The 144179-nt window shown below is 39.0% G+C and overlaps 3 protein-coding genes, 1 non-coding gene and 1 pseudogene across 6 annotated transcripts; 2 read left to right on the top strand and 3 right to left on the bottom strand.

Annotated features, from left to right (window-relative positions):
* The first annotated feature begins 23536 nt into the window (after positions 1–23536).
* Positions 23537–27735, top strand: KCNB2 (potassium voltage-gated channel subfamily B member 2). Its single transcript, XM_037050926.1, has one exon. It carries the CDS (start codon positions 23537–23539, stop codon positions 25766–25768), a length of 2232 nt encoding a protein of 743 aa, XP_036906821.1. The 3' UTR covers positions 25769–27735.
* A 26337-nt stretch (positions 27736–54072) lies between these two features.
* LOC118990349 (40S ribosomal protein S8-like) lies at positions 54073–54718 on the bottom strand (annotated as a pseudogene).
* A 4448-nt stretch (positions 54719–59166) lies between these two features.
* On the top strand, positions 59167–107841 carry TERF1 (telomeric repeat binding factor 1). Of its 3 annotated transcripts, XM_037050923.1 has the most exons (9): positions 59167–59510; positions 64699–64794; positions 71149–71270; positions 73437–73517; positions 75194–75343; positions 76070–76179; positions 80500–80588; positions 86189–86295; positions 106636–107841. In XM_037050923.1, exons 1-9 carry the CDS (start codon positions 59204–59206, stop codon positions 106810–106812), a joined length of 1239 nt encoding a protein of 412 aa, XP_036906818.1. In that variant the 5' UTR covers positions 59167–59203; the 3' UTR covers positions 106813–107841. The 3 variants fall into 3 exon arrangements, with proteins under 3 accessions (XP_036906818.1, XP_036906819.1, XP_036906820.1); XM_037050924.1 differs by lacking the exon at positions 64699–64794; XM_037050925.1 differs by lacking the exon at positions 86189–86295 and having other exon boundaries at positions 106636–106794.
* LOC118990350 (small nucleolar RNA SNORA17) lies at positions 60492–60557 on the bottom strand. The gene has a single exon (XR_005067209.1). It is a non-coding gene; the product is annotated as a small nucleolar RNA SNORA17 (small nucleolar RNA).
* Positions 107842–116763: 8922 nt separating the features above from the next.
* Positions 116764–139944, bottom strand: SBSPON (somatomedin B and thrombospondin type 1 domain containing). The gene is made up of 5 exons (XM_037050922.1): positions 139603–139944; positions 131911–132105; positions 123862–123952; positions 120121–120297; positions 116764–117917 (listed from the first exon to the last, which is right to left on the bottom strand). Exons 1-5 carry the CDS (start codon positions 139814–139816, stop codon positions 117800–117802), a joined length of 795 nt encoding a protein of 264 aa, XP_036906817.1. The 5' UTR covers positions 139817–139944; the 3' UTR covers positions 116764–117799.
* Positions 139945–144179: the final 4235 nt, after the last annotated feature.

The following is a 144179-nucleotide window of genomic DNA, read 5'->3' as shown; positions in this document are numbered from 1 at the left end:
TCGATGAGGCAGAAGATTGGATCAGCAAGTTGGACGACACAGTAGAAAGAATCTCCCAGATGGACCAAGTAATGGAAAAGAGAATCAGAAAAAATGAGGAGAGTTTAAGAGAAATGCAAGACAATATGAAATGTAATAATATCCAAATAATAGGAATACCAGAAGGAGAAGAAGAAGAACAAGGGATGGAAAACTTACTTGAAGGAGTAATAACGGAAAATTTTCCTAAGTTGAGGAGAGATGAAGTCACACAAATCCAGGAATCTCAGAGAGTCCCAATCAGGTGGAACCCAGAGAGGCCTACTGCAAGACACATCATCATTAAAATGGCAAAACTCCAAGACAGAGAATCCTAAAGGCAGCAAGGGAGAAAAAGGAAGTAACATACAACGGGGTCCCAACAAGGTTGGGTACTGACTTCTCAATGGAAACATTCCAAGCAAGAAGAGAATGGCAAGAAATATTCCAACTAATGAGAAACAGAGGCCTACAACCAAGGCTACTTTACCCAGCAAGGCTCTCGATCAAGATAGAAGGCCAAATAAAGAGCTTCCAGACAAAAGAAGTCTAAAAGAATATGCTTCCACCAAACCAGCTCTACAAGAATTACTAAAAGGGCTGCTTTAAGGAAAGGAAGGAAAAGAGAGAGACAGAGAGGAACACAGGTACATAAATGGCAATGAATAAGTACCTTTCAATAATAGCCTTAAATGTAAATGGATTAAATGCACCAATCAAAAGATGTAGAATAGCTGAATGGATAATAAAGCATGACCCACACATATGCTGCCTACAAGAGACCTACATCAGGTCAAAAGACCATCACAGACTAAGTGAAAGGATGGAAACAAATTTGAAAGAATGGAAACAAATTTTCCAAGCAAATGGTCAAGAAAAAAAAGTCAGGGTAGCAATTCTGATATCAGACAAAATAGACTTCAAAAAAAAGGGCCATAAAGAGAGACCCAGAGGTCACTTCATAATACTCAAGGGAAGAATCCACCAAGAAGACATTAACATCATAAATATATACGCACCCAACATAGGAGCACCCAAATATATAAAGAAAATCCTAGAGGACCTCCAGGAAGATATTGACAGCAACACAATTATAGTAGGGGGTTTTAACACCCCACTGTCAAAAATGGATAAATCTTCCAAACAAAATATCAAAAAAGACATTGCAGCACTAAATGACACCCTAGATGAAATGGACCTAACTGATATATATATAGAGCCCTCCATCCCAAAGAAGCTAAATACACATTCTTTTCAAATGCACATGGAACATTTTCAAAGATAGACCACATGATAGGACACAAAACAAGTCTCAACAAATTCAGGAAAATAGAAATCATACCAAGCATTTTCTCCTACCACAAGGGACTGAAATTGGAAACCAGCCCCACAGGAAAAAAAACAAAACATCCAAAATCATGGAGACTGAATGGTTTGCTATTAAACAACGAATGAATCAAGATTGAAATTAGGGAAGAAATCAAAAAGCTTCTGGAAACAAATGAAAATGACCTCACAACAACCCAAAACTTATGAGACACAGTGAAGGCAGTCCTGAGAGGGAAGTTCATAACAATACAGGCTTACCTAAGGAAGATAGAAACATTTCAAACAAACAACCTAACCTGATACCTGCAAGAATTCGAGGAACAACAACAAAGACAGCCCAGAGCAAGTAGAAGGAAGGAAATAACCAAGATTAGAGCAGAATTAAATGACATAGAGACTAAAACCACAATTCTAAGGATCGGTGAATCCAGGAGTTGGTTTTTTGAAGAGATAAACAAAATAGACAAACTTTTAAGTAGGCTCATCAAGAAAAGAAGAGAGAGGACCCACATAAACACAATCAGAAATGAAAGAGGCGAGATTACAACTGATACCACAGAAATAGAAGGGATTGTAAGAAATCACTATGAAGAACTGTATGCCAAGAATTTTGAAAACCTAGATGAAATGGACAAATTTCTAGAAAAATATAATCTTCCAAACCTCAATGAAGAAGAAGCAGAAAGCCTAAACAGACCAATAACAGCAGATGAAATTGAAGCAGTAATCAAAAAACTCCCATCACACAAAAGCCCTGGACCAGATGGTTTCACAGGATAATTCTACAAAGCCTTTAAGGAAGAGCTAACCCCTATTCTTCACAGACTATTCCAAAAAATTCAAAAGGAGGGAAAACTCCCCAACTCTTTTTAGGAAGCCAGCATCATCCTAATTCCAAAGCCAGACAGAGACACAACAAAGAAAGAAAACTACAGGCAAATATCGCCGATGAACATAGATGCTAAAATCCTCAATAAAATATTGGCAAATCGCATCCAACAATACATCAAAAAGATCATACACCCCGACCAAGTGGGATTCATCCCAGGGATGCAAGGATGGTTCAATATTTGTAAATCAATAAATGTAATACATCACATAAACAAAAGCAAAGACAAAAACCATATGATCATATCAATAGATGCAGAAAAAGCTTTTGATAAGGTACAACACCCATTTATGATAAAGGTACTCAGCAAAGTGGGAATAGAAGGAGCATTCCTCAATATAATAAAGGCCTTATATGAAAGGCCTACAGCCAACATCATATTCAATGGGCAAAAACTAAAATCTTTTTCACTAAGATCAAGAACAAGACAAGATTGCCCACTTTCACCACTTCTATTCAATATAGTATTAGAAGTTCTAGCCACAGTGATCAGAGAAGAAAAGGAAATAAAAGGCATCCAAATCGGAAAGGAGGAAACAAAACTGTCATTGTTTGCAGATGACATGATAGTGTACATGGAAAATCCTATAGCCTCTACCAAAAAACTGCTCGAACTAATAGATGAATTAGGCAAAACAGCAGGATACAAAGTCAATATCCAGAAATCAAAGACATTTTTGTATACTAACAATGAAATGGCAGAAGCATAAATCAAGAAAAAAAATCCCATTCGATATAGCAAAAACAAAAATAAAGTATCTGGGAATAAACCTAACCAAGGAGGTAAAAGAACTGTATGCCAAAAACTACACAACACTGAAGAAAGAAATCAAGGAAGACACAAACAAATGGAAACATATACCGTGTTCATGGATTGGAAGAATCAATATCATCAAAATGTCCATACTACACAAAGCAATTTACAGATTCAATGCAATGCGTATTAAAGTACCAATGGCATATTTCACAGACATAGAACAAACACTTCGAAAATTTATATGGAACCATAAAAGACCCCGAATAGCTGCTGCAATTTTGAGAAAGAAAAACAAAGTAGGAGGGATCACAATACCTGATACCAAAGTGTATTACAAGGCCACTGTAATCAAAACAGCCTGGTACTGGCACAAAAACAGGCACATAGACCAAAGGAATAGAACAGAGAGCCCAGAAATAAACCCAACTCTTATTGATACGTCCCCTAGAGCAAGGGACATAAAGGAAAGGATAAACAAATGGGATCTCATCAAAATTGAAAGCTTCTGCATGGCTAAGGAAAACAGTATCAGTATAAAAAGAGAAGCAACAGCTTGGGAAAACATATTTGCCAATGATACCTCAGACAAAGGTTTAATCTCCAAAATATACAAAGAACTCACTCAACTCCACTCAAAGAAAATGAGCAACCCAATTAAAAAATGGGCAAAGGACTTGAGCAGACATCTCTCCAAGGAGGACATACAGAGGATCCAGAGACACATGAAAAGATGCTCGGTATTGCTAGCTATCAGAGAGATGAAAATTAAAACCACAATGAGATACCACTTAACACCAGTCAGAATGGCTATCATAAACAAAGAAACAAACAACAAGTTCTGGAGAGGTTGTGGGGAAAAAGGACCCTAGTTCACTGTTGGTGGGATTGCAGACTGGTACAACCACTATGGAAAACAGTATGGAATTTTCTACGAAAACTAAAAATGAACGTGCCTTTTGACCCAGCAGTTCCACTATTAGGAGCATATCCTAAGAACCCTGAAACACCAATCCAAAAGAACCTATTCACCCCGATGCTCATAGCAGCACAATTTACGATGGCCAAGAGTTGGAAGTAACCTAGATGCCCATTGGTAAATGACTGGATTAAAAAGCTATGGTACATTTACACAATGGAATTCTATGCTACAGAAAGGAAAAAGGAACTACTACCCTTTGCAACATCATGGATGGAACTGGAAAGCATTATGCTGAGCGAAATAAGCCAGGTGGTGAAAGACAAATACCATATGATATCACTGTTAACAGGAATCTAAACAACAAAACAAACAAGCAAGCAAAATATGACCAATGACACTCAAATACGGAACAGGCTGACAGGGTCCAGAGAGGAGAGAGGAGAGAATCATAGGGGAAAAGGGGATGGACTCACATGAACAAGTATAAAGGACACATGGACAATAACTATGGTGGGGGGCAGAAATGGGAGGGAGGTGGGGAGCACTGGGCGGGGCAGGGCTGGGAATATAAGATAGAAATCTGTACTTGAACAAGAATTAAATAAAAATTAAAATTAAAAAAATAAAAAATAAAAACAAAAAAATGAAAAAACAAATCCAAAACCTATTCCAATGGGTTCTAGTTCACTTTGTTAGTATATATCATCATAGCTGGTTTACTGAAAGCAAACACATTTAAAATTGGTTTACCTCAGGGTGTATGTAGAAATATGAGTGAAGGATAATCTATCTAGACATAACCCTAGACTAGCAAGACTGTCCTCTTGTGCTTCCATGTGCCCTGACCCATGGCGACACTGACACATGCTTGTGGCATGCCCACATGTGTTGGTTTAGTGCTGTCTTCCTTGTACTAGAATGATGTGAGTGTTGGGCTGTCATTATTTAAATGTTTTTAAAAGGAAACTTTGCCAATGGAGCATCTTTGGACTCTCTGTTTCAAAACCTTCTGAACTGTGACTTGGAGCCAGCAGAAGTAGACAGTGGTTGTGGACTTCAGCACAAGCATCAACATTGCTGTTCAAGAAATTACAATTTACATCCATTCCAAGTTGTAAATGCTGGTCATTTCATTTTTCTTTCTAATAAAAAGTCCATTAAATTGCCCTGGCTGGGTGGCCCAGTTGGTTGTAGACTTGATTCCTGGTCAGGGCACCTACAAGAGGCAACCAAACAATGTTCCCCTCTTATATCTCTCTTTCTCTCTCTCTCTCTCACTGTCTCTGTCTCTGTCTCTCTCTCTCTCTTATCAATAAACATATCCTCAGTGAGGATTAAAAAGAAAAGACCATTAACTTAAAGAAATAACATGACATACCAACTAAGGTTTTGGTTTAAAAAGATGGAATCAATTATTTTAATGTTAACTATTTGTCATATATCACTCTTATGTGATAAATAAACATTTACCTAATCAAAAGTTGAGTCTTTTTTGAGACAAGTCATATAATTAAAAATTCCGCATAATATTTAGAAATTTGTATCAATCAATGGTCTATAAATAATGTTAACTTCTATTAAATTCTTAATAGTTTATTTTTATTGTATTTCTCCCTTACCATTTATCCTCCTTATACCTATTCCACCCTACTCACTCCTCTCGCTCCACAATCACCATACTGTTTTTGTATGTACATGAGTTTTTTCTTTTTTGTTCAATTCCTCCACTCACCAACCGCACCCCACAGCCCACCGCCCACCGCGCTCCGCCAGAGCTGTCAGCCTGCTTTCTATCTATGAGTCTGTCTCTGTTTTGCTTGTTAGGTCAGTTTGTTCCTTACACTCCACTCTAACTGCTTATTTCACTCAGCATAATATTCTCCAGGTCCATCCATGGTGTTGCAAAGGGTAAAATCTTTTTTTTACAGCCAACTAGTATTCCATTGTGTAAATGTCCCATAGCTTCTGCTTCCAAATCTTGGCTATTGTAAATAACTCTGTGACGAACATAGGGGCATATTCATTCTTTCAAATTAGTTTTCAGGTTTCTTCAGATAAATTCCCAGAAGTGCAATCACTGAGTTCCACTTTTACTTTTTTGAGGAAACTCCATACTGCTTTCCACAATGGCTGCACCAGTCTGCATTCTCACCATCAGTGCAAAAGTGTTTTCCTTTCTCCACATCCTCACCAGTACTTGTTATTGTTGATTTATTGATGGTAGCCATTCTGACAGGTGTGAGATGATATCTCATTGTGGTTTTAATTCATATTTCTCTAAGAATTACTTCCATAAAGATGTAATATTTTAATTCAGACATTAACTAAAATGTCCTACCATGGCAGTAATGACTAGGCACAATTTAGTATATGGCATTTTGTTATAGCAAATGTTTATAAACTTAAAACAAAGGTTTACTGAATAGATTTGCTAGTAATTAATGAAACTTTATCATCCAAGCTTATATCATAGGAAATATCATGAATCCATTCAAAACCAAAATAACAACAGCAGTACAAAATGTAGTAAATAATATGTCAGAAATCTAAATATCAGAACTGAGAAAGGATTAATGTGAATATAAACAGAAGCTATACGTAGTCAGATAACTCATCAAAGTCCTAAGTCTGAGTACTGTTGAAAGACAGTACTATCCTTTGAGTTCTATCCTTTGGGGGGATATGGAAGGTAACCTATCTTCTCTTCCATTGATGGAAATTATCCAAAGCTTAGCTTGAGAAACCTTAGGATCAAGTTGCCATTGTATGGATCATTAAAGTAAAATAATAATTACAATTTACTGATAACCATTTTGTTATTATTATGTGGGCATAGGAATTCTGATCCAGTATGTATGTGTGTGTGTGTGTGTGTGTATATATATCAAGAAACTTTTCACAAAACATTACTTACCCTTCCTGGTATTTTCTGCTATATTTGCACTTATTCTTTTCCACTTTTTTTTTAAGTACTGATGATGACTCTCAGAATTGACTTACGACCCACAAAGGGGTTGCTACTCACAGTTTGAAAAGTGCTGTTCTAACTCATAGATAGAGAGAACAGATTGATGGACNGGCATAGGAATTCTGATCCAGTATGTATGTGTGTGTGTGTGTGTGTGTGTGTGTGTATATATATATATATATATATATATATATATATATATATCAAGAAACTTTTCACAAAACATTACTTACCCTTCCTGGTATTTTCTGCTATATTTTCACTTATTCTTTTCCACTTTTTTTTTAAGTACTGATGATGACTCTCAGAATTGACTTACGGCCCACAAAGGGGTTGCTACTCACAGTTTGAAAAGTGCTGTTCTAACTCATAGATAGAGAGAACAGATTGATGGACATTTGCTGGAAGGAAGGGGTGTTAGAGGACTGGGTGAAAAAGTTGAAGGAATTAGGAAGTACAAACTTATACTTACAGAATAGTCATGGGTATTTAAAGTACCCCATAGGAAATACAGTCAATAAGATTGCAATAGCTATATATGGTACCACATTGGTACTGGAAATATTGGAGGGGCAACACTTTGTAAATATGTATTATCTAACCACTATGCTATACACCTGAAACTAATACAGAATAATGCTAAATGTCAACTGTAATTGAAAAGTAAAAGAAAAATATTGTTCTAAGGAGCTCTTCATAGATAGCTGTCACCAAGCTTAGGTAGGACCTGCATACTAGGCGCTTGAATAACAGAGACTGGGATACACAGTAAACTCACTGGTGTTTTTTTATTTAATAATTCATTTATATAGAAAACAGCAAAGGAATTTCCCAGCACTTTTAATTTAAAATTTACCACCAGAGGAAAGGTTTTAAAATTTGAGTTTTTAAATTTGCCAGCACCAGGAACTTTCTTGTTGCTAACTTTACCATTTTAATCTATTATTTTGTAGTATTTTCTTATTTATCTTTCTCCTACATCCCTCTGGTATAAATGACTTCTACAGCTCATGGACCCACATATTCTAACTTGTATTGGGCTGCTAGTTGGAATGCAGGTATTAATTACCTACTTAACAAATCATAACTACTTACTTGCAACAGTAAATAGAATTTAGTTTCTCACAATTTAAAATGTTTTTCCTGCTGACTAGGGCTCAAAACCTCTATGACTTCCATCTCTTTTTCAAATCACAGTACACTTACTTTTGAAGAGCATGTGCCCCTTGGCTCTGAGCATTCTTAGCCCCACCCCTCCTGAAAGACTGGACCATGTGTCAAGTTATAGAACCTGACTGAATTAGTTCCCTAGGACTTCATTAACAAACTACCACAACCTAGGTAGCTTAAAACAACAGAAATTTATTCTCTTGCAGTTCTAGAGGCCATCGAAGTGTCAGCAGGGCCATGCTCCCTCCAAAGACTCTAAGGCAGAATTCTTCCTTGCCCTTCCCCAGCTTCCGGGGCTTAGTGTCAATCCCTGGAATTCCTTGGCTGCTAGGAGCACCACGCCTATCAATCTCTGCCTCCATTGTTACTTCTCTCTGTGTGTGTCTCTGTGCTTCTCATGACTTTCTTTTAGGGACACCGGTTTGGCAGCCACCTTAATCAGATATGACCTTATCTTAATTAATTACACCTGTGAAGACTTATTTCCAAATAAGGTCATATTCTGAGGGTCAGGGTGTACGTGAATTTTGGAGGGACACTAGTCAGTCCAGAATGCTGACTTTCCAAAAGGACTAGGCATTAATCTAGTGATGTAACTTGTAGATCAGTTACCAGCATCCACAGAAATGGGTTTAATGGACATTTTGAAGGAAAGAATGCACTAATTCCCAACTGGAAGTTGTAAGAATAAAGTTCTTCAACCTGTAAAGTTATATACTAGTTAATAATTCTGCCCCAAACTCTGTAATTCATATGAAAATATTGGCATTTATATAGAATCATATAACTTACAAAACATTTTCACACGCATTAACAACTTCATCACTACAGTCTATTCGTGTAAATAAAATTGTCATGATTAGCCCCGGTCATAAGTGAAGAAACCTTGACTCTATGTCTTTACTCAGGTCATGCAGTTGATCTTGTAACACAGACTCAGAAAGAAGGTCAAGCCTTCTGACTCCTCACTTATCATTCTTTGTACTGCCACGCTGAACTGTTTTATGTGCGGGTGTTTAAAGCAAAAGCTGCTGGGAGAGGAGGTCTACGTGGGATTAGAGACCACTCTAGCATCACCTGTGGGGTCTTTTTCAGCTAATTGACCCACCCATCCAGAACCTCTGACTAGTGTTGAAAAAACTCCACAAGGCCTCACAACTGACCCCGTTTCAAGAACTGACATCCACGGGTTAAAATTTTAGGGAAGAGCCTTTAAATGCATTTGCATTTGAGAACAGAGCTTCTCCAACTTAAATGTGTGTATTAATCCCTTGGGATTCTTGTGAAAACAGTCTCTGATTCAGCAGGTCTGAGGTGGTCCTAAGGCGCTGCATTTCCAATAAGCTCCCCAGTGCTGCAACTGGTTTGAGGATCATACTCTGATTGACAAGGCCTTAATTAAGTAGCCTTCATGATGGAAGTGACTCTACACAGATAATGGGATATGTCTATGTGATTGTAGAAAATGTCCCCATTTTCTACAGCTGTAAAAAGCACTTACTCTCTGTCTAGTAAATACCTCCTCAGTCCCTACTAAGTACAGAAACGCTGGAGGCTGTTGAAATCATGGTCCCCAACTGCAGCTGTCAAAAGGAGCCAAACTGGACTCCATTAAAAGTCCTTGTTTGTGATGTTTGGCTCCCTATCGCAAAGAGGCCGTGTCATCCATGTGACAGACGCCCTCAGTGAGCTGCGACTGCCTGCTGGCCCTGGGACAGCATAGCAACCTGCCACTACAAGCAAATGGAAAGTGAATCACAAGTTGTCTTCAGTGGCCACTGGGCTTGTCTTCCATTGAACATTTTCGTTAGCAGAGATACTGCATTTCAGCGAGGCCCTCACAGGCCTTCTGTTTGCTGGTGTTTCTATAATGTGGTCTTAATGACATTGACCTCAAAACTACTTTTCAGAAGAGGTTTACTGCAGAGATTCATTAAAAGGAAAAATAATGATTGCACTAGGGCTTTTGTTTTTTCTTTCTTTGAAGCTGCTAAGACATTGTTTTTAGATATAGGGATAATAGTGGAAATAAATTCTGGCAATTCTCTGTTAATGGTGATTGATGAGCTGATGAGTCCAACTAAGTGTCCAAGGAACAAAGCCAGTTTTTAATGGCACTTTAATTCGGGAAATTAGAAGACTTCCTTGCAGAAATTGGAAGTTGGAATGGGTTGGAGAAATAATTCAACAAATAAGCATACTTTCAGGGAGCAGCTAGTATAAATGGACTGTTAAACTTGTCTAGCCCATGTGACTTCTGAATATACACTTAAGATAAAATTTTATAAAAGAGAATAGTTCTGGCAAATAATAGAGTGTGTGTGTCATGTTTTCATGGATAATAGACTGTCGTTTCACTCCAAGACAAAAATATCCCTATTTCTTTTTTAAGGCTATTTTTTAAAGGTTTTATTTATTTATCTTTAGAGAGAAGGGAAGGGAAGGAGAAAGAGAGGAGAGAAACACCAGTGTGTGGTTGCCTCTCATGTTCCCCATACTGAGGACATGGCCTGCAACCCTGGCATGTTGCACTAACTGGGAATCGAACCAGCAACCCTTTGGTTCTCAAGTCAATCCACTGAGCCACATCAACCAGGGCAGAAATATCTCTATTTCTATTTCAAAACCTAAAGTTTTTATTAGAATATCTGTAATATTAAGAAATATTACTCTCAGAAAAAAATGTTGATGCAAGTCAAGGATCATTTTGAGTTTTCTATCTGAATGAGATAGTAATGGAGATATGTGAGAGCTACTTAATGTCCCTGGTAAACTTAGTCACAAATGTGAGAGACTCCTGAACTATCCAACTCCATAGCAAGTAAGGTTGAGATTCCACATCATGAATATTTTTATAACCTATTCTCTTTTTTACTGCATTGCAGTAGACACACCTCTTGTCTTCCATTGCACCCTACCCTAGTCAGTCGCATATGTTGCAATTAGTGATCTTTCCAAAATGCAGATCTGAGTGGCCATTACCTTGCTTAAAATCTGTCAGTGGCTTTTATTCCTCGAGTTTTAGCAAGCATTGGAGTCACCTAGAGGACTTGTTAGAACACAGATTGCTGGACTCCCTCCTCGGGGTGATGACTCATTATGTGGGAGCAGGGCCTGAGATTTTACATTTCTAACAAGTTACCACATAAGCCGATGCTGTAAGTCTGAGGACCACATTTTGGGAAAACTGGTCTTTGGAAAAAAGTCCACCAAACTCTTTATTGTCATTGCATTGAGTATTCTTCGAAATTTTTCCATGGCTTAATTTCCTGGAAGAGCCCCAACCACACTCATATTTGTGCCCCCACCTGCATTCAATCACACCAAGCTAATTGACTCCTTGAAACCAGGGCTTTTGCAAGGTTGTGAAAGTTGTGCACTGTGCAAATGATGGAGTCATCCTTCACATTCTTTTCTCTCTCTTGGTACTCTCTGGAGTTAACCCTGGAATCACCATGGACTCCTCCATGCCATGCCCTCTTATGGATTGCCCAGTCATGCAAAATTACTTGGAATTTTCTGAGCAAACCATGTTCTGGGCTTTGAAGCCATTGGGTACCTCCTCTCAGCCTTGATCCCCTTTTCTGTGTAGAAACTTCCTCCCATCCTCTAAGGTCTCACTCTCAAAAAGATGTATGATTTTAATTATTCTTAGAGCAGTGAAAACATTTTTCCAAAAGGAAAAGGAAGACTGTTATGGATTCTGGATAAAACTGTAAACACCCTAAGTTCAAAACACTAAGTTTTCAAAATCTTTTTCTCCCTGAAGTTATCATGAATTATCATTTTACACAACTAGAAAGTTGGTAAGAACTGAAAAAAGAAGGGAAGCTTCTTTTGTTATAGGTCTGAACAAATCTAACATGTATATTTATATAGAAAAGGTATTTTAACAATTACACTTATAAAAAACATTAAATGGAATATGCAACATTCTTAAGTATATATTTTAATGACATGTTTCATTATTTTCCTGTGATGCTTTACTTCTGGCTACATGAAATAGTGATAACTGAGTGTATTTGTGTGTATTCTTGTGTGGGTGTACATGAGTGTAAATAACTTTAAATAGATAACCTACATCAGTAATTCTTTTGGAAGTTTTCACCTTTTATTGAACAAGCCTGAGTTTACCGGGATCTATACATGGAACTATCACTTCCTTCTCTGGTTGGACTAACTTCAGGTTCCAAGTCATACTCAGCAAAAAAAAAAAAAGTGATATTGAATGAATACAGCACTTTCTCTTTCTTTTCTTTTCTTTTCTTTTCTTTCCTTTTCTTTTCTTTCTTTCTCTTTAATTCTTTAAATCCTTACCCAAGGGTGTCCATTGATCAGAGAGAGAGAGAGACATCAATCAGTTGCCTCCCATATGTGTCCTGATGGGGAATCAAACCTGCAATCTTTTGTTGTATGGGACAGTGCTCCATCCATCTGAGCCACGTGGTCAGGACTATAGCACTTTTCATTAAGAAAATATACCCTTCTGTGAGGGTGAAGTCCCAAGCTGATGTGCAGTCAAAAGCAGGATTCTCAGAAAATAAGCTTAAAAAAAAAGCAATCTTCTCAGCATAATGAAAAAAAGAAAGAATTAAGAAAAAGTATAGAGCTTAAATCTTCAAAAAGATTATGTCACTGGTCTGTTACCACAAAATGAGCAATTTATAATATGAATTTCTACTGTTAAAAAAATTCTATTGGTGGTTGCCTTTAGGTTAACTTTGGGTCATTTGGAAGCAGCAGAAAATGACTAAAAACCTGTCTTATTCTTCTTGGGTGATTAAAAAATATTTGGATTCTTCAAGGTCCATTCTCATTTTCTCCAAGCCTATGGACTTCTCCTTTCTTTTTGGGTTATTCTTTTTTTAAATATATATTTTATTGATTATGCTATAACAATTATCCCATTTTCCTCCTTCCCTCCCCTCCACTCTGCACACCCTCTCTCACCCACATCCCCCTCTTTAGTTCATGTCCATGGGTCATACTTATAAGTTCTTTAGCTTCTACATTTCCCATACTATTCCTACCCCCCCTTCTATTTTCTACCTACCTTCTATGCTACTTATTCTCTGTACCTTTTCCCCCTCTCTGCTCCTCCCACTCCCCTGTTGATAATCCTCCATGTGGTTCTGTTCCTGTTCTAGTCATTTGCTTACTTTGCTTTTGTTTTGTTTTTTTTAGGTGTGGTTGTTAATAATTGTGAGTTTGCTGTCATTTTACTGTACATGTTTTTTATCTTCTTTTTCTTAAATAAGTCCCTTAAAATTTCATATAATAAGGGTTTGGTGATGATGAACTCTTTTAACTTGACCTTATCTGAGAAGCACTTTATCTGCCCTTCCATTCTAAATGAAAGCTTTGCTGGATAGAGCAATCTTGGATGTAGGTACTTGTCTTTCATGACTTGGAATACTTCTTTCCAGCCCCTTCTTGCCTGTAAGGTCTCTTTTGAGAAGTCAGCTGACAATCTGATGGGAACTCCTTTGTAGGTAATTGCCTCATTTTCTCTTGCTGCTTTTCAGATTCTCTCCTTATCTTGTATCTTGGGTGATGTAATTATGATGTGCCTTGGGTCCAACTTCTTTGGGACTTTCTGAACTTCCTGGACTTCCTGGAAGTGTATTTCCTTTACCAGATTGGAGAAGTTCTCCTTTATTGTTGTTCAAATAACTTTTCCACTTGCTCTTCCTCCTCTCCTTCTGGTGGTACCTATAATTCAGATGTTGGAACATTTAAAGATGTTAGAACATCTTTAAATTTAAACATTTAAACATTTAAATGAGGAGAGGCTTAGAAACCTCCAGAAGGCATAGAAACCTCATTTTTTGAATTTTTATTTCTTCACTCTATTCTGGTTGAATGTTTCTTTCTTTTTTCTGGTCCACTCCATTGATTTGAGTCCCAGTTTCCTTCCCATCACTATTGGTTCCCTGTACATTTCACGTAGCATAGCCTTCATTTTTTCATCTAATTTGTGACCTAATTCAACCAATTCTGTGAGCATCCTGATCATCAGTGTTGTGAACTATGCATTTGATAGGTTGGTTATCTCTTCATCACTTAGTTGTATTTTTTTCTGGAGCTTTGATCTGTTCTTTCATTTGGGCCATCTTTTTTTTTGTCTTGACATACCTGTTATGTAGTGAGGGATGGAGCCTTAGGTGTTCACCAGGGTGGGGTAACCCAGTCACTGGGTTGTGATGCTGTATGTGGGGCAGGGGTCCAAGAGGGAACAATGGTGCTTGCTCTGCTCTCGGCCGGATTTCAGTCCCTTCCCCCACTTCCTTCAAGCAAACTGGGCCCTTCTGGTGCTGATTCCCATGTAGGTGGGTTTGTGTACTGTGGGTCTCTCTAGTGAACTCTCCTGTGAAGCTGGTAGTTTCTCCTGGCACCTCAATCCCCGTGGATGTTTTCAATCAGTGTTTTGAGGCTTTATTTCCCTGTGCTGGGACCCTGGGTTGCACAGTCTGTCTTGCTCCCCAGTTTTGCCTGGTTTATCTACATGTGAATGTGGGAACACCCTTTTCACCAGCTGCATTGTGCACCACACCCCACCACAATCTGCCACCTTGCTGGGTCCACCAGCTGCTGCCCCGCTCACCCGGGTCTGCCCACCACAGCTTTGCCAGGACCCCTCTCCACCCGACTCTGCCCCTCCTACTGGTCTGGATGAATATGCCTAGTTTCACTCCTCGGTTCTCAGACTTTCATACAGTTCAATTTTCCATCAGTACTGGTTGGTTTTTGTTTCTAAATTGTTGTTGTTCTTATTTTGGTTGTGCAAGGAGGCACAGTGTGTCTACCTATGCCTCCATCTTGGCCAGAAGTCTGGGTTATTTTTTTATTCAAAGTAGATTATGAAGTGCCTGCTCTGTGTGAGGCACTGTAAGAAATTCTGTAGAAGAGATGTAATCATTGCCTTCCATAATTCTAGGATCATGTTTGAGAAACAAAACTATCTCCTATGAAATCATCAAATTATTATTTGAGAAGGTTGTAAGGTTTTATGGATGGAACAGAACTGATCAAAACTCTGACCAACTTAAGCTAAAGGGTGGGGGAGAGACAATGTACTGAGAAGTACTATTCAGGCAGAAACTAAGACTCCCCATAATGTGAGCTTGTCACTCCTCCTTCTGGAACACTGCCATTAATGTGCACCCATCCCAGCAATTCCAAATCCCCAGGTCTCTGAGATCAAACTGCAGATTTCCAGGAGAAGGAGAATCTGCCTGGGCCAGCCTGGAACAGGGATTGTCCCCTGGGTCAACATGCCATGGACATAAAGTTGATCAAGTACAGAATGCCTGGTGAATTTCCTATGAATAGCAACTACTTTTTTACTATAGGCTTGTCCTGTAAAATAAATCGATTCAAATATAACTGGGCACCTGTCTTTTTATTTCCTAAATCTGACAGTCCTGCAAAGAGGCAGCTGAGCACAGGCAAGGTCGCCAAGGGAGACTGTGTGAGTTCTGATAACCACAAGAACTGTTGGCGACACCTTCTGTGCATTTGGTCAACCCAGGAAATAAAGGCCACAAACATCCAGAGGGGATAGGCCACCTTGGGATCTGGAGGCCCAGGGAAGGCTGCATGGGAAGTGGCAGGATGTGGGCAGATGGAGGGTTGTGGAGGAGGTAGTGACTAGTGGGGTGAAGGGGAATGAGGGCCAACATGCCCAGGAAGCAGCGAGGGTCCCAGCCTGGCTGGAGGGGAAATTCAAGCCAATTCAACCACCAAGGGTGATCGATAAGGAATAGAATGATTAAACTAGCTGGAAAAAAACCACATGGAACTAAAACAGAAACTTTACAGGGATCTCAAAATCAGAATCAGTTACCAATTCCCCATCTGGGGATGGATCCAGATGGCATATAATTAACATAAGTTAATCATTTATGTATGACTTTAGAAAGTAATATGTATTGATCTTTATTTTCCCTCTGCTCACCTTTCTGAGTTCACTTCAGCTCAGCTAAGTAGAAGAGGCAGCATCTTGGAAGGCAGGCAGCTGTTAAGAAAAGTCCAATTTAGATTCTTCTCAATTCATTTGTACCAAGTATGCACCAACTAAGAGAATCATCTGTCCTTATGGCCCTCCTAATGATGCCATACACATGAATGTAGGATGTTGAAACAACCACCATATAAGCATTGGGGTCACACAGAATAAGGAACTGGATTCTTCTCATAGCCCAACAGGAGTAGATGTATGAATTGGAAGTTCTCAAATAACTTAATAATTAACATTTTTAGCAATCTATACTTTGCAAAGTGCTAGCGTGTATTTTGTCTTATTTGTTCTTGTATTAGAGTTATCTGGAGAAACAGAATCAATAGAATATATAATATATATATATGTATGTACAAATACATAAAATAAATTAGATAGATAGATAGAGCTAGGTAGATATGTGTACAGAGAGAAGCAGACAGACACTAAGGAATTGGCCCATGCGATTGTAAAGGGCAAGAAAAACACAGGGCAAGAAGACAGCAGGCTGGAAGTTCAGGTAAGAGTTGATGTTGTAATAATCTGTAGTCTAAAATCAACAGAGCAGGCCAAGCAGACGGCAAACTCAGGGATGGTTTCTGTGTCAGTCTTGAGGTAGAATTGCTTCTTCTCTGGGAAACATGTCTTCATTCTTAAGACCTTCAACTATTTCATGAGGCACACCTGTGTTATGTAGGGAAATTTGCTTTATTTAATCTGCTTTTCACTACTCAAAGTCTACTGATTTAAATGTTAATCACATCTAAAATATATTTTCACAACAACTTCTAGACTGGTGTTTGATCAAACAACTGGGCACCACAGCCTAGGCAAGTTGGCACAAAAACTTAACCATCACAGTTCTCAATATAGTGCTATATAGTATTGTCCACATTATCTAAATGGGAATACGGAGACCCAGAAAAACTAAGTTCCACATTACAACCACCTCCCTTCCTAAGCACTTATTAGATTCCCTGAAGATTTGTTTCTTTATCTATAAAGTAAGAAATGGAGTATTTCAAAGATTTCTTATACCTTGGGTGCTCTATGATTTTTTATGGTTGAGGTATCAAGTTGAATTAAATTCTATTGAAAGGAGGCACTCCACTCATTCTGTAATGTGTCCTTCCCCCGCCCAGGCTTATCATTCATACACTGAAGAGAAGAGTCTAAGCACTTATGTTGTGTTTTCTTGGGAGGGGAGTTAAACAGTCCACAGAGAGGCGAGCCATGATCCCTGCCCTTCAGAGGCTAGCAGAGGCAGTGACTTCATGTTCCTCCAAGCTGACCCAGTCTCTACTTCTTTGCTCTCTGGCTTCTGAAGACTTCTATAAGAACAAATTAACTAAAAAGAGGTTGCCTCATCATTGGAGTGGGTGTAAAATTAAAGGTCTCCCCATGTCTCTGTTGGTCCCTTCTTGTAGAATTACCACGAATATTAAAGTTCCCTTCACAAGCCTCTGCCTAATGATTTACTTCCTAAAACCAAATTCTTTCAAATACAGAAATATATCATGAGTAGTGAAACAAAGCTTATTTCAGGATATACTGAGAAAATATCAAAGCACTATCTTTAGTCATAAGATAACCAGAAATGCCACTCTCAAAGAATTGTTTTTGTATGTGAGAATAAAAAACCAAAAGAAGAACTTGGTAATATGTAGAACTGGGTTCATTCTCATACCACCACCACCCCTACCACCCACAAATGAAAGGCTTTATGCAGGTTTAGGGCTGAATTAACTTGTATGAGGATAACTAAGTCTTTGAAAACCCCTCATTCAACAGCCCACAAATGGGGAGGGGGAGAATTGAACTCCTGGGTTCCTGTTGCCCATAGGGCCAGAATAATTATGTCAATTTTCACATGTGTACTGTTATGCAAATCAGCTGAGAGTTCTTAAGCATGGAATCACATTTGTCCTTGGATAGCCAGGGAACATCTGAGAGAAGAAAGGACTATTGGTGAACAAAGGGCCACCAGCCTTAGAGGAGAGCATGTGTGTTCAAGGAATCCAGATGCTAGAACTACAAGGAATGATGGTTCTTCCTTTGGTGCAAATCAAAGCATTTTTTGCTGCATTCAGGAGTCTGCTGAGAAGGAGCTAGAAATAGAAGATGGGTAGATGAAAAGCATAAGATTCTTTTTTTAAATTTAACCTTTATTTATTTAACCTTTTTAACCTAAAAAAACCTAATTTTAACCTAATTTTTTCCATTACCACTAAGTTCCCTTATACCCCTCTCCCCTCAGCAATCACCACACTGTTGTCNTAAAAAATATTTTATTCATTTATCTTTAGAGGGGAAGGGAAGGAGAGAGGAAGAGAAACATCAATGTATGGTTGCTTCTTGTGCATCCCCTGCTGGGAACTGGCCCCTGCCGGGAACTGGCCTGCAGCCCAGGAATGTGCCCTGACTGGGAATCGAACCGTGATTGTCTGGTTCACAGGCCCGAGCTCAATCCACTGAGCTACACCAGCCAGGTTATTTAACCTTTTTAACCTAAAAAAAGTTAACCTAATTTTTTCCATTATCACTAAGTTCCCTTATACCCCTCTCCCCTCAGCAATCACCACACTGTTGTCCATGTCCATGAGTCTTTTTGCCTTTTTGCTCAATCCCTCAACCCCCTAAGCTCCCCACCAACTCCTCATTTCTTCCTTCAACAAATTGTTTGGTTTTTGGTTTATAGGGTCAGAGATGCCACTGTGCTTTGTGTTTGTTTGTTTTTTAAGTAGACATGATGCTTCTTGCAGGCCTTTTTCTTCTTGTCAACTTAAACTGATTTTCTCCTGAAAATTCTTGTTGCCTGGTTTCCCGTGTTCTTTTTTATTGCTGATCAGGATTTTTTTTAATGCATTATACCCCACTAAAAAGATAAAGCAGAAATTGCTGAAGAGTTAGGAGTTATAACTCACTCACTTTCACCTCTCAGCATGTATTTGGGAAGGAAGGATGGAAGGAAGGAAGGGAGGAAGGAAGGAAGGAAGGAAGGAAGGAAGGAAGGAAGGAAGGAAGGAAGAGAGGGAGGAAGGAAGGAAGGATGGGTTAGGGGAGAGGGGTGAAACTACCTGTAGTGACCTTCATTGCAAGGCACAGAAGTTTCCATGTGGTTTTGTGGAGTGCTGAATGTCAATGAATATAAAGCAGATTATCACCCCAGAGATCTAAGCTGGAAAACGTTCTGCATATTTTAAGACTCAAGGCAGGTCAAGTTCACCTGAAGAAATCTCAATCCAAATCTTTTTAAATTGAGATATAATAGACACATGACATTGTATTAGTTTCAGGTGTACAATACAATGATTTTATACCTGTATATATTGTGACATAATCACCATAGCAAGTTAACATCCATCACCACACACAGTTACAATTTTTTTCTTGTGATAAGAACTTCTAAGATCTACTCTCTTAGCAATTTTCAAATATATAACACAGTATTTTTAACTCTAGTGACCACATGGTACACTATATCCCAAGGACTAATTTCTTTTATAAATGGAAATTTGTACCCTTTGGTACAAAGGGGGCTTCACCCATTTCAACCCCAACCCCTACCTCAGTCCAACTCTCAAACACTATTGTCAGACTAAATTGTTCCAAACTAAGGTAAATAAGCTACAGTCATCTGGGTTTCTCATGGAAACCACTGCTTAAGGGAGAGAATGTGTTGAAAATATGAACATTAAAGAGGTCTGCAGTTGTATTTCAATGGGGAATAAAAAGTTTGTGTTATTCATTTTGTCCCAGTCATGGCCAAAGCCTTTTCCAGACACATTGCCAACTGTTCTTGTGCTCATCCCTCCTTCCATATAATAGGGTGCCTCATGTGCAGGATATGGTTTGATCCCTAACAACCTCAGAGGCAGGCAAGCAAGTGTGGGGCACCTCGTTTTGAGGGCACAGTCACTGAGGCTTGAAACAGGAGCGAGCTGGTCCTGATGGCCAGTGATGCAGAACATGTGTTTCAATTCCTGTCCTGCATTCTTTCCAGCATAAAACGCCTGTTATTTTGAAAGGAAATAAAATCAGCAAGTTGGTAAATTGAGGCAAGTCTCCTACTTCCTGACTTCCTGTCACAAACAGAAATCAATACAATCAACTTTTGGTGCCTCTTGATATAAATGCTGGGGGCCCTATTCCTAACCCCCTGTGATCGGGAATGTCTGTGCCTAAGCAAAGAATTTAAAACATTATCAAGACAATTCAGGCTGGGAATATAAGACAGAAAACTGTACTTGAACAAGAATTAAATAAAAAATAAAATAATTGGAAAAAAAGACAATTCAAAAGGGAAGAAAAGTTTTATCCAGAAATAATGTCTATTCCTGGTAACTAATTGCTTGGAACATACACTGTGTGATATTTTTCAAAGCCTTGCCATTTGAATTTCTTAAGCAACAAAATTGTATTTTGGCAATTCAATCTTAGTGACAGGATTAGGTGTGCATTCTCCTGGGTTTGGTTTGGGGGCATGACTGGGATTAGCAAAATGCTTTAGTTTGAAAACAGAATCACCAAATGTTTGAGGTCAAAGGAACCCTGGAGATGATCTAATCTGGATCACCAAGGGGTCTGACCAGCATCACACAGATAATGGTTTGATTTGTTGCTTCATTTGCTATGTACAAACACAAGTCTATTTGCTAGAGCTGAGAGAAACCACCAGCTCTAGAGGCCAGTTGTTGGAGTTAACAGGATTAAAAACCTAACTCCTGCATAGTTATGACAAATGAAGCAATACCTAAATTCCATAAGGATTTGCTGTACTAAAGTAAATCTCTATGTTTGGAAGTGTATCCTGTAGCCTACAGCAAAAATTCACATTTGTTACATTTATTGTGTTAAAAAAACTGCAATAAGACAATAAACTTGCTTATTACATCACATATCATCCTTGGTATATATTGAAAAAATCTGTCTAAGGGGTTGTTTTCTGGAAGAACTCTAAGTTTCACAAGATATTTAAAATAAGCCATTTCTTTACATTGGGATCAAATGGATTTTGACAGATTAAATGTGGACATGAGACAGAAAGTAATGTACTTTAAAACCTATGGTTTCTTTAACATGAATATGGGGTCCCTAATAGCTGGAGTGTTTGTTTTTTGCTTCAGCAGTTCTTTTTCTTCAAGAGTCTACTCCAGTACATTTTTAGGTGTTGAAGGCATGCATATTTGTGAAGTTGCCATCAACTAGACCACATACTGCATTATAATTATTTCCCCAAATTAGCTACCAAAGTAAAATGACCTACAATCTAGCTCTGATTGTTGAGTCAAGGGAATCTGAAGGTTCACCTTGGACTTTTCACTTTGTTTTTTGTCCAAAAGGTTGAAAGGTAATAGAATAGTTTCATTTGTATTTCTGTTTTTCTCCTTGCTCTGTGAAGTGATAAACATTAGTGACATGCATTCAAAATGGCCAGGTGAAGAAATAAGATGACGTAAAAAATCTAGAATATGGATTGTCAGTACAAGGGTGATGACAGTCATCCCAGTACTTATAATATCCAAAAGTATATTAGCAACCTCCTAGAAAATACCGAAGGATCTAGACCTTTATGGTAAGAGCTCAATGAGTGGATGGGATCTGATCCAGTGCTTCCTGAGGTATATTTTAGTAACAAAATATTATAAATGTCACCTTGCCATTGGCTTCTGAGGGTAGAAATTCTAGGCAAGCATTCCTAACTTGTTCTTAGTCAAACTTCCTAGTCCATTATCTATGGGTTTACCTAAACCTTCACAGTCTCCTAGGGTAGGTGAACAGAACCTTTATTGTAATACACTGCATTTTTAAAGGAAACTCTGAAGTATGCTCAAGTAAAAAGTACTTAACTTAGTTTTGTTTGAAAAGAAAATATAAAAGAACTGATAATTAAATACTGTTCTTTAACTTAAAGAGTGAGAAATCTGTATTTAATATCTGCAACACATTCTAAAATATATTATCCCATGGTTTTACTTTATAGCAATTTCAAAAGAAAGTTAGGAGCTGTAAGAAAAAAATGAAAGCTATAAACAATGCATAAGAGGAGAAAAGGGGAAAGGTAAGGAGAATGGCTCAGAAGTAGAGAAACTTAGACGGATAAATAGAAGAGGGAGAAAGAAGAGCAAGAGAAGTTCAGAAGTCCTGATGTCAGTAAGAAATAAACTATTTTTTTTCACAGCCCAATGTTTACTAATCTGTGTGGCCTCAAGATGTTTAATCATTGTTTTTTGAAATGTGTGCTAGATGTTGAATCTCTAAGCAGTCACTGTCGGAGGTACAAACAATAACTGAGATCAATAACATCTCCCAAGGTCATTGGCAAAGGTCAGATGAAACCAGGCCAGACCTGACTACGTAAGGGAGGTCTACCTAGGTAAGAACTGTGTGCTCTAGGTACACAATGTTTTTACTAAGCAAATTAAGTGTTTCCTTCCACTGCCTTCAAACCTTAATCTCCACACCTGTCATATCAACCTGGAACACTGGGTTCCAGTGAAGAAATCCAAAATGGGCTGTCTAAATCTTACATGGCTTTACAGATTTTCCACGTATCTTTTCTTGGCCTTTATCTTTCAAGACCGAAGTTCTGTTCATTTCAGCCTCTAATAATGGGAGGAACTTTTACAACAACCATGAAATAACTATGGTTGTTGGCTTCATTCGACAGATTTGTAAACTGAAACACAGAAGTTAAATAACTTGCCCCAGGTTACACAGTAAGCAGTAAAGCCAGGCTCCAAGCCAGGAACGTCTGACTGTAAAATCCAGTCACTGGACCCTCATTTTTCACATCCTGGGCGATCCTTTTTCCTTTCACATCTGACTTCTGGCTGCTGCTCCTCTGCCTACAGTGTCTGCCCCACACCCAGATCACCATGAACAGTCTTCAAGTTCTTCTTCATGAAACCTTCCTGGACTGAATGGAGTTGGCTCATAATCTTCCTTCCCCACACAAGGCTGGCCAGAGTCCACATATCCCAGAATAAAAGCTCTAAGTCAATTTTGCCCTCAGTGCTAACCACATAAACAGTATTTGTTCTAAGAGAAACATTGTCATCCCAAGTGCCATTATTATCTCTCCATGTGTAGGTCTGCATTCATGTTTTTAGTTGTAGAATAAAACTTCTAGAAATCATGAATCCCTTCCAACTTATATAGCATGTATGGCGATTCACTTCAGAAAACACAAAGCAGGGTGTTAAGAGAAAAAAATTACCAATAACTAAGACAGGAGAGATGATTACTCCCCAAAACTATTCCCAATGGTGGTTACTCCCAGAAATATGCCTAAGAACAGTGGGCAATGAAGGGAAGAATGGATTTTTTTTCAAATTACTTAGGCCCTAGAATTTAAATGTATGTACTACATTAGGCTTCTGAGTGAAGTGAAGTGGTAAAAAGTGAATATTGGTATTGGTTAGGGAATTTCAGGTTGTAAAGTTACCTTCTTGGAATATTTTTGAGCAATCCATATCCTTTAAAGAATGGTAAATCCATGTTTCCTAGCTGCCTACTCGACCAAGAGGATTCGCTCACTTGCACTTTTTTCTCTTTTCCAGATCTTGGCCATTGTGTCTATCCTGTTCATCGTACTCTCCACCATTGCTCTGTCTCTCAACACCCTACCAGAGCTTCAGGAAACAGATGAATTTGGACAAGCCAACGACAACCCCCAGCTGGCACATGTGGAGGCAGTGTGCATTGCTTGGTTTACCATGGAGTACCTTTTACGCTTCCTATCCTCACCAAATAAGTGGAAGTTCTTTAAAGGCCCACTCAATGTCATTGACTTGCTGGCCATCTTGCCATATTATGTCACCATCTTCCTCACGGAGTCCAACAAGAGCGTCCTGCAGTTCCAGAACGTGAGGCGTGTTGTTCAGATTTTTCGCATCATGCGGATCCTAAGGATCCTGAAACTTGCCAGGCACTCCACCGGCCTGCAGTCTCTGGGTTTTACCCTCCGTCGGAGTTACAATGAGTTGGGCTTGTTGATATTGTTTCTGGCCATGGGAATAATGATATTTTCCAGTCTGGTGTTTTTTGCTGAGAAGGATGAAGATGCTACAAAGTTCACCAGTATCCCAGCATCATTTTGGTGGGCCACCATCACCATGACTACTGTGGGCTACGGTGACATCTACCCAAAAACGTTACTGGGGAAAATCGTGGGCGGCCTCTGCTGTATTGCTGGGGTTCTGGTGATTGCCCTTCCAATCCCAATTATTGTGAACAATTTTTCTGAGTTTTACAAAGAGCAGAAACGCCAAGAGAAGGCAATTAAAAGGAGGGAGGCTCTTGAGCGGGCCAAAAGGAATGGAAGCATTGTCTCTATGAACTTAAAAGATGCCTTCGCTCGAAGTATGGAATTGATCGATGTGGCTGTGGAGAAGGCAGGAGAATCCGCCAAAATGAAGGACTCCACTGATGATAATCATCTGTCTCCCAGCCGGTGGAAGTGGGCCAGGAAGGCTCTGTCGGAAACCAGCTCCAACAAGTCTTACGAAAATAAGTACCAGGAGGTTAGTCAAAAAGACTCCCAGGAGCAGCTGAACAACACTTCTGCCTCCAGCCCACAACATCTGAGTGCCCAGAAATTAGAGATGCTGTACAATGAGATAACCAAGACACAGCCTCACTCTCACCCCAATGCGGACAGCCTGGAACAGCCAGAGAGGCCCTCTGCCTATGAGGAAGAGATCGAGATGGAGGAGGTGGTCTGCCCACAGGAGCAGCTGGCTGTGGTGCAGACCGAGGTCATTGTGGACATGAAGAGCACCTCCAGCATCGACAGCTTCACCAGCTGTGCCACTGACTTCACCGAGACCGAGAGATCGCCCCTGCCACCACCCTCTGCTTCTCACCTGCAGATGAAGTTCCCACCCGACCTCACAGGGACAGAGGAGCACCAGAGAGCCAGGGGCCCCCCTTTCCTAACACTCACCAGAGAGAAAGGCCCTCCAGCCCGGGATGCCACCCTAGAATATGTCCCAGTCGATATAACTGGGAACCTCGATGCCAGCAGTTCCCATAGTGGGCTCCACAGCGCTGTGCCATCTGACAATGCCTCGGAGAGCCCCAAGAGCTCACTGAAAGGCAGCCACCCACTGAAATCCAGGTCACTCAAAGTGAATTTTAAGGAAAACAGAGGCAATGCCCCACAGACCCCACCCAGCACAACCAGGCCACTGCCAGTCATGGCAGCTGACTTTCCCATCACCACCCCACAGCTCATCAGTACCATCCTGTTAGAAGAAAACCCCCCAGAAGGAGACAGACCCTTGCTGGGTGCTGAGGTCTCGGCACATTGTCAGGGACCTTCCAGAGGGCCAACCCCTCGGTTTCCAAAGCAGAAACTCTTTCTTTTCTCATCAAGAGAGAGGAGGAGCTTCACGGAAGTGGACACTGGGGAAGACAATGACTTCTTAGAGCTCCAAGGAACCAGGCAGGACATGCAGGCTGACTCCAGCCCTAATTGCTTTGCAGATAAGCCTAGTGATGGGAGAGACCCTTTAAGGGAAGAGGCCTGTGCAGGCTTTTCTTCTCCCCAGGACACAAGTCACAATTGTAGGCAAGACATTTACCATGCTGTGGCTGAAGTTAAAAAGGACAATAGTCAAGAAGGGTGTAAGATGGAAAACCACTTGTTTGCCCCAGAAATTCATTCCAACCCTGGAGATACAGGTTATTGTTCAACACGTGAAACCAGCATGTGACTAGTTACAAAAGCAATAAAATTAAAAAAAAACTTGTTTCTTAAAAATGCAGTTAATAATGCCTGTGAACTAAAACATGGGAAGCTCCCCCTCCAAAAAAATGCATAAAATGTTATTTTTTGCATGGCATGAGCAGTTTAGTTTAAGTACTGTTTAAACAAAGAGTCAAGACTACATTTTGTAACAAACAAACAAAAATGACTGAGGAACAGTGACCAAATAAAGAGGCTTTGTTAGGAACCAGTATTCTGCAATGTCTGACATTTGTGATCCTTTCATTTCAAGTTGTAGACAGATTTTCAACTTTCTACTATTCTGTTACAATGAATTTTAGAATTTGCACATGAAAGGATGAAATGTCACTGCATGCATTCATAATCACGAGGAGCAAGGTGCTCTGAGCTTGTAAAATGCCTAACTTTGTGAATATTGGGGCCTGGGATGCAAAAAATGTCAAGAACCTATGGAAAGAAGTTTCTGAGACACAGGTACTTCCTTCATAGCTACTGCCTGGAGGAGCAGTAAAGACTTCTTGTTGCAAATTTGCAGCCTATTCTTAAAGCATCTCCCATAGCTTGCTTTGGGTTATAAAGCTCTTCTAAGTACATCTGTTGAAAGGAATACAGTATTTTTATTTCCTTGTGATATAATTCCCAGAGCACAGTTTTCTTTTCTGCTCCTGCTTTTGTGGTTTTATTTATAAATCATGAACACAAGAAAGATTTAATGACCAGATATCAACTTTTGGAATTTAAGCTTGAAATTTTGACAATCTTGTTGTATACCATGCCATTGCCTATTACTAAAACTCATTTCATAAAAACCTAAAAACATGGAAAAAGTTCTATCATACAGCTAAATTTCTTTTTCAGTGGCACCCCACATTTGGAAATCAGTTTTGGGTTCTTTTTTGTAAAATGTATTTTGGCCATCCAAATATGATTGTATGTTCCACTTGTATCCAGCATAATCCCTTCTAGCTAAAGATGTAAAGATAGAATGTACATATGCTACTTGGGAATTCCAAAAAGTGACTTTAACAAACTAAAAGCAGAGCTACTTAAGTGAGAGTTCCATCCCCTTCCTCCTCATACACAGAGTTGGGTTTGAAAAAGTTACCATAAAAAGCACCCTGACCTAGTCATGGGTCCCCAGGATTTCCCAATGGGGGAAGCACACACTCCACTTTGGGAGGGCCACAGATGCCAGCCGCACCCGCCAGTAATTGCAGGAACTGGAAACACCCCTCCACATTTCCAGCATCTCCAAGGGAGGTCAGGATTACCCTTGTGGAAACTACTTCCAGAATTTCCTACTGAGAACAGTGAAATCCAGAGGAGGAAAGCACTTGCTGGTGGTTGCCTTGCTGGTAAAGTCTGTGCTAGAACCTGGGTCATCTGAATCCACTTTGTTTCACAGGAAACCAAGGCTCAGGCTCCAGATAATACAACTACCAGAAGTGTGATCCTGGACAAGCCTCAAAAACCTCCTCTTGGTCTCAGTTTTGCCCCAATAAAAACTAAGACACAATTTTTCCTAAGTTCCCTTAAAGCCTTCAAATTCTAGTGATTCATTGGTCTCTCAGGAATGGCCAAGTTTCACCTCAGCATAATGTAGTATGTATGTGTGTGCAGGGAAATAGGAAAATTCTGGGCTAAATTTAAAGCACAACTTTTTGTTTAAAGGAAGAAAATATTATAAAATTTATTCTATTTTTAAAATTTAAAAAGCACTGGAAAAAAACAACCCATACATTTAGAATCTAACTTAAGGAATAACATTTCTTTATTAACAGAATCTGGTCATTATATCTCAGTTAAGAAAACAAATCTTGATCCTAATTGAAATCCAAACAACCCTACTGCTAAAATGGATTTTAAACTTCTTTGTACTGTGCTTAGAATTTCTTAATGGCTTTCATGTTTGCTTCAAAACATAACCTTTAAGAGTTTATGGCCCTTAATCATTGATATTTATAGTACTCATACTTAGTACTTCAGTGTGTAAAACTAAATGTTGGTCAGTTTTTTAAATCTAGAGTGTTTGAATTTTATATATATATGTATGTATATATATGTGTGTGTATATATATGTATATATATATAGTTTTTCAAGTCAAACAGGTATATCTGCTGTTAGATGAATAGCAAATAAGTTATGCAAATAATTTTTATATCAAATCTCTTGAAGCAATTATTTTCTAATGTCTCCATGTTGTCAAATCACAAATTTTAAAAATGTGTCTGTACAAGTGGACTTGTCTTACCGCCCTGACAATTCACTAATGTCTACCTTTCATGTGTCCACTAGGCCTTCTTCTGAGAACCCTGCTCCAGAACGCTTCATACTAGAAATTATCCCTTCATTAGGAATCCTAGGCATTCCCCTCTGGAAGCATTTCTTGCTAAAAACTTTTTCCCCATTAATATTTTTTAAGTTTTAAAAAAAATGTCAAGAACATACTATAGAAAGCCTAATCTTTGATTCTTAGCCCCTCCAAGCCAAAGGTTTTCAGCTAGGAAAAAATAAAATGCTCCTCTCAAAACACTTTGACTTTGGTGTTTTACAGGAAGGCAGTTCGAGAACTGAGGGCTCCCAGAATGCACTTGGGCAGCACTTCCTAAACCTTGTCAACAAGCTGCACCTGACACAGAGGATGACCGTGAATGCCTGAGACAGTCTGGGAATGTACCAAGCACAGAGTTCTTTTAAAATGTTATGTTTTACATTAAAAATTCATGGAAATACTACTGCATTTCGCTCTATAGCATATGTTTAAATATAAAACAAATCGTGTCTTATACTACTTATCAATTAGTAAAATTGATACTCATAACTTCTAGTACTTCTTTGGTACCCCACTGTTCCCCAGTTTGAGGAACACTTCCTGGATAGGGGAACACAGATTTGTTGCCTGAGGGGTTGAAGGCTTCTGCTGCTAGAAAAGTGCACTCCTCAGTCTTGCCAGTGACCAGGGACAAATTCCAATCATTAGAGACCATTTGAATGAACTCAAAATAATACAGTCTCTGGAATGGTTACTTTGATTCTTCAGGCTATTTTTAACAACCAGTGCAAATTGTCCCAAGTTTGGTTTAGCTCCAAGACTGAAATCAATCTAAAAGGGTAGACATGGTACATAGATAAATTGCTTTGGTTGGATCACAGATACAGGAGTGACATACTGATTAAGTCCCTGGACTTCACCTAGTAAGTCTATAAACACTTGCACTAGAAATGTCTCCACTCTGACACAGCTAACTGCTTTGAAGCAAGAATTTAAAAAACCGTTATCCTGATGTCACTAGGTATGGTAACAAGGAGAATATGGTCTAAGTGTCTGTTTCCATTAATTTCATGTCAAAACAGTCTCACATGTAGACACAGGCTGAGGAAAGACAATTAAACTATTATCTCTGTAATGTTATTTATCTGTGAAGGACCAGAGAGGTTATATATCTTGCTCTAGTTCATATAGGTCACTGGGAAATTATAGACCTTAGCCTCATCCACATTGTCTGGCTTCAAGTTAGGCATTCCACTATACTACAGTATGTTTGATTAGGGGTTTTTTTTGTCTATTAATACCTGAAATTATGTAAGTAAAACTAGAAGTGCATTTATAGTCAAAAGTTTGTTTAAAGCAACAGTAAATCAGACCAAATAGTAGTGACCAAAGATAAATGCATCTTTAGCACACATGTTTGCCGCTTCAGAATTTTGGTCATAAGATACACATCCCCATTAAAGAAGAGAATCCATAGCTCATGATGTAACATGACATGCACACTAGGCAGAGGATTAAAGGGAGCCACTTGATTTTCTGAAACAAAAAATAAGTAAACTTTAGAACTACCTCTAGTCTAATTTCAAAAATAATCAAATTTGTCATTTCACTGTTCATTCATTCAGCAAATATTAGATAAGTTCCCCTATATAACTAAACACTAGGTGAGCACCCTTATATTCTACAGAAGGCACTATGCTTGGTGCTAGGGTACCACCCCAGCCTCATGGGGCTTCCTGCCTGTCCCATTTAAATCCAGCCTAAGGATAATTTCGGTTACTGAAAAATGTCTCCTCTGAGTATGGAAAAATCACTCAATTATCAAGCCAGGAAAGTGCATGATTAGAGCAAGTGAAATGCACTTCCAACAAACTTTTCCTAAGAAAACAATGGGTGATGTAAATGGAAGTCTGATCCAGAATTATTTTTGAATCACAGTTTAGATTTACACTTGAGATAAATTGTTAGTCTGGTTGAATGAGGTTGTATGTTGTCCTTTTTTACTCTGATAAATTGAAAAGTAATTTTTTATTGTTTTGTTTTTTAATATATTTTATTGATTATGATATCACAGTTGTCCCATTTCCCCCCTTCACTCCCCTCCACCCTGCATATCCCCTCCCACCCACATTCCCCCCCTTTAGTTCATGTCCATGTGTCATACTTATAAGTTCTTTGGCTTCTACATTCCCCATACTATTCTTACCTCCCCCTGTCTATTTCCTACCTACCATCTATGCTACTTATCTCTGTACTTTTCTCCCTCTCCCCCTTCCACTCTCCTATGATAACCCTCCACGTGATCTCCATTTCTGTGGTTCTGTTCCTATTCTAGTTGTTTGCTTAGTTTGTTTTTGTTTTTGTTTTAGGTGTGGTTAATAATTGTGAGTTTGCTGCCATTATACTGTACATGTTTTTTATCTTCTTTTTCTTAGATAAGTCCCTTTAACATTTCATATAATAAGGCTTAGTGATTTCTCAAGTTTTTCTTTTCAGCCCCTTGTTATAGGCAAGAAGGAGCTGGAAAGAAGTATTCCAAGTCATGAAAGGCAAGGACCTATGTCCAAGATTGCTCTATCCAGCAAAGCTTTCATTTAGAATGGAAGGGCAGATAAAGTGCTTCACAGATAAGGTCAAGGAAAAGTAATTTTTGAATTCAAAATGTTGATTGTCAAATAACCAGTAATAGTCCATAACTAATAACTAGAATGAAATTCAATACCAATGAAAATCTATAACAAACTTTATACTTTAATAGTGTGTTGATGGTTATGTGGTTAAAAACAACATGTTTTAATGGTTTTTCTTACTTCCTATTGATTATAGGCAACATTTTAGCAAAGTACCACTATTTTCTATTTAGTCCTCTGAATTTTACGTGGAAAATGTTTAAAATTCAGTATCCAAAAATAATTTAGCTTGACTCAAGGGATTTATTCACTAGGTCCATGTGAATTTGAAAATATATTGGATATTTTCCCACTGCCACCATCCTCACCAAGAAAGGAGGGAAGGATACAAAACCTAAGTTTAAAAATTTAAGCATTCAAACACCAATGCCTAATAATAAAGAGAAAAGGCCCCAACTCCAGAATCTTGATGAACATTCTGTATTATTGAAATTAGTGCTTATTGTAATATAATGTTATTCTTTAGTGGTTTTAGTAACCCTTTTTTTCTTCTGGCCTTTTGAAAATGGTATGACTTAACTGCATAAATCTTTATTTACCATTGCCATTAGTCTATAATCTCTTCCTTGCTAATGTACAAAATGGTTTAACTTATAAATATGCTTAATAATAAATGAGGGTGTGGGGTATCTCTTTAATAGTAAGACAACCTAGGACCAGTAAAAAAAGAGTAGCAAAAAGGAAGAAAGACTAAAAAATATGTAAGTAAATTAAACACATGGTTAAGCAGAGAAATTTGTATTACAGATTTGTATATGCTTGTATAAAATTTAGATCAAATATTTACTATTGATATGAAACTTACAACTGAAAGCATAATTCTAACTTTAATTTTTGTCCTAAAGAAATTATTTATCATCCAACAGATACTTCCAAATTGCTGTGATAAAATATTTCATTCAGCAAATATTTGTTGTTTGTCTACAATGTTCCAGAAATTAATTTATATATAGTTCATTCCTTCAGTTTCAATCTAGAAGAGGTTTCATATTTCAAGAAATTACATCCCAAAGTGAAATCCAGTTCCACAGGGTGAGCTGAGATAGCATGACAATATGTTTGAGTTTGTTGTCTGAGAATTTCTATAATCCATTCCTCTCCTCAGGCTCAAGTGATATATTTTAATTTCTTAATCTGGAATTGGAATAAGGAACACATAAGCTTTCTAAATATCCATGCTAAAAATTACAGTGGCTGTCTGAAATCTAGTGAAAACTTATTTTAATGTAGATATTACCCACTTCAGCAAAAAAAAATATGGTTCTAGCAAAAAATCATGTTGAAAATAATCGTTTTATACTCCCATAACTGATGTGTTGGATTTTTAAAATCCTAGCCTATGCGCTGTGACAGAAGCCATACCAGCCTGGGGTTAGCCTAATGCCAATCCAAGCCATGCGGTTTATCTCCTCTCTACTGTGAGTATTGCTGAGTCCACATGATATGGCTGAGCAATGCTCCTTTCACTTATATTTTTGCTCTGTTTCAAACTAAAAAGGATTTGCGATAGCATATAAGCGAATAAAAATAGACTTTTACAATCAAGACTCAGGAAAACGAACTCAGAATGGCAACAGAAAAAAGGCAAAGCACAGATTCTGAAACAATTTCAGGAGCCTGCCATCCCGTTTTAATGATCTGTGTTGAGCGTCCTCTAGTGGTCAGTATAAGAGATAGTAGAATTGTCTGCCAAGAAAGGACGTGGTAACAAGAATGTGAAAGTTTGCTACCATTTCCCACCACCCATTATGCCAGCGTGCAGCCAAAATCATATGTACATCCCAGATTTTTTTTAAATGATCATTTCCCGGTTTTCTTTTTCTTATTCCAAAATGCCTGATAAAACTGATATTACCCTCCACAGGGCACTTTCAGAATATTCCTGCCTGCTGCCTCCATCAAAAACGAACAAACAAAAAAAACCCCACCAGGTTAGTCAAATATTTAACAGTGTCCTATTCGGTACTCTAGATACACAATACATGCTAACTTTGACCTTTCTGCCACTGATGGGAAGCTAGAAGAGAACTGATAATAGTGATATTCTTAAAAAAGAATCATGTACTTGTTGTTAAAACAAAGCTATTGGGTTAACTACAAAACCCACAGTCTCGGTTCTAACTGAAGATTAAAAGTAGAAGCTGAAATGCCCCTGAATTGACCCTGAAAAACAAAACAAAACAAAACAGATGGTTCCCAAACTCCCAGGAGACATCTGTGGGTGCTAGCCAGAAACTCTATTACAGTCAGATTTCCACCATCTTTAGACCAAGATGCTTGTAACATTCTTATTTGCAGCATATGGGTTAAGCTCTGATTTTAACCTACAAATAACAACAACATCATAATGTTTAATTGAAATTAGAAGCATTTTAATAAAGAAAAGAAATACACAGAAAGTAATATGTACTAATATTACCTGAATTACATATCCAGCAAAATGCTATTTCCAGAATTAACAGATATGTATGCTATGAAAATATTACTGAAGAATTGGTAGCATCTTCACATTTAGTTCCAAGTTAAGGGACAGAGGAGAAAATTTGCAACTTATAAAACACTAGGTTTGTCATTTAATAGCCAAGTTTTAAACTTATGCAATTTTAAAGAGGTATGATATTAAATCATTAAATATTCAACAATGAATGTATAAAGAAGGTTTATTGAGCAAATGTAAGGTTCCATTAGCACACTGAAGCATTTTTAATAACCTTACATTTAACTGATAATTACTATGCCTTTTCTTCGCACCTGCTTTCAATCTGAAAGCTTTTCTGTTTTGTATCATTGCTGTGTGTCAGCTTGCTTGCTTGCTTTGTTTTGTTTGAAGAAGTGAGGATAAGTGGGCAAATGTGTTTGGAGAACAGTTTTTGGACAACTCATTAACGTTACCTACTGTGTCCTGGGGTACTGTGTAAACCATTTTGTGGAAATGGCCTGGGCTTCTCCCTTCCACCTTCTTATCAAGTGTCACCATCCTGGTTTTGAAACAGATTCTTTTGATTAAACCTCAGATCTTACTCATCTGGATTTTTTGTTCCTCAAGAGTCTGCAGTATCCACCAGTCATCTTTCCCTAGGTCTGCCTGATCATAGTGTTTCAGGTTTCGAGTGAAAGGCAGGACCAAATTGAGCCTTTAGCAAAGGTTTGATTGTAACAAACATTCAACTGGGGAAGACAAATACTGCCCTTGGGCAGTACTGCCCAAATACTGCCCTTGTTTTTATATGGTTCATGGCCAAAACTATAGTAGCAATTTAAAGAAAACTTTAATAAAAGATATTAGGGATGAAGAGAAGGTCATATTGAGCCCTGGCTGGTGTAGCTTAGTGGATTGAGCACAGACCTGAAAACCAAAGGCTCACCAGTTTAATTCCTAGTCAGGGCACATGCCTGGGTTGCAGGCCAGGTCCCCAATAGGGGTGTATGAGAGGCAAAAACACTGATATTTCTCTCCCTCTCTCCTTACCTTCCCTGCTCTCTAAAAATAAATAAATAAAATATTTTTTAAAAGAGAAGACCATATTGAAAAATTATACTTTGCTGTACATCCAGTTAGAAGTAATTAGCACTTGGATTAATATGTATTTTTAAGTTCTTTCATATAAAGATATCTTTAAGTGGTCATTTGAAATTAATATTCTCATTTTACTATAAATATGTGTTTAAAAGAGTATTCTAAATCAAACGAGATGGTATATAGTTAAACCATCTAGCACAATACCTAAAAAATAGAAAGTATTTTTTTATTTGTAAAAGTATTCCAGCCCTGGTCAGCATAACTCAGTTGGTTGGATGTCATCCTCCAAAGCAAAAAATCACTGGTTTGATTCCCAGTTAGGGCACATACCTGGGTTGCAGGCCTGGTCATCCCCTGTTGAGGTGTGTGGGAAGCATCCAGTCAATGTTTCTCACCCTTTCTTACTCCCTCTCTTCCTCTCTCTCTAAATGAATACATAAAATCTCCTTTTGAAAAAAAATCTTATTGACCAAGAAAAGGAGGAGGCTCATTTTCTATTTCAATTTGGGTACAATGCCAGGTCACAATAAAGCCCTGATTTTTTAGGGAAGCATCAGAGCAGGGTGATGACCCAGGATAGTCTCTAATGCAGCACACTGTAGACACCTTGCACTGACTACAGGCAACTGCTCCAACCAATCAGGGGGTCACTGTGGAGCCTGGGGGCACAACTAACTATGTTACTAAAGACAGACTGGCTTTGAGAAGATCTTCCATCAAATCTGCAAAGGAATTTTAAAGATATGCTAAAATTTTACCTTTACAACATCCAGTATCTATCATTTGTGAACTGAAAAGAAGACTTTGATTTTAATGAGGGTTTTCTAGGTTTTGAGGGGTTTTTTGTTTTTGCTTAGGAATTTTATGAAAACTGTTATAACACATTTTGGGGTTTCAATCAACATTTTTCTTTAAAAAATAATTCATGTTCTAAAGCATAATTGCATGAAAGTTTAGATCTTCTTGCCATTTAGTTATAGCCTAACAAATACTGTATTCCTACTCAATTTCTCAAAAAAAAAGTTCCTAACTTAGTAAATAGTGCTCAGATAAAGCATTATGCTGCCCACCCAGCTCACTATGTGTATTTATTACCTGTCTCTACATAGCTTATATGAAAATTCAACATTGACTGTCCGTGTCTGCTGCATTTAAAAGCTGCCAGCATGACTGTCTCATCTGACTGTCAACATAGTGTGTTCCAGTACCATGTACACAGACCATGGTACTAAAGTGTCTGTGAACTTCTTACTTTAAATCTAGCCCAGAAGAGGTCAGAAGTAACACAGCTATGGCTTTAGTGCAGATGGTTCACTGTCTGAATCATTTTTATCTGTGCATTCTTCATCATAAACACTGACATAGTATTTTTAGCTGTTTTTTCAAACTTGTACTATAAAGCTTTATATCATATCTGCAGTCTAAATATGTCAGGTAAATTCAGTTAAAAATGTTGCTTACCAGCAAAGTGCATAGAAATAGCAACTGGCTTTCCCAGATAGTGGCTGAAATTATTTCCCATTGCCAATGGAGACCTACCTTAAGTGGTTTTTTTCACCACTAGTCTGTGTAAAACACACACAGGGTACGGTGGTGAATGCTCACCTGTCCGACATGAGCTCTGTTTGCTAGTCAAATGATATACATCCCAGAAGTGATCCATCCAGTGATGTCCAGTTGTCAAAGTATATATTATTTTCATTCTGGTCTCCCAAAACTGAACTTAAGTTATGCACAAAATTAATACATATATAGACTTTTAAAGACCAGCATTGCGGGGGCTAGGGGGAGGTGATAAAGGGAGAGGGGAAGAGAAAGAAAAAAGAAAAATTCATAGAGAAAGGCAAATTTCTAAATTAGTTAAATGGGGAACTGAAGTTTAAGATCTATTTTTAAGTTGGTTGGCTTTGGGAAGGCCGTGTGTGTGTTTATGCAGACACAAGTGTGTTTGAGATCAGGAGGGGAAGCCTGAACAATCTGCTTTTTTGGTTAATTAGAGTCATGTATTATTAAAAGCAAAAATGCCTAACTCCAAAAACTCATTAATTCAATGTTTAATGTTAGAATTATAATCTTATTGTGAAACTCAGGAAAACTCTGTGAAGATTCACAAAATAACCTTACAAAAACTTATGGTGAAGCTATAAAACTGAGTAACTGATGCACATAAAAAGCCTCACTGAGAGTCATCATGGGTGATTTCTCTATAGAAAAGGTTGATATACAACCTATTTTTTCTCAAGTTGTAGAGATTTTGATAGCTTCTATTAAGTTCCTCACATCTTCCAGATTAAAAACACTTAAACCTATTTTTTAAATCTAGGGAATATAGACTATCAGAAATTAAAAATTAAATTAATAGTTCTTAAAACTTCTATATATGTTAAGTAATACAATTTCATATTTCTAAGTTACATATGGTATTAGATTTATAGGTACTGTCACATGAGGCATCATTTACTTTTATTAATGTTTGAGAGGGTTTTCATACTACTCTGTGAATGCTCTGAATGCTGCAGGGGAAAAGAAGCACAATAAGTATTTTATTTTTTAAGATTTCTCAGTTGAGTTATCCTGTCCTGACCATTCGCATAAGGCATTAGTGTTTCATCTTACACTATGTTGAAATGCTTTCAGTACAAATCCTCAGTAGAAGCTACAGCTTATTCATAAGTGGTAAGTCTTGTCTAGTCTCATTCATCTGCCTGAATATACTTTATCTCATTATATTTGCAAACAAAGTGTTTTGATTTCAGTTTTGTAGAGAGGATACGATTTAACATACCGATATTTGTTCAGCTGTCCATCCTGCACCATTAACACGATGCCTTTCTCTCCCATTAAATGGTGTCTGAATCAATGTCCCCATATCTGCTGCATTTTAACTCCATGAAAAGAAGATGTGATTTTGTATTAGTAGTTTTGCTGATCAACTCAATATTTCTGCACCAATCAGCATACTTAAATGCATGTGGTAGTCTGTATAATTGTTCAACATCAAAATACTTGTTTACTTTATGTCAAAATGTCTATAAAATTGCTGGCATTGTTCTCCATTTCAGTCTGGTAGAATAAGCAAGATAGAAAATAAATGTGTAAATGAATCATCTGTGTCATTTCAGTTCTCTGCATGAAGTCACTTCACATTAAGCATGGTATATGTGGCCACCACCCAGCAACCATGGCTCCTTCACACTGCTTTACTGACTGTTGAGCAGGGAGCTTTTGAAGAAAGTGTAGGAAAAAACTTCTAAGTCTGGAAAAACTGAAAATTGGATGCATTGCCATTCAACGTACTCTCTTTTTCAATGAACCTTTTTAGCCAGCCTATGGATGAACATCACTCAGTTCGTATTTTTTGAAAATTCAGGACAGACAACCTCTCCAAGACTCTGGGATGGGCTCATCAAAGAATTTTGAGATAGTCTCCCACTGTCATCCCTAGGATCAATTCAGTACAGTCCTTGTTGGGAAAATTGAGTCCTAACTCCTGACCCTAGGGCCAGCTTCTTGGGTACGTGACCTTTGCAGGTACACAGAAATCAGGTGCTCAGTATAACCCACACTTAATTTAATGCCCTGGTGTCATCATCTTGAAATTCTTGATGATTTTTTTTAGCAAGATGCCCTGTATTTTCATTTTGCTTTACATCACCAATTATATACCCAGCCTTGCCTGACCAGGGAGGCAAATGAGAATATTGCCAATTGAGTCATGCTTTCCAAAGTATGAGGTTAGCAGATAGTGAGGCTAGAGGCTTATTTATTTAACAAACTCTTATTGAGCACTTACCATGTGCCAAGTCCTACACATATATTTGCTCATTTAATCCTCATACCAGTATTATTATCCCCCATTTCACAGAGGAGGAAATCAAGGCACAGAGAAGTCGAGTAGCTTGACCAAGGTCACACAGCTGGTAAAGCCAGGATTTGGACCCAGGCAGCCTGGCTACAGAGTTTGGACACCCAACCTTTTAGGTCAGTGCTGGCTCTTGCTTTCCATCAAAGAAATTTCTCTCTCTCTCTCTCTTGCTCTCTCTGTCTCTGTCTCTCTGTCTCTCTCTCTGTGTCTCTCTCTCTCTGTCTCTCTCATTAATGAAGTGCTGGGGGTGTGCATTGAAGCCTTTAACTGAAAGACTTTGGCTTATCACTGAAAACTTTCCAAGACGATACCTTCAGAAAAACTGCAACTCTCAACAGCATTTCCCTGCCCTTCAGGCCAAGGACACTTGCCTGAGTTAAATTAATAAGAGATGGCTATAAATATTAAGTAAAATGTAGCCAGTGACTTTGTGGCCCAACACAGCAATGACTACAGACTTCCTGGTTTCTCTACACCCAACTCCTGCACTAGTGACAGAGGGGAAAGCACTGGCAAGGACGAGGGGCGTACCCTTGGCTCTTTGACACTGCCCTCCATTCGTTCCCTCTGCCTTCCTAGCTCAGATAGCACCAAGCATCTTTCTAAAGCAAAAAGGCCCCATTCTGGTTATTGTTTCATTTAGAAGAGAAAAATGCACATAAAGGATGCATTTTTATGTAGATAAGAGTGTGGGACTGGTGGTATAGAGAAATTCAGTGCTGGATTCTGAGAATTAGAAAAGAAACAACATGGTTCCTGCCCATTCAGCCACATGGAGCCCTTCTGCTGAAGGCTAATGTCAAAGCTGAAAGCTATACAGGAGGAAAGAGCGATCCCCTAAAGCCTACTGCACCCGCACCCTCCAAGCTTAACTGCACAACCCAGGAGTAGCCATTCCCATCAAAAAGTCCATAGGATTTTCTGGTCATCCCAGAGAGTTGGCAGCACCTGGGGAAGGGGCGATATAGCCACAAAAGGGAATGTAAATCTTACGCAACACAAATTTCTCCATTCCATCCACCACATCCACTTTCCAAACCCTGTTTTCTACAAGTTCAGGGCACAGAGAAAAAATAATTTGGAGAAGTCATCCATTCTTAGAACTCCAACTAACCCAAGAGAAATGGAATAAAAGCAGCCTTCATCTCCTTCCCCTTGTTGACCAGGTTGAATTTGAAATGGTCTATTTGAAATGGTCTCCTTTGGTATGGTCTCCTCTTTCTGCTTCAGCCTATCCTACCCACCCTCCACACCTAGAGATCCCACAGTGTGTGCACAGTTAGGGCCACAGAAAAAAATGGAGGTGGGAGGGGGCTGATAACATGGCATCTACTCTATAAAGAGAACTAAAAAAAGATTTTCTTCCTCCCTTCCCACCTTCTCTCATATTCAACCTCATGTCAACAGATGGGTTTAACAGTGTGACTCAGGCAGTTGCAGACTAGCAGAGAGTGTGCTGGAGCCAAAACTGAGCATATCCTTACTCCAGCCCCAGAATTTTCATTTCGTAACCCTCATGACTCCTCTGACTGTCGTCTATGAGCTAGTGTATAAAGTTCCTGAAGCAAGAACTTTAGAGCTCAATTTGCAAAGTGGTCCTGATCATGAAAAAGTATTGTACAAAAAGAAGGCTTCGCTTCCACTGTCTGAAACATTGTGACCCCCTAACATGACTTTGAACTCTATCATTGCTCATGTACATATAAAGCCAGCACAATGGCAGGAAGCATCAGCACAGAGCATGAAATATCAGAACTCAGTTTACTCTTGACCTCTGTAACTCACAAATAACGTGGGTGAACTTCAAGCACCTTCAGAAGAGAATCACAATGACCTCTCTAGCCAAATAAAAGACAATGAGACAGATTGTCCTGAGAAACAGCAATATGTTGAAGGACAAATTTTTTAAAATTATAAGACCATATTGGAAGACAGGACTAACTCAGATGATAACACAAATATTTTATTGAGTGATTTATAAGTCAACATTTAATTATTCTATACATATTTTGTCCTTCTGAGCTTGGGCACTGTGCTAAGTCCTAGGGATCCAAGACTAATAAGATGGGGTCTCTACCTGCAAAGAGATTGCAGTTATCACCATAGGAATGGTAAATAGCCAGCACAAGTGTGGCTCTTCCTCCCATGCTCCTCTCTTCACCCATGCCAACCATTAACATGCACTCCTCCTGGGTAAGCCTGGATGCAGCCTCAGGATACAACACCCAAATCCACCACTACCGGGCAGTCAGCATTGCTAATACCCAAAGTACTTGATGTTCCTTTATCACCAGACAGACAAAGACCTTGATGTCTGTGGGATAATGTCTGTCTGATATAGAGATAACCATGATAATAATTATCATGGCCCTTAATGTACTTGGAGAGCCTATTTTGTGCCAGACCCTGCCTGTTCCAGGAGCTTGACACCCACCACTTCATTCAATTTCATTTCTCTGAAGTAGTAGGTTAACAGAAATCTTATGTGGTTATCACTGAAGACTCATTTAAAGAAATGGGATAAACTCCAGTCTAAGGAAATTACATGTCCTTCAGACAAATTTCCCACAAGTGATGGATGTTTCACATTAGCAATAATGAGACAGCTGGTGAGATCTTCTTTCCAGGATGTCTTCACAATCAAGAGTCGCGCCCAGCTCTAATGAAAGTACAAACCTGTCTGAATGAAGGACAAACCAGATGACCTTTCAGAATCCTTCTCATTTCTGGAGCATCATTTGTGGTGCTCCAGAATCAAATTTATTTTTTGCTAAACTCTGTGGTAAATTGTGTTCATTAAATTGTCTCCACATCCACTTACCCAGATGACAAATTAGTTGAGGGGACAGGGGGCGGGCAGTGGAAGCAAGCAATTTGTAAAAACACATTTTTTTAAATTCTATTAATCACATATCTACATTTTATGCTGAAGCACAAATATTTTTTAGAGAATTACTACAAAAATATCTGAAAGTAAGTGTTAGACATGATGCAAAGGTAAAGTCCTGGAATTTCCCACAAACAAATCACTGTAATTTGCATGAACAAATTAATTTGTGAGTAAATGCCTTATTAAGGATGAATGTAGTTTCATGAACATTTATTCATTGTAGAAATAAACTAATTCTGAAATGCCAGTGATTTTAAAAAGAAAAACGTGACTAACATTAGACATTTTTCTATTTTGATTTCAAATTTTTTCTAACTATAATTCAAGAAAATATTATTTATGTGATACTAGTTTTTATCAAGAAATTTCTTTTAATGCTTACTATAAAGTCATTTACCAAAGTACCTAGAGGTTTAAATAGGAAACCCATTTTATCTCTCATCTTTAAGTAATGACATCCCACATTAAAGGGCTAACCTGCTTAATTTATAAAGAGCTCTTTCAAATCAGTAAAAAAGGAACCAACCCAAGAGAAAAATAGGAAAATGCCTTGAAAAAATAGTTAGCAACCATAAAAAGAATTCCAAAAACCTGGAAATTACCTTCATTCAAAAGCAATGCAAATAAAGCAAAAATTAAATATAATTTTTTTCTCCTACCAGGAGCAGAGATTTGTTTTAAGTTACAATACAAAGTATTTGGCCATTGTGTTGGAGACTAGCGTTCTCATACTTGTGGAAGTGTACCTTGGTACACTTCTTTGGAGGAAAATTTTATAATATCTATTAAAAAATGAAAATTTGTGAATGGTGGGAGGTAGAGAGAGTAAATGGGGATAAACGGTGATAGAGGAGACTTGACTTTGGATAGTAAACACACAATATAATATTCAAATGGTGTGTTATAGAATTGTATGAATGAAACCTATGTAATTTTATTCACCAATGCCACTCCAATAAATTTAATAAAAACATTTTTATACATGAAAATTTGATTTGCCCTAGTAATACATCTTTTAGGGATTTATCTTGAAGAAATGTTTCTATATGAGCAAAAGGATATGTGCACACAAGAATGTTCACCACAGCCTACCATATGCGCAATAAAGGAGTTTCGGGGAAAGTGACCTCACAGGTGACCTAATCATAAATTCCTACCTGGACAGGCCTTGGTGGGTAGTCATGCCCCAGGCATATAACTTCTTTAAAGGTTTTTAAGCAAGCCCTGTCCACTGTTCCTGTGCATCTAGGTTAACATACCTTTGAAATGCAAGAAATTATACCCCTCTAAGGCATAACCACCCTAAAGAGGACACATACTCTCATTAACTGTCCTGTAATCCAGTCCCCACCTTGTTCCCTCCTACCTCCGTGTACTCTTCCTGATCTCCCCTTCTTACTTCCAAATGTATAAAAGAAGCTGCACAACTGTCCGTCTCAGAGCATTTTAGATCTTGCTTCCTGGCACTTGTTGTCAGTTCTACCTCAAATAAACTATAAAAATTCCCTGCAGGTTTGGACGTTTCTTACATCAAATAACTGAACATAGAAAAAGATATCTTTAGCTGCCTCTGGCAAAGGGGGGGGGGTTGAGGGCTGGATTGGGGAGGAGACAGATTTTTTGCTGTAAATTTTGTGTACTTTATGGACTCCTTTGTATTCAGCTTAGTAGCAGAGGCTGCAGCTGGAGTGCAGGGTATTAAGGAGTAATTTAATTCTAGAAATGCACAGAACAGAGATGAGAGAGCAGCATCTGGGCTCATCTTCACTTCCTTTTCTTTAATCCTGATCACAGTGCCCCTGCTATTTACTGCTGGTCAGGATTGGAGCATAAGACTCAGGGGAAATATTCACAAAATAAGAAAAAATGAACAGGGGAGATAAGGGGGCACATCTGTGCCATGCTGATCTTCAATGGCTGTGCAGAATCCTGGCTGCTTTCTCCCTCCTGCTAAGAACTTTCTGCTCCAGAAGTCCCTCTAAAATCACCTCCTGTGAACATTTTGGGGGCTTTGGACTTTCTCTTACACTGACTTGAGCTTGTCCTGGGAAGTTCCCAGAAATTGAAGCACTGAAAGATATTTTATAAATATCCTAAAAATTCTTTGTGATAATGGAAAAGTTTGCTCTCACTGAACAGGTAATTAACCACTATTCTCCAAAGAGCCATTTCTTCTTTGTTAGTACCAAAGCCCATTTTGGAAACTTTGTGAATGTGCCTGTTTTATAAACAAGCCACCCTCTGAACGACCACAGCATCACTAAAGATGGGAGCAGTAGACCAGGAAATGAGGGTGTCTGGCAGGAAAGGACAGTTCCTTTGGCCCTTAGAAATTGTCTTCACTGTCTTTGAGGCTGTGACATTTAAAAATGGGCTGAGCAATTCCAAGACCCAAAGTATTATTAACAGTTTAATCATTGACAGAAAGATGGGGCTGATTTAGATTTGTGGGGGAGAATGTTGCTTTAACAAGAGTGAAGTGCTGTCTTTGCTCAGATGAACCAAGATGCAAAGAGGTCAAATGAAGTTAGCTGCTATTTTTTGCAAAAAATAAAAGCAATGTAGGATTATAGTCATAATCATAGAAAAAAGATCAGCAGCAATTCTCTAGTTGTGTTTTAGACTCTGATGAAAATGTAGAGAGTTAGCAGGGGCAAACCCATTCCTTTTTCTCTTTCCCTATGAGACAACCAACCAGCACCATACTCATTAGTTCCCAATAAACCTTAATAATCTTTGGACATACAGATTTAAATGTTAAGCCTAATTACAGATACTTCCACCACTTTTCATGTTGTACATTAATGCAGACGAATACAAGTAATGACTCTTGGGAGCAGAAAAACAGGATTAGCACTTATGGGTTCTAGTTAAATTTTGGCTTCCAAATAGGATGTTTTTGCTTTTCACTAAAAATAGTGAACTTTTGAACTAGAGAAGAACATAACAAAGTGCCCAGATCATCAAAAGGAAATTGATAGGAATGTCACCATTTTGTTAGCCTCTGATTCTTCACAGTCTGTCCAGAGTTCTGTGAGCCACAGGAAACCCAGATCCACCAGTGAGACAAGATAAGATAAAATGAATCATAAATGTGAGTGCGCTTTGAAAAACAATCACAATGATAATAAGTTCTCATTATCATTGTTGCTGTTATCCTAACAATACCAGCCCTTGGGAATGGAGAGAGCGTCTGAATGGACCACAGGAATATTAAATGCATAAAATTGAAAGTGTTTGTTACCTTCTGTTCTGCCAGGGTTGGGAATGTCAAAAGTTGTTCAAAATCTTTAAAACTCAAAACTAAAAATGCTTCCATATAGAATAGATTTTTTTAAAGCACTTGGAGTAATCGAGTTTCACCTGGACCTTGTAGAGCACACCTAGACCAAAAATAAAAATAAACACAAAAAGCCTTTATTCTCCTTCAAAACACTCAGTAAATCGCCTGCAACTGCTTAGTTACTAGCAAGAAAAGATGTTTCCTTCTATTTTGGTGGCCCTACAGCTTTCTCTCCCTAATTAGAGCTTCCATATTGTTGGGCCATCTGCTTCTGGGTTCTGCCCAAGTGGTGCTGGAAGGGGTATTTTATGATATCATCCTTTCAGTGGGAGGATAAATTTCATGTTAGTCTCATCACAGCAAAATGTTTTTGGGGAAGACACATGGACCCTCCATGCTGCTTCCTGTGTCACAGCTAAACATTGCCTCTGGCTGCAGAGGTTGTTGCAGGTTTTTTGTTCGTTTGTTCAATCATCTCATGCTAGCCAGCTTGCATGAAAAGGTCATATGCAGAATGGATTCTACCTACTTTCTCAACCACTGTCCATACATTGTCCCCTATTGATTTGCTAAAGAAACATTTGAACTTCCCCTATGTTACATTTGGTTATTAGGTCCAACCCTGTTTCGGTAGCCACCAGCTCAGACTAACCCTCTGATGCAGCTTCTCATTTCTCCACATTCAGCCCAACACTCTCATACATTGTTCACAGGGATAGCTCTCAACAGCAACTCTCATTTCCGTCCACACATGTTCCCCCTCCTATGAAGAGGTGAAGTCTTCTTGCCCACTTTTGAACCTGGAATGGCCTTACAGCTTGCTCTGACAGGAAAGGCATGAAAGAAGTGCCATTGTGCTCTTCTGGGCCTGGGCCTTCGAAGTCTTGAGAGCATCTGCTTTCTCTCTTTTTTCCCTGCCTGGAAAGAAGCCTGGCATATCCCACACCAGACAGAGGCTGTGAAGATAGGCTCTGGAGGAGACACCAGGTGGAAGAAAAGCCCCCACAAAAAACTAATGACTAGGTATGTGCATGATCCACCTGACACCATGAGCAAAAAGAGCCTGCCAGACCCCAATGTCACCCCTGATAAGGTACCTGACATTCTACCAAGGCTTTAGGGGGGCCTCCAGGCCAGGCTGGCTGCCCCAGTCAGCACACATGTATAGCAGAGAAAAGCTACCCCATTAGAAGTACTTGAACTCCTGACCTACAGATTTGGGAGCAATAAAATGGTTCTTGTCATAAGGTCCTAAGTCTAGGGGCGATTTTTCTATACAGCAGTACATAGCCAATACCTAAATACTGTGATGATAATTATGATAATAGCCCTGAAAAAGCCATGCTACCCTGTGTTTATGACCCCTTGGAATATAAAATGGTTGCACGTCCCATCAAGGGGTGGAGGTCTGTGACTTCCTTTTACCAAAAGAATGTGGCAAAAGAAACTTTGTGCAAGTTCTAGGCCACAAGAGACATTGCAGCTTCCATTCTCACACTTTTGGAACATGGAGATCACCATCCTAGAAAAACCTAGTCTAAATCAGTGGAGCATGAGAGGCCACGTGGAAAACAGCCAAGGCATTCCAGCCAGAAATGTAAGTGAGGCTCTCTAGAACCATCTCTCAGCAAATGACTGAACACATGAGTAACCTCAGACAAGACTGTCCAGGTTATTAACCATGGAATCAGGTGTAATAGCTGTGGTAGTTTTAAGCTACTAAGTTTCAGGGTAGCATTCTGCATAGCAGAGGGCAATGAGAAAAAACTACTCACCCACCTGGCTCCTGGTTAGTTCATCTGGTCTGGGTGAACTGCCCCAGCGATAGATAAGTACAAGCACCAAGCACACAGGGTAATGGTAGCTTGACAGAGTGGCCAAAGTTCTGACTCCACTTGACTGCTGGAGGTACAGAGCAGCCGCACAATCTCTAGGTATACATATAGGTCAAGTGCACAGTCCCAGAGTTCATTATAGCTGCTCTAAAACTACACTGCCCAGAGTTCATTACAGCTCTGCCACTAACAAGATGGCAACATAAGGCAAGTTTCCTTGTTTGCTACATAAGGATAATAATAATAAGTACCCAATGAGTTGTCATGAGGTTTCAATGAAATAATCTGCATAGGATATACTCAGAAATGGTAGCTTTATACTTCAAAGGCACAAGATTTGTTTGTCTGAAAAGTCTTTACAAATTTTTGAATGAAGTCATATCCCTTAAAATATTTTTATAAAAATGAAACTGAGAATGAAAAACCCACCTTCCATAGTCCTCCAAACCTTCTTTGGTGAGTTGTCATGGTAGTAGTGGAGGATTCTAGAGAAAATGGTCTAGGACATATTTTATGGGATAGATCTATAGGAGGGACTACTTTTAAATGATAATTTAAAATATTTGAGGGCAAAGCTTTAAGCTCTGCTTTAAAAAACAAAATTGTTCCTCCCAGTTGCTTCTTAAACTAAGATTTTTTAAATTTTTTATTTATTTTGAGAGAGAAGTGGAGGGAAAGAGAAAGAGAGGTAGAGAACCATTGATATGAGAGAGAAACATCATTCGGTTGCCTCCCTATGTGTCCCAACAAGGGTCTGAACCCAGATCCCAGGCATGCACCCTGACTACAAATCCAACCAGCGACCTTGCATTTTGTATTATGATGCCCAACCATTGATCAGGGCTTAAACTAGGATTTTTAAAACTTCACACTTCCATTTTTAAAACTTCACACTTCACACTTCACACTTCAGTGTGAAGATAGGCATCTAAAATACGTGTTTTATTCTGATGGGACACAACAGCAACATTGATAAACAAGAGAAGGCACACAAAAATAGCAGTAATTTGTATTTCCACAAAACAGAGGTTTCACTGGGGTGATATGGCAGAAAAGGAATTAAGCAGCTCTAAAAGTTAGACAATAGTCATGGAATATCAAAAATGTGTTGAAAAGATGTTATGTCTATACATCATGAATTTGTACACTGAGAATAATGGGCAGAAAAGAATAAAAGTAAATCGTCCAATTCTTTGTATTATAATGAGAATAATTTATTTTAATTGGGTTAGGGATTTACACATTGAGTATTGCTTCAACAAATAAGGTTCAATAAAAATGTCAAGATGGTGAATTCATAGTGAAGCAGCTTTTTAAATAAAAGCAAATAATGTGAAAACTCTCTAGAACCAGGGATAATACCACACTTCTAGAATATTTTTAATAATCAGCACACAAAATGCCAAAAAAAGAAAAGTATACCTTTCTTTTAGTCAGTAATCTTAGTCAGTTCAGGCTTCTATAACAAGATACCAGAGTCTGGGTGGCTAAATGACCGAAATTTATTTCTCACAGCTCTGGAGGCTGGGGGTCTAAGATTAAGGTACCAGTCCAGCTCAGTCCTTGGTGAGAGTCCTCTTCTTGTCTGTGTTCTCACATGACAGAAAGAAAGAGAGAGAGAGGAAGCAAGATCTGTCCTTATAAGTTCAAATTACAGGTTTATGAGACAAACAAATGACTTATTTTTAACTCATTAACCTCGGATATGGTTTGTTACACAGCAATAGAAAACCATCATCTTGCCTTGGCTGATATAGCTCAGTGGATTGAGTGCCAGATTGTGAACCAAAGGATCACCAGTTCAATTCCAAGTCAGGGCACATGGCTGTGTTGTGAGCCAGGTCCCTAGTAGGGGGTGCATGAGAGGAAAACACACATTGCTGTTTCTCTACCTCTCTTTCTCCTTCCCTTCCCTTCTCTAAAAATTAAATGAATAAAATCTTCAACAAACAAACAAACAAAAAAGAAAACCATCATCTTATGAAATTTCCAGTTGCCATGAAATTTCATAAGATGATGGTTTTCTTTTTTCATAGCAGCACAATTCATGATAGTCAAGAGTTGGAAGCAACCTAGATGCCCATCGGTAAATGACTGGATCAAAAAACTATGGTATATTTATACAATGGAATTCTATGCTGCAGAAAGGAAGAAGGAACTACTACCCTTTGCAACATCATGGATGGAACTGGAAAGCATTATGCTGAGCGAAATAAGCCAGGTGGTGAAAGAGAAATACCATATGACCTCATCTTCAACAGGAATCTAAACAAAACAAACAAACAAGCAAGCAAAATGTGACCAAAGACACTGAAATACAGAACAGGCTGACAGGGACTAGAGGGGAGAGGGGAGAGAATCACAGGGAAAAAGGGGAAGGACTCACATGAACAAATATAAAGGACACATAGACAATAACTAAGGTGGGGGGTGGAAATGGGAGGGAGGTGGGGAGCACTGGGGGACAGCAGGGCTGGGAATATAAGGCAGAAAACTGCCTTATATTCCCAGAATTAAATAAAAAATTTAAAAAAAAAGAAATTTCCAGTTGCCATCGTTATTTTATTTAGTATGTCAATGGCCTGGTGACAGTTCCTTGGGATAATTTTTGATATGTGTAATATAGTAATTCTGAGTATAAATAAAAGCTATTATCTAGATTTCTTCTAATATTTTGCCCCTGGGGCAATTTTCTACTGAAAAAAATTTATGAAGCACTATAGCTATATAACATATGTATTGATTCTTTAAATAAATAATTTTACCCTGATGAATGAATTCAAGCCTTACATTTATTTCAGAAGTGTCATTTAAGGTTCAATAAAAATGCTTTTTTATACTCTTGCAATATAATCTTAGAACTCCAATTTATGCTTACTGTGTTATTGTTACTGGCTTAAGAAATTGTAGAAGTTCTTCATGTCAGATTCACCAGTAACTTTGTAGGTGGCCATCAATGCATTGTAATTAAAGGAAGGGTCTCCTGGAAGGGCCCATTGCTACCCAAAGACACCGCCACACACACTCTACTCTACCAGGTAAGAATACATTTGAGAATAAACTACAGAAATATTTTACCAAGCACATAACACATTTAAAGGTACAAATCTCTGCAACTAATGATATTGGATGGATGGATGGATGGATGGATGGATGGATGGATGGCAGGTAGTAGGAAGGTAGATGATAGGTATATAGATAGATAGGTATATAGATAGACACACAGATAGATTCTGTTTGGCAGCAAAATTAATCCAACTAAGATTTTAAATCATTCTTATTTTCTAGGTAAAATTTATCATTGATAATTTGATAATAGAGCTCAAATTTCTGCCTGAAAAAGACTGCTTTTCTCTCTTCCCTAACACTTCCTGCTCCAGACAAGTGTCTTCATTTATCTCTGCCTACTAGTTTCAGATCAACCTAGACAGGAAATAGTACATACATGTAATTGTTAGGATCTCTGGCTCCCATCACATCTTGTATTTAGCTCTTTTGCATATGGGACTTGCAAGTTGAGTTAGCAAAAACGGTTTTCATAGGTGCTTTTTTGAAGAAATTTAAAAACTTTTTGTGGGGACAATATGCTATGTATTCTATTGTTTAACCAAATATTTCACTACATAATGACCTCTACTGGGAAGACTAATTATATCACAATAGCTGACAAAATAAGCCAATTTGTCTGTTTAGTCAAGGGATTGGTTAATTTGGAAAGGCAGTGCAGGTCAAATCTATTATGTAGATTTGTTACAGCCCAAATGAACTCTGAATATTTATATTTAAAAACAAATTTTATTGCCCTGGCCAGGTAGTTCAGTTGGTTAGAGCATCATCCCAATATGCCAAGGTTGCAGCTTTGACCTCCGGTCACGACACACACAAGAATCAATGAGTGAATGCATCAACATTGTATTTTGCTGTGTGTAATGTGCTCCCATGTATAATGTGCTCCCATGTATAGTGTGCACTCACATTTTTGGTCCAAACTTTCAGGGAAAAAATTGTTCGTTCTAATTTTTTAATTAAATTTTTTATTTATTTATATTTAGAAACAAAACCCATTATCATATTCCAGGGTATTATTTTGCATATGGGTATCATTACTGCTTTCTAGAGTTACACTTTTAATGCATAGCATAAATAAAAGAATTAAAAACATTTATATAGACCAAGCCCAAGATGGATGGGTAGGTAGACACACTGTGTCTTCTCACACAACCAAAAGAAGGAAAACAACAAATTTAAAAACAAGAAACAACCATAACTGACAGAAAACCTAACTGTATGGAAGTCTGACAACCAAGGAGCTAAAGAAGAAATATTCACCCAGACCAGTAGGAGGGGTGGAGATGAGCAGCCAGGCAGAAAGGACTCTTGGCAAGGTGGCAACTGGAGAACCCAGCAAGGTGGCAGATTGCAGACTGGGAGATCCCACATTCATGTGCAGATAAACCAGGGGAAACAACTGGGGAGTGAGACAGAACACACAACCCAGGGTTCCCTCTTGGGGAAATAAATCCTCAAGCCTCTGAAAACACCTGTGGGGTTTGAGGCAGCAGTGGAAAAAACTCTCAGCCTCACAGGAGAGTTCATTGGAGAGACCCACAGGGTCCTAGAACATACACAAACCCACCCATGGTGGAATCAGCACCAGAAGGGCCCAATTTTATTGAGGGTAGCAGAGGAAGTGACTGAAAACCAGCAGAGAGCAGAGAAAGAGGTCATTGTTCCCTCTCGGCTCCATCCCCACATACAGCGTGAGTTGCCCTGCCCTTGTGGACACCTAAGGCTCTGCCCTTTACTATGTAACACGTGAGCTGAGACCAAAAAAAATGGTCCAAATGAAAGAAAAGATCAAAGCTCCAGAAAAAAATACAATTAAGCGAGGAAGAGATAGCCAACCTATCAGATGCACAGTTCAAAACACGGGTAATCAGGATGCTCACAGAATTGGTTGAATATGGATACAAATTAGGGGGGAAAATGAAGGCTATGCTAAGTGAAACAAAAGAAAATACACAGGGAACCAACAGTGAAGGGAAGGAAACCAGCACTCAAATCAACAGTTTGGAGCAGAAGGAAAAAAGAAACATTTAACCAGAATAGAATGAAGAAACAAGAATTCAGAAAAATAAGGAGGGACTGAGGAACCTCCAGGACATCTTCAAACATTCCAACATCCAAATCATAGGGGTACCAGAGAGAGAAGGGGAAGAACAAGAAACCGAAAACTTATTTGAACAAATAATGAAAGAGAACTTCCCTAATCTGGCAAAGGAAATAGACTTCCAGGAAGCTCAGAGAGTCCCAAAGGAGTTGGACCCAAGGAGAACACACTAAGGCACATCATAATCACATTACCTAAGATTAAAGATAAGGAAAGAATCTTAAAAGCAGCAAGAGAAAAGGAGGCAGTTACCTACAAAGGAGTTCCCATAAGACTGTCAGCTGATTCCTCCAAAGAAACCTAGCAGGCAAGAAGGGGCTGAAAAGAAGTATTCTAAGTCATGAAAGGCAAGGACCTACATCCAAGATTGCTCTATCCAGCAAAGCTTTCATTTAGAATAGGAGGGCAGATAAAGTGCTTCTCAGCTAAGGTCAAGTTCAAGGAGTTTATCATCACCAGGCCCTTATTATATGAAATGTTAGAGGGATTTATCTAAGAAAATAAAAAATATGAACAGTAAAATGACAGCAAACTCAGTTATTAACAACCACACCTAAACAAAACCAAAAACAAACTAAGCAAACAAACTAAACAAACTAAGCATTCTGTTCCTGTAGGAACAGGATCACAGAAATGAAGATCACATGGTGGGTTATCGGTGGGGGAATGGAAGGGGGAGAGGGGGGGAAAGGTACAGAGAATAAGTAGCATAAATGGTAGGTAGAGAATAGACAGGGGGAGGTTAAAAATAATACAGGAAATGTAGAAGCCAAGTTCATGGACATGAACTAAAAGGGGGTAATGTGGGTGGGAGGGGTGTGCAGGGTGGAGGGGAATAAAGGGGGGGATGGGACAACTATAATAGCATAATCAAAAAAATATATTTAAAAATAAATAAAAGTAAAATTTAATTTTTTTAATAAAAATCTTTAAAAAACATTTATATAGATATGGAATTAGTACTACTCATGTATAAAGTGAGTCCTTATTTTTCCCTCAAAAATTTGGGCAAAAAATGTACATTATACACAGCAAAATATGCATAAGTTAAAAAACAAGTCAATGTTTGCTTCTTCTTCCCTCTTTCTCTCTCTTCCTTACTCTCTCTCTCTAACATCAATAAATTTTTACAAAGATTTCATGCAATATTTCAAACATAAATTATAAGGAACATAGAATAAATACCCACCACACCACCCAACCTTATCAAATCTTAACATGTTGCCATATTTATCTCAGGTCTTTTTTTTTTTTAGTAAGACAATATATATGAGGGGGGACCCAAAGACAACTGGAATTCATTTGCAAAAAAAATATGCATATATTTCTACATTTTCAAACTTCAGTCACCTTCAAAGTACTTTCCACTTGATGCAATACACCTATCAAGATGTTTTTTCCACTGCTCAGAACAGTTTTGAACTCATCAATTTTGATGCCTTTTATTGCTTCTGCTATTTTTGTTTCACCTCTTCCACATCAGCAAAACATGTCTTTTTGAGGACTTTTTTTCATCTGGGGAAACAAAAAATAAGTTGCCTGGGGTGAAATTGAGTGAATAGAGAGGGTGGGGCATGTGAGTCATGCTGTTCTGGATCAAAAATTGCTGAACACTCAGTGCACCTTGGGCAAGTGCACATTGAAAGGATCCTCAAAAAAAATTCACTGGAGCTGAACACAGCCTCTCCCAACAACAGCAGCTGGTACAATGTTACAGATGGGTTCCTAGAACACTCACCTAGTAGGGGAAGCCTGTGAGGGGCCCACCCTCCAGAAAATAATTCTATTTTAGCGGGGCGTACCACCTCATGTATTTGAAAACAGTTCCCTCCTCCCCTCTCAAGATGGCACTATTGGTGTTCATCTTTCTCATCCATATACTTTTCCTCCATATGAATATACTTATATATAATAAAAGATATTGTGTTGTGTTAAATTTTTACATAAATGGAATTATAAATACACATAATATATATACCTGTCTGAAATTTATACTTTTTCTGAAATTTTATACTTTTCTGCTGTTCAAATTGGCCTATTAGAGAGATGATGCGCCCATCCCTTGGGAATATAAAAACAAAACTTTGAGATCTAAAATGATGAATAAAATATGATTACTCATGATAGAGGTAGGTAAGATAAAGTTGTCAAAAGTACTCTGTACAAAAACATTTGAAAATCAGCACAAAGGAGAAAATCAGTAGGAGCTAATATTATCAAGCACACAAGATGCCATTTTAAGTGATTTCTTGAAGTCATTTCATCCTCACAGCAAGTGCATGAGAAACTTCTGTGGTCACCTTCATTGTACAGAGAAGGAAATCAAGGCATAAAGATGTTTCTTAGTTTGCTTTGGTAACCCCACTAATAAGTAGTGGGACAGGAGGCAAGCCCAGTCTGACTCTGCTCTGAACCATGATACGTAGATGAGATTTATCAAGAATTATAAGAACCACGTGTAGCACCCCTTTAAGTCAACTGCATGCCAATGCTGATGCACTTGAACTCTACCAAGTTCCTCTCCTTATGGTTTTCCAAGGCTCCAGCTGGGCCCAGAGGGTGCAGACAGTGGCTCTCTTTATTCAGAAATTTCACGGACTACAAATTGAGTATCCTCTTTCAAGGAAAACCTCATGGTCCTTTGGCATAAGAAAAACTCAGATTTGTTCCTGACTCCAACAACTGGGACCTGAAATAAATCAAAAATAATAATTCCTCTCACCAGTCAATTATCTATCTATCTACCTACCTATCTATCTATCTATCAAACACCTTTATCATGTGAACTAAGATAGGAGAAAAGAGAATTTATTTGTCTTTCCAAATCTGGATTTTCCTCAGCTAGAACCCCACCCAGCTCCTTGCCCTTTAGCACAGAGCCATCTGCACGGCCACATTGGCCTAGTCTTGAAGCTTACGCTGCTGGAACTGCTCTTCTAGAAGACTGCTGATTTTGGCATTCTTTTTCCTTTTATCATATTTCTTCTGCTTATTCTTTGATCATTTTTTGTTTAAAATCTTTTCCTCCTCAGGAGTCAGCTTGGCCCCCTTCTTGGCCCAGGGGCAGTGCCCAGTGGAATTCATACCACTATCTGTACTAGGTGTGCAGTCAGCAAGCACCATGCAATTCTTTACTAGAGTTCATTCAGTGTCAGATGCTTTTCAGGCAACATCAATAATTCTTGTTTTGCAAGTACAACACTCCAAGACCCAGGAGAAGTTATCCACCTCCAGCCTCAAGGCTCAGTACTTCTTGTTACCTTCCTGCACATGGATTGTGTATATGTGGAGGGACCAATATTAGTGTTGGTGGCGGGGTATCCTAGCTCATATTTTTGCTTCTTGTGGTGGGGCTTTCTCTGGCCCCCAGTTTCAGAGTGCTTGTGCTGGTTGTCTCGAGAGATGTCCATGACTTGGCACCACCTGGACAGTTAATCTTCTTTTAAACAAGGCAAAATTATCCTTTTCCATTTGAAATAATCTTCTTGCGAGGAAGAATAATTGAATGTGCTATGACATCCCAAGTCACTAAATGGAAGGACTTGGCAGTGCTGCCTTCATACAGCTAGGCACCTAAATGCAAAAGTTGATGTGCATGGGAGCTTTAATTCTTTAATTATTTGGCTTTAATTCTCAGGGAGAAAGAAGAGGTGGACCTCCAGTCCTAAGGAAGAGCAACAAGCAAAGCGGACTATGGCTGGTCACCTGGAGAGACCTCAAGGGAGAAAAGGGAATAGAGAGTCGAAGTACCTGGTTTCAAAGTGTTCCTTAGAAAGTAATCCAGGTCAAAAGTCTTGGGAATGTCAGCAGTGTGGGGAATGCGATCTAGGCTTTACGGGAATCTGTGTTTGTCAGCTTGGGCTGCCACACAAAATACCATGGACTGGGTGGTTTAAACAAATTCATTTTCTCACAGTTCAAAGGCTGGGAAGTCCACGATCAAGGTGCTGGCTGATTTGGTTTCTGGTAAAGTCTCTTCTGGCTTGCAGATGTCGCAGATGGCCACCTTGCACTGTGTCCTCACTTCTTGTAAGGACACTAATCCTATCAGATCAGGGCCCCACCGTTAAATCAACTTTACTTATCTCTTTATAGGCCCTATCTCCAAATACAGTCACCTTAAAGACTAGGTCTTCAACATTTGAATGAGGGGAGAGACACAATTCAGTCCACAACAGAATCTTCCCACAGTATCTCATGCTCATGGTCTCCAGCCACTACATCACTGACTCTAATGGTGAGAAACATTACCTGTCAGTACTTCATTGTGGGAAAGCTGTAATTGTTAGAAAGCACATGTTATAAGAAATCGCATTTGCCTCTGTAAAACTTCAGTCTTTGCTTTCCTGTGGTCATCTTAGGATCATCACCAAAATTAAGTAGGTAAACAAACAAACAAACAAATAAATAAATACCTCCCCTCACAGCAGCACTTTAACTAAAGATAACTGTAGCAATTATGAATCTTAGTCTGTTACCAAACAGCAAGGGAGGTCCTGAGGTCCTGTTGCCCGCCGCCGCCCTCCAAGCAAAATTCTGAAAGCAGAGGCAAAAAAGGAAAGGAGTGTTTCTTCAAAAGCTACACAATTTTGGAATAACAATTTTCCACATGCATTAGTCAGTTAAACCTATCAATTGAGGCTAAAATCTTTAACTCTTCAGTTCCAGCTTTAATCACTTAAGCCTATCAATTAAGGCTAAAATCTTCAACTCTTCAGTTCCAGCTTTAATCACTTAAGCTTATCAATTACGGCTAAAATCTTTAACTCTTCAGTTCTTCTATCATTTCCCCTGTTAGTTTTTAATAACCATATTTTGCTATATATATAATGCACTCTCATGTATAATGTACATCCACATTTTGCGCCCAAACTTTCAGGGAAAAATATTTCATTTTAATTTTTTAATTCAATTATTCATTTATTTATATTTAGAAATAAAACCTCTTCTCACATTCCAGGGTATTATTTTGCATACAGATATCATTATTGCTTTCTAGAGTTGCACTTTTAATGCATAAGCATAAATAAAAGAATTAAAAACATTTTTATAGATAAAGAATTAGTACTACCCATGTACTAACTCATGGACTAAAGTGCATTATACACAGCAAAATACGGTATCTTATTTCCGTAAGGTTAGTTTACAAACTAAAACAACATAAGATACAAAAGCTGCACAATTTTGGAAGACTGGCAGGCCCCTGCCCCAGAGACCATTCCCTCTAGAACCCCCAAAGAAAAATAACTTTGCCACCCTTTTCCAGGCCATACCAATCCTAGGTTGTGCCCAGAGTTCCTTTTCCCATTTAAAATGCCATCCTTTGGGAGACACAGGTGGGTACAGCAGAATTATCCAAGCATCCTCAAGGAGGAGAAAGAGAGCCAGTCTCTGCCCTCCTTCTGTTTAAGTCTTCTGGCCCATAATTCCTCGCACACAGGAGACATTCAGCTTCTCAGCCAACCCCTTCCCAGACTTTATCATTGCCTTGGGCAACCTCCTCCTGTGGACCCTCTCTTCTCCTCCCCAGTAATCTGATCACATCTCTCAGTATAAACTCAAGTTTGCAAGAAATGTAATTTCCTAATTTTACCCAAGGGGTGACTTTAAAAATAATCAAACTCAAGATTATCCCTTCCACCCACCCCTTCATTTACCTTGAACTACTAGTATCTGCCTCCTTAAAAGCAATTGTGAAAGGAATGACACCTTACGACTTTACTGCCCCCCAAAATTTCCCATCACAGACTGTTTACCAAATACATACAAATTTTACTGAAGTGCCATATGTTTGATTTATCTATCATGCCACTAAATTAAAATATATATGGCTAAAGTGTTATTGGAACTTCATATATTGTAAGTTTTATTGCATTTGGTTACACTAATCACAGTTGAGTTTTCTGATGAAAGCAATGTCAAACTACTATTTCAGGAGCATAACTCTGCCATCTATCCTGATGGGCAGGTTTAAAAATTACATTTTTTTAAAAAAGGCCTCCTACTCCAGGCCTTTTTTTCTGGTCCACAACCCAATAAAACTCTACATTATTGACCTTCTGCTGGGATGGAATTTTAAAATAACTTTTAGACCCACCCAAATAGTCCAGTTTCTTAATTTTCCTTCAGCAAAATACCAGTAAGGGAAGAGGCCAGAGAATGCAGTATATAGCTAGAAGTAACCCTAAACACAAATTTTGTTAATTATTATGATTAAAGCCTAATCAAAATATGCATTTAAAAATTCTACTTCATTATACATAATTGAAAAATGTTTCACTTCCCTAAATCTTTCAGTAAGTGGAAACCAAAGAAAAATATGCCATGTTTACTTGTCGGCTTTTAATGAATTGATTGACATACCTAAGAAGAACCCTTAACCCCCTACTGGAAAGAAGAATAGGAGGCTGGGAGGAAAGGAAGAAGCAGACCTCATTTGAGAGCCTTGCATGACAAAAAAAAAAGTTTCACTTTGGAAACCTGGTGTTTCTTTGCTATGTTCTTAATGCACCTTAACCCTCACTCCCTTAGACCCTATTCCTCTGTGTTGTTTAAAAATGGGACTTTCCATGGGACCATTAGAGCCTGAAGGATGCACCCCTTCTCACTCATCACCCTCTTTCCAGGTAGCACAAATGTCCTGTTTGTTCAGCTAGTATTAATGGAGCACTTAGTATATTCCTGGCTTCCTTTTAAACTCTTTCCATTTATTAAGCCCTTTAATCCTTCCCATAAACCAATGATGAGGGCTTCAGTATTGTGCCTAATACACAGAAGAAAAAAGTGAGGCATAATTTGTCTAAGGCACATAGCTAGTGAGTAACTGGTAGAAGACATTGAACCTAGGCATTATTCTTTTTAACTGATTGATTTATGTATGCATTAGGTGATTTGTGTATGTACCCTGACTGTGACTGAACCGGCAACCTTAATGTATGGGGACAATGCTCCAACCAACTGAGCTACCAGGCCAGGGCCCAACCTAAGACTTCTTAATGGCCATAATAAAGTGCTTTAGTGACTCAACATTTAAATTATAGCCTTAAGGCAATAATGTGTAAATTTAAAACACATAAAGGCTGTGATAATGTTGGCTGTGTTATAAACAGTAAGGTTTTGAAGGTAAACTTTTTATTCAAATGTAACATACATTATTGAGAAGTGTATACATCAGGTTTAGTGAATTTCCATAAAGTGAATTCACTCATGTACTATCACCTACATAAACACAATATAACCATCCTCCCCACCACCACCAAGTTGTAGATAAATTTCGAAGTTCAGAATAAGCTGCATTGTATAGCTTATTTCTATTCTAAAGTAGTGATTATCAAAATGTAGTCGTCTGACAAGCTGCTGCAGCATCACCTGGGAACTTGTTAGAATTGCCAATTCGGGAACCCGAATCCAGACCTATAGAACTGATACTTGGGTGAAGCCTGGCAACTTGTGTTTAACAAGTCCCGGGGGTTATTCTGATGCACATTAATGTTGGAGAAGTACGAGTGTAAAACAGTTTTAACAGTTTTGGTTTGCGTTCGCGTAGTAGTGTGTTAGGTGAATACTTGGGTCTAAAGTACTAGAATATCAGAGTCAGTTCCAATCGCTCATCTCTTAGGTTTGTCTCTCCGCTCCCAATCTGGAGTTAGCTACTTTACCAAAAACAAACAAACAAACAAACAAAACCCCCGGCGCTCTAGTAACAGGAAATTAACTTCCCAAAGCAAGACAGGTCTAGGCCAATCAAATATCAGGCTCGAGCAGCTAGCCCACCCTGGAGGTGTGATTGGTGAGTCCCCTGCGGAAGAGCCAGCCGTGGCACCACCCCCTCCCTCCACCGCAAGCCAATAGTCGCTCAGAGTTCAAAGTAGCAAAACCCGCGCCAGTGGTGAAACATGGCGGGGTGTAGTGTTGGAGGGTCTCCCAGCTCCCGGGGACGTGCGGACGGGGAGGATGCGGGACCCTCGGAGGAGCTGCTGTGGGAAAGGGCGAACGATAATGAGGACTCGTTCGAATGCCAGGAACTGTTCGAGTGTCAGGCTGAAATGGGGGCCCCGGAGGAAGAGAAGGATGCGGACTTGGCGGCCGAGGCCGAGGCGGTAGCTGGCGGCTGGATGCTGGATTTCCTCTGCCTCTCTCTCTGCCGAGCCTTCCGCGACGACCGCTCCGAGGACTTCCACCGGACGCGCGACAGCGCCGAGGGTAAGTGCCGGGTACGCGGAGGGCGGGCGGGCGGGTGGGTGGGCGGCCGAGGCCGCGCTGGCCCCCTGAGGGACCCGCTGGAGAGGAGAAGCACAGAAGGCGTGAGTGAACTGTTTGCTGAAATTTCGCATCCTCGTATTGTCAGCTCGTCAGTTTTTTTCCGATTCTAAATTTTTCTGAGAAAAGTGAGAATAAGACCCCGTTTAGAGTTGATACAGGATTAAATGAGTTCAAATGTACAAAATCGCACCCAACCCAGTGTCCAATTCTTTTTGTCTTTGTTGGCATAATTTTTTTTTTCAACTCAGGTATTTCTCAAATGGCAGTCTGCAGTCATTGTGGTCTCCAAGTGATCTAGGCCTCAGTGTTTTCTGTTAATCTGTGAGCTACTTAAACCGCTCTTGGCCTGCTTACTCAGTATTGTAGGGTTCAGAATGATAGTAACAGTCAATGAAATCTACTGCCTAGACATTTACAGCCCGTAAATGATGAACAAAGACATAGATCCATAAAGAAGACTGCCCTGGCATTTTAAATGGTAACAGAAAGTGCTTTACCAAACTAGGGAGTCCGCTTGCCTGCTTGTATCAAAGCCCAGTAAGACATAAACAGAAGTTTGCAGCAAGGAAAGTAAAGTAAGGGTTTGTTTTTAGAAAGTGGTCCAAGCCAGAAGGCGGATGAGCTGATGCTCTGATACCTGGCTTCCCAATTGCTTCCAAGCCATGGGTCATTATTAATCAAGGTGACTGAGGGAAAGTTAAGGTGTGGTCTCTCTTATTTGGTGAGTGCTTCTGGTTCTGATGTTAGCCACCTGATGGATTCCTAAGATGATGTGCTGCCAGCCAGAACCTCACTGTCCTGAGGGCTTAATGATTAAGAGAGAAGAAGGCAGGTGAGTCAGGATGCTGAGGGAGGCCAGTTTTTTTTTCTTTTTCTCCCAATGTCAGATTGTTGATCAGCCAGATCCCAGCCAGAACGCTGAGTGTATGCCACCTAATGATAAAAATGTGACACAGCAGGCACATCTGCAACACTTCTAGGGGCAGTTAGGCCAGTTTGAATCACAAAGAAAGAAAGGAGAAAAGGTCATAATAAAGAAATGAAGTTTCTGCAGTTAGAGATGCTCTAGTATTTATTACAGAATTGGCATTCAATTTATTGCAGCTGAATGCAGTCCCAAGATAATATTAAATAGAAATACTTAAGAAAACCATATTGACACAGTTCGTCTTCATGTCAATCCCATGAGTTAGGCAAATAATCTTAGTGTATAGAGAAGTAAACTAGTTAAGCAACCTAAAACATTGATAGTTTTTAACCCCTTATGAAGGATGTTCTAGACCCATGCCGTATCATCCAATTCAAGAATCTTTCCTCTGACTTATCACACAGACCACTAGAGCCATTAATTTAACTCAAGAAAGATAAGTCCTGGAATGAAGCCAGTGCACTATAATTAGAATTATTAAAAAGTCCTCTTTGGGGAGGAGACTAGAATTATCTACGTGGTGATGAATTTCAGTTGAAAACATCAGCATGAGCTTGTTTAGCTTAAAATAGGTATCGATGGCTATATATAGAAATACATCTTCATATTTTTTAAATCCTCACCAGAGGGTAATTTTATTGATTTCATTTTCCCCCACATTTGTTTTATTGCTGTTAAACTACACTTGTCTCCATTTTCCCCCCACCATTCTCACCCACCACAGCCATCCCCACTCCCCACCCTTGATCCTACCCCCCCTTTGGTTTTGTCCATGTCTCCTTTATACATTTTCCTGAAAACCCCTCCCTTCCCCCCCCCTTATCCCCTCCCACCTCCCCTCTGTCAGATTGTTTTTAATTTCAATGTCTCTGGTTATAGTTTGCTTGCTTGTTTTGTTGATTAGGTTCCACTTATAGATGAATATTTTGTTAAAGATTTTATTTATTTTTAGAGGAAGGGAAGGGGAAAGAGAGGGAGAGAAACATCGATGTGTGAGAGAGACATGGATCGATTGTCTCCCTTTGCCCCCAACAAGGGACTTGGCTTGCAACTCAGACGTGTGCCCTAACTGAGAATGGAACAGGCAACCTTTCTATTTGAAGTCCAACACTCATCCCATTGAGGCACACCAGCCAGGGCCATATGCATATTTTTATAAATGTATGGACACAGATACTATTCTCATCAATTTCCTTGTTCTGTTAGATGAAAAGTTGTAGACTCAGTGTACCCCTCGTAACAACAAGTACACCTACCTCTCAAGTCTTGGTTCCCAATACTATTTACCCATAAGGGGAACCAGATCTCTTTGGAGAAATTGCCTGATTGTAGTAATTGTGTGAAAACCTCTACTGTTTTTCACAATAATTCTGTAAATTTAAAACAATTCTAAGAAATAAATTTATGAAAAACATAACAACCCCTTTCAAGGTTCTAGCTCAAGACCAGAGAAATAATCTAGGCCACTTCGATTTTATTCAGGTTAAGAGCACAGAATCCCAGAGAAAGGGAACTGTTTTTCAAGTTACAGTGCTAATCAGTGGAAGATAAGCAAGTTGTGAGTATAGTTTTGTCTCTGTATTCCATTTTTGACTGAAGGGACTCGTTTTATCTCATCTGTAGAATTTCATTTACTGTACTTTTCATTATTGTAAAAAATGTGCAACTTGATGCTGTCTAGAAAATGCTTAACTCTTTCATTCTAACCCAGAATTGTTCTCACACCTGTCAGATGACACCTTTTCCAGATTCTTATTTCTAACCTGTCTCCTACCTACCATGGGAAGCACTGCGGACTGCAGGGTAGTGATTAAGAATATGAACTCCAGAGTAAATTGTCTGGATTTGATTCCTGGTTCTGCTACTTTATAGCTGTAAGACCTGAAGCAAGTATTTACTCTCTTGGTACCTTGATTTCCTAACTCGGGTGGTAATAATAGTAATGACCTCATAGGGCTGTTGAGAGAACCAAATGAACAGATATGTGTAAAGCATGGTTTCCCAACCTCAGCACTTTTGACACTTTGCTCCTCATAATTATTTGTTTTGTGTGTGCATGAGGGTGGAGGGGCATGGGGGGATGCAGGTGCCCCTGTGCATGATAGGATATTTAGTAGCACTCCTGACCTCACCCACTAGGTGTCATTAGCACCCCCTTCCACCCGTGACTACCCAAAAGGTTCCAGACTAAATGTTTTCTTTTTCACTAAATGTTTTCTTTTTTTTAAGTATATTTTCTTGATTATGCTTTTACAGCTACCCCATTTTTTAATCCCCTTTATCTCCCTCCACCCGGTACTTCCATTCCCTCATTGCACCCCGCCTTAGTTCATGCCCATGGGTCGTACATATAAGTTCTTTGGCTTCTCAGTTTCCTATCCTATTCTTAACTACTGTCTGTTTTGTACCTACCAATTATGCTCCTTATTCCCTGGGCCTTTTTCCCCATTCTACCCGTTCCCTGATGGTAACCCTGCATGTGATCTCCCATTTCTGAGATTCTGTTCCTGTTCTAGTTTGCTTTGTTTTTGTTATTTTAGGTTCAGTGGTTAATAGTTGTGAATTTATTGTCACACTAAATGTTTTCTAAGAGAAAAAATCACTCCCAGTTGAAAACCACTGGTATGGTGTTATAAGTGCTTAAATATAGTGTTATTGTTGCTAGTTATTAGATCCTCCCTACTAATGCACTTTTCTGCCAGCATTGTTTAGCATAGGTATTGAAGAAGCAGGTAGCTAGGTTCAGTCAAAGTAGATTTTCCTTGTGCAGAAGGACGATGGTGTGTAGAGTTTAATTTGTGCTGTTTTAGACTAAAACCATCGTGAGGGGCAGGGACCAGTTGGCCATCTTACCATTCAGTCATCAGTTCCTAATATTGGCTAGAAGTAGATGGTCATTAAATATTGAATAAATTGTGTTTAAATTTTATTTAAATTTTGTGCTGTTTTTGAATCCTATTTAATATCATATGGCTATATTTGCACACTCCCCTTCCCCCCAATAATTGCTAGTATATGATAAGATTATGGCATTTTAGAATTGAGGAAATGTATTTATTTGTCTTATCTGCTTAGTGCCTGCTGGACTGCTTTTTGGTTTTTATATATACCAAGTCTGTCCTAGGTGAAGTATTATATAATGGCACCTTTAGGTCTTAAACATTATTTCTTCAGAAAAGACTTCTCTTACAACATTTCTTTGTTATATGCTTCCATAGCATTCTATACTTATCTTTTTCAGTTTCCTCCACATTTTTACTTTAGTTGTTCGGTCATTTGTCTTTCATTGCTACGTGGTCGTTGCTGCATGGTCCAGGGTTATGGTTTACTCGCCACTGCATATACTCACTGTCTAATATAACATCTGGTCAGTATTCAGATATTTGGGAAATTAGTATAAATAAATACGTTTTTAAAATACAGCTTGTAAAGTGAACAGACTCACTTCACTGAAACCTTGACAGAAATAATATAAAATATTTCCTATAATATTACAAATTTGAAGGCATAAAATAAGCTTCCAGATAGTGAGTTGACACATTTTATCATTTGCATCTGTAGCTTCCTTTTCATTGAGTGCTACCTGTGAAAGTAGCTTTAAATATTTATTGTTCTACATGTGAAATACCAGCTTTATTTTACAAATGTTTATTGCTGTCTTCTTGTTCTGATTTTTTGTTTTTATTTTTGAGAGTATGTTTATTAAAGCTGGGGACAGTGAAACAGAGAGGACTTGGGACAGGAGAGAGCCTAGGTGGAGCTGCTTTGACTCTCCAGAAATGTTATAGGAAAGATGTGAGCCTTGGCGGGGCTGCTGTGAGCTCAGTGAAGAATCGGAGAAAACGGGTCTTTGGAGACGGGTTCAGGGGGTTACCCCAGGATGAGCTGCCTCTGCCCATTGCTCCCCTGGTTGCAAGGCTAGCAGAGACTCTTTTATTTGTTTGTTTGTTTTTAAGATTTTATATTTTTTATTTAGAGAGGGGCAGGTGGGCAGGTAGGGAGAAAGGGAGAGAAATATCAATATGTTGACTCTTGCATGCACAACAAATGAGGACCAACCCCAATCCAGGCATGTGCCCTGACCGGAATTGAATGAGTACCCTTTCGCTTTTCAGGACAATGCCCAACCAACTGAGCCACATAAGTCAGAGCAAGGGTTTTTTTGATGTTTTAATAAAATTCACTTTTTGTCTTTTTCAGCTATTATTCATGGATTATCCAGTCTAACAGCTTATCAATTAAGAACTGTATACATATGTCAGTTTTTGACAAGAATTGCAGCAGGAAAAGCTCTTGGTAAATATGTGTTTTTATCTTATATTGGAAATATTTCAATCCATGTCTAAAGTAAGACAATGAGGAGAAACAGATGAGAGCTGTAATTTGGTTTTGAGTGTTTGCCCATATGTATTTGTCATGTATGTCTACACACAGGATTTCTAAAGCAAGTAAAAGAACTATAGTCCCTATATTCTTAGAGCATTGGTTCTCAAACTTTAGCATGTTTCAGAATTATTAGAGAACTTGTTGAAAAAAATAACCCAGAATGCTAACTAAGTCCCCTTCCCCTCTGTGAGTTTGTGATTCAGTCAGATGTGCAGTAGGACTGTTGAGGGGCCCTGGAGTTACATATCCTGTAAGTTCCCAGGTGATTCTGACACTGTTGTCAGGGCCCCACACTTCACAGACTGTACCTTGGAGATTTTAATTTACATTGGTAATTTAAATTCTTTTCTTTATTTTTATTGTTGACACTATTGCAGATGTCCCCATTTCCCCCCTCCCTCCTCCCTCCTCCACTTCCCCTTCCCTCTGGCCATCACCACAGTGTCTGTGTCCATGGGTTATACATATATGTGCTTTTGACTGCTTTTGTGGTGACTCATCCTGTTGCGCACACTCCATTTTTACTAGCAGCTGTGACGTTTGAAGCCTCTTACTTGATTTCAGCACTTACTTATAAAAGGGAAATGATTTACAACTACGATATCTCTGTCCCTTGTCCCCAAAGTTCATTTTAGATTCTAATGGACATGCCTGATTCAGTTTATCAGTAATGGTGGACATTACACCATAGTCATTTAAAGGATCTTTTGATGCAAATAATTACATATTTATATTGGTTTATACAATGTTTATACAAGCAGTAGGCAGTACTCACATGAAACTGCTTACTTATTATGAACGTGTATTACATGAAATCCCAGTGTATTAATACTGTTCCCAAGGCCCTCGCTAATCTGTCTGGCTCATGTAGTATACTTTGTTAGTTAGGTCTGGAGTCAGTGCCAGGACTCATAAGTGTACAGGACTAGAGGCAGAGGAGATGTGAGAAAGACAGAATTGTAGGTGGGTCTGGGCCTATTGCTGAAGAGAAAAACGGGCTGATATGGACACAATTGGAGAATTTCTAACCATGCAGACGGTAAGTTAAGATGGTTGTTAACAGAGTTGTTTTGCAATTAAATGTAACAAAATATTCTGCAGTGCTCAGCTGTGCTTCACATACAACATTTATTCAGTGTATCTTATTTACCCCCTTCCTTTCCTCCCCAAAAAAGAGTGCAGAAAACTCAGATTTTGTGTGTGACGCCCATAGTTTAAATTCACCAGAATCCTGTTTTGAGTGTATCTTAGATACAGTAGGCCAGGGACTATTACCAAAAATAAATGTATTTCACTACATTTGAAAATGTAGTGAAATTGAAAATGTATTTTCAAGTGAGATGCATTTTAAATTTCACTTTAATTTACTTACTGGATTTTCAAGTATACACACCCTTTTGCATTTTTTTATTAGGTTGTTTTACATCAACACTGCCTGATAGAAATACAAGCATATAGTGGGCCTCATATGTAATGGAAAGTTTTGCAATAGCAACATTGAGTAAAGTATTTAGAAAAATGAAGGGCTAGAACGTGATACTCCAAGCAAATGGCATCCAGAAAAAAGCAGGTATAACCGTGCTTATATCAGACAAAATAGATTTCAGGACAAAAAAGGTAACAAGACAATGATGGCAGATACTTTATAATGATAAAGGAGATGATACTTTAAATAAATTACCAACAAATAGGTGGAATTAATTTTAGCAATATCTTATTTAACCCAATATTTTCAAAATATGTGCCAACATATCAATATTAAAATATGTTAATGAGATCTTTTACCCTCCCTTTTTTGCAGTAAGTCTTTGAAATCTAGTGTGTNTTATATCAAACAAAATAGATTTCAGGACAAAAAAGGTAACAAGACAATGATGGCAGATACTTTATAATGATAAAGGAGATGATACTTTAAATAAATTACCAACAAATAGGTGGAATTAATTTTAGCAATATCTTATTTAACCCAATATTTTCAAAATATGTGCCAACATATCAATATAAAATATGTTAATGAGATCTTTTACCCCCCCTTTTTTGCAGTAAGTCTTTGAAATCTAGTGTGTATTTTATACTTAAAACAATCTCAGTTTGGACTAGCATATTTTAACTGCTAAATAATTGCATATAGCTGGGGGCTACCATGTTAGCTTTAGTCTTCTGCCCCACGTAGCTTTAAAATATGGCATATGCCATGAAGGGGAAATGTTTTTTTGCTTCTCCTTTCACGAGACTATATCTTTAAGATCCATGCAACTCTGGGAGATTTCCCTGCCTTTCCACCCAGCTTCCTACACTGTTCCAGAACTCAGCAAATGTTCTGTGCAGGAAAAAACATTTGTTTTCAGTTTTTCTAGTTTCCAGTCCACCAAGCTGGCCCCAAGGAAACCACCAGAAGCTTTTTTTATTTCTCTTACCCCCAGTAAAATCTCTCTGTCTGAAATTCACTGGATCCTCGGCTTGAGTAGCAAATGAGCTCAGGAAGGAGAACCTCTACAAAGCGTTAGCTCACCTCAGGACTCTCCCATTGGAACTTTGGTTCCTCATACCCTCATTGCTATCCCATGCCTGTAGTGACACGACTGCAATTTATCCAGTTTTTTTTAGTTGTGGGAGTGTTGGTGTGCTGCAGTATCCTATATCCTACCTGAAAGGTTACACTAAATTTTTTGAAGATCTAACATAAACATTTATTTTGTATCTTAGTTATATGAAAGAAGGCAGATTAGTGAGAGGGGTTAGTAATGTCAGTCAGGAAAGACTTATTAGGAAAGATGGCTGTTGAAGCAGATATAAAATGAACAAGGATTAGGCAATCTGCCTTTGCATTTTTACTTCATGCTTTACATGTACTTTGCTCATAGCAGCTATCTTGTTATTCCTAGAATGGACCTTTGTTGAGACATAGTGCTTTTTAAGGGTTCTGCTGTCTGCTTCTACTGCTTGCTAGTTGTGCGAAGTCTGCAGATCTCTGGTTCTCCTTCAAAAAACAAGGTTAATAGTATTGTGCCCTTTTTTAAATTGTGTACACTGCTAAAATTGTGTGGACAAAGGAAATACTGGATGTTAAGCACTTAGCACAGTGCCTGACACATATAATGTTAACTAGGAATTTGAATATCTTTTGTACACCTTCCTTATCTTCTCCATCTTCTGAAATATTTTCTTTCCATTTTTGTCCTCTTCTCTTGGTTAGCTACTGTTTGTACTTAATGACTCAGTTTAGATGATTCCTCTTTGAGTAAGGGTTCTCTTCTAATATCCCTTTTTAGATCTAATCCTCTTTGCCTCAAATACACTAGTCTCTCCTACACAGTTTTTAGAAAATGGAGATGCATGGCCTCTCCCCTATACTAATTAAATCATTCTCTGGGGCATCAGTGATTTTTAAAAGTTCCTCACATGATTCCAGGGTATACCTAGGGTTGAAAACTATTGGCATAATATATGGCAAAAGTGGGTTTATAGTTGAGAATATGCAAAACACAGAGTTTATTCTTGTATTATTTATTAGTTACTGTATTTTTTCCATACAACTGTACACCTACTTTTCCCCACCCTGTGTGACTCTAGTAAAGTCCTAGTCACATAGATTTGTCTACATGTCTTCCTTCATAGCTAGCATGGGAGTTCCACAAGGGCAAAAACTTTTTCTTTTTCATGTTTGTATCCTAAGAACCTGGCACAGAGCCTGGACTATAAAGAGACTTAGTATATGAATGAATATATTTTTATATCAAAAATGTTGGTGAAACAATTAGGAGAGCACCACAGGAAGTAAAGTAGAAATCGTGGAAACTGCTAGTATTAAATTGCATACTTCCTCTAATTTTGCAAAAGAAAAAAATGGATGTGCCTTTCACAGTTCTATTCGGTATGTTTATTTTTACATAGTTCATGGAACTACTAGTGTACCAGAAACTACAGGATTTGAGAGGAGTATACTGTGTAGCTCCTAACCTCAAAATTTCAAATATAATCATCATGCATTGTACTATGAGAGGTTTTCTGCCTTCAAGACACTTAAATGCTAATAGGATTGTTGAGATAAGTGTAAGTAAAAAACATTGCAAAATATAACAAAGATAGGAATGGCTGTACAGAGATTTTAGAGAAAAGGTATCTCCTAGTCACTTAGCCAGAGTAAGGACAGAATTCAGGAAGGAGTTAGAGTTTGCTCTAAACCTAAAAGGGTTGATGGATTTCGTAAGAATGTAAAAATAGTATTCTATATAAAACAAACATTTGAGTTATTTGAAGAATGGACTATAGTTTACCTGGATAGTAGAAGTCATTTTTTTCTTTTTTTATTATTTGTCTTGTCTTGGTTTTTGTTTGTTTTTATCGTTTTTGGATAGTAGAACTGATTTGTATCCTTAACTTCCCAAAACTTGCTCCTCCCCAAGCATTCCTATGTCAATAGATGGCAGCACCATTTATCCAGTTGTTAAAACCTCTCTCAAGTTTGAGAGAGTTCCTTGTTTTTCTCAAACTCCACATCCAGTCCACCGGCAGGTCTTGTTCGTTCTACATTCGAAGTTCTGAAACAGACATTTATTTCCTTCCCCTGTCATCTTTGATGACATGTGACATTTGCCCACTATTACTCTTAGCGGACTGACCTATCTTTTGACAGGTCAAACTTTTCAGGGCCTTTGTACTTGCTGTGCCCTGTGGAGTGTTTTTCCTGTACATCTTTGCTGCTTCTGTTTCACATTATGCTGATCTTGGCTCCACTGTCAGTTCCTCAAAGAGGCTTTTCCTAACTTCTCTGTCTGAAAGAGCCCCTGCCCCATCATTCTCGATTCCTAGTACCCTTTTTTTCTTACTAGACTGTATCACGCTGAAGTTAAAGTATGTGTTAATTTAACAAATTATTAGCGAACATGGACTTTGTCTTATTCACTAAGATATTCTTAGTTTTTACTCTAGCATCTACATATACTGAGTGCTCAATATTTATTGAGTGAATGAATTATAGATTATACATGTAGATTACAGATTATAGTGAAGGTTCTATCTAAATGTCAGCTTGAAATGTTTGTATGTAATTTACTAAGTAGTTTACCAGCCACTGTGAATCTTTGATCAGAGTAACCTGATTAAAATTCTGTAGTACAAATACTATCTCATTAAATACTTACATAAGTCCTATGAGACAGTATTTATTTTTACTATTTTGTAGGTGAGAAAAATGAGGCTTAGAGGTGAAGTGACTTTTTCAGCACTAAAGAGGTAATGATAGAGTCTGGAATAAACTCCAAAATCAAGTTTCTTAAACCACTATCCCATGTTTTGCAAGATACAGGATATGGTGATGAGAAAGAGAGTAAAACAGTGACTCCTTAGATATTTTTTGAAAATTTATTTATTTATTTATTTGCAGAGGATGGGGAAGGAAGGGAGAGAAACATCAATGTGTGGTTGCCTATTGCACATCCCCAGTTGGGGACCTGGCCCACAACTCAGGCATGTGCCCTGACTGGGAATCGAACCAGTGACCCTTTGCACCACTCAATCCACTGAGCCACACCAGCTAAGGCTAGGTTTTTAAGCCTTGGTGATTGTAAAAATGTTGGTACAGAAATAACTTTTTGAAAGATCTTATTTAAAATAACCACAAAATATATAGCAAGGATTTCAGGTAGTTTATGCTAAAATCAAATTCAAAATAAACAAATTTTGTGCTCTAGAGGTTTGTTATAATGCAGTTAGACTTATGAAGCATTTAAGAATTCTGTTACCATGATACTTTATGTAGTGTATAATCTATTCTAGCTTATCAGATTAATATTTTAGTGAAGAAAAGCTTTAAATAGCCTGGCTGGTGTGGCTCAGTGGATTGAGTGCTGGCCTGTAAACCAAATGGCCACCAGTTCGATTCCCAGTCAGGGCACATGCCTATGTTGTAAACCAGGTCCCTAGGAGGGGGTGCAATGAGAGGCAAATACACATTAATATTTCTCTTCCTCTCTTTCTCCTTCCTTTCCACTCCCTAAAAATATGTAAATAAATAATCTTTAAAAAAAAGAAAGAAAAGCTTTAAATGTTCTATAAACTCATCTAGCTTTTTCCATTGTTAAAGTTGATTTTAATAAGGAAATTAACTTGGAATATTAGATCACTTCCCTAAACAGGTATATGCAAGAGCACTGCCTAGCAGGTAGTATACATTCAGTAAATAAAGAAATGAATTTTCTTAAGTGACAAAGTAAGGTTCTCCTTAGCTTTCAAAGTTACTTATTTTTGTTCTGGTTTTAAAAGATGCACAGTTTGAAACTGATGAACGAATTACACCATTGGAATCAGCCCTGATGATTTGGGATTCAATTGAAAAGGAACATGACAAATTTCATGAAGAAATACAGAATTTAATTAAAATTCAGGTATGAGTATTACTGTGTGTTTATCATTATTTGTTACTTTACTAGAAAATGAAAATATAACATCTAAAGAAATTAAGAGCCACTCTAATAGAAGTTGGGCACTAAACCCAGAGTAAAATGTAATATAATCATTTTCTTTAGAAAACCTTTAGTTTATAGTCTTGACGTGAGCTCTAAGGGATAGGACTCAGTGCTTGCCACCTAAATATTTATTGTCTACACTTAGGAAAATGTGCCACATCTATTTAAAGACCATCGGGCAGTTTGAAAAACTTCAGGTTTGTGTCCTCTCAATTTTTATTTAAACATTATAAATATGAAAAAAGTAGAATATTTGATTTAAAAAATCAACAGATTTTTGTGATCAAGAGAATGTAAAGTTTTAACTATGTAGAGAGAGTTTCAGGAGTAGCCTATTAAAGAGTAATACGCCAGCCCTAGTCAGGTGGCTCAGTTAGTTGCAGGTTCATCCTGTACACCAAAAGGCTGTGGGTTTGATTATTGGTCAGAGCACATACCTAGGCTGCAAGTTTGATTCCTGGTCAGGGCAGTTGCAGGAGGCAACCAATTGTTTTTTCTCTTACATTGATATTTTTCTCTCTCTCCCCCTTCCATTTTCTCTAAAAAGAAAATCAATAATGTACATCCTCAGTTGAGGATTTTTTTAAGACAGTAAAACTTTAAAAGAAAGAGTGATAAGCCAAAAACATCACTGAAAGATGTTAGATCAGAGCAAAGTTTTTCTAAGAGCAATTTTGTTAGAAAAATAAATTTTTCCACATTTAAAAGAAATTGTTTTACTGTTGGGTAGGAGGGAAAATCCAGGTTGTATCCCACTTCTCCATGAATTAATTATTGATAACATAGTGACTGTCAGGGTAGAATTAAGACCTGAAGAGAATGAGTAGGAAAATGACTGCTTCTTTTAAGAATTTCAATGCAAGGCAAAGAGATTCGTCATGTTATCCCAATTTGGGGGGTTTCTAGTGGAAGCAGGCCTTTGTTAATATACCAGTGAAAAGTCAAGTGCATTACCATAAAATATATAACAAACATGTACTATACTGCTTACTATTTACCAGGTACTATTCTAAGTATTTTCATATAAAACTTTCTAACTCTAAAACAAAACTCTGAAGTAGATATTTTTATTTCCACCCTGTTGCATATAGGAAAAAGGAGGCATCAAGAGGCTAAATAATTTGTCCAAGTTTATAAAGTTACTTAGATGGTAACAGTGGTCCCATATCTTACTACATATGTGGTATCAAAAAGGGGAATTTATAAAATGATTATTGAAAAGCATCTGGCTTCCTAGCTTTCTATTAGAGACTTTCCAGGTGTCCTGTCTAGCAGATTTTATATATCCTAATCTTCACAAATGCCATCTAGTTCCCCTCATTTCCCTTTTGCTCAAAATATTTAAGTGGGTCCTAAATGTACATAATGCAACTTCTGGTTTATTTATTAATACTTGACTTTAATTTGACCTAAATTAGAGATACAGTGCTGCATATTTATTAGTATACATGAAATTTTTTTCATGTCTTTTCAAACAAATTACCTTATCTTCAATGAATATTTTAGATAATTTATCAAATCAAAATTATTAAATTACAAAAATTATTTATTTTTGTCCTTTTTCTTTTTTTATTGTTCAACTAAATTGAACGTGTTTCTTGATGATGACCCTTCCCTATCTTTCCCCTGTTTTTCCCCCTCCCCTCTCCCCTCTGGTTACTGTCAGTTTGTTCTTTATTTCAGTGTCTCTGGTTATATTTTGCTTGTTTATTTGTTTTGTTGATTAGATTCCACTTATAGGTGAGATCATATAAATTACATAAAAATATTTTAAATGAAGTACCAAATTTTTCAGACTGTAAGATACACCTAGGTTTTAGAGGAGGAAAATAGGGGAAAAAATTTTGAAGCAAAAAATGTGGTAAAATATTTAATAACTTTAATGACATAGGTTGCCACCCTCCCTCCCATAGCGAGCCAGGTAAGCTACATTCTGACTATAAGATGCACCCCTCTCTTTCCTCCCAAATTTGGGGGGGAGTGCATCTTATATTTGGAAAAATACCGTAGTTATTTCAGTATTAAACAACAATTGAGTATTTCAAAGAGCAATCTAAGATATATATTTGTCATCATATCTTTTAGGCTATAGCTGTTTGCATGGAAAGTGGCAATTTTAAGGAAGCAGAAGAAGTCTTTGAAAGAATATTTGATGGCTCACATACGGTAATTGTTTAAAATCAGAATTTTAGAACTGTTTGTATGGAATGAGGAAAATTGAAGAACGTGGAAGGAGAACGAGAACGGTATATAGAACAGTGCTGTCTAATAGAAGTACAATGCAAGTCACATATGTGATTTTAAATTTTCTGATAGCTACATTAAAAAACTAGAAAGAAACAAGTGGAGTTAATTTTAATATTGAACCCACTGTTTTTTAATATTTTAAAATCATTTTAAACAATTAGTATAAAATGTATTGATGAAATATTTTGCATTCCTTTTCTGTACTGTCATCAAAACTTCATATGTATTTTACATTTTTGTCTAATTTCAGGGCTTAAACATTTTAAGGGCTCAGTAGCCATATGTAACTAATGGCTACTATACTGGGCAATGCAGGTATGAGAAGGCATTAAAACTTGTTTATTTTTCTCATGGTTTATTATGTGATCATTGGTCATTTTTGTTTCTCTGTGTAACATTAAGGTTGAATATTAAAAATAAAGTGCTATCAGAGTAAATTAAGCTTAATCAAAGAAAAGATAGCTTTTCTGTGAACTTATTGACCAATAGCATACCTCTAGTACAGTACATGTAGCGTAAATGTATAAGTAGGTGTGTTTCCACAAAAGGAACACATTTCTATGATGAGCCCCCAAAATCATGAATCGGAAGATCCCAGCACCCCCATCCTCCAGTCCCTGTCCCTCCTACCTTCTCACCGGCAGCCACTGGCCTGACGTATAACATCTAAGATCAGCTTTACTTTTTTCTGAACTTTACATAATAGAATCATATAGCAAGTTTGTATTTGTAAGATTGATTCATGGCGTTGCTTATAATACTTTGTTCATTCTCATTACTTCATTGTAGGAATCTACTACAATTCATCTATTCTACTGTCGATGGACATTTGAGTCATTTTCCAGTTTTGGACTATTACATTCCTTTATCCATATCTTTTGTGAAACACATAGTGTACTTAGGATTGAAACTGATGGATTATAGGATATGAACATAGTCAGTTTTGGTAGATGCTGCCGAGTAATTTTCCAAAGCAGTTATATTATCTCAGTTCCTCTACAAGTGCAGGAGAGTTCCAGTTGCTTCACAGACTCTATCTGTGGTTTTTTCTTTAGTCATTTTAGCAAATATGTACTGTGTCACATTGAGCTTTAATTTTGTCTCCTTGATGACTAATGCAGGTGAGCATCTTCTCATTTACTGGTGTGTATAGAGTTGGGGGACAATCACCTTAATCCCTTGAGGGACTGAGCCAAGTTGGCCGTCAGTTGTAGTTTTAGGAAGGCTCAGTCTGTCTCTGATTTGCTCCTGTTCCTAGGGGACAACACTCCAGATTGCAGCAAAAAGCTTGACACATTTATTGGGTTCCCTGTCCCCACTTTTTTATAAATAAGGGCTGTAACTGTACAGATGCTATCTTATTTCTTAAATTTGGTACTGCACATTCAGGTTTGTAATTTTTAAGTCCTTTATTATGTGTGTGAAATGTATTTTTAAATTGAAAAGAAAATAAATCAGTGGGCCATTTAGAACATTAGATTTTTAAACATCTTGTGTGTCTTTGAGTTTGTTTTTATTAAGTGATCTTTTTAATATATGACAAAATTTCTAGTATCTTATTTGTGATTTTTGTGTTGTTCCTTTTTTTCCCCTAGACTGTACAAAGGAAATTGCTTAAGATAATCTCTCAGAAAGATACATTTCATTCCTTTTTTCAACACTTCAGCTATAACCGCATGATGGAGAAAATTAAGAGTTTTGTGAATTATGTGCTTGATGAAAAATCATCAACATTTTTAATGAAGGTATGCATATTTCAGAAAGACTAGTAGACTTAGGAGAAATTATTATAATAAAGAATAATAGTTAAATAGAAATCCTTAAAAGACAAATCAATTTTTAGTGGTTTTTGTAGAAGAATGTGGCAAAGAGTTACAATTAGTGAACCTAAAGGGTTTATCAATGATCTTTGTAATATTTTTACAACTTTTCAAAATAAGAATTGAATAAGTTTTCAAAATAAAAAGTTGAGACAGGAAACTTAGAATGAGTTAAGAAATAAGCAAAAATATTTAGTTTAAATTTAATTAAACTTTATAAAAGTTTTAGCATATTTTTGGAAAAATTTAAAATTAGACTGAAAGGGGGCCTTCAAATTTTTTATATAACATATTAGCCTCTGTCTTGACCTCAGAAATTTTTAACTTAATGTGTTTGATGGAGCATTGGTTAATTTGGTGTAGTTTTATTTTAAAATATCCGGATTTTTTTAACTGACCTTTTATCTTAAAATTGCCAAGAGAACATTGTGTGTATAACAGATTTACAAGAGAAGATCTCCATCAGCAGGTATTTAAAGTAGCTGCAGGTGATGTCAGAGTTACTGGGTAAAAAAAATAGCAGCGTAGTGCCCTTGACTGGCTTGTGAGTAGGTACTTTTGTTACAACTATCAAAGAATTCACTTTAATTTAATGTTTTTTGTTTAAAGTGGCTTAAAGCATTCCTTTCTCTCCCCAATCCCCTTTTTTAGGCAGCAGCCAAAGTAGTAGAAAGTAAAAGAGCAAGAACAGTTCCTCAGGAGAAGCCTAATGATACTGACATTGGCATGGAAACTCAAGCTGATTTGGATACAGGCAAAAGGTTTGTAAATCCATTGATAATATTTTTTATCATATGAATGTAATATCTTTATGTAAAAGTGACACAAGTGAGCCATTATTAATAAAAATAATTTTTGGACATTGGGTATATTGTCTTGATGATGAACTTTTGGCGATTCAAAGTATGTAAAGTTATTTTGTTTCATGACTTATGCGAAATTTTGTTAAATGTGCTAAGCAAGAGTAGTGAAAATACATGGTTTAGACAGTGTGATATTTATCATTCTCAGTAAATTTGTGCCCTGGAACAGTACCCAGGCTGGAAACCTGAATCATCTGTGCCCTTTAGCTCTTAGATCCCACTTGGCCGCACTATGTGACTGTCTGACTGTACTGAGGGGTATTCTAGTATTTAAGACATTGCTCACACACCTGTAAGGGTAAGCTAGCCTGCTTCAGGTGCTCCACTGAAGAAATAGTGATTTGCTCCAGTGCTGGAAGGAAACCGCTGTGTCAGTCATACATATTGAGAGACCAGAGTTCAGTCTTCAGAGTTATTTCTTCTTAAGGGGTTTGCAAGGTTAACTTTTACAAAATTGATTTTACCTTTTGCTTTGGCTTTAGAAGCTAACCCTATCAATAATATAAACTCAACCATTATAAAGATCTTCCTTTTTGTTGAATCTGTGATTCATTCTCTCTATTCTTCCACCCTTAACCCAAGGCCAAATACTCATCCTGTGGTCTCTGGATGGATATATTTGGCAATTGGTGTAATATTAACTGTTTTTTTTTCTTGGGACCATTGACTTGAATGCTGAAGTTTCCCCATTTTTTTAATTCTCACCCAAAGATTTGTTTTTGTTTTTGTTTTTGTTTTTTATCATTGACTTGAGAGAGAAACACCTATGTGAGAGAGAAACATCGATTAGTTGGCCTCCTGCACATGCCTCAACCAGGGATTGAACCCACAACCTAAGTATGTGCCCTGACTGGGGATTGCATCCACAGTCTTTTGGTGTAAGGGATGACGCTCCAACCAACTGAGCATCCGGCCAGGGCAGATTCCCCATCTTAACTACTTATTTAGAGGTGGGGATTTGGGTCTAAGTTCTGTGGACGTGGCCTAGATCACACCTCAGGACTGAGCTCAGTCGTCTTACAGTCTCTCTTGTCCCTGCTACCAGAACAGGATCTGCTCCTCACTGTCGTCTCCCCAAAATCTCTTCTAAAGTTCTGGTTCTCACTTGTTTTTTCTAAGACACATTTTGAGAAGTACAGATACCATTTTTATTGGTTCAGTTGTTTCACTTTGTTTATGAAATCAGAGTTTAGCAATACTAAGACCTAATACATTCTTGTGGCCCAGTCTTTCTGCCTGGTGTAATACTACTTTAAAATAAAATGGAATTAAGACTTACCCTTATTCTTGCAGATAATGAACATATCTCATGTCCCCTCCTTATGTAGTACCACACACTATTTCAAATGTCTGCTAGACACAAAGTAAATCAGTGTGTGAAACAGAATTCTTGTTCTCATCTGCTCTCTGTACCCCGACTTTCCTTCACATCATGCATCCAGTTATCTCCCCAAGTGTTGTGAATCCCATCTCAGAAATGTCTGTCTAACTTATCCTTTCTTATCATTTATATCTTAGATTATTGCGTAGCTTTCTACCACAAATCCATTCTTAACATGACTTCCAGAGTTAGCTGGAAGTCATGAAAACAGGTCTGTCTAAATACTTCTAAGCTTAATAACCTCTATTGGCTTTCAGTTTCTTACTAGATGAGTTAGAATTTACTGGCATGGCTTATAAAGCCTTACATAGCCCCTTTCTGTTTTGTTTTTAACCCCTATAAATAACCTTGGCCCTGAGCATTAACCCTTTCCTGTCCACATATACCATACTTTCTTGCAACCAGAACTTCTCCCTCATCTTGAAATAATAAGCTTCTTTATGCCTCGACCCTTGCTTCAATTTTGAATTTCCTATTTTCTATTCTGAGAATACTTGCCATTCAAGGTCTAGCTCACAGATCACCTATAAGCAGTCTTCTTGAGCTCTCTAACCAAAGTTGTCACTTCTGTGCTTCCATAGCATCAAGTCACACCTATGTAAGGGGACTTACCTTGGATAGTAACTTATCTGTTCACCTATTTGTATCTCCTGCTAGATTGAGAATTCTTCGTGGGGGGGTTGTATCCTTGGTACCTCATTCATTACTAGGCATACCATAAACCTTGTAGTGGTCTGGACACAGAGGGCAAAACCAAAACTAGGCACAAAGTAGAAATCGGAAATCAAGCATCTTGGACGCAAATAGATAGAATCAGAATTGTGACTGTGAGGTCAGACAAATGCTAGGAAAGATGAAAACCTTATGCTATCAGTACTAGATGAAATAAATATTTTGCTCTGATAAAGTTTACAAACTATCTGAGACCATAACAATTATAGATGTGAAATGAGACAGTAGCAGACATTACATAATTTGTTAGTTTGAAGGTGAACTTACATGCTGAAACACTTGATATGGACACCTTCAGGATGTGTGAGCACTGAGCAGGGCCTTGCAGGGTGGTTAAAATTTTGACAGGTAATTGGAAGAGGACATGTTGTTTCAGGAGAGAGTAGTTGCAGTGAAGCCATGGTGGTGTGAATGGTCTGCAGTGTCCGTGGGAGCTAGTTACAACTGTCACAAAGAGGAGGGATTTTTAAAAAAATTCAGTTAGAGGCTGGTGAAGAGGACAAGAAATTAAACTTGAGTAGAAATAGAGATCCATGGAAGAGTTTTTTAAAGAGTGACACTATGAATGCTTGATTACAGTACTAATTCTGCTTAAATTGTGTTTGGGAAAGCTTAATTTACTATCTCTGGTAAGCATATCTGGCAAAAATTTGCCATGTTGTAATGGCCAATATATGTCCCAATGGTACCAGAATTTCTTTCTCAAAGATATTTTGTACAAATTGAAATTTTTACTAAATTGACTTGTGGAAAGTACTATCCTTACTAAATGTTTTTTTTTTTTATTGCATTCTTAAAATTTTTTTATCTAAAGACCTGCCTCTGGGACCCTGAGTTGTTTCCCATTGTCCCTACAGTGCCCTTATTAGAATACACACTCAAGGAGCAGTTGAACTTAAAGCAGATGGTTAGTAAATTCTTCCTCTGCCATTGAAACAAGAATATGATGCTGGGGCAGGAGGGGTTGGGAGTTACGTTTCTGGTGAATGTTACAAATTTTTATTTTATGAAATCACTTGAAAAACTGTGTTTATCCTACTATACATGCTGTAATGGACAATGTCACATGTTTAGAGAGCAGGAAGTCTGCATGAATGGGGAGGATCTTGTTGGGTTATCTGTGGGGACTCTGAAATAACTCATGATAAAAGCAGTAGTTAGAGGCAGAAAGAGATCTGTGTATGGTGGGAAATGCTTGGAAGGATGGTGATTGACTGATCAATGGTAGTGGGTGGTACACCTCAGTGGCATAAGTTCTCACAGGCGAAGGTCTTTATGAAAGCAAGATCCTGAGAGTGGCATTCATTCACAGGAGACCCACCTCTGGGAACCTGTGGCTCAAGGAAGGTGGAAGATTAAGTCGATCTCTACTTGAGAAAGCCACAAAGGAGAGAAATATTGTTGCCAAGGGAGAGCTACATGTTGAACAAAGTGGAGAGGCTATAAATGGCATTCCAGAGGGCACGGGAGAAAGTTTTGGGAGGGAGGGAAAGGATTAGCAGGTTGCATACAGCACTTACAGGGGTGAGAGTATTGGTTTTAGGTAGTGATAAAATAGCTGCCTGAGCTTAACTAAACTACTTTGTCATCATAGTTTGCTCCTTTATGAAACTGGAATAATACCAACTTTTTAGGGATGCCAAAAAATTCTGCCACATCCAAACAGCCTTTACCTTTCAAAAAAAGCCTTTTTTTTTTTTTTTCAAGTTATAAAGATGATCAAGTGGTATACATTCCTGCCATCATGTATACAGGAATTTTGGAATTTCTCTTTTGGGAAATGAACTTATAAGTCATAGGAGAGAATGAAAGTTAATGCTTTACACTCTGAAAAATTTTTTACTTGATCTGTTTAATTGGAAAATCAAAAGAATCTTGACTTCTGAGTAGATGAGATGAAGAAAGTAAGTGGTGGGAGAAAGGAAAGTCTGATAACAAACCCTAAAAGGCCATAGGTTAAGATGGAACACTAAGCCAGGAGAGCACGAAAGGAAACAGGTGAAAGAAGAAGAATGTCCGAGAACAGAGGAGACAAATCACCTCCCTTTTTCCATGGCTTTTCTAGTCTTTATGGAACCAATTACAAGCTTTGATGTTTCATTTAGGTCTCACAGGAATCTCTTACCTAACTTACAACATGGTTGCCACCAACAAGATTCTAATGAGGAAGAAGAAAAAAAAGAAGTTCTTAAAAGTGAGTATTCTTATTACTGTATTAAAAGTGGAAAATTGAGGTGTTCTCGAAGCAAGCCAATCCTTGACCTTGTCACCACAACACAAACACACTTCAAAAAACTGAAGCACAAAGAGATTAAATGTCATGACTGGACAGAGTTAATTAGAAGTGGTAGCTAAGTTAGAAAGTTAGCTATTCTGACTGCCTAGCCTAGAGTACTTTTTTAAAAAAAGATATTTTATTGATTATGCTATTACAGTTGTCCCATTTTCTCCCCTTCACTCCCCTCCGCCCTGCACACCACCACCCACCCACATCCCCCCTCCCCCGCCTTTAGTTCATATCCATGGATCATACATATAAGTTCTTTGGCTACTACATTTTCTATACTATTCTTACCCTCCTCTTGTCTGTTTTCTACCTACCATCTATGCTACTTATTCTCTGTACCTTTCCTCCCTCTCCCCCTCTCACTCCCCTTTGATAACCCTCCACGTGATCTTCATTTCTGTGGTGCTACTGCTGTTCTAGTTGTTTGCTTAGTTTGCTTTTATTTTTGTTTTAGGTGTGGTTGTTAATAACTGTCATTTTACTATTTGTTTGTTGTCATTTTACTATTTATATTTTTTATCTTCTTTTTCTTAGATAAATCAATCGCTTTAGCATTTCATGTAATAAGGGTTTGGTGATAGTGAACTCCTTTTACTTGACCTTATCTGAGAAGCACTTTATCTGCCCTTCCATTATAAATGAGAGCTTTGCTGGATAGAGCAATATTGGATGTAGGTCTTTCGATTTCATGACTTGGAATACTTCTTTCCAGCCCCTTCTTGCCTGCAAGGTCTCTTTTGAGAAATCATCTGACAGTCTGATGGGAACTCCTTTGCTGGTTACTGTCTCTTTTTCTCTTGCTGCTTCTAAGATTCTCTCCTTATTTTTAATCTTGGGTAATGTAATTATGATGTGCCTTTGCGTGTTTCTCCTTGGGTCCACCTTCTTTGGGACTCTGAGCTTCCTGGACTTCCTGGAGCTCTATTTCCTTTGCCAGACTGGGGAAGTTCTCCTTCATTATTTGTTCAAATAAGTTTTCAGTCTGTTGCTCTTCTTTTTCTTCTTCTGGTAACCCTATAATTCAGATGTCAAAATGTTTAAACATGTCATGGAGATTCCTAAGCCTCTCCTCATTTTTTTGAATTCTTGTTTCTTCATTCTGTTCTGGTTGAATGTTTCTTTCTTCCTTCTGGTCCACTCCATTGATTTGAGTCCCAGTTTCCTTCCCATCACTATTGGTTCCCTGTACATTTTCTTTTATTTTACGTAGCATAGCCTTTATTTTTTCATCTAATTTGCAACCAAATTCAGCCATTCTGTGAGCATCCTGATTACCAGTATTTTTAACTGTGCATCTCATAGGTTGGCTGTCTCTCTGTCGCTTAGTTGTATTTTTTCTGGAGCTTTGATAACCTAGAGTACTTTTGCTATATTGGTACACTACTTTTCTATTTAAACTTTATGTAAAAATTTGTAATAGTTACTTGCCTAAAACATAAATACAGTTGATTCTTATTATTTGTGGTAGTAATGTTCTAGGAAGTCTCCAGGAATACTGAATTAGTGAATACTGAGACATTATAGGGCAGTATAGGGGTAGGTTCCTTGGAGCCTCTTGGTCACCCATTTTTGTCAACTGATCAATGCATAGCCTTGTTTTATGTGTTTCTGTTAAAAGATACCTTATTTAATATATCTTATATGTTCATTAACATTGAACTCATGGCCAACAACACTGCAATGGAAATTTCTGCATATAGAAGCTAGCCATCCTCCTCATTGCATTCAGAATTTAGTATCCTTATTAAAGGCATTGCTGAATTGATTTTTTTAAAAAAAGCAACAATAGCCATGACTGAAGGAAGCCTACGTAGCAGATTCTCTCTGTAAGGAACACTTTTTGCACTTAGGAACACTAAGATAGCATTTCTGTAATACACTTGGGCCTTTTTAACATTACCAATAAAAAGAACAAAAATGTTGCACTAAATAGACTATTGGAAGGACAGTTTATAGCACAAGAGCTAAATAATAAGGCAGAGCTTCACCTTGTTTAACTTCAGCTGGAAATGTGCATGTCGGGTACTCAAATTTTTTGCCACTCTGCACACGTCTGTCTGCCAGTGACCACAGAAGCACTTTGAGGATTGACTTTTGAGTTATAGATTTTAATAGGTAGGTGAATTTGCAGATTCAGAATCCATGGATGGTGAGAATTGACTATGTATGGAATCTAGCGATCCTCTTCTTTGCATTCAGAATCTATCATCCTTATTAAAGGCATTGCTAGATTGATTTAAGAAACAAGCAACTATAACCAAAAATAAATTTTAAAAAAACACTCCATAATTTTTTTGTCATAATTATTATAAATTATAATTTTTAAATATATTTTATTGATTATACCATTACAGTCGTTCTATTCCCCCCTTCATTCCCCTCCACCCGCACCCTCCCTCCCCCACCATTCTCCCCCCCTTAGTTTATAACCACGTGTCTCAAGTTCTTTATATTTCCCCCACTATTCTCGCCCTCCCCCGTATCTATTTTCTACCTACCATCTATGCTATTTTCTGTACCTTCTCCCCCCTTCTCCTCCTACCACCCCCCCTGTTTCTAACCCTCCATGTGTTCTTCATTTCTATGGTTCCACTCCTGATCTAGCTGTCCTCTTGGTTTGCTTTTGTTTTAGGTGTGGTCGTTAATAACTGTGTGTTTGCTGTCCTTTCATTGTTAATATTTTTCATCTTCTTTTTCTTATATAAGTCCCTTTAGACACATGGACAATAACTAAGACGGGGGCGGAGATGGGAGGGGGGTGGGGAGCACTGGGGGGGTGCAGGGCTGGGAATACAAGAAAGAAAACTGTACTTGAACAAAAGTTAAATAAAAAAACTAAAAAAAAAAAAAGATAACTCCCTTTAGCATTTCATATAATAAGGAACTCCTTGAACTTGACCTTATCTGAGAAGCACTTTATCTGTCCTTCCATTCTAAATGAAAGTTTTGCTGGATAAAGCAATCTTGGCTGTAGGTCTTTGGATTTCATGACTTGGAATACTTCTTTCCAGCCCCTTCTTGCCTGTAAGGTCTCTTTTGAGAAATCCGCTGACAGTCTGATGGGTACTCCTTTGTAGGTGACTGTCCCCTTATCCCTTGCTGCTTCTAGGATTCTCTCCTTCATTTTGGTCTTGGCTAATGTAATTATGATGTGCCTTGGTGTGTTCCTCCTTGGGTCCAACTTCTTTGGGACTCTCTGAGCTTCCTGGATTTCCTGGAAGTCTATTTCCTTTGCCAGACTGGGGAAGTTCTCCTTTATTATTTGTTCAAATACGTTTTCCACTCGTGGCTGTTTCTTTCCCCCTTCTGGTACCCCTATAATTCGGATGTTGGAACGTTTAAAGATGTCCTGGAGGTTCCTAAGCCTCTCCTCATTTTTTTGAATTCTCATTTCTTCATTCCTTTCTGGTGGGATGTTTTGTTCTTCCTTCTGGTCCATTCCCTTGATTTGAGTTCCCATTTCCTTTCCATCACTATTGGTTTCCTGTGCATCTCCCTTCATTTCAATTAGTTTAGCCTTCATATGTTCCTCTAATTTGTGACTATAATCTACCAGTTCTGTGAGCATCCTGATAAATAGTGTCTTAAATTGTGCTTCTGAGAGGCTGGCAATCTGTTGGTCACTTAGAGTTATTGGCTCTGGGACTTTGAGTTCTTCTTGCGCCATCTTTTGGGCTGTTCGTGCCTGTTCCGTAGCAGGATCAGAGTCCTAAAGTGTTCACTAGAACAGGGCAACTAAGTCGCTGGGTTGTGACGTTGTGTGTGGGGGCGGGGTCAAAGAGGGACAATGGCTTCCCGTCTTCCGCCTGCCACTGCGGCCCTGGCGCCACAGCCACCACCATCACCAGGCCCACGCGTTTCGTTCCACTGCATGGACCACCATCAGCCCTCCACCACTGGGTTCCCCCCCTGGGGCCTGTGTGGTCCGTCTCACTGTGCGTGAATGTGCGACCGCGGTCAGTATGCCCCACACCCCGACTGGTTCCGGGCTGCCTGAGCGCCTAGGTCGGGGGATCTGTCCTGCCTGACCCAGCTCCGCTGCTGGCTCCGCCTGTCTTACCGTCCCCGTTGAACGGTTCGTAGTTGTCGGACTTCCGTATAATTCCATTTTCTGGTCTTTGGGTGTGTCCTAGTTCTCTAAACCTTTGTTGTGTTCAAACTTGGTTGTGGGAGAAGGCACAGTGTTTCCACCTATGCCTCCATCTTGGCGGAAGTCCTAAATTATAATTTAATTAAAAGTTTCTTCATACCATGTATGCATTCAACCAATGTTTATTGAACTGGCACCATATTGTAGATACTGCAATTATGTAGGGATTTTAAAACCTTGTTGATTCAAACCTAAATACACTGATCAATATAAAAATCATAGATGTACCAGCTTGATGCCAGGCACATAGTAACCCTGCAGTAAATATTAATTGAACACATTCATAGTTGATAGCTGATGGCACAGCTGATAGCTATTAGCTGATAGCTATTAGCCTCTATTAGCTAATACTTGTAAATTACAGTTCAAAAATATTTACATCCACAGATATCATCATCCTCATTTTAAAGATGGTAAAGTTAAATTCAGATATTTGCTTCATGTTGCTGGAGTTCCAAAGTTGTTTTTCTACATCTATTGCTACAAAATGGCTAGGAATTATAATTCTAAACTAAAATAAATTTGTTCCTTTGACCTACTACTTCGTTGCCTGTCTTACTAACCACAGAAACTGCTTGGTATCAGGAAATGAATAATCCTTGTACATTCACAAAAGCTGTAGGGATTTTCAGGTCCCCTGATGGACTACCTCTCTTAACACGTAGAGTTTTAGAGTAATAGTGTTAAATTCCAAAAACCCTGTTGAAATTTTTATTTAAAATTGCATTGTAACAATAGATAATTTTGAGACAACTAACATAATTAGGTCTTTCTGTGGGTATTTCTCTGTTTATATTGTCTTCGGTATATATTTTCTCAAAATGTGTGCACAAACACACATATATAGTAGAATGTTTTAAGTTAACTATACATAGATCTTGACTACTTTTGCTAGATTTATCCCTAAGAATATTATTTTTGTTATATTGTGAATGTTATCTTTCAGTATCTTTCAGTTGTTTTTAATTATATATTTTAAGTATTTGTTGCTAATGTACAGAAATACTATTGAGTTTTGTTTGTTGATCTAACAATCAAATAATTGTTTATCTAACCATCTTCTTAAACTCTATTGGTAGATTCCTTTAGTTTCTGTATAAAAAATTTTCTTTCAATAATTATAGTTCTATTTCTTTTCAGTTACAGATGCACCTATTTCTTGTCTCACTGACTCTGAATAAGAAAGGGAGTGACTGTACCATGCTGTTTTGATATTTGAAGGGGGAAAAAATTAAGCACATAGAATTCTTTTAAAAAGCTAAAAAATAAGTAGGAATTTCATGGTGGTCTTAAATATATAATTCCTCTCCTTCTCTTAATGTAAAACAATTTTTGATGGCAGTATTCCTACTTTTAGGTAGAAGAAGGACAGAGAAAGACAGACAAGCAACCAAAAGAAAGAGAATGCGTGTCTTAAACAATCAGCCAGAAACTTCTAAAAATCATCGCTCTAGGAAAAAACAGGTATTTGTTTATTATCTTAAAATAGTTTATGGACAGTAAAGTCATGACTTGAATAATTGTGATTTTTTTTTACATTATTTCTTTTCAACGCCCCCAAAATCTTGAGTATAAAATGTTTCTTCTTGGCTGTCTTTTATTTTGCCATCTTAGATTGACCGATCTGCCCATTAAAAGTTCCAAAAAAATACTTAATCCACATTGTTAAAATTGTCCTTTTTTTAAAAGCGTGTATTTTTTTTAAAGATTTTCTTTATTTTTAGAGAGAAGGGAAGGAAGGGAGAAACAGAGGGAGAGAAACATCAGTCATTTGCCTCTCACATGCCCCTAACTGGAGACCTGGCCCACAACCCAGACATCTGCCCTGACAAGGAATCTAACTAGTGACTTTTAGGTTTGCAGTCTGGCACTCAAGCCATTGAGCCACACCAGCCAAGGCTAAAAAATAGTCTTAAGTTGGGCATTGATATGACATTTATTTAAAATTATTATGATACTATCATTAAGTAGGTTCATATGTAAAATGGGTCTTAAATCCACATATATATCCTTTCATATTTATATTTGCCTAATAGAGGTCCAATTCTGATAAGGTTATATATTCTGTGTTTTAAAAAAAAAGATACCATCTGGTATGGAATTTTTCTATTCAGAAAGTTAAGGTGGGTCAGTTTTAAGACTGACTTTATTTATTTCTCTCTCAGTGAATATAGTCCTGTGCCATCTTGTCCAGTGTGTGAAACAGTTGTTTCCTGTATTTTATCTAGTTTTTTAGTTGTTTACAGCAGGTGCATAAATCTGGTCCTTGTTCTATCATGGTTGGAAGTAGAAAGTGATCCGGTACCTTTTTCTTACTCTCTTATATTAACTGATTTATTTCTTGATAAGCTTTTTTTTAAATATTGTATTTATTTATTTTTAGAGAGATGGGAGGGAGAAAGAGGTAAAGAAACATCAGTTTGTGAGAGAAATATCAATTGGCTTCCTTTTGCACTCCCATAACAGGGGACTGGGTCCTCAACCCAGACATGTGCTCTGACCAGGAAACAAACTGGCAACCTTTCATTTTGCAGGATGACATTCAGACAACTGATCTGCGCCAGTCCGGGCTCCTTGATAGGCTTTTTGCAAATGGTTCACACTGAGATGTTAGAGCTAGTGTCAAGTTCAAGGCTACTAGGAATATCTCCCGTGATTAAAGCCTTTTTTTAAGCCTTGCTCTTTTTTCCCCAAGTGAGCAAGCAAAAACTATGCTTTACTTCCTGCGCATATTGCTTATCTTGTGATTCTTTAACCTCAGCACTTCTATTTTTGGAGCTATTTCAAATTGAGGGAGGCTCTTGCTGTTTTAGACCAGGGATTTAAGGTTTGTACCTCAGTATATGTTTCTTACTTTGGAACAGTGTACTTCACAGGCTGTCTGAAATCTGTAAACTGTGTGCCTGTGCCATGCTTTTTTGTATACCTTTTGTCAGTTTCCACTGATAATGTATCCCTTTCACCTATATTATGGTTCAGATCATAGAGGGGTCTTCTAATTTTATCAGAGTTTAGGATTTTATTTCTTCCATTTTTGCTATTGGGTGAATTCCCAAAAGAGAATGGGGAATGGCTAACCTTATGCCACCAATAGTTTTACGTATTTTTCTTCGGTATTTTGCATTGTGAATATGAGGTGCCAAGGTATAGATTTTTTTTTTTGGTATTTATCCTACTTTGTATTCTCTGATCTTCCTGCGCCTATTTTGTTGTCTGTCAATAATTTTGAAAAATTCAGGCCATTGTCACTTTAAATCTTTATTCTGTGCTTTATCTCTTTTTTGGTGTCCCATTATGTGTTTGTGACATCTTTTATAATTGTCCCACAGTTATTGACTATTCATTTTTGTCCATTCTTTCCTTTTCTTTCTTTTTTTAAATGATATTTTTGATGCATTGCTATAATTCATTTGCTAATTTGTTGAGGACATCTGTGTCTATATTGGCCTATAATTTTCTTTCTTTTTAGTGTCTTCACCTGGTTTTGCAATTAGGATAATTCTGGCCTCATAAAATGAGTTTGGGAGCCTTCTCTCCTCTTAAATATTTTGAAATAGGTTGAGAAGGAGAGGTGTTAGTTCTCAGAATGGTAAAATTCCCCTATGAAGCCATCTAGTCCAGGGCTTTTGTTTGTAGGGAAGTTTTTGATTACTGCTTTTCAATTTCACTAGATGTAATCTTTCTATTCAGATTATTTGATTCTTCCTGATTTAGTTTGGAAGATTGTATATTTGTAGGAATTTCTTAATTTTGTCCAGGTTGTCCAGTTCTTTGGCATAGCGTTCATAATATTTTCTAATAATCCTTTGTATTTCTTTGGTGTCAGTTATCTCCTCTCTTTCATTTGATTGTATTTATTTGGGTCCATGTTCTTTTTTCTTGATGAGTCTTTTTAACGTTTTGTCAATCTTGTTTATCTTTTCAAAGAAGTATCTCTTGGATTCCTTGATCTTTTGTATCTGATTTTTGTTTGTTTGTTTATTTTACTATTTTGTTTATTTCTTCTCTAATCTTTATTATCTCCTTTCTACTCACTTTGGACTTTGTTGTTCTTTTTCAAGTTTCTTTTAAGTGTAAAGTATTTGAGCTTTTTCTTATTTTTTTGAGATAGACCTGTAATGCTATGAATTTCCCTCTTAGGAAGGCTTTCCCAATGTCCCACAGATTTTGGATTGTTTTAGCCTCATTTTCACTTGTTTCAAGGTATCTTCTGATTTCTTCTTTAATCCTCTTGTTGACCTGTTCATTGTTTACATGTTATTTAGCTTCCATGTCTTTGTATGTTTATCAGTGTTCTTGTGATTGATTTGTAGTTTTATAGCATTGTGGTGAGATGAAATACTTAATATGATTTCAGTCTTCTTAAATTTATTGAGACTTATTTTACGTCCTAATATGTCTATCCTAGAAAATATTCCATGTGCACTTGAAAAGTATGTATACTCTGATGCTTTGGTGTGAAATGCTCTGAAGATATCAAATGAAATCCATTTTATTTAGTGTGTCCTTTAAGGCTGCTGTCTCCTTGTTGATTTTCTGTCTGGGAGATCTGTCCATTGAAGTCAGTGGGGTATTTAAATCCCTGACTGTGACTATATTTCTGTCAATCTCTCCCTTTATGGCCATCAAGATTTGCTTCACATATTTAGTTGCTCCTATGTTGGATGTGTAAATGTTTGCTAGGGTTATATCCTCATGTTGGATTGTTCCCTTTATCATTATGTAGTATCTTTCTTTGTCTCTTACTGTAGCCTTGGTTTTAAAGTCTATTTTGTCAGATATAAGTACTGCTACCCCAGCTTTTTTCTCTTTTCCATTTGCATGAAATATCTTTTCTATCCCTTTACTTTTTAGTCTGTGTGTATCTTTTGATCTGAGATGGGTCTGTTGGAGGCAGCATGTATATAGGTCTTGTTTTCTTATCCATTCAGGTACCCTCTGTCTTTTGGCTGGAGCATTTAAGCCATTTATGTTTAAGGTGATTATTGATAGGTTCATATTTACTGCCATGTTATTGTTAGATTTTTTCTGTTTTCTTTCTCTTCTTTTTAAGACAGAGAAAAGAAAACAAACTGCTCTTATTAACAAACTGCTTTAGCTTTTTCTTATTGGGGAAGCTCCTTATTTATCATTTGATTTTAAATGATAGCCATGCTGGGTAAAGTAGCCTTGATTTTAGGTCCTTGCATTTCATCTCCTTGAATATTTCACACCACTCTATTCTGGCCTGAAATGTTTCCGTTGAGAAATCAGAAAACAATCTAATTGGTGCTCCCTTGAATGTAACTTACTTGCTTTTCTCTTGCAGCTTTTAGGATTCTCTCCTTGTTTTTAAACTTTGTCACTTTAATTACAATATGTCTCAGTGTAGGTCCAACTTGTTTGGGACTCTGAGCTTCCGGACTTGTATGCCTTTTTCCTTCACCAGATTAGGGAAGTTTTCAGTCATTATTTCTTCAATTAGGTTCTTGATCCCTTGCTTACTTTCTTCTCCTTCTAGTATTCTCGATGTGGATGTTGTTACACTTCATGTTGTCCAAAATGGTTCTTAAGCAATCCTCATTATTTTTAAATTCCTTTTTTTTTTTGCTGCTCTGCCTGGGTGGTTTTTTCTACCTTGTCTTCTAAATCACTGGTTGGGTCCTCTGCTTCTTCTAACCTGTTGTTTATCTAGTGCATTATTTATTTCAGATACTGCATTCTTTATTTCTGACTGGTCCTCTTTTATGTTTTTCATGCTTTCACATATCCTTATAATCATTACTTTAAATTCTCTATTGTTAAATTGTTTGCCTTCATTTTATCTAGCTGTTCTGGAGAATTACGTTGTTTTTTCTTGTGGTGTCTGTTTCTTTGTCTTCCCGTTTTGGCTGTTTTTTTGTATTTGTTTTTATGTATTAGGTAGATCTATAAAGACTATGGTGTAGGCCTTTCTCAAATGCCGCTTGTGACTGGCCCTGGTCAGTCTGTCAGAGGCGTCAGCAATCCACAGCGTGTGACTCTCTGCCAGGCCTGATTGTGTGCAGAGAGTTCTTTGCTCTTCAATTTGAGACGTTTCTATGAATATATCTTAAAGCTCACTGGTCTTTTCTTCATCCATATCTGGTCTGCTGATTAGCTGATCAGAGGCATTCTTTATTTCTGCTATCAGGTTGTCGGTTTCTAGCATTTCCTTTTGAATCTTTCTTAGGAATTATGTCTCTACTTACATTAATGTATCTGTTTTTATGTTGTCCGCTTGAGCCTTGGCATATTAATCATAGTTATGTTAAATTCTTCCTCTGATAATTCCAAAATCTTTGCAATAGCTGAGCCTGATGCTATGTCCCTTCAGACTGTATTTTTCACCTATTAATGTTCCCTACAATTTTTTGTTAATAGTTGGGCATAATTTGTCAGATAATAGGAACTGAGGTAAATTGGCTTTTAGTGTGAGGTTTTGTATTCATCTGATGAGAAATTACATTTTATTTACTGTTTTCCATAAGTATATGTGGTAAGAACTAAAATATACTTTTTTTTAGCTCCTGTGTTGTCTTTAGGTTTCCCTAGAGACTCCTTCTTAGTAAAAAAAGTCTGAGGCAGCTCTTCCAGTTGTTATACAAGTAATACTTATTCATTATGCTTAATATTTTCTACCTCTGTACACATTGATCCAAAAACTGGATTTCTACCTCATACTGACTTTTAAGAATTTTGTGGTTTTTATTTTGCTTTAATTTTTTAAAATTGCAGTGTACATTCAATATTATTTTTCATTATCTAACTCATACTTTTAATTGATCTTTTCCTATAGTTCTTCTGGCAACAATTGCAAATGGAATTGTAGGTATTGTTTATGGATATATTTGACAAAAATTTATTACTTTATTTGTAGTCAAAACAATATATGGGATATGAACTACATAATTTAAGGAAGACAATATAGGTGATATTGTCTGTCACTGTTTATTATGCTAAAATAAAAATACTCTGGATATAACTACTGTTTGGTTTTACTTTTAGCTTTAAACTATTGGCTTTTATCAGGAGACAGCTTATTTCAGATGAGTGACAGATTTTATCTTATTTTGTGTTGAGATTTTGGCTCTTTAAAAATTTGTATTGCTGTAGTCTGTGCCTGATTGGACAGTTTCTACTCACCACACTTGCCTGTTAAACAGACAAAAGATTTATCTGCGTGCCTCATCACAATTTAAAAAGAGATGCCCTCCTCCAGGGTTTCATTTGGTTTGGAGTGTTGTCCCATGTACCAAAAGGTTGTGCATGCGATCCCTGGTTGGGGCACATACCTAGGCTGTGTGTTTGATTGCCTTTGGGATTCCTGGTCTGGGTGCATACAAAGGCAACATATCAGAGCTTGCCTTGCATTGGTGTTTCTCTCTCCCATCCTCTCTCTCTCTCTCTTAAAAAGCAAATGAAAAAATGTCCTCACGTGAGGATAAGAAATAAAATAAACACAAGAAAAATCAATAAACCTATCCTTGGATGAGGATCTTTTTAAAAAGAGCCTTCCTTTTGTACATTTATTTTATTAAAGAAGTAAATGCCTTTCAGCAACAAAAACTTTTTTCTATAATAGTGTATAATGACAATTACTATAAATACTGAAAGGTCTAAATAGATTGAGCAACACTAATGAAATTGATACACTGAATAAAAACCTACCAAAAGGTATAAGTCCAGGACCCAGATGGGTTTTTTGTTTGTTTGTTTTTTAAATATATTTTATTGATTATACCATTACAGTTCTATTCCTCCCTTCATTCCCCTCCCCCCTACACACCCCCTCCCCCACCCTTCCCCCCTTTAGTTTATGCCCACGTGTCTCAAGTTCTTTAGATTCTATATTTCCCCTACTATTCTTGCCCTCCCCCCTATCTATTTTCTACCTACTGTCTATGCTATTTTCTGTACTTTCTCCCCCTTCTCCTCCTCCCACTTCCCTGTTTCTAACCCTCCATGTGTTCTTCATTTCTATGTTTCCACTCCTGAACTAGCTGTCCTCTTGATTTGCTTTTGTTTTAGGTGTGGTTGTTAATCACTGTGAGTTTGCTGTCCTTTCACTGTTCCTATTTTTTATCTTCATTTTCTTAGATAAGTCCCTTTAACATTTCATATAATAAGGGCTTGGTGATGATGAACTCCTTGAATTTGATCTTATCTGAGAAGCACTTCATCTGCCCTTCCATTCTAAATGAAAGCTTTGCTGGGTAGAGCAGTCTTGGATGTAGGTCTTTGGATTTCATGACTTGGAATACTTCCTTCCAGCTCCTTCTTGCCTCTAAGGTCTCTTTTGAGAAATCAGCTGACAGTCTGATGGGAACTCCTTTGTAGGTGACTGTCCCCTTATTCCTTGATGCTTCTAGGATTCTCTCCTTCATTTTCATCTTGGCTAATGTAATTATGATTTGCCTTGGTGTGTTCCTTCTTGGATCCAACTTCTTTGGCACTCTCTGAGCTTCCTGGATTTTCTGGAAGTCTGTTTCCTTTGCCAGACTGGGGAAGTTCTCCTTTATTATTTGTTCAAATAAATTTTCCACTCATGGCTGTTTCTTTTCCCCTTCTGGTACCTCTATAATTTGGATGTTGGAACGTTTAAAGATATCCTGGAGGTTCCTAAGCCTCTCCTCATTTTTTTAAATTCTTGTAACTTTACTTTTTCCTGTTTGGTCATTTCTTTGTTCCTTCTGGTCCATTCCCTTGATTTGAGTCCCAGTTTCCTTTCCATCACTATTGGTTTCTTGTGCATTTCCCTTCATTTCAACTAGTTTAGCCTTCATTTGTTCCTCAAATTTGTGACTATAATCAACCAGTTCTGTTAGCATCCTGATAAACAGTGTCTTGAATTGTGCATCTGAGAGTTTCGCTATTTCCTGGTCACTTAGAGTTATCGGCTCTGGGGCTTTGAGTTCTTCTTGAGCCATATTTTGGATTGTTCGTGCCAGTTACGTATGAGGAGCAGAGCCCTAGGTGTTCACCAGGGCCGGGCTACCCAGTCGCTGGGTTGTGATGCTGTATGTGGGGGCGGGGCCAAAGGAAGGCAATGGCAAGCACCCTCCGCTTCCTCCCGCTGCCACTGCGAGCCGCGCAGTTTGCCCCACTGCGCGCGAATGGGCCTCGTGACCTGTCCCACTGCTCACAAATGTGCAACTGCAGTCAGCCACTGCTGGGTTCATTGCTGGGGGCTGCGCGGTCCGTCTCACTTCTCACTCCCACCACCCCAAGCCCTCATTGGGTCCGCCAGCGCTACCCCAGATGCCTGGGCGCCTGGGGTCGGGGGATCCTTCCTGCCCAACCCTGCTCCACTGCTGGCTCCGCCCCTCTTACCGGTCAGGTAGAACGATTTGTTGTTGTTGGACTTACGTGTAGTTCAGTTTTCTGTTCTTTTGGCTGCATCTTTGTTCTCCAAACCTTTGTTGTATTCAAACTTGGTTGTGGGAGAAGGCACAGTGTTTCCACCTATGCCTCCATCTTGGCGGAAGTCCAGATGGTTTTACTAGTGAATTTTGTGAAATACTCAGAGAAGATTTAATATCTAAACTTTTCAAACTATTCCAGAAATTTGAAGGAGAAGCAATACTTCCTAACTCCTTTTATGAGGCCAGCATTACCCTGATAACAAAACCTGGCAAGAATAACACAAAATTAGAAAAGTACTGACCAGTACCTCTAATGAATAAAAATGTGAAACTCCTAAACCACTAGCAAATCAAATACAACAATAGATTTTAAAAAATACATCTTGATCAAATAGGGTTCACTCCAGAGCTACCAGGATGGTTCAAAATACACAAACAGTCCATATGACATACCACATCAACAAAGTAAAAGATAAAAATCCTATGATTATCTCAATAGATTCAGAAAAAGCATTTCACAAAATGTAACATCAATTTATCATTAAAACAATAAAAGAGGTATAGATGGAAAGTACTTCAACATGATAAAGTCCATGTATGACAGATCCTCAGCCAGTATACTAACTGGTAAAAAACTGAAAGCTTTTCCTCCAAGATGAGGAACAAGACAAGGATATCAACTCTTGCTACTGTTATTCAAGAGAAAGAAATGAAAGACATATAAATGAAACACATCTAAAAACACAGAAGTAAAATCGTCACATTTTGCAAATGACATCATTCTTTATGTAGAACACCCTAAGGACCACCAAATAGCTCTTAGAAACAATAAACAATTCCAATAAAGTTATAGGATACAAAATCAGTGTACAAAAATGCATTACATTTCTATATACTCAAAATGAAATTTCAAAAAAGAAATGAAAATCAATTCCTTTTGTGATTGCAAATAAAAGGAATAAAATGCCTAGGAATAAACTTAACAAACGTGAAGAATCTAAACCCTGAAAACTACAGGGCATTACTAAAATAAATTGAAGAAGATACACCAAAAAATAGAAAGTTATTCCATGTTCATGAATTTGAAGAATCAGCATGGTTTAAATGACCGTATTACCCAAAGCAATTTACAGATTTAATGTAATCTCCATCAAAATTTCACTTACATTTTTAAAAAAATAGAATAAAAAACCAATCAGATTTACCTGGAACCACAAAAGACCATGAATAGCCAAAGCAATCCTCAGATTTTAAAAAAAGAGGTATCACAATCCCTGACTTCAAATTGTACTACATAGCAACAATAATCAAATAGCATGGCATTGACAGAAAAACATACAGACCATGGGAATAGAATTGAAAGCCCAGAAATAAACAACATATATGTGGGCAAATAATTTTCAACAAAGGTGACAAAATATACAATGAAAAAAAGAATGACTCTTCAATAAATGATGCTGGGAAATTGGAAAGCCACATGCAAAAAATAAAATGACTTCTATTTTTCACCATTCACAAAAATTGACTCAAAATGTGTTAAAGACCTAAAATTAAAACCTGAAACAATGAAATATGTAAAAGAAAACATAAGTACTAAATTTATGGATCTTGGTCTTAATGATGTTTATGAATTTGATCCCAAAGGCAAGGGAAATAAAAGCAGTGGGTCTATATGAATAAATGAATGAATGGGTCTATATAAAACTAAAAAGCTTCTGCACAGCACAAGAAACCATCAGCAAAACAAAAAGGCAGCCAATCAAATGGAAGGAGATATTTGTAAACAGTACTTTTGATAAGGGGTTAATATCCAAAGTACATAAAGAACTCATACAACTCAACAACAACAAATTAACCCAATTAAAAAATAGGCAGAGGACTTGAATAGACACTTCTCCCAAGAAGACATACAAATGGCCAACAGATATATGAAAAGATGCTCAATTTTACTAGCTATTAGGAAAATGCAAATCAAAACCACAACAAGATGCCATTTCACATCTGTTAGAATGGCTGTTATCAACAAGACAAGAAATAACATTTGTTAGGTTAAAAAGGAGTATAAAAAGGGACCCTCATTCACTGCTGGTGGAAATATATATTGGTACAGCCACTGTGGAAAACATGGAGGTTCCTCAAAAAATTTATAAGAGTAGAGTTATTATGCGACCCAGCAACCCATCTTCTGTGTATCAACCCTAAAAATTTGAAAACATTTGTAAAGATGTACCCCTTTGTTCCCTGCACCATTATCACAGTGCCCCAGACATAAAAACAACTGACTTGTCCTTCAACAGATGATTGGCTATAGAAGATGTAGTAAACATCCATATGTAGTAACAATCCATATATACAATGGATTGTTACTCAGCTGTAAAAAAGATGAAAATTCAGTCATTTGTGACAACATTGATGGATCTTGAGAATATACAAAGTGAAATAAGACAGAAAAATACGATTTCACTCATGTGGGGTGTGAAACTGAAAGCAGCAAATGAATAAACAAAACAAATGAAAACTCAGACTATAGTAAATTCCAGAATGGTGGTTACCAGAGGAGTAGAGCGAGATACTAAAGGGTAAAATGGGGTCAAGTATATGGTGATAGAAGGAGGCTTGACTTTGAATGGTGAACGTAAAGTGCAACATATAGATGATGTATTACAGAATTGTGAACTTGAAACCTACATAATTTTATTAACTAGTGGCACCCAAATTTTTAAAAACATAAAAATATTTACTTTATATAAACTTTCTAGCTCTAGGAAAGAAAAAAGATTGATACATTTTACTTTGTTGTATGCTCTTTGTATTTTGGGTTGCTATCAGCATGACCAGGGTTGTTAGGATTTTTTAATTGATTTTATTTTTAATTTTTCACAAAAAGAATAACAGCACAGAGGATTCCATTTTTGTTTAGGTCCTGAAATATTTCATCTTAAACTCTTTGTTAGCTGTGTGTCATTATGAATACAATATAGTGCAGTAAGTTAAATATGTAAAATGAAAAAATGAAGTTTTAAGAAAAAGAATAGATTTGTGAAATATTACTGTCCCAATGTTTTCTGTTTGACCTGATACTGATGAACAAGTTGTGTGACTTGTTCAGCTCCATCTATGGAAAGGAGTTGGCCTCTTTAAGCTCTGAACTTTTGAAGAGCATAGTTATTAGTTGTTGTATAATCACTTGTTTCATATGATGGGTTTTAGCCTTCACCTTTAAATCATAGATGAAATTAAGCAAAGATTATGAAAACATTCAGATCAAACAAAATAAGGCATAATCACAAAGAAACTATTAAATTAGAATTTCTCTTTTTTACTAGAAGAAAAAAATAAGTACTTAATGGTAACCTTTACTGACAAAATTGTAACTTTCTTCTAGGTCAGAGGTTGGCAGACTTTTCCTTTGAAGGGCCAGTCAGTGAATATTTTAGACCTTGTGCAGTTTCTGTCACATATTATTATTTTTCTTTTTTAAAAGCAACTTTTAACATGTAAAAATTGTTGTTAGCTCCTGGGTTATACAAACAGTGCAGGACTGGATTTTGGCAGTAGCTTGCCACCCCCCACCGTATGTGATCCACTGGAAAATACCACTTAAACTTGTTCCACTCAGAAACCTAAACAGGAATCCAGCAGGGAATATTAGTTATTTGTTAAGAGAAATAGGTGTTGGTATTATATCAAATATCATCTTTGATCTCTATTGAAAGTAATATAGCTCAGATTAAAACAAGAAAACAGCCTTGACTGGTGTGGCTCAGCGGATTGAGCACTCACCTGCAAACAAAAGGTCTCCAATTTGATTCTCAGTCAGGACACATGCCTGGGTGCTTGGGCCCCTGTGAGAGGCAACCAGTCGATATATCTCACACATTGATGTTACTCTCCCTTCCTCTCTCTCTAAAAGTGAATAAATAAAATCTTTAAAAAAAAACAAACAAACAAGAAAACAGTATTAAAAAATAGGCATTTAATAAAACCCAGTACCCATTTATGATCAAAACTCTCAGCAAAGTGGAAATAGAGGGAACATACCTCAGTGTATTAAAGGCCATATATGACAAACCCACAGCCAATATGTCATACTCAACAGGCAGAAACTAAGAGTTTTCCTTAAGATTAGGAACAAGATAGGGATGTCTGCTTTTATCACCCTTATTCAACATAGTACTGGAAGTCTTAGCCACAGCAATCAGACAAAAAGAAGAAGAAAAAGGCATTGAAATTGAAAGAAAGAAGTAAAATTGTCATTATTTGCAGATGACATGATGCTGTACCTAGAGAACCTCAAAGATTCCACAAAAAGACTATTAGAACTGATAAATGAATTCAGTAAAGTAGCAGGATACATAATAGATATCCAGTAGTCAGTTGTATTTTTATACATCAGTAATAAAGTATCAGAAAGAGAAACTAAGAAAACAATCCCATTTCCTATTACATTAAAAAAAAAAACTAAGAATAAATTTAACTAAGATGTAAAAGACCTGTACTTGGGAAATTATAAGACACTGAAGAAAGAAATTGAAGAAGATACAAAAAAGTGGAAGTACTTACCACCTTCATTAGATAGAAAGCATTAACATCATTAAAATATCCATACTACCCAACACAATCTATATATTCAACACAACTCCTATCAAGAGACCACTGGCATATTTCATAGAAAAGAATAAATATTCCAAAATTTATGGGGAACCACAAAAGACCCAGAGTAGTCACAACGGTCTTGAAAAAGAACAAAATTGAAGGAACTAAGCTACCTGATACCAAACTATACTACAAGGCCATAGTAATCAAAATAGCACAATACTGGCATAAAAACAGATATAGATCAATGGAACAGAATAGAGAGCCCAGAAATAAACCCGTGCCTATTTGGTCAGTTAACATTTGACAAAGGAGGCAAGGCCATACAATGGGGTAAAGACACTTTGTTCAATAAATAGTGTTGGGAAAATTGGACAGATACATGTAAAAAAGAAACAAAAGAACATTTTTTATACCATACACAAGAAAAATGAATTAAAGACCTAAATGTTAGACCTGAAACCATAAAAATTCCCGAAGAAAACAGGAAGTAAAATCTCAGATATTTCTAGTAGCATTATTTTTTCTGCTATAGCTCATCAGGCAAGGGAAACAAAAGAAAACAAATGACTACAGCAAACTAAAAAGTTTTTGCACAGCAAAGGAAACATCAACAAGATAATAATACAACCCACTGAATGGGAGAACATGTTTGCCAATGATACATCTGATAAGAGGCTAATATCCAAAATTTATAAAGAACTTACATAACTCAACACACACAAAAAAGCAATTTTAAAAAATGGGCAAAGGACCTAAATAGACATTTCTCCAAAGAGGACATGCAGATGGCCAATAGACATGAAAAGATACTCAATATCACTAATTATTAGAGAAATGCAAGTTAAAAAACCACAATGGGCCCAGCTGGAGTAGCTCCATGGATTGAGCGCAGGGTTGCGGGTCAGTTCCCAGCAGGGGACACAGGAGGGGCAACCATACATTGATATTTATATCCCTCCTTCCCTCTAAAGATAAATAAAATCTTTTAATAAAAAGGAAACCACAATGAGATACCACTTCACAGCCATCAGAATGGCTATCATTGATAAATTGATGAACGACAAATGTAGGAGAAAATATGGAGAAAAGGGAACCTTCATGTACTGTTGGTGGGGATGCACACTGGTGCAGTCACTGCAGAAAACTATGCAACTTTCTCTAAAAATTAAAAATGGAATTGCCTTACGACCAGCAGTTGTACTTAAGGGTATATATATGAGGAAACCCAAAACACTAATTTGAAAGAGTAGTTCACTTATATGTTCATTGCAGTGCTATTTACAATAGCCAAGATTTGGAAGTAGCCCAGGTGTTCATTAGTAGATGAGTGGATAAAAAAGCAGTGGTACATTTACACAAAGGAATATTACTCAGAAAAAAGAAGGAAACCTTAGCTTTTCTAACAGCCTGAATGGACCTGGAGAGTATTATGCTGTGTGAAATAAGACAGATACCATATGATTTCACTTATATGTGAAATCTAATGAACAAAACAAAATAGAAACAGACTCATAGATACAGAGAACAGGCTGACAGCTGTCAGAGGGGAGGGAGTTTGGGGTACTGGGTTAAAAAGGTGGAGGGATTAAGCAAAAAAAAAAAAAAACTTGTAGACACAGACAATAGTATGACGATTACCAGAGAGAAGCAGGATAGGGGGATAGATGTAAGTTTAATAGGAAGGAAAATGGTAACAGAAGACTTAATTTTGGGTGGTGAATATATAATACAATATACAGATAAAGTATTATGACAAAATTGTACACTTGAAACATATAATTTTATTAACCAATGTCACCCCAATAAATTGAGAAAAAATTTTAAATAAATAAAACAAGCAAACAGTGCTCTGTATATGAAATTTACATTCACTAAAGCCAAATAAATATTTGGCAACAGAAATTTTAACTTAGGGACCATAAAATTTAAATGACCCCTGAAATTTCATCTAAGATTTTATATACCTTCACTTTTCTGTGAAGTAGTTCAAGACAACCAAACCATTCAAGATTCATCTATGTTGTACTGTTGATAGATTTCATCACAGCCTCAAAGATTTATGTGACCCCAAAGGCTAATAACCCACTGCCAAAGTACTTGTAATCAGTAAGTCCATCCCTTTTGGTTTTATGTCTATTGGTGACAATATAGTGTGGTCATACTGTGTAGCTGTAGTGATTGGTGAGGGAAGTGGGGTTGGTTGGTCAGTGTAGATCTTCAGGGGATTTCCATCTTTGGTGATTAAGTAGCTGTGCACCTTGTGGACAACACAATTGCTTAGAGGTGGCCACTGCAACAAACTTCTACAAGGGGCTTAATTGTAGTTACTGTCAGTTTTTATGGTCAGTGGCATTTACACAACTGTTTTCATCTCATTTGTTTTCTTCAAGCCACCTTGAGTTCTTTTTAAAAGTGCACCAGATGACTGAGGTAGATTTTGTTTTTCTTAAATTTTAAAATACACATAAAATTTACCTTCTTAATTAATTTAAAGTGTGTAGTTCAGTGGCATTAAACACATCCACATTGTTGTGCTGCCATTACCACTATCCACCCACAGAACTCATCTTGCAAAACTAAAATTCAGTGTTCAATAAATGGTAATTCCCCATTGTCCCGCCCCAACACCGTGACAACTACCTTACAGTTCCTTTCTCTAAATTTTACTATTTTAGGTACCTCATTTAAGTGGAATCACAATAGTATTTGTCCTTTTGTGTTTGACTTATTTTTTGCTTAGCATATGTCCTCAAGATTCATCCATGTTGTAGTATGTATCAGAATTTCCTTCCTTTTTAAAGCTGAATAATATCTCGTATTTATAGACTATGTTTTGCTTATTTATCCATCTTTGGGCACATGTTTTTTTTCTATCTTTTGGCTATTGTGAATAATACTGCCATCAACATGAGTGTGCATTTTCTCTTCAAGTACCTCCTTCACTTCAGGGGGTCTTATACCCACAAGTAGAATTCCTGGATCACATAGTGATTTCATTTTCAATGTTTTCGAGAAACCAACATACTATTTTCTATAGCAACCATACAACTTTGTGTTCCTACCAATAGTGCATAAGATTCCAATTTTTCCACATCCCCACCAACTCTGGGTTCTGTGGGTTTGGTTTTGTTTTGTTTTTTTGATAGTAGATATATCCTAATGGGTGTGAGGTGCTATCTCCTTATACTTTTGGATTGTATTTCCCTGATGATTAGTGTTCTGGAGCATATTGTAATATGCTTATTGACCACTTGTATATCTTTGTTGGAGAAATGTCTGCTCAAGTGCTTTTGCTCAGTTTTTAAAAAAAGAAATTTATTTGCTTATTTTAGTGAGCTGTACATACATAGCATAACTTTTATCATGTTAATTATCTTCAAGTGTGTGGTTCAGTGGCATTAAGTACTTTCACATTGTTCTGTAGTCACTCTCTAGAACTTCCATCTTGCAAAACTGGGACTCTGTACCCATTGAACCAAGTACCCATTTGAGTTTTTTTCTTTTTGTTGTTGTTATTGTTGGTGTTGTTCAAGTACAATTGTCTCCATTTTCCCCATACCACTCCTCCACCCCACCCCGCCTATCCCCATCTCCCATCTTCTGTCTTAACCACTTTGGCTTTGTCTATGTGTCCTTTATACATGTTCTGGTGACCCTTCCCATGTCTCCCCCATTACTCCCTCCTCCCTCCCCTTTGGTTACTGTCAGTTTGTTCTTTATTTGAATGTCTGATTATATGTTGCTTGTTTGTTTGTTTTGTTGATTAGGTTCTACTTATAGGTGAGATCATACGGTATTTGTCTTTCACCAATTGGCTTATTTCACTTAGCATAATGTTCTCTGGTTCCATCCATACTGTTGCAGATGGTAGAAGCCCCTTCTTTCTTTCTTCTGTGCAGTATTCCGTTGTGTAAATGTACCACAGTTTTTTCATCCACTCATTTACTGATGGGCACTTAGGCTGTTTCCAATGGTTGGCTATTGTAAATTGTGCTGCTATGAACATTGGAGTGCATAGGTTCTTTTGGATTGGTATTTTAGGGTTCTTAGGATATAATCCTAGCAGTGGAATTGCTGGGTCAAAAGGCAGTTTCATTTTTAGTTTTCTGAGAAAATTCCATATTGTTTCCCACAGAGGTTACACCATTCTGCATTCCTATAAGCAGTGCACTAGAGTTTCCTTTTCCCCACAACCTCACCAGCACTTATTGTTTGTTGATTTTGTTTATGATGGCCTTCTAACAGGTGCGAAGTGGTATCTCATTGTGACTTTAATTTGCATCTTTCTGATGGTTAGTGATGGCTGAGCATCCTTTCTTATGTCTCTGGGTTCTCTATATGTTCTCCTTAGAGAAGTATCTGTTCAGGTCCTTTGCCCATTTTTTCACTGGATTGTTTGTCTTCCTGGAGTGGAGTTGTGTGAGTTCTTCATATATTTTGGAGATCAAACCCTTGTCCCAAAGCAATATATAGATGCAACGCAATCCCTATTAAAATACGAATGACATATTTCATAACTGTCGAACAAACATTTCAGAAATTTATATGGAACCATAAATAATCCCGAATATTTGCAACAGTTTTGAAAAAGAAGAACAAAGTAGGAGGGATCACAATATCTGGTATCAAACTATATTACAAGGCCACAGTAATCAAAACAGCCTGGTGCTGGCATAAGAACAGACACATAGATCAGTGGAACACAATAGAGAGCCCAGAAATAAACCCATGTCCCTATGGTCTATTAATATTTGACAAAGGGGACAGAAGCATAAAATGGAGTAAAAATAGCTTCTTCAAGCTATTTTTACTCCAAGCTATTTTTTCTTCTTCAACACATGGTGTTGGAAGAACTAGACAGATACATGCAAAAAAATGAAACTCAGAGTTTGGGCAAAGATGGAGGCATAGGTAGAAACCCTTTGCTTCCTTGCATAACTAAAAGGAGGATAACAACCAATCCAAAATCAATAAACAACCAGAACTGCCAGAAAATCAAACTGCATGGAACTCCTACAACCAAGGAATTGAAGAAACAGTCAGCCAGACCAACTAGACCAGTAAGAGGAGGCTGACAGAGAGAACCTGTGGCAAGGCAGCAGACCATGCAGGTGGGTCTGGCTAAAGGGGAAACTGAGACTCAGAGCTGACTGTGGAATGCAGTGGGATAAACTCCCAGTCTCACACAAGCGTTCTCTGGAAAGTGGGGCTAAAGCTGAGCAGGTGAACTGCATTGTTCCCTCTCTGGCTTCTTCCCCACAGACTGTGCCACAACACACAGTAAGGAGGGTTACCCTACCCTAGTGAACACCTAAGGTCCCCCTTCCTTGCAACTTAACAGGTGCACAGAAACAGAAATAGGTCCCAAATGAAAAAAATAGCAAAACTCTGTAAAGAGATTAAGCGATGAGATAGCCAACCTATCTGATGGAGAGTTCAAAGCACTGGTAATCAAAATGCTCGCAGAACTAATTGAGCTTGGTCAAAAAAATGAAAGAACAAACGAAGGATACCCAAAGTGAACCTCAGAGAACCAACTGTGACAGGAAGGAAACCAGGACACAAATCAATGATTTGGAACAAAAAGAAGAAAACAAACATCCAACCAGAACAGAATGAAGAAACAAGAATTCAAAAATGTGAAGACAGGCTGAGGAACCTCTGGGACAACTTTAAACATTCCAATATCCAAATTATAGGGGTGCCAGAAGAAGAACAAGAGAAAGAAATTGAAAACTTATTTAAACAAATAACAGAGAAAAACTTCCCCAATCTGGCAAAGGAAATAGACTTCCAGGAAGTCCAGGAAACTCCAAAGAAGTTGGACCCAAAGAGGAACACACCAAAGCACATCATCATTAAGATGCCCCTGATAAAAAATAGAGAATCTTAAAAGCAGGAAGAGGAAAGGAGACAGTTAACTACAAAGGAGTGCCCATAAAGCTATCAGCTGATTTCTCAAAAGAAACCTTGCAGACAAGAAGACGCTGGAAAGAAGTACTCAAAATCATCAAAGGCAAGGACCTATACCCAAGGTTACTTTATCCAGCAAAGCTATCATTTAGAATGGAAGAGAAGATAAAGTGCTTCCCAGAGGAGGTCAAGTTCATCATCACCAAGCCATTGTTATATGAAATGTTAAAGGGACTTATCTAAGAAATTGAAGATCAAAAACTATGAACAGTAAAATGACAGACTTACAACTATGAACAAATGAACCTAAAATACAGAAAAACAGTGAAGGCAAAAACTAACCAAACAACTAGAACAGGAAGAGAATCAGAGAAATGGACATCACATGGAGCATTTTCAGTGGGGAATGGGAAGGGAAGAATAGGGAGGAAAAGGTGCAGGGAAGAAGAAGCTTAATTGGTAGGCATAAAATAGGCGGGAGGGGTCAAAAATGGTATACGAAAACAGAACTCAGAGAACTTATCTGTACAACCCATGGACATGAACTAAGGTGGGGATGCTGGAGGGTTGGGGGGTACAGGGCAGAGAGGGGATAAAGGCGATAAAATTGGGAAAACTGTAATACTGTAATTAATAAAATATACTTAAAAATAAAGTGAAAGAGTAAGGTCACATTTGAGATGATTTAGGTTCAAAGCTTTCAATTCCAGGGAAGGGGAAGGCAGGGAACTATGGCAGGATGGTCTGACAGAGGCAAATGTGTTGTAACTCTTGTTCCAGAATTTAACGTCAATTTGTGATGGTTTATTTATAAAGTGGGGATGTATCACTTCCCTTATACAATTATCATGAAAATTAAATTATATTGTATATGTAAAATTACTCTTTGTAAAGTGAATGGTAAATGAATTTGGCAAATTAAAAAAAACACTGAAACTTAACCACCAACTTACACCATACACAAAACTAAACTCAAAGTGGATAAAAATACTTTAAATATGAATTGTAACACCATAAAAGTCCTAGAGGAGACCATAGGTAGGAAAATTTCAGACATTCCATGCAGCAGCATTTTCACCTACATGTCCCCTAGAGCAAGGGACATAAAGGAAAGAAGAAACAAATGGGATCTCATCAAAATAAAAGGCTTCTGTATAACTAAAGAAAACATTAGCAAAATGAAAGGAGAACCAACTGTATGAGAAAATATATTTACAAGTGATACCTCAGACAAGGGTTTGATCCCCATTTCCTTTCTTAAAATGGCAAAAATAAAATAAGTTTATTTTTAGTTAGCCTCTGTTGTGTTTTCAATATCTATGTTACAGAAATTTTGAGTTTTACATGGATACTTTGACTAACATTGAACAGGGTTTTCACTTAGTTCATCAATGAAATATTAAATATTCATACATTCTCTTTAGAGATATATAGGATTAATAAATGCCAATCTACTAACAATTGTAGAAAAACATGTGGGAGCTTAAAGCCAGGTGAATTGGGTTGGTGTTTAACTGTTACTTTGCATCTCTCTGATTTTGAATGTATGAGCCATAGCACACTTATGTAAAATGAAGACTAATAGTAAAGGGTCTTAAAAATCTTCATCTGGTAAATATGAGGTCTTATATAAGTCTTAAGAAATGTATATAGGAATTCTTCCATCTTTAACAAACTAGTTTTATTTTGATTATAAACAAGTTCCATTTATTGAAGGTATTAAAGAATTGTTTCTGTGAATAACTTCTACTTTTTATCTACTTATTATGGATTTTGATTAGACTTAATTTGGTGGTTATTTCAATTATATATACAAATATTGAATCATGTTGTGCACCTGAAACTAATGTTATTTGTCAGTTATACCTCATTTTAAAACTGTAAAGAATTGTTTCTGTGACTAACCATTTATTTACTTTTTTATCAAAAGGCATGGCTTTGGGAAGAAGACAAGAATCTGAGATCTGGTGTGAGGAAATATGGAGAAGGAAACTGGTCTAAAATACTGTTACATTATAAATTCAACAATCGAACAAGTGTCATGTTAAAAGACAGATGGAGGACTATGAAGAAGCTAAAACTGATTTGTTCAGACAGTGACGACTGAATATCTAAAAGCATGATAAAAGGACAGTTAAATATTTTGCTCGTCGTGTTTTGTTTGAAACTGGGTGGTCATAGATATATCTTAAAATTTTTGTTTAAAGCATTACAGTATTTTTCTGAGACAGTCATGTAATTAATATGAGGATTTGTGTTATGAATAATATGCTATCATTGTATTCTTTAAGAGCCTTTTACTTGGTAAAATGTACATATGTCAACCCTGATGTTTTCACTACCTTTATCCTCAAATACTGTACCAATTTAAAAAAAATGAAAACCTGGTAATAGAAAAAATATTTCTGCTAACCTATTTTGTGTTTATATGCTGACTTCAACTCCAAAACATCCACATAAAAGTGAACTTTCTAAATCAGTGAATACTAATAGGCCTTATATTCATGGCTTTGATAAAGTAATCACTATGTTTATAGAATGATACAAAGTAATCTTTGCGTTATAACATACTTAAATTTTCCTTTCAGTAGTTTTATGTAAAGGAAAAAACTTTAATAGTAATACCCATAGGACAAAAATTGTACTATTAACAAGATTTGCTTCATGTATAGTTTAGATACATTTGCTTTTTTGATTCCAGTGTGAAAACATTGACAAAGATGTTTTAAATAAGCTTGTTTATAACCTGGTGCCATAATATCATTTTCTTTGACATTGTTAATATATCAACAGTATGCCTCAACAATCTTCTGTAAATGCTTACGTCGATATGAACTATGATCGTTTTCACACTTCTGATAAATACTAAATAAGGTCATATATACCTTACAAGATAATTTTGATTTTTCACCAACATATAATTCTTTATAGAATTGGACAAAAACTAATATAGTCACTTAGCATTTTGAGTTGCATGTACTTTATTTAACAAGTGAAAATACTGATGTAGTTGCATAACTACAGTTATTAGTATTTTGTAATCTGTGTTTGATTTCTCATTCCATTGTACATTACCTCCCCCTTCTTCCTGAATTTGTTGTCCTATACATATAGTAAACAGAAATGTAGGAAATTACTATATGCTTCCTGATTCGGTATTTTTTACATTACTTACTGCCACTGTTTATGGGAGACATTTTGATGGTCAGTGTCAAAGCAAGCATCATGAGCCAAAATGGACCTGTAAAGCCAACTTTCTCATTTCAAACATGCAGTAATGATAGAAATGTAACTTCCAGCCAAGATGGAGACACAGGTAGATACACTGTGCATCCTCACACAACCAAAAGAAGGACAACAAATTTTAAAACAAAAAAACAACCCAAACTGACAGAAAATTGACCTGTATGAAGTCTGACAACCAAGTAGTTGAAGAAGAAATATCCAAACTGGTAGGAAGGGCAGAGATGGGCAACCAGGCAGAAAGGACTCGTGGCAAGGCAGTGCCTGGTGGAGCAGGTGGTCCCACATTTGCACAGAAATAAACTGGGAGGAAAATTGGGGAGCAAGACAGACTGTGCAACCTAGGGTTCCTGAGTGGGAAAATAAAGCCTCAAAACCTCTGACTGGAAAAACTGGTGAGGGTTGTGGTGGCGGGAAAAAACTCCCAGCCTCACAGGAGAGCTTGTTGGAGAGGCCCACAGGGTCCTAGAACATACACAAACCCACCCAGGAATCAACAGCAGAAGGGACCAATTTGCTTCTGGGTAGCAGAAAAAGTGACTGAAGGCTAGCTGACAGCTGAGCAAGAGACATTGTTCCTTCTTGGACCCCTCCCCCACTGACAGCATCATAACACAGCCATTTGGTTTGCCCTGCCCTGGTGAACATCTAAGGCTCTGCCCCTTACTACAAAACAGGCGTGCTGAGACCAAAAAAGTGGCCCAAATGAAAGAACAGATCAAAGCTACTGACAAAATACAACTAAGCAACAAAAGATAAAAAACTTATCAGAAGCACAGTTCAAAACACTGGTAATCACTGCTCACAGAAATGGTTGTGTGTGGTTGCAAAACAGAGGAAAAAGTAAAGGCTATGAAAAGTGAAATAAAGGAAAATGTTCAGGGAACCCACAGTGATGGGAAGGAAACCGGGACTCAACATTTTGGAGCAGAAGGAAGAAGGAAACATTCAACAAGAACAGAATGAAGAAACAAGAATTCAGAAAAGTGAGGGGAGGCTTAGGAACCTCCAGGACATCTTTAAATATTTTAACATCCAAATCATAGGGGTTCCAGAAGGAGAAGAGGACCAAGAAATTGAAAACTTATTTAAACAAGTAATGAAGGAGAACTTCTCCAATCTGGCAAAGGAAATAGACTTCCAGGAAGTCCAGGAAACTCAGAGAGTCCCAAAGAAGTTGGATCCAAGGAAGCATACACCAAGGAACATGGTGATTACATTACCCAAGATTAAAGATAAGGAGAGAATCTTCAATGCAGCAAGAGTAAAGGAGACACTTACCTACAAAGGAGTTCCCGTAAGACTGTCAGCTGGTTTCTCCAAAGAAACCTTGCAGGCAAGAAGGGTCTGGAAAGAAGTATTCCAAGTCATGAAAGGCAAGGACCTACATCCAAAATTACTCTATCCAGCAGTTTTCATTTAGAATGGAAGGGCAGATAAAGTTCTTCCCAGATAAAGTCAAGTTAAAGGAGTTCATCATCACCAAGCCCTTATTGTATGAAATGTTAAATGGACTTGATCTAAGATAAGAACTGTGAACAGTAAAATGACAACAAACTCAAAACTATCAACAACTGAACATAAAGCAAAACAAACTAAGCAAACAACTAGAATAGGAACAGAATCACAGAAATAGAGATCACATGGAGGGTTATCGTGTGGGAGTGGGAGGGAGACAGAGGAGGAAAAGGTACAGAGAATAAGTAGTATAAATGGTAGGTAGAAAAATAGGGAGAGGTTAAGAATAGTATGGGGAATGTAGAAGCTGAAGAACTTATATATATGACCCATGGCCATGAACTAAAGGGGAAGTCATGGTGAGATGGGGGGTATGCAGGGTGGAGGGGAATAAAGGGGAGAAAATATAGTAGCATAATTAATAAAAACTTCTTTTAAATAATCAAATCTAAGTTGTAACTAACTATAAGATGCTCAATTATTTTTATATGCCACTAAAAAAAGATTACTATGGCATGATTCTTATTTAGAATTGTACTGATTAAAAGCTATTTTAGATTTAGTTAAAATGCAGATTTTTATCACATATCTTCTGGAAACAGGCAAAGCAAAATAAAATGGATAATGTGTTTTTAAAACATCTTAAATCTGAATCTTGTGAATTACTTTATTTAATTGAATTTTTTTAGATGATCATAGTTTCACCTGGAGTTTTAAGAAACAATACAGAGGTACCTGGTACACTTCTTCCAGTTTCTCCCAATATTAATGTGTAAACTTAAAGAATAGTGATACAATCCACCAATCTTACTCAGATTTACCCAGTTTTACTTGTACTGTATTTAATTTTAAGTAATTATCATTTGTGTAGGTTTGTGTATTTACCACCACAGGCAAGATACTGATCAGCTTCAATGCCAGTTCACTCCTGTTGCCTCTCATGTCCCTCTTCCGTCATTCCTCTAACCCCTGGCAACCACTAATCTGTCCTCTATTCCTTAGTCATGTAGAAGTTACATATTGACAGCACTGAAATGAAGTAGGAAGCTCCAAAAATCTTTCTATTGAAGCAATTATTCAACTTTAGAAAACTGTTAGAATTGACTTTTGTAACTGGAATCTGATCAAAATCTAAAGCAATCATGGAGTATTATGAAGAAAGACACCACTGAATTTGACAAGATTTTGGTGTTTTTACTTACTCTGCTTATAAGGACAGCAGCAGATCCTGTACTCAGAATTGTGGTTGTTTATTTTGACCTGTTTGGGAATTTAATTCAGAGGCTTGCCTTGGTTTTGCCCCCTCTGAATTCTCAGCCTTAAAACATTACCTATAGCTTGCTACCTGAAGTCAGGGACAGCAGAGAAGGCAAGCAGCCGACTGGAAATCCTACAAAGGAAGATAATGGGGACAAGGGCTCTAAAGGACCAGAGTAAACCAGAGAATCTAGAAGACCTGTACATGCCCAGAATTAGATGCAGTCTCAGAAAAGACCTGTGAGGTTCCTAGGCCTCCACCTTTGAAGGACCTTTTGGGCTTCACATGTGCTGGAGGTGAAGGCTAAGGCAGAGTTAGTAGTAGCCTGGCTAAGCATTGAACAAGCAACCCCAGCTCATAAGCAATTTACAAAGGCAGGAGAATATCTTGTTTTTCTACTTGACCTGAGATATTTAATGACACTAAATGAAATATTCCATGTATTCTTTGCTCTTTTTTAATTATTTTATTGATTATACTATTAGAGTTGTCCCATTTCCCCCCTTTTATTTCCCTCCACCCTGCATACTCCCTCCCACCCACATTCCTCCCCTTTAGTTTATGGCTGTGGGTCATATATATAAGTTCTTTGGCTTCTACATTTTCTATACTATTCTTAACCTCCCCCTGTCTATTTTCTACCTACCATTTATGCTACTTATTCTCTGTGCCTTTTCCCCCTCTTCCCCTTCTACTCCCCCACTGATAACCCTCCATGTGATCTCCATTTCTGTGATTCTGTTTCTATTCTAGTTGTTTTCTCAGTTTGTTTTGTTTTGCTTTCTTTATGTTCAGTTGTTGATAGTTGTGAGTTTGTTGTCATTTTACTGTTCACAGTTCTTATCTTCTTTTTCTTAAATGAGTCCCTTTAACATTTCATACAATAAGGTTTTGGTGATGATGAACTCCTTTAACTTGACCTTATCTGAGAAGCACTTTATCTGCCCTTCCATTCTAAAAGAAAGCTTTGCTAGATAGAGCAATATTGGATGTAGGTCCTTGCCTTTCATGACTTGGAATACTTTCCAGCCCCTTCTTGCCTGCAAGGTTTCTTTGGAGAAACCAGCTGACAGTCTTACGGGAACTCCTTTGTAGGTAACTGTCTCCTTTTCTCTTGCTGCATTTTAAGATTTTCTCCTTGTTTAATCTTGGGGAATGTAATCATGATATTCCTTGGTGTGTGCTTTCTTGGGTCAACTTCTTTGGGACTCTGAGTTTCTTGGACTTTCTAGAAGCCTATTTCCTTTGCCAGATTGGGGGAGTTCTTCATTATTTGTTCAAATAAATTTTCAATTTCTTGCTCTTCCTCTTCTGGCACCCCTATGATTCCAATGTTGGAATGTTTAAAGTTGTCCTGGAAGTTCCTAAGCCTCTCTTCATTTTTTTTTTGAAGTCTTGTTTCTTCATTTTGTTCTGGTTGAATGTTTCTTGCTTCCTTCTGGTCCACACTGTTGATTTGAGTACCAGTTTCCTTCCTATGACTATTGGTTCTTTGTACATTTTTATTCCACTAGGCAGAATCTTCATTTTTCTTCTAATTTGTGACCATGTTCAACCACATCTGTGAGCATACCAATTACCAGTGCTTTGAACTGTGCATCTGATAGGTTGGCTATGTCTTAATAATTTAGTTGTATTTTTTCTGGAGCTTTGATCTTTTCTTTCATCTGGGCCATTTTTTTTGTCTTGGCACACCTGTTTTGTAGTAAGGGGCAGAGCCTTAGATGTTCACCAGGGCGGGGCACCCCAAGTTGCTGTGTTGTGATGCTCTCAGTGTGGAAGAGTCCAAGAGGGAACAGTGCCACCTGCCCCACTTTCTGCTGGTTTTCAGTCACTTCCCCGACTACCCTGAATAAAATTGGGCCCTTCTGGTGATGATTCCCAAGTGGGTGGGTTTGTATATGTTCTAGGACACTGTGGGTCTCTCCAATGAACTCTGTGAAGCTAGGAGTTTCTCCCACTGCTGCCTCAAAACCCACAGGTATTTTCAATCAGAGGCTTGAGAATTTATTTCCCTGTGCTGGAACCCTGATTTGCTTGTTCTGTCTCACTCCCCAGTTGTTCCTCCTGGTTTATCTGTACCCAAATGTGGAACTGCCCAGTCTGCAATCCCCCACCTCGCCAGTCCAGCAGCTGCTGCCTAGCCTCGAGTGCTCTCTGCCCACTGCCTGTCTCCGCCCTTCCTACCAGTCAGGATGTTTCTTCTTTAATCCCTTGGTTGTCAGACTTTCATAGTTAGATTTTCTGTCAGTTCTGGTTGTTTTTTGTTTTTAAATTTGTTGTTGTCCTTTTGGTTGTGCAAGGAAGCACAGTGTGTCTACCTATGCCTCCATCCTGGCTGGAAATCCCTTTGCTCTTTTTTCTTTCGTTCAACGTATGTATGTTACATGTAGCTGTAGTTTGTTGATTTTCATTTCTATACACTAACACATTATATGATTACATAATAGTTATTTATTCTTTACATTGTTGAGCGTTTCAATTGTAGTAATAAATAAAGACCACTCAGAAAGGAGAACAAACAAGGCTGTTTACTCAGAGCTTTCTCTTTTAAAAAATTGAATTTATTGGGGTAACATTGATTAATAAAATGATACAGGTTTCAGGTGTACAGTTCTACAACACATTATCTGTATGTTGTGTTGTGTGTTCACCACCCCACGTCGGGTCTCCTTCCTCACCATTATCCCCCCATACCCTCATCTACCTCCCCCATCCCCCTTTTCCTCTAATAATCACCATACTGTTGTCTATGAGTGTTTCTATTTAATTTTTTTGGTTTATTTTATTAGATTCCACTTATGAGTGAGATAATATGGTACTTGTCTTTCTCTTACTGGCTCATTTCACCTAGCATAACACTCTCCAGGTTCATTCATGCTGTCATAAAAGGTAAGATTTCCTTCTTTTTATAGCCAGGTAGTATTCTATTGTGTAAATGTACCAGAGCTTTGCTGTTGTACTGAGGGCTTGCTATACCAAGGGAGTCAGCCATCATCCCTTGGGTTTGGCAGAGACTCTGGTGGGCAGGGATTTGTAGTGGAAGGCCTTTGGAGTGAACAGCAAAGAGAAGGTAGGGTGGCTCTGACTAGAGGTCATGGGCATGAAGAAGCTGGAGGCTGGCCAGCTTGCAGCAAGCATCTGGTACGATTGTTTGGGGGAGAATGTGCTTTCTCTGATTCATTCTGAGTTGGAAACGGAGACAAAGAATAGGGATGTTGGCAGTCATCAACCAAGTCCTGACTGTCTGGGTGGATTGCTTTAGAGGTTTGCTTTGGCATCCTCAATGGGTTGGTGCAGAGGTTGTGGGTCAGTTGTCATACAATGTCTATCCAGTGTCTGTTTATATTGTCTCTCAAAGTTATTTTCAGCTATTGCTGCAAGGCTGCTCTAATGTATGTGAAGTGTGATGTTAAGAATAATACTAACCCTTAAATTAAAAAGTTAGCTATGATATTGAAACCATTTAAAATACAGTGGGCTCTGTGGCACAATGGATAGTGCTTTGGACTTCTAGTGATAAAATACAGATACATGTCCAATTGATAAATGAAAATGGAATATTAAAAATTATTTAAATAATCTAAAAGAGCAAAAAGGAGGGAAGGAAAACAAAATCCAAGGGCAAACAGAAAAAAAATACATCTGAATCCAACCACATCCATAGTTACATTAAATATCAATGCTCTAAGCCAGAGGCTGGACAAACTTTTTCTGTTAATGGCCAGACATACTATTTTAGGCTTTGTGAGCTGTACCATCTCTGTCAACTCTGCTTGAAATTAGCTATAGGCAAGAATGTGTACCTGAGTGGACGTGGCTTCTTCCACTAAACTGTATTTATGAAAACAAACAGCCTGCAAGATTTAGCCTACAGTTTTGCTGACCCTTGCATTTGAGTTCCATGCTTCAAAATCTACAAATTTGTCTTTCAGGGTTAGGATTTTTTAAAAATCCATCTTGTTTGTTGCTCAGCGGGACCTCTCCACCACAGGAAGAATAGCTGTTACCCGTGATTCCGCCTTCTCTTCTACATGTTCTAAAGTGTATGGGCCCCCATTCTGATTTATCTATCAGTAGACTCCTATTTGCTTTCAATCTTCAAAAAAATTCTTCAAAATCTCTGGGCTGATTTCCATGCCCTTCCATCTATATTATGAACCTGTTCTTTCATAAATCCTGTCATCTTGATGGGACTTGGGAGAGGAGAGAGGATAAAGGTGTGTGTCCACCTGTCATCTTGACCTAGAAATTTCACTTCTGTTTCAATATCTTTTTCAAAGATACTAATATCTTAAGAAAAAGAAAAAAGTATTAATATCTGTTTCAAAAGTATCTTTACCTAACTGCTTATATGTCAGAATGACCAAGTCTTTGCTTTCTAAATCAACTTGCAGTTATAGGTATGAACCTTCAGTAGAGTAAACTTAGAGGGCAAAACCAGGTTTATTTTGCATCATTTTTGTGCATACCTGGAAAAGATAGCTGATGAAGATTTTTATGCCAGACTACAGCTAAACAATTTATTACTATTGCTCTTTATGCTTAAGTGCTGAATAAAAGCATCCTAAGAAAGACCCCAGAAAGAGAACAGTATGATTAAAATTCACCTTTTTTGAACTTGTTTTTTAACTTTTTAAAATGATTACCATCCCTCATTTCTTTCCCCTTCTTTCCTGAGTGAGTGCATTTATTTTTCTTCAAATTACTTTCCACCTGCACTTTTGAAAATTAGTCATTACAGAAATCTAGGGACTGTAAATCATTGTACAGTGCCTGTGGAAAGAAAGAACCTTAACTGTAAAGTACTCATTGAAAAAAGATGCCAAAGAGGTCTTACGTACTTCGATCTTTAACTTTGAAAACAAAAATTTTGCTTCTTCATTAATCACTTGGACTACATGTTTCAGTTATGACCTGTTTACTTGGGTTTTGCTAGAATTAATAACAAGCTTTTCAAAACCATTATTAATAGTTAACTCTAGCCTATAAACTTCTCAAGAATAGGAATTATAGAAATATACTATTGTAGCCCTGGTTGGTGTGATTCAGTGGTTTAGGCACTGGACTGTGAACTTGAAGGTCACTGGTTTGATTCCTGGTCAGGGAACATGCCCAGGATGCAGGCCAGGTCCCTGGTTGGGGGCATGTGAGAGGCAATCAATCCATATGTTTCTCTTGCACATTAATGTTTCTTTTCTTCTCTTTCTCCTTCCCTTCCCCTCTCTCTAAAAATGAACAAATAAAATCTTTAAAAAATATATAGTGTTGTACAATATGAAGGTAATTAATAATTATGCATTAAAAACTAAGGTATAAGGTAAAATTTGATTTCATACAATTCAAATATGTTAAATGTTATAACATATTGAATCTTAAATACCTCACAGCTTTATTATACTGTGAGTCATCATACTTATACCTGCTAATTCTGAAGGGATTTGTTTGTTTGTTTGTTTGTATTGGTGAGATTTTGTTCAGTCACTGTCCTGCCCAGAAAATTCAGGTATTTCCTAATCAAACAAGTAAAGAGCTTTTTAAAATATGAACAAAAAGTTTATTTACCAGTACAAAAATTTTAAGCATCATTGAAAATGACCCAGGTATATTTTCCAAAACCTTGCTTTACAAATGTTAGAAATTATCTTAAAATGCTAATAATCAACTGATAGTTGAAATCTTCACCTTGAGGAGATGCAAAATTTTCATTATTGATTTCTGAAGAATTTAATTTACCACAAAAACAACTCTGACAGTTAAATGCATATTTAGTCAGGAATATTGCTACTCTCAGCATTAAATATTGGGCCCCTTTTCCATCTCTATTAAGCTTGCTATTGTCATCCTATCATCACAAAATAAGCACCAAGAAATATGTATTTTAGTAAATCATTTGTTAATTAATAATATTTTATGCAAATGAAACTGAAGAAATTTCATATAGTTTAATCCTGAGATTCAATTCTCCAAAGAAAATATTCTGAATTTAAATTTGTTTCAAAAATGAAAAGGGCTTAGCTTTTACAGCTCAGTCTTTGACACAGTTCAGCTTTTCATCAAAGCTGGGTTCGGCAGGAGAAGTGAAGATCTGGCTCTATGGCTGACTTGCAGAATGACCTGTTGTCCCAGGTGCTTAAACAAGCCACTTGGTATGTGGTTCATAGATTTTCCAACCATTAAATAAGCCTAATATTATGTGTGTATGCGTGTGAGATCAGAGTACTGTAATGAAATCCAGCTTTCATTAATCTATTCCTCTGCCATCTACTCAAAACATAAAATGAATACTCACAAAATAGAAAACAAGTATTGTAATAAGTTTACTACAACTTAACTTGACACTGGACTCTAAAAGACTGTTTTAGTCAGCTTCAGCCATGGAAATGATCTTAAATACTAATGATGGTAGAATTTTCATAATTAAAGCAATTGTTTCATTCGCTGGTGCCAAATTTCTCACTATGAAAAGTATAACATTTAAAGGAACTCATAGTGATCCAGAATGAACATTTGATCTTTTCAGTTAACTGAAGAATATTTCTTCAAAAAAGTATTTTTAGCATAGCTATTTTTTCTTACAAAATGCTTGCTAACTCTTAAACAATTTGTCCTATAGAAAATTTTTTGTGAAAATTTGCTTGAAATTAATCATTTCAGAATTTGTGGAATAATATATGAGAAATGTTTATGTAAGAGTATACATATATATATGTATACATTTTTAAAGCAAGAAGCTTCGAAAATTACAGAAAAGGAGAAAATGCAAGATTCAAAGCACAGATAACTTAAATGACAGCTTATTCACCAATAAGTGGACCATGTTCTAGTAATTTTAGTGCAAATAGACATGTACTTTGTGGCACATGGGCCACCTATAGAATGAGGGGCCCTTGTGTGAAAGGTCAAGGACAGAAAATCACAGGAGACTTTACAGTGGGTCCTCAACTCAATATAAATAAAAACAAAGGTGTTGTGTTTACTGAGAACTGGTCCCTCCATTTTCTTTCTCTACTTCAGTGTGGCAACGATGTTCAAAAATTTGGCCACACAATTTGTAAAGGTTTATGAAGCGTTGAACATACTTGATAATATTTATCATGTTTACACACAGATTTTGTAATATTTACCTTGCAATCTATATAAATATAAAACTGTGCACAGCTGGACACGAACACTGATCTACTCGCCGAACTTTTTTCCAAGTTCCTTGACATCGAGGATTGCCAACTGCTTGCCAATGGAGAGTCTGATTTCTAAAAAAATATTTTGAAAATGTTACTAGACTAAAAGCAAACCAAAGGAAATTCTAATTTACAAAATTATACATTGAAGGTTTTTAAAACTAAAAACTCCAGGTAGTTTTTGTTTGTTTGTTCTTGTTTTTAGATTTTGAAGTACATTGTAAATTGAAATTTTAAAAAATGATCACAAACCAAGGTGTAATCCTTTCCACCTCTTTGATTCCATGATTAAAAAAATAGGAGAAGTGGGATTATTGAAATTATGTTTTTATAATAATAAAAATAATATATTTTATTAATATAAGTATAAATAAATAATATTTTTAAGATTTTATTTATTTATCTTTAGAAAAGAAGGGAAGGAGAGAGGGAGAGAAATATCAATGTATAGTTGCTTCTCGTGCATCCCCTGCTGGGAACTGGTCTGCAACCCAGGCATGTGCCCTGACTCGGAATTGAACCGCGATCCTTTGGTTCGCAGGCCCGTGCTCAATCCACTGAGCTACGCCAGCCAGGGCTGAAATTATTATTTTTAAAGTCAGTGGAACCTCAGCCAGAGTTTAAGGTACTTTATGGATACAAATGAAATTATAAATTCATTTCAAGTCAAGATATGGATGAGGTATTCAGAAAAATAATAAGTGTAAATATTAAGTTTCTATTTCATATGAATTCCTTACCCAGTTTACTGTTCATATGGTGTACTCAATACAGAGACTGTTAGGTACAAGTGACTAACAAATGAGAATTCAAGTTATTAAGCATTAAAACACAACATGGGAATAATGAGTAACTGGAAAGGTCCACATTTTACTTTCTAATCTGTATTTTTACCAGTTCCATCTGACATACTTAAAATCATAATCCACGCCCAGAATTCTACCCTTCCCTTAGTTACAAACAGTGTTATCAGATTTAACTGATAAATGAGTATAGGACTTGCATAGTTTTCAACATGTTAAAATGTTTTCAAGGATCAATTCTTTTGGACAATCTATAGATTTCTATAGTTTGTGACCTTGCAAAGCTGATCCCACCACAATCTCAATCATTATCTTAGGACTCCACTGAGCAGCGGTTCTGAACCTGCTGTAGAATGAGTCATCACGGCGGGGGTCAGCAATCTACCACCCATGAGTCAAATCCAGCCCACCCCCTACTTTTCTGTAGACACTGTAAAGAGTTGAATGAAAATGGAAATAATATTTTGTGATACATGAAAATCATACGAAATTCAAATTTTGGTGTTTACTAAAATACAGTGTTACTAGAACAAAGCCAAGCTCATCAGCTTACATAGTGTGTCTGGCTGCTTTTGATGCGGAGTTGAGCACTTATGACAGAGCCTCTGTTCCCACAAAACCAAAAACATCTATCACTGGCCTCGTACAGAAAATATCTGCTAACACCTGACCTGGGAGATTGTTAAAAATCTACCCCAAAAAAATACTGATTCAGGAGGGGCTCAGAAATCTGTATATCTTATTTTATATTTTAATTTAATTTAATTTCAGTACTGACCTGAGGATATGTTTGTTGATTTTAGAGTGAGTGAAGGGAAATAGAAAGAGAAACAAACATCGATAGGTTGCCTCCCATATACTCCCCTACCAGGGCAAAAATCCACATGTTTTAAATCACCATCCTAAGAGATTCTAAATCAAATGGGCTTTGGAACAATCAGGTCTTTAGTTGTCATTTAGGAGCTAAGCCTGAACCCCAATATCCAGATTTGCCCCCTCACCCTTCATTTCTGATGAAGAGCCTCTAAGTTCCATAGTGTGAACTGGGCCTTGAGCTCTGGACTGGCCAGGAGGAGGGGTCTCCTCACTCAATGTTTGACTCTCCATGTCATGCCTTGCTATGTCCCCTACCAGTCAGCTGTTTAGGACATGCAGAGCACACATCTCTCCAAATGACTAACTAAAAACGTCCTGGCCCTGGCTGGTGTGGCTCAGTGGACTGAGTGCTGTCTGGTGAATCAAAAGGTTGCTGGTTCAGTTCCCAGTCAGGGCACATGTCTAGGTTGAGGGCCAGGTCCCCGGTTGGGGGCACGTGAGAGGCAACCAGTTGACGTGTCTCTCACACATCGATGTTTCCCTTCCTCTCTTTCTCCCTCCCTCCCCCTCTAAATAACTAACTAAATAACTAAATAAAATCTTTAAAAAATAAAAAGAAAGAAAGAAAAGTCTTTCAACCCACTTCCCTCACTTACCCATCAGAATCCAGGCCATCTCCAGAACAACGGAGACTCACAGAGTTCATGGCTGGAGGTTGACAGTCAACACACACTGTGTACCCCTCTCGTAGGTACTGCATCCATCGTGTCAGGGGACGGTTTTCCAGGGCGCAGTGATGAGTCAGTGACTCGGTCTTGAACTCCATACAGTATCTACAGCAGAAAAAAGACCAATTTCATTCACTGTATTTGTATATACATATTTTTAAAATATATTTTATTGATTATGCTATTACAGTTGTCCCATTTTCCCACCTTCACTCCACTCCAGCCTGCACACCCTCTGCCACCCACATTCCCTACCTTTAGTTCATGTCCATGTGTCATTCAGTGTATTTAGAGGTGGCCAACTGCTACAGAAAGTCTTAGGAAGCTTGTCATCCCCAAGGACATCTGCACAGGTCACACTTCGGTCATAGGACACCTTATGACAGTTCTCATTCACTGATCTATTATGGTATCCAGGAGACAACTGTAGTGAAACTTGAAGCTCTTTTTCAACCCATGACTGAATTATCTGGTCAACATGAATATGCAAAAATTCAGATATCCTGTACCCTATCTAGACTAACCACTAAATTGTGTATATAAAAACTCATTCCAGTAGAAAAATAGTCCTCGATCACTTTGCTGACATTTTTAAAATATATTTTATTGATTATGCTATTACAGTCCCATTTTCCCCCCTTCATTCCCCTCAACCCTGCACACCCCCTCCCACTCACATTCCCCCCTGGCCATGGGTCATACATATAAGTTCTTTGGCTTCTACATTTCCCATACTATTCTTAACCTCCCCCTGTCTATTTTCTACCTACCATTTATACTACTTATTCTCTGTACCTTTTCCTCCTCTGTCTCCCTCCCACTCCCACACTGATAACCCTCCATGTGATCTCTATTTCTGTGATTCTGTTCCTATTCTTGTTTCCTTTTTTTTTTTTTTTGCTTTCTTTATGTTCAGTTGTTGGTAGTTTTGAGTTTGTTGTCATTTTACTGTTCACAGTTATCTTAGATTAAGTCCATTTAACATTTCATACAATAAGGGCTTGGTGATGATGAACTCCTTTAACTTGACTTTATCTGGGAAGAACTTTATCTGCCCTTCCATTCTAAATGAAAACTTTGCTGGATAGAGTAATTTTGGATGTAGGTCCTTGCCTTTCATGACTTTGAATACTTCTTTCCGGCCCCTTCTTGCCTGCAAGGTTTCTTTGGAGAAACCAGCTGACAGTCTTACGGGAACTCCTTTGTAGGTAAGTGTCTCCTTTACTCTTGCTGCATTGAAGATTCTCTCCTTATCTTTAATCTTGGGTAATGTAATCACCATGTTCCTTGGTGTATGCTTCCTTGGATCCAACTTCTTTGGGACTCTCTGAGTTTCCTGGACTTCCTGGAAGTCTATTTCCTTTGCCAGATTGGAGAAGTTCTCCTTCATTACTTGTTTAAATAAGTTTTCAATTTCTTGGTCCTCTTCTCCTTCTGGAACCCCTATGATTTGGATGTTAAAATATTTAAAGATGTCCTGGAGGTTCCTAAGCCTCCCCTCACTTTTCTGAATTCTTGTTTCTTCATTCTGTTCTTGTTGAATGTTTCCTTCTTCCTTCTGCTCCAAAATGTTGAGTCCCGGTTTCCTTCCCATCACTGTGGGTTCCCTGAACATTTTCCTTTATTTCACTTTTCATAGCCTTTACTTTTTCCTCTGTTTTGCAACCACACACAACCATTTCTGTGAGCAGTGATTACCAGTGTTTTGAACTGTGCTTCTGATAAGTTTTTTATCTTTTGTTGCTTAGTTGTATTTTGTCAGTAGCTTTGATCTGTTCTTTCATTTGGGCCACTTTTTTGGTCTCAGCACGCCTGTTTTGTAGTAAGGGGCAGAGCCTTAGATGTTCACCAGGGCAGGGCAAACCAAATGGCTGTGTTATGATGCTGTCAGTGGGGGAGGGGTCCAAGAAGGAACAATGTCTCTTGCTCAGCTGTCAGCTAGCCTTCAGTCACTTTTTCTGCTACCCAGAAGCAAATTGGTCCCTTCTGCTGTTGATTCCTGGGTGGGTTTGTGTATGTTCTAGGACCCTGTGGGCCTCTCCAACAAGCTCTCCTGTGAGGCTGGGAGTTTTTTCCCGCCACCACAACCCTCACCAGTTTTTCCAGTCAGAGGTTTTGAGGCTTTATTTTCCCACTCAGGAACCCTAGGTTGCACAGTCTGTCTTGCTCCCCAATTTTCCTCCCAGTTTATTTCTGTGCAAATGTGGGACCACCTGCTCCACCAGCCACTGCCCCAGCCTGTCTGCCAGCTGCTGCCTTGCCAGGAGTCCTCTCTGCCTGGTTGCCCATTTCTGCCCTTCCTACCAGTTTGGATATTTCTTCTTTAATTCCTTGATTGTCAGACTTCCATACAGTTCAATTTTCTGTCAGTTTGGTTGTTATTTGTTTTTAAATGTCATTCTCCTTCTTTTGGTTGTGCAAGGAGGCATAGTGTGTGTGCCTTTGCCTCCATCTTGGCTGGAAGTCAACTTTGCTGACATTTTAATGAATTATATAAATTGAACAAGATCTTGCTTGAGTCTGAGAACATGTGAGTACTAGGAGGGCTCGTCCTTGACACCCAGGCCAGCAGCAGCCCCACAGATGCTCTCAGGGCCTTCCCTACACTCCCTACCCAGCTCACCTACATGGCTGGGATTATGATATGAGTTTTGACTTGAAGTCAAACATCACAGTTATATTGGGTGTCACAGGTGAAAGGAAATGGGAAACAAAACACGTTTTTCTGTGACAGAGACTATTGTCACCTCTTACTGGACTGTGGAAAACTCTTACACTATATGTGACTAGATTGAGGGCCCCACATACGGGTGAATATTTCAGTCTTGTTCTTAAAAGCAACACAATTTTATAATTCTTTGGAAAAATAAGACATCATAAGAAACCCTGAATGTTGCATTTTAGGTTCTACTTATGCTAAAATGGGCTAGTTTTTCATGTATAGAATTATGAGCAATAACAGAACAGTGTTCGCAGCATCTGCTTCAGTGAAGATCTCTTAACATGGTAAGTACCATTTATCAGGTAACTTAAAGTACTGAGGCAGAAAATCCTGTGATGCAGCTTCAGTCAACTTCAGACAGCTGAAGCCAGACATCTCTCTCTTCAATTTTTCTCTCTAATTAAATTGTCATAAGAAGCCATGTGGTAGGTATTGGTATTCTCATTTTTCAAGACAAAAAAGCTGAGGTGGCTGCTGAGCAGCAGTGTAGGGGTTTGAACATGCAGCTGCCGGGTGTCCCTGCTCTGACAGAAGAGTAGACTTGTAGTGAGCACAGAGGTTCCTCCCAGCCTGTGCCACGAGTCTATCACCTGCAGACAATAGAAATCCACAGAACTCAGGTTGGGGCCACTTTTGAATTCACCAAACAGAGGTGGTGCTGGAGTCCATGGTCCCATGAAGATGGTAAGAGGAGCCTCCTTAGTGTGAGTGACAGTAACATCAACTCATTTTTATGCAGCACGTTTCTTTTTAGAGATTAGACCTCAGAGACAGATAAATCTTTAAAGGCCAGCAAAAACAAGGGGGTGCTGAGTACTTGCCCAACTCCATGGCAAAATTGTTTTTACCCAAAGGCAATGAACAAGTGACAGAGGAAAACCCATTACACCATGTTGACCTCTGTGGTCAAGTGACAAAAAACATAAGTTAAAAAAAAATCTAATTACCCGGTGTCCTCTGTGTCTGTAGACCACTGTGGGGAGACAACTGGTCTTGTTCTCTCTTTGTTGAAAGCAGAGGTAGTTATGAAGGCAGGGACTAGAAAAAAAATTGACATTGAACACATGTAGCCTAAAGTACTCAGAGCGATGTTTGCCAAGCTTGGTTTCAAATCTGTCAAAAGTGCTCTGTATTTCAAGCCAAAGGTCTGTGGCACACCATCAGGGAGTGAAGAGGGGCTACATTCCAGTGTCCCCAGGACCCAGTGGTAAAGATTTGTGCACACACAGGTGAGTGGGGAAGGGACTGCAGGCCTGGGGAAGTGGGCTTGTCTACAGGAATAACGGCACTGAAGAGTCAGGGCCCAGGGGAACAGCCCAGAGGAGATAAGAAATGATGGGGGTTGGAAAACCAAGGAAAAACATGATGTAATATACAAAGGGGGAGAATATTTTAAAAAATGAAAGGTAGAGGAATACAGTAGAAAGGGGGAAGATAGGAAGAATAGAGCAAAAGAATAAAACAGAGAGAGTGGAGGAGGAAAGGACAGAGGAAGAAGGCCAAAGAGAGTAAAAGGGGGTAGAAGGAGGGAAAATGATGACCAGAGACAGAGAAAATAAGAATGGGGGGAAAAACAGAAAAAGCAAAGGAAGGAAGTGTGAGTGCTTCCCACATCTTCTGGTAAACACAGACTGGAAGCTTCGCTGCCAAATGCATAGCCTGATGGCTATGAGAGGGTGTGGCTGCCAGGTATCAGCCAGCACAGCACTCTCCCTCTGCCCACCTGAGGAAGGCAAGGCCTAAGTCATCCTCTCCTCTTCCCTCTCCTCCCCACACCCTCCCCCACCTCTGACGCTCTGGGTTGGAGAAGAGAAAAGGAGCCAGGAATTCTTTCTCCCCACCTTTGTTCCTTCTGTAATTTTATTTTGTTTGTGTGTCTCCTTCCTATTTCATTTCTAAGTCCAAGGAAGCACCTGTCACTCTGTGTAGCACCTGTAGATAACCTTTGGATTCCACTGTGCTGTCAATTCAAGGAAGACAAGGTTTTACCTCATTCATCACTGTGGCCCTTACACATTTATGCACTTAATAAGTGTGTGTGCAATGTGCCAATGAGCAAATGAATGAAGTCCCAAAACTGCCACCAAGGCACATGGGTCCTACTTCCCCATGGTCTTCTGTTCTTGTACCAAGCCTTGCAGCTAAAATGGCTCAACAAAATCCTTCCTCCCTTTCCTTTCAGAAATGGGACCACCCCAGGAAGGGTACATACCAGCCGATGTTGGCTTTTGGATGTGAAAGTCATCATCAACATGAACACAATAGCGGGAGGGGACAGGGTGCAAAACTGATGCCTCAATCTTACATGTTCATCTTACCTGGCTCCTTACTGCCACAGGATGGCAGCCTTAATTCTGTTCTAGATTTTCTTAATGAGGAGACATTTTAATACTACTAGGGAATGTACGACAAGAATGGCCTAACACCTAGCAGCCACTTGCCCTTGGGATTTCAGGATTATCCTTGTCTCCTACAGTTTGATGCCTAATCTCTCCAGTAAAAAACTTCCTACATCTTGCATTAGCCCTAGCAGCCCAGCTGTGTGGCTCTTTCTTGCCACACTAAGATGTTTAATTGTTTGCCAAAGAGAACACATCGTGCTTTCTAAATATTACCACAGCTTTTGAATTTCAAAATCCACAGACAATCTAAAGGACGAGTGACTGCACGTATGCCAGGATCCCTCTCTGTTTCTCTTAGATCTAATGCTCAGAAACACGGACATCTAAAGGATTTTAGTTTTCCCATGTATTATTATTTCCAGTTCTGTTCTTCTGATGAATGTATGTGTTTATTTGCTAAGTGAAGAATGGGTAGCATTATATCAGGTAAACTATAACATTTTTGGGATGTGTTTCTTTACTCAAAACATTTACTTGATGTAATTTGTATTGCATATAGTATCACAGAAGTTCATAAGCATACACACTAATTCATAGCTCAGGAAAAAATGAGGTTAGAAAGGAGAGGGCAAGTATATGCCTAGAGGTGCTGATATAAAGTCCTCAGAAATGTTTTAGAATAATAAAAATAAAAGTTAACAATCATGCATTTTTAAGTTTCCGGGAACAATGCAAAGCACTTTACATGTGTTAATTCAGTTAATTCTCACCACACCCTCTGAGGTAGATCCTATTATTTCCCCATTTCACAGATGAGGAAATTGTGGCACAGAGAGGGGAAGAAATGTGTTCAAGGCTCATGTTGAACTAGGGGAGTACCTGGCCTCGCCTCTAAACCATGCTCCTCATTGCTGAGCTCCATGGTCTCTATTATAATGCTGACCACAAAATTTCACTATTTTATAAGCCATATTTCCCATGAATTACTTACATTCTACTTTATTTTCCCTTTCTGTCCCTTAGCACAAAGTCTAAAAGTAGGAAGTGGGCATGGGTGGGGTGGGGGCTATGGCTCAAGAATGCCGTGGGCACTGGGCACAGATTAACGCCTATCCCAGGATGGCACCTCTGTAGCCCACTTATTCAGGATGAACTTCCACATTTTGTGTTACCGAGCCTCACCAAAGTTTTGTAAAGATGTGTTCTGATGAGGTTTCCTCATCAAAAATCAGGGGCTCCCAGAAGTTAAAGGGAAAATGAATAGTAAGTGACTGATCAAGGACTCAGCAGAGAAGGTAGCTTCTGTTTTTGTGAGACCCAGTACCCATAGTCAGTGTCAAGCCTCTGTGGTTATGACTCTTGATAAAAACAGCCTGGTAGCCCTAGACTCTGTGTTCTGTGTGTCCTGACCCCTCACCCTCCTGATAGGGCACATCGTCCTCCCATGAGTCCTCAGGAAAGTAGCCCAGAAGCCAGATTGCCTGCGCATCTCCGATTCAGTGCCGTAATCTCCCCCGCAAGTGTAACTGTCATTACAGGAAGAGCGGCAAGTAATTTAGAAACTATTTTTGCCTCCAGTCCTGCTTCTGCTTATGTGTGGAAGCCCATAGCCGGGTGCGAGGAACAAAGACTCAATAAACGCTAGTACCCCTCCTTTCCCCTCCTGGCAACAATGTTCAAATGTAATAGATTCTTTGTTAACAGGCCCTTTGCCAACTTCCCTGGCATCCATCAACCTGCCATTGTTGGGTTTTACAACAACTTCCACTTCTAAAAGGTGGTACTGCACATACTTTGAACATGAAAGTAAATTTAATTTGCTTTGAGAATTTCATAAAGCCCTCTGACACAGTGGGGTGTCACAACAGCAGGCTTAGAACTCCCACTCTGAAGATTTCATGGAAAACAGGATAGAATAAAAATCTGACCAATGACACCAGCCTGCACGCATACAGTTGATAATGCACATTCATCTCCTTGCAGGAGGAAAACACATATAAAAATTGTCAGTATGTACAACAGATACAGTCACGTGGCTTTTGGGGTTTGTTTTTTTATGAAAAAAGATAGTCAAAATAGGCTTTAAATGAAACAGGTAAAGTGCAATGCTACTTGATCATTAATAAGAGCACTTCTGTGATCTCGTTTCATTCACTGGCCTAGCAGGGCTTTTATGTTTCTATTTAGCATTACCAGAATCTATAACTGCAATTTTAGGTCTAATGATAACAGTTAACAGCAAAACTACACCAACTGTGGGGCAGAGGTGGGGGGAACCCACAGAATTTAGAGCCCTGAGATCCAGGATTGAATTCTGCTAGTCTTTCACCTCTCTGAGGTCCCAGGACCTCCTGCACAAAGGATAATGCTGAGGTTCTACCTGCGTGAAGGCAGCATAATGGCCCCCCAAAGATGTCCACGTCCTAACGCCCCACACCTGTGAATATGTTGTGTTATGTGGCAAAGAAGAACTGAGGTGCTACTCAGTGGATCTTAAATAAGATTATCCTGGATTGTCCAGGTGGCCCATTAAAAATAAGAGTCAGAAGAGAGTCCTAGAAAAATGTGACAGTGGAGGAAAGAGAGAGAGACGCACTGTTGCTGTGGAGCTGGAAGAAGGGCTATGAGAGAAGGAATGTGGACGATGGAAAAGGCAGAAAATGCAGCGCTATCAACACCTTTTTCAGCCCAGCGAGACCGTGTCTGGCTTTTGGCTTCAGAAATGTAAGATAATGCATTTCTGTTGCTTAACTCACTAAGTTTGCGGTAATTTTTATCCATAACTTTCTGAGGTATTGACAAAAAGTGATGCAATCACACCCTGGTGTTTTTCTCTAGAACATGCCTTCTGAGCATGAATCTCTTCTCTCAGTGTTCTTTGCCATTTTGTGAGGCTGAGGATTTCCCAGTTCATTAAGCCCTGTTCCATTGGGATGATGAGTCATCCCCTCCGTCTATCACTTAGCAAGAAGAAACCAGGCTGCACCTTCAACATTCTGCTCAGAAATCTCCTCAGCTAAATATCCAAGTCCATCACCTACAAGTTTTACTTTCCACATGACTGCAATCCCATTAAGCTTTCTACCCCTAATGACAGGGACCGTGAAAAGGTGAGGAAGGGGATTTCCCCTCAGAGCCTGCAGGAGGAAGCACAGCTGACTCACTTGGGTTAGCCCAGTGAGACCTGCATTGGATGACGATCCCACAGCACTGTAGGATAATAAATTTGCATTCTCATAAGCCACTAAGCTCATGGTCATTTGTTTCTGCAGCCACAAAAAACTCAAATACTCTCTTACAAGATTGCCCTGAACACTGAATCAATGCCTGTAAAGACTCTTTGCCACACAAATGTGAGGGCCAGTGAGCCATGTAACAAAGGCTCCTCCTGCTCTGTGAACAGGAGGCCTGCAGGGGCAGGTAAGAACAGGCATGCAGGTGGCCACAAAGCAGGACCTAGAGCCCTAGGTAGAGGTGGGCGCCCCTCTCAAACAATCCCTCACCCACCTTCACGTCCATCATGGTGCTGACTCAGCACCTCCAGTTCTAAGTGACAGTGATATGTGTCATTCAAGTTTGCACCTCTCCAAATCCAGCACAGTGCCAGGATGCCATAGGTGCTCAGGGAATCTTAAGGAAACACATAAATGAAGGCACAGGAGCTGGGGTGAAACTGGGCCTACGGGGCCTGGAGAATCCACCCCCTTGGATTTTCACATTACCATCTCTCATTTCCCTCCTCCCCTTCCCCCACCCCCAGCAGTCCATCATTTACCAACATGTATTCCACAGGACACTCTGATGAGCAGCACAATCTTCTGGAGGCTTTGCTACAATGCAGAGAGCTGGGCCCAGCTCCAGTGACTGTGGGTCTGGGGGTCCAAGGAACCTGCATTTCCAGTGAGTTCCCAGGTGAGGCTGAGGCTGCTGGTCTGGGACCACACTTAGGAACCAGCTAAATTGGAATATTCGAGGCATTCTGTTCTCCCTGGTCAGCTTGTGACAGGAGCCATCACTGACCTCCCAGCTGAAAAGTGGACATCAGGGAGCAAAGACAGGGTGGTGAATGGCCCTGCCCCAAGTAAAGATTTCTCCTCTCTTCCCAAGGTGAGAGATTTCGTTTGACCATATTGGGAAAGGAGGCCATTACATTAGGTACAGCTATTTCCTGTTGGGGTTGTATCAGAGTCACTAACACCTTCTGGGGAGTCACCTAAGAAGACTCCTGCTTCTTAAAAATCCTATTGTAGGGTTTGGTGGAAGATGTGGGGAAGAGGGGTGATTTGGAAATGCAGGGACATTGAAGGTAGGAAGGGCTATGGATTTTACCCCATCAGAGGACAGAGGGGTGGACATCTCCAGACAGAGAACCCCAGAAAGCAAGGTGTGGACCTCATACTGGCTGGTGCCCTTGACCTAGGTTTCATAGCATTCTCTCTGTGACCTTCCTGTCCCCTTCCCTGTGACCTGCACAGTCCTGTTAGAAGGCTCTCCAGGGCTGAGAAGGGTCTGTGCCAGCCAGGTGCAACACTGGATGTGCTGAAGGACTACCTTCTAGCAGTCAAACTCGGTAGTAAATGAATGGAGCAAGCTGCTTTTCCTGATAGAACAACCATAGGTTTTTGGATGACCAAAGTCATAAAAAAAAATCAGTCATGTCCAACAGTGACTCCCTCCTGAGCCTTTTCTGCAGCATTTCTGCAGAGTAATGAGTGGGATGTGATTTTGTACTGTGGCCGATTCTGTGCGCACTAAAATATGTCCCCGTGAGCCCACTGTGACACCTGTGTCCACGGGAGGCTCCACCTGGCCCTTCCTTTCACCACCACCAGGGCAACCTTTTTAAATGAACATCTGATCATGTTGGCCCCAGCAGAAAACATCCCAGTGGCCTTCCAGGCCTTTTCCTGTAAAGACCAGCATCTTGAACAAGGCGCTCCAAGGCCCTACACTGGAAGCAGGGAAGGGGTGTCCTCTCTCACCTCCCACCTTGCTCTCGGTTCTCTGTGTTCTACAAATGAGCCAAGGTGGCCAAGTGTTGTTTACTTCCTCACAGCAGGCTGAAACCTGGTAACTCCAAAGCCTGTTGGCTTCAAACTCAATTTTTTCTATACACAATTGTTTTAAAAATAGCCAAACAAGCACACTTTTAGCCATTTAGGCCTGGTCTGCTTTGCATATCCTATGAAACTACACCCAGCATCTGTTGGCCACTCGTAAGCTATTATCTTGTGGTTCCAAGACCCCACTATGTTAAAGCCCTTGCCCTTCACAGCTCTGTGACCCAAGAATCCTGGTCACGCCGCTCAGCTGACATCAACTAGACACACAAGCCCTGGCATGCTGACGCCTCTCCTTCCATTCTGGATGGTGGTCCCTATACCACAGCCTCTGGACTTCTGTGTCACGAAACCCCAACACTTGTGGTCAAATGTTTTTCCTAGATCGGCCTCAAACCTCTTAAACCCCTTCTCCCTGACTATCTGGTTCACCATGCTGGTCTCTCAGCCTCACCCCCAATCCTCAGGGAGGCCCCTCCCCTCCCACTTCTGTGGCTTCCCTCCTCCCTGAGAACCAGAGGCAATCAGCTAAGACACACTCTCAGGTCCACACCTCTCATGTGGTTGGGACCAGCTGGACCAAAGTGCAGCTGTAATTTTCTGAGATTAATTTCCCAGGATGATCAGATGAGCATCTCTGCCTCCCCCTAGACAGTGACCTCTCTAGACACATCAGTGGTCTCCCTGTCAGCTTCCCTCACCGTTGTAACCCTGCCCACCCCCCACCCTCCCAGGGCCTGGCATGCAGCCCGCGGCATGCAAAAGGGAACACAGTGGCTTAATGAGGGTCATGCTGTCATGAAACTTTCCAAGTTCCTATGAAAAACATATGATCTTCGCTCTCCTGAGAATCAGTGCTTTGCTCTAACGGGTTCCATCCAGATCAAAACATCGATACTGGCCTTTCTGCTTATTTCTTTTAGGAGTGGGCTTACTTCTTTGTGAGCTTATTTGTTTGTGAGCTTATTTGTTTGTGAGCTTCATGTGGCTCCAGACTCACTAAGAAGCTGACTCCTGCCACCTCCAACTGGCCACCCCACAACCAGAATGACGTTTCCAAGTCACAGATCTGATCACACCAGTCACAATCTAGATGGCATGAGAGCAGAGGCAGGTGATTCAGGAGGATAATTCTATCATCACTGGGAAATGTGTAATGTTTCTCCTATTTTCACGAGCATGTCAGTGTTGGTGATTACACAGAAATTACAGTGAGAAGTGAACTAGAGTTATCCTTACCAGACAGTCACTCCGCTGTGTGAAATATCATCGCCTTACCTGAAGTCCTCTGTCACCAGTGTGACTGAGTTTGCTGAAAACCACTGAGTCTGTGTATGAGAAGGGGCCACCCCTGGCTTATAAACACAGGGAGGAAATAGCAGGGATGGGGCTGGGGGACATGTACGCAGCTGACCGGTAATTCCTTTATCAAGCATTTCCTGAGCTTCATATCTACTCCCCACAGACTGGCCCACCCCAGTGGCTGCAGCGTGGAACTTTCCCTGCTCAGCACCTGACCCTTTAGGGGACCGAGTGCAGGGAAGTCATCAAAGACCACAAAGGCAGCAGCAATGTGCAAACCTCTGCTGTTTACCGAAAGCGTGCCCGCAGTCCTGGCCCTGCGGTGTCGAGTACTCCAAGCAGCCCGCTCTCTCTTCCAGAGCCGGGCAGGGCGCGCCTCCATTCTGGGGCTCCTGCTGCACCAGGCGCCTCCGCACTCGGGCCATCGGCTTACACTGGTCAGCACAGCCGCTCCAGGGGCTCCACTCCCCCACGATGCATGGGCGAGCTGAAAAACAGCACCAGGAGACGGTCACCCGGGGAACCCAGCAAGCTGCCTGCCAGCCTGTTCCCTCCCATGTAACTGGCGTCCAGCCCACTTGAATCGTGTCAGCAGGGACACCAGGTCTCACCAGGCCCCCTTTGACATTGACCCCACTGCCCTGATGGTTAACTGATAACCGGGTACCTCTCAGAGGCAGGCAGAGACTCAGGGACCATGGAGGTGGGTCTGAGCCAAGGACACACCTAAGTAAAGAGACCACTCCTTTAGAGTACTTCCTCATACTCCTGGGCTTAGTTTAGATCTTGGCTTTGGTTTTTCCTTGATTGTAACTTTACCCTCTCCTTCCCAGAATGTTTTTTGATTGTAACAGTAATAAATATTTCAGCACCAGGGGACCTCTGCACTCTCAGCTGCTCCTGGATGCTCATTCTCACCCTCAGGGTTCATCAACTCATAAACTAGGAGAGCCGGAGTGTAGACATGAGCAACTAGGGCCCACCGAGGTGAAAAGCATGGCCCCTGGTGGTCATGAAGGGGCCAAGTCAGGGCAAGAGTCTGGCTGGAGCATTAATTCCCTGACCATGACTGTGAAGTCAATGCGGTCACACACTTAGCTTTCCCATTTAAAGTCCTAATGCATCTATAAAAGGATTGTAATGAGTGTTTTAATTGAATTATGTCAGGACTTGAAATTAAATACACGAAAGGACAAGAAAGAAAAGGTATGTACCTCTAAACTAGATGCCAAAACTCTCTCCCACAAAATGTGACCCACCTTCCCTACCACCCTCATACTTGCAAGTCTGCAGAGCCCTCACCAAGAAAGCACCCTATCTTCTCTGAAATCTTGGTTTGCACTTCCGGCAGTTTGTCCTTGAAAACCGAAGAAGTAAAAAGGGTCACACCCAACATAACCACCTTTCAGTAATTCAAAAACTTCAAAGTGTTTTAAAATATGCTTGTATCAATCGTCTAAAACCTCAGAGGGGTCGCACGACTTGGGTCAACTACCTAAAAGAGCAACAGTGAGCCACATTAGAGTTTGGTCCTCGCATCCACCATGCACACACCCTTCGGAAATTCAGTAATGGGTCATTTCCTGCTCCTGTCATCACTTGTTGACCCCTCCCTTTTGACATTTAGGATACCATGATTAAACTGGCCCACAGAACAAGGCATTAAAGAGACTGCCAAGCTAGGACCTGGGTGAAAAGGACTTCTGTCCTTAATTCTTTCAATAACTCTCTTCCCACCCAAATCTCTTCACCTCTTAATCTAGCTATTCCTGCACTTATGTTTGGACTTAAATAATACTTACTAATATACTTTTTAAAAAATACACCTGCTTCAAAGACTAGCATTTTGACATGACAGAATTTTATAATATGGTCGAAGGTTACATTTTTCCCATGTGGAAAAAGATGGCACTGGGGAGAGCAATATGGCTGAATTTTGTCTCCCAGTATTTCTTCAACATTTCTGGTCTCATGTCCAGTGTTTGTTTATTTTATTGGGTTTGACCCACAGTGAAAACTCTCAAATCACAGAATAATCGAATCAATTGTTGTTTCTATTTGGTTAAAGTTGGTCCTTGGCAAAATGCTATGTCCCATTTTTCTGATCCACGAATTTAACAGCCTCGTAAAGAGAATCTAAACATTCCGGGGCTCTGAACAACATCTTGATGGCTTCATGGTAACACAAAAGGAAACAAGTTTTCGTGGACTCGTAGCCTTCACAAAAGCTGTTCCACAAAATATTTTTTGAGTTAGAAGGTTAATCTGAGGTATTTATTCTTAACTGCACACACACAAAAAATCTATTCTTGGTTAACTTGTCAATTTTTGATGATTTGGACTGGAAGGCATTGAGATCACAAGCAGTCTTTGGTCATGGAGGTCAAGGGAAGTATGGAAATTTTGCACAGGCTTATTGCCATGAGTCATATATTAGACTACAGGATAAAAATTCTCCTTTGAACTATCCTATGTTCTTGTCCCCATCCCACTAAGCACATCTAATTTACATCTACATACAGCATGTCAAAATATTATTTTCTTCAAAACTGACTTTCCCAATCTTCACATTTCATTCACCATTACTGGGGCCCAACAGGCTGTTACCTAGCGAGCAGTATGATTACCTTTGACTCCAAGCTTGTCACAGCTTCCTGATGTCTTAAAATGATGGCATTATTTTAGGGGACGGAAGCCTAGATTTAATTGTCCCAGGAAGTTTGGTAAGCCCTTTTCTTCTTCTTCTTTATTTAAACTCAGTGTAATATTCAGGTTGAGTTTCCCCAAAGCACATTCTGAGACATGAATTTGAATGCAAGCCATTTATTGGGGAGGTGATTTTAAGAAGCATAACAAGGAAATGCAGAGCAGAGGCAAAGAAGCAGACGAAGAAGAGAGACCAGGAATATGAAGTAGACACCCAAGTTCCTGCTTTAGGCCCAGTGGGCACCTATGGCCCTCAGCTTGCTGGGAAGTGAGATCATGGAAAGATCCAGAGTATAAGGAATTATCAAGTTTTTCCTGATGCACCAGCTAGTCCCTCCTCCTCAAGTGCTTCTAGTTATCAGACGTCTCTACCATGGCCACAGGGAGAAAGCCAAGAACAGAAAAGTAAGTTATATATTTCAGTAACAGATCTGGGCTCAAGAGCAGGGCACATTTTTAACATGTCCTAACAGGGTATCCAGCCACAGCGATGTACCATGACCTTAAAAGATTTACCACTGATCTTTTTTTTTAAAATTTAAGTGGGGTTTTTTGTGTGTGGTTTGCCATTGAATTGAAACTCCCTGCCGTGTGTGACTGACCTGTGCCTGCCACTCCACTCCCACCTGGCGTCCTCTACCCCCACTGCCTCTGTGCCAAGCTCCACCAGACCACTTGACCCCGGAAGACACCAAACTCTTTCACACTCTGAAACCTTTGTTGTGTGTTCACTCTGCCGGGAATGTTCCTCCCACACTGGGCATGGCTGGGCTCGGCTCATCCTTAGGTCCCAGATGAATTATTTCCCCTCCCAGGAGTCCTTCTCAGGCCAGCCTGGTCAAATCATCTTCCAGCCCCCACTACACACACCCCTCAAAATCATTTCCTCTCAGAGCTCAGTGCTGCTTGCTTTCAAGCAGCTTTATGATTCATAATTACATATTTATTTTTGTTGTTTATTGTGGTTGAGTTTTTTCACTTCATGTCTAGAGCTTGGCACTTGGTAGATACTAAAAAAATATTTGCTGAATGAATGAATGAATGAATGGCTTGGCATGGCATTGGGTAAGTCCCTAAATAATGTTCTACATTGAAATAGACTCTGCTCTGCTCATATTAGTTAGAAGCCACAGCACTGACAGAGGCCCCAGAGTGGGAAGGAAAGGAGAAACTCCCAGAGCCCAAAACATGGGATTCTTCACCTGGCCTAGAGCTGGCCTAGAGCTTCACTCTCCTGGCCATGGCGGCCTCAGAGCAGGTCATTGGAAGGAGCACTGCCTCCTGCGCCTCCAGATTAGAGAGACCCCAGCTTCTCCTGGCAGCCCCACGTCTTCAAATTTTTTCTAACCCATTCCAATCTCCTGCGAGTGCCACATCTGGAACACAACAAGCTTCTTTAATTTTATTATCTTTAGTGTGAAGTGGTTTTTCCTTTTAGCTGAGCCAAATTTCCCTCACTCAAGAATTTCAGAATATGGTGCAAAAAATATCAGTGCCTATCTTATCTGTGCCACTTAGGGACTTCCGCGGCTTCAGCTGCTCCCCTCCCCTGCGGCACAGATTTTCAGGTTGATGACTCGGGCTCTTGGACCATCTTTCTACTGACACTTTCACTCTCAAAATTACCATCGGACTTTTGAGCTTCAGTGAGTTGTGGCAGCCAAAACTAGACACCCTATTTTCAGTTTTTAAAATACCAAAGGGTAATTTAAAAAATATTTTTCTCCATTGCTTTTCTTGATGATGCCAAACACACACACACACAGCAACGACCTAAGCTGGCAGCCATAGTCCTTCATTACATAAGTATAGTTTGAATTACTTCTTCTTAGTGGAAGGCCTTGCTCTTACTCTCATGCAGCTGTGTCTCCTTGGTTAATCACACAGGCACTCACCTCTGTAATCTGGCCCTGCCTTCTTGGCTCTCTGCCACCTCAAAATTAAAGGCCACCCACGATCAAGTGCCTCCTCTCTCACATTGTTGAGTTCATTCATTCCTAAGAAAATATTCTTTTTACACTTTGCACACATCAATGCCATTTATGTATGGCCCTTGCTTCCTGACATTCTATGGAAGAAAAAGAAAGCCCCTTTATCCACACACACACATACACATCCCATGGTGACACAATTTTAAATGTATGTTATCTGCATTATTCTCTCTCCATATGTATACCCTTTTCTGTGAAACTTTGTCAAAACTTCTCTGAAGGTCACGTGAGACTACACTGTCTAAGTTACTATTTATCCAGTGAAAAAAGCTCCAATAAAGTGAGCAAGTACTGTTTTCGTCTTGCAGAAACCATGTTATCTAGCCCCCAGTAGGTTTTTTCTCTTTTGAGACATTAACTGGACAAGTGCATGAAATGCTAGCAAGATGATGAAATGGGCTGCCTCATTTGAAAAATGAAATTTTATGTACCATGTAAACCCAGAAAAAAAGGAGATGCAAATTTAAAAGATAATGATGCTTTTCCTGGATAGTAAGTGTCTCAGTGAGTTATTTTCTTTTGTGCACTTCTATATTTTCTGCAACATGCATTTTGTAGTCAAGGAAGAAAATGCTAGTTTTAAAAGGGTATGTGGATACACCCCAGCTGGCAATGCCCTCTGGAGCCACAGGTAGCGTCCCCTAGGTGGACTCATAGGTTTTGTCAAATGTCATCAAGGCTCCGAGACACCACCAAGGATTGCACAAAGGAGCAGGGCACACTTTTTGTCTTGAAGGAATGCATGGTCGATGGAGAGAGCAGGCTCACTCACTCCACCAGGATTTATCTGGAGCCTACCCTGCGAAGTATGTGCACAGCTTCTCATAAGGCCTCATTTCTCTGAGGTCCAAAAACATAATGTGTTTTAATGTGTGGATTGTGGATCCAGAGTTCCTGGGGTCAAATTCTCTTGATTAGTGGTGTGATTTTGGACCAATTGCCTAACCTCTAACCTCCTGGTTCCCCGAATACCTTGGCCCTAAAGTGAGGTATACAGGCATACCTCATTTTACTGCATTTCACTTTATAGTGCTTTGCAGGTGTGGCATTTTTTAAAAAATGGAAGGCAAGACCTTCCACCAGAAAAAAAGGTTATGACTTGCTTCATTGTGGCTCCCTTTATTGCAGGGGTCTGGAACCAAACCCACAGTATCTCTGAGGTATGCCTGTAACCTTGGTGGGTATGAGACCTGAGTCAGTTTGGAGCTGCGAGGTGCCCACAAGAGGCACAGAGTAAATGCTGGGTAAGCCTTGACAACTTTACCCTCCTTGATTGCTCACCCCAGGGCTGCAGCCAAATCCTGCCTGCTGAATACTGACTGGTGCCAGACCCTGCCCGTGTTTTCTGCAGAGATAAGGTCAGGGGAAGCCACACACTGTCTCTTGGTTCCTCTGGTTCCAGTAAAGCCTCACCTTTCTAAATCATCAAACATTGTGATATCCTTGCTTTGAGTGAGTTACAAAGCCCATGATTTCAAGTACAGTGCCCCGTCTTCCTCCAGCCAGATATGACATCAGGTTTGGCCAGTTGGTTTTTTGCATTCTCTATAAACCTAGAACAGGTTAGCCCATATAGGCTACTCAGTTTTTGTCCCTCTCCGTGTGGGTTCATTATCCCTCTTTCCTGAAATTACTCATCCAAGATCCAATGCAACCCACTATTTCTCTGATCAGGAACTGATCAGGAACCAAGCTGATGAATTAGAGACTGAGGTGTTTCTGAGCCTGACGAGACAGCCCTCCCAGAAGTCTGGCCCTGGGCAGGTAATATGCATCTGCCTCCCTCCTCCACCTGTCCCCTTCTCCCCATCCCTGATCAGGCCAAAGGAGAATTTTCTATCATTTTGGGGGGAGGGGAGGGAGATGCATAGTTGGTATTAAAACCCATGCCATCATCATAACAGGGGGCAGGTGTCCTCTTCTAAATACCTGACACATCACCTCATATTGGTAGTAAAATACCCTGGCTTTAGGACAGGAAAGGGAAAGAAGCTTATCCAAAAAAAGATCAATATGGTAGGTAAATCATTAGTTTTTGATCAGGATTAAAGGAGAATCTAATGTTTTTCAACTGTGTTCTTTCTTCAGCAGTAGGCCCAGGTGAGCTTCAGACATGGACTTGTGACCTCTTCTGCAGAAAGGGGCAGAAGGGGTGCGACTCTCCCAGGCACCAGTTTTCCAGGGAACTGCACAGCGCTGCAGGATACTCTTCCAGGAAGATGCTGAGGACCCCACAAACCCAGGATCCTTGAGGTCAAACCATAACGTCTATGTGGCCTTTAGGGGGGATGTGATTAACAGGGAGCAGGGCTACTTTTATTGCCAGAGCCGGCTTCTATCAGGCACACCTTATTCTCTAGGACTCTCTCACTGTTTCTTCCTTTACCTTCTAACTTAATTAAATCAACAATTATTGAGCCCATACCAGATACTGTAGGAAATGTAAAAATGAAAAAGTTTGATCCTAAAGGAAAATCAGAGAGAATAAAACATAATAGGAACCCTGAGATAAAAATCTTTATCAAGCTCTCTAGATAAAACTGAATTCAGAGAGCAGATGGACCCCTTCCTGTGAGAAGGGCTATGTACCCTGCATGTCCAGAGTCTGGAGGTGAGGCCAGCTGTTCTCCAAGAACAACTTCTGAAGTAGAAAAGTTCCTTCTCAAAGCAAGTCCTGGGTACCGAGTTGGATCATTACATATTCTTCTCTTCATCACCCCTCACCTACCCCTAAAATGCCTGAGGATTAACAGAAAGCAAGCTGTGGAATCCGGCCCAGGGGCGTGCCCCCGGCACCTGCTGGTGCCATTTCTCCAGGTGGGAGGTGGCCCTGAGTTCCTGAGTGGAAGAATTCATCCGGCAGAGTTGTGACCCCGAACCCGTCAAGAAGAGAGGCCTCCAGCACCTTCCATCCAAACTCTGGTGGGAGGGAGGTGCTTTGGAGCAGTATGTCTGGGTACATGGGACTGGAGGCACCCAGGGTAAAGAGCTTGAGGTGTACATAGATGGAGGGGCTGGACGACCCTGGGCAGATGGAGCTGGGTGTACTCGGATACAAGGGGCTGGATGGAGAGTTCCAGGATGGACTTGGGTATACCTAGACGGAAGGATCTGGAAGACCCTAGAATGGAAGGAGCTGGGATGGGGAGGGATTGGAGCGGGCCAGGATAGAGGGGCTGGACCCACCAGAATGAAAGGGGTTATGGGCTGCGGTTCTCAGTGCGTGACCGTGCGCCTCTAGGCTGCGGGCGAATGGCCGGCGCCCCACCCTCGGCCCTGCCACCCACCTGGGCACGCCGTGGCGTAGTCGAAGCAGCAGTCCCCGGTGAGGCGGCAGGCTTGGTCGCAGAAGCATGTCCCGTAGATCCTGTCCAGCCTCCAGCCGCGGACGAAGCAGGCAGGGTCCCGGCCGGGGCAGCAGCGCCCAGTCTCCATGCATCCGGCCGCGGCCCCGGGCCACAGCCGCGCCAGCGCGCACAGCGCCAGCCACAGGGTTCTCATGGCCAGCACTCCGCAGCGCGGGCGAAGCACAGACCTTCGGAACAAGGGCTGACCTCCTCGGAGAGCGGCGACCCCGAGCAGCCTGAGCGGCCCGCCACGCGCAGCTCGGCCGGGCCCTGCCCGGAGCGCAGCCTCCACCCCGTGCACCGCCCCTCCCGGGGGGCGGGTGCTGCGGCCTCCCCGGCCCAGGTGGGGCGCACTCTCCCCGGGCGCCCCGCAATCGGCGCTCGGGGCACCAGCTCCAGCCTACCGGGACCATCTGGGAGCAAGTGGAGAAGCAGGTGCTCTGGGATATCAGCGTCCCGACAGGCAGGCCCACCTACCCTGGCAACAAATTCGGCTTCCTAACGTCTGGGAACAGGTTAGCGAGTGGGCATCGTCACTGTCCGGGCGGCAGACGAAGCGCGCTCCCTGTGCACAAGGGGGTCTCAGAAGCGCAGTGCGCACGGGTCACCCTGACTTCGCCCACGGATGCCCTCACTGCGTTTATTCTGGGACACCAGTCCTTGCGGCCACAGAGGCCCTAGAAATCGAGATATGACCGAAGAAGCATCCTTTCTTACTGCAGCATTTTATAACGGGATGTCCCTACCGGAGGAAAATGCCACTTTGCTTCACTGAAGTAGTGCTTAATGAACAAAATAAACTAAGGAGCAAAATAGAACCAGAGACCTGGAAACGTGGAACAGATTGACAGCGGCTAGAGGGGGCCGGGGAGGGGGACAATCGTGGGCAGAGGGGAAGGGGCTAGTCAAAGAACGTGTATGAATGACCCACGGACATGGACAGCGGTGTGGGGACTGACTGTGGAGGGGGCTGGGCAGAGGACAAAGGGGGAAAAACTAGGACAAGTGCAATAGAAGAACAATTTAAAAATGTGGCGGGAAGGAGAAATCAAATCTGAACGGTGCTGTTAAAGCAGACTAACCCAAAGAAATTCTGCTTTAATAATGTCTTAGAAACACCTCCCACTTTTATAAAACGCTAGTTTAACTTTCCATACACATTTTCTTCCATCTTTCTCTCCAAATATGTTTTCTATGCCTTTTTTGTTAACCAGAAGTTATCCTGAAAGTTTCATTCTCATTTATGTTCTTTTTTTTTTTAAAAAAAGATTTTACTTATTTATTTATCTTTAGAGGGGAAGGAGAGAGGGAGAGAAACATCAATGTATGGTTGCCTTTTGTGCGTCCCCTGCTGGTAGTTAGCCTGCAAGGAACCGGCCTGCAACCCAGGCATGTGCCCTGACTGGGAAGCAAACCGCGATCCTGTGGTTCGCAGGCCGGAGCTCAATCCACTGACCTACGCCAGCCAAGGCTCATTTATGTTCTTAAATCATTTAAAACATTATGGTTTTTGCTTGTAACCATAAAGTTTTCTGTATCTATGAATCTAAGAAACCTGATTCATCTACAGACAAGCTTGTATTCCTTTCTCTTACAAAAACTTCTCAAAGAGGAATTTTCTTGACTCTTCAGAGAGAAAAGTAACAATGTAGAAAAAACTTTACTACAAAAGTAGAAAAACAATACAATAATCAAACATTAAAAACAAGCAAAGATGTTGTGAAATGAAAAAGATTTAATACATCATAAGAATTGTGACTTAGGAACTCTGATCACAAAGTCTGACCAATAAGAATGTAATCTTTTTCCATCAACCAAGGAAAACACACTCCCAAGTCAAAAAAGAGATTCTTTCTTTGTGATTATTTATATAAATCAAGATCAGTGTAGAAAATTTATTTTAGTTTTTCTGTTTAAGTTTCTCTTATGTTTTTCATTTAAATAAAATATATGCTTTAAAAATATTTTTAGTTCTTGGTAGTTGGTACTAAATAGCTTTTTCAGCAAATTATACCGTCTGCCTTTTACCTGTATTGTAGATTTTAATAGCAGCTTTGTACTAACTCATTCATATAATTTGTCCCTCATTTCTTCCCAAGGCTGTCTGCTTTATGGAATGCCTTTAGTTAGACTTATTCTGCAATGCCATTAAAATCTGGAATTGTTCCAGAAAAAGTGTAAAGGAAAATGATTCACTGACAAGTTCAATTTCCAGAATAAAGCAGAAAGTGGAAGAAGATGCTCTCCAATTTAAGAGAATTGAAAATGCAATGCCAAATGCTGGCTCAAATATTATTGTTTCGTGTCTTTTTCTCTTATCCCCAGACAAAACCAAAACCCCAAAACAAAAAGCGGAAGGTTGGGGGTCTGTGTTCAGGAAGCTTGGATTCAGTTTTGGTGTTACAATCTCTGACAAATCGCCTCAATGCCTTCGCCTCAAACGCAAAACGCTGACCCTTCCGGATTGCTGTGAGATGTCTACAGAAATGGGGCCATGTGTGTAAGTGGACACAAAGTGAGTGCTAAGTAATTACTAGTGTCCTGATAAGGTCTGCCCCACCCCCACTCCATAACTTAAGGCGAAAGCCAAGGAAACAACAAGCTCAGTTTTAATGGTGCACAAAGTCAGGGCAAGCAGAATGTTAAAAAGAAAAAGACAAAAACCACAAATAAATGATTACTACGTTAATGTCAAACATAGAAGGGAGCTTGTCTGTGAAAAGTCACACTGAGAGAAACTCACCGTCTCAAGTTAAAACTTGTGCTGTTTTGAAAACTTAAAGATAAGGCGCCCAGGGCGGCCTTTGCAAAGGAAGCAGTTCCTGCCAGATCACAGCCAAGCCAGGGGGACACTGGCATTTAGAGCGAGGGAGCCCCCGTTCCTTCTGGAAACTGGGTGCAGTCAGATGTAAGTTTGCCGCTTTCTTTTCCATGTCGTGTAGAAGTTTCCAGAGCAGAAATCATCTCAGTGATCACGTGGGTGAATATAGGAAGTAATCAAACACACCTTGAAAGACACCCTTTTCTTCTCAAGTGTTGTCATTGGAAGCTGTCCAAGACTGGTCAAACTACAGAGGGGAGTGAAGGTTCTTTCCGTCCATCAGAATGCAGCAATTTTAAAGGACATCCACATATGTGATCACATTGAACCTTGCAAAATTGGCACCCCCATTTTTCAGATGACAGGAATTAAACTTGTAGCTGATTAGTGGCCGACTGGACTAGAATGAGTGCAATTCTTCCCAGTACTTCAGGCACGGTGGGGGGTGGTGCGATGGTAATCAAAAGTAAAAGACAAGTGAGGTTAAGTGGTGCACGAAATACTGTAACTAGTATATGTGGAAATGAAACTAAAAATAAATTGTAAAAAACTTTGGATACATTTAAAATATAAGAGAGATGGGGAGTGACTAAAGGCATCCAGGATGCTGTCAAGAATATAAAGGGAGTCTCTTGAGGTTGACAAACTGAATAGTTGATTCTTGGACAGGTTTTCTGGGCATTTGTCAGAGGCAGAATATTGCATGGATATTAATGACATCATATTTTGTTGCCTATCTGGCATCTTTAAGCAAGATTCACCATTATTCTATGTAATATTGAGATAGAGTATAGTATTTGCAGAATTGCAAGATTGTCTCAGTCCGTTCAGGCCACTATAGCAAAATTCCATGAGCTGGGTGGTTTCTAATTTTTCCTCACATGTTTGGAGGCTGAGAAGTCCAAAATTGAGGTGCTGACACATTGAGTGCATGGTGAAGGCCTGCCTTCTGGTTCATAGGCAGTGCCTTCTAGCTGTAACTTCACGTGGCAAAAGGGCCAGTGAGTCCTGTGGGGTCTCTTTTATAAAAGCACTCGGCTCATTCATGAGGGCTCCAGCCTCATGACCTAAGTACCTCCCAAAGGCTCCCCTTTTTAATCTCATCACGTTGGGCATTAGGTTTCCACATATGAATTTAGGGGGCACACGCCCTGGCCGGTGTAGCTCAGTGGATTGAGCGCGGGCCTGTGAACCAGACGATCGCGGTTCGATTCCCAGTCAGGGCACATGCCTGGGTTGCAGGCCAGTTCCCAGCAGGGGATGCACGAGAGGCAACCATACATTGATATTTCTCTCCCTCTCTCCTTCCCTTCCCCTCTAAAGATAAATAAAATCTTTTTTAAGAAAAAGAATTTAGGGAGCACACAAATATTTAGTTCATTGCAAGAATGGATCTCAGTTTCAGAGGTGTTAAAATATGAGAAAATGAACACCTTAGAATGAATAAAAACTAGAAAGAAGTAACACTTTCATCACCCCGATATTACAAATAATCCAATGAGGATGATGTTAATTTTCTCATTTGGTTGAAGGGGAAGCTCAGAGAGCCCAGCCCTCTCTGGGCTGAGGGCCAAAGATGGGTGAGAAGCCGTCCTTCCCTAGGGAGACTGAGGTCTCATGGAGACGGCAGGCATATGGCCGTCTCTGCCAGTGCTGTGGTGGGTGGGAGTCTGCCATGCAGACTCTGGAGGGGGCA

This window comes from Sturnira hondurensis, unplaced genomic scaffold, assembly GCF_014824575.4.
Source record: "Sturnira hondurensis isolate 20B ecotype Veracruz unplaced genomic scaffold, ASM1482457v3 Scaffold0006957, whole genome shotgun sequence".
In the NCBI taxonomy this organism is placed as follows: domain Eukaryota; kingdom Metazoa; phylum Chordata; class Mammalia; order Chiroptera; family Phyllostomidae; genus Sturnira; species Sturnira hondurensis.
This window is presented reverse-complemented; position numbering and strand designations above follow the sequence as displayed.

Coding starts and splice junctions, on each gene's coding strand:
- SBSPON (XM_037050922.1), bottom strand. CDS start 139,816: ATGAGAACCCTGTGGCTGGCGCTGTGCGCGCTGGCGCGGCTGTGGCCC. Junction 123,953..131,910: donor GGACTGCGGGCACGCTTTCG/GTAAACAGCAGA, acceptor TTTTTTTTCTAG/TCCCTGCCTTCATAACTACC. Junction 117,918..120,120: donor GATGGCCTGGATTCTGATGG/GTAAGTGAGGGA, acceptor ATATTTTTTTAG/AAATCAGACTCTCCATTGGC.
- KCNB2 (XM_037050926.1), top strand. CDS start 23,537: ATGGTAAATCCATGTTTCCTAGCTGCCTACTCGACCAAGAGGATTCGC.
- TERF1 (XM_037050923.1), top strand. CDS start 59,204: ATGGCGGGGTGTAGTGTTGGAGGGTCTCCCAGCTCCCGGGGACGTGCG. Junction 71,271..73,436: donor AGAATTTAATTAAAATTCAG/GTATGAGTATTA, acceptor CATATCTTTTAG/GCTATAGCTGTTTGCATGGA. Junction 76,180..80,499: donor GATTTGGATACAGGCAAAAG/GTTTGTAAATCC, acceptor TGTTTCATTTAG/GTCTCACAGGAATCTCTTAC.